This window comes from Sturnira hondurensis, unplaced genomic scaffold (genome assembly GCF_014824575.4).
Source record: "Sturnira hondurensis isolate 20B ecotype Veracruz unplaced genomic scaffold, ASM1482457v3 Scaffold0002597, whole genome shotgun sequence".
NCBI classification, from domain to species: domain Eukaryota; kingdom Metazoa; phylum Chordata; class Mammalia; order Chiroptera; family Phyllostomidae; genus Sturnira; species Sturnira hondurensis.
The window spans coordinates 5050435-5171787 of NW_028075228.1; the positions used below are offsets into that span (position 1 = coordinate 5050435).

At 49.9% G+C, this 121353-nt stretch overlaps 6 protein-coding genes across 13 annotated transcripts in view; 3 read left to right on the plus strand and 3 right to left on the minus strand.

Annotated features, from left to right (window-relative positions):
- The window catches only part of WFDC1 (WAP four-disulfide core domain 1), a 23685-nt gene extending 23067 nt beyond the window's left edge, over positions 1–618 (minus strand). Inside the window, exons 1-2 of one of the 3 annotated variants that reach the window (XM_037040280.1) lie at positions 539–618; positions 158–354 (exon numbers count right to left, since the gene is read on the minus strand). In XM_037040280.1, coding sequence (XP_036896175.1) covers positions 158–286 — 129 coding nt within the window. In that variant the 5' untranslated portion in view covers positions 287–354; positions 539–618. Of the gene's footprint in view, positions 1–157; positions 454–538 lie in introns of those variants that run through there. The other 2 variants (XM_037040282.1, XM_037040283.1) reach the window with 2 other exon arrangements.
- A 39808-nt stretch (positions 619–40426) lies between these two features.
- On the plus strand, positions 40427–55083 carry KCNG4 (potassium voltage-gated channel modifier subfamily G member 4). Of its 2 annotated transcripts, none has more exons than XM_037040285.1 (4): positions 40427–41092; positions 41484–41681; positions 42822–43584; positions 53204–55083. In XM_037040285.1, coding segments are annotated over exons 2-4 (1536 nt in total). In that variant the 5' UTR covers positions 40427–41092; positions 41484–41679; the 3' UTR covers positions 53975–55083. The 2 variants fall into 2 exon arrangements, with proteins under 2 accessions (XP_036896180.1, XP_036896179.1); XM_037040284.1 differs by lacking the exon at positions 41484–41681 and having other exon boundaries at positions 40427–40942; positions 41024–41092.
- A 9913-nt stretch (positions 55084–64996) lies between these two features.
- On the minus strand, positions 64997–69624 carry ADAD2 (adenosine deaminase domain containing 2). Its single transcript, XM_037040330.1, has 10 exons — positions 69156–69624; positions 67463–67603; positions 67083–67193; positions 66868–66993; positions 66618–66768; positions 66365–66532; positions 66007–66239; positions 65663–65906; positions 65242–65362; positions 64997–65154 (listed from the first exon to the last, which is right to left on the minus strand). Exons 1-10 carry the CDS (start codon positions 69595–69597, stop codon positions 65050–65052), a joined length of 1842 nt encoding a protein of 613 aa, XP_036896225.1. The 5' UTR covers positions 69598–69624; the 3' UTR covers positions 64997–65049.
- Positions 69625–72647: 3023 nt separating this feature from the next.
- TAF1C (TATA-box binding protein associated factor, RNA polymerase I subunit C) lies at positions 72648–81950 on the plus strand. 3 transcript variants are annotated; one of them, XM_037040286.1, is made up of 16 exons: positions 72648–72776; positions 75103–75241; positions 76285–76366; positions 76579–76676; positions 76752–76841; positions 76935–77008; positions 77631–77869; positions 78009–78125; positions 78216–78333; positions 78421–78492; positions 78659–78794; positions 78971–79114; positions 79763–79937; positions 80024–80161; positions 80241–81286; positions 81320–81950. In XM_037040286.1, the coding sequence occupies exons 2-16, from the start codon at positions 75104–75106 to the stop codon at positions 81374–81376; spliced, it is 2724 nt and encodes a 907-aa protein (XP_036896181.1). In that variant the 5' UTR covers positions 72648–72776; position 75103; the 3' UTR covers positions 81377–81950. The 3 variants fall into 3 exon arrangements, with proteins under 3 accessions (XP_036896181.1, XP_036896183.1, XP_036896182.1); XM_037040288.1 differs by lacking the exons at positions 72648–72776; positions 75103–75241; positions 76285–76366; positions 76579–76676; positions 76935–77008 and adding an exon at positions 77303–77523 and having other exon boundaries at positions 76790–76841; XM_037040287.1 differs by lacking the exons at positions 72648–72776; positions 75103–75241; positions 76285–76366; positions 76579–76676 and having other exon boundaries at positions 76820–76841; positions 76935–77523.
- Positions 81951–82037: 87 nt separating this feature from the next.
- Positions 82038–101393, minus strand: DNAAF1 (dynein axonemal assembly factor 1). Of its 2 annotated transcripts, none has more exons than XM_037040290.1 (12): positions 101167–101393; positions 99188–99323; positions 98640–98731; positions 96621–96842; positions 96315–96481; positions 93507–93628; positions 90359–90525; positions 89086–89352; positions 86631–86740; positions 84865–84933; positions 83359–83722; positions 82038–82506 (listed from the first exon to the last, which is right to left on the minus strand). In XM_037040290.1, the coding sequence occupies exons 1-12, from the start codon at positions 101261–101263 to the stop codon at positions 82403–82405; spliced, it is 1917 nt and encodes a 638-aa protein (XP_036896185.1). In that variant the 5' UTR covers positions 101264–101393; the 3' UTR covers positions 82038–82402. The 2 variants fall into 2 exon arrangements, with proteins under 2 accessions (XP_036896185.1, XP_036896184.1); XM_037040289.1 differs by having other exon boundaries at positions 101128–101393.
- Positions 101394–101502: 109 nt separating this feature from the next.
- HSDL1 (hydroxysteroid dehydrogenase like 1) lies at positions 101503–118870 on the plus strand. Of its 2 annotated transcripts, none has more exons than XM_037040292.1 (5): positions 101503–101596; positions 112756–112981; positions 113693–114138; positions 114504–114731; positions 118080–118870. In XM_037040292.1, the coding sequence occupies exons 2-5, from the start codon at positions 112762–112764 to the stop codon at positions 118176–118178; spliced, it is 993 nt and encodes a 330-aa protein (XP_036896187.1). In that variant the 5' UTR covers positions 101503–101596; positions 112756–112761; the 3' UTR covers positions 118179–118870. The 2 variants fall into 2 exon arrangements, with proteins under 2 accessions (XP_036896187.1, XP_036896186.1); XM_037040291.1 differs by lacking the exon at positions 101503–101596 and adding an exon at positions 112061–112118.
- The last annotated feature ends 2483 nt before the right edge of the window (positions 118871–121353 follow it).

The following is a 121353-nucleotide window of genomic DNA, read 5'->3' on the forward strand; positions in this document are numbered from 1 at the left end:
GAAGGCATGAGTTCTATCTGCCCACCACCCGACTTCGACACTCACAGAATAAGAAAGACACCTGCCCTGCACGCCCACATGTGGGGGTTGCTTACAGAATGTGCAATGCCTGGGGACGGCTCATCTTTTCCTACCCTCCCCAGCCCAGCACTCAGACACTTACGTGGGATTTCTTAGGCAGCCTCGAATGCAATGCCCGTTTCCAGATATTCTTGGCAGAAGTGGCTTCAAGGAGAAGAAGCAGAGAGCACAGAATCCAGACGACCTTCCTTCTGCTGCTGCCCATCCTGCAGCTGGTAGAAGGGGTTTCTTCCCAGACGTTCAGAAAAGAAGGGCCCTTTCCCCAGGTGGGTCCTATGAATGGGGAGCAGAAGTGTGCATACTCTGCTAGACTGTCTTAGCTCCATTTAACAGGGTCCCTCAGATCATGTGTCCATGCCCAGCACACGCCCCCACCTCCAACCCCACCCCCAGTGGTGGCCGCCCCCTCTGGCTATTTTTAGTTTGCCCTATAACATCTGGCCCCAAAGATTCCAACCAGGCAGTGGTCAGCTGGCCGGCAGCAGGAGGAGGCACCTCCGGCTTGCTTGGAGACGTGGCTGGGAGTGGCCCTGTCACATTGGGATAATGAGCACTTCCTTGCAGGCTGGGGCGGTCTCTTCCAGAGGAGGTATGCTGGCTTCACAGCTGGGAGAGCTGGGGTGGGTGGGGGTGCCCACACAGGGGAACCAGCCCAGCAGGATGGGTGGGGATTCTAGCTGCTGCCTCATCCAAATTTTGAGCTGGGCTGACAAACTGTCTGCCCACAAAAGCTTCTTAGAAAGACACTGCTGAATGGGGGCTGGCTGAGCGTGTGGCCTCGGGAAGACGGCTTACCCCCTCCAAACCTGGGGTCCTCCTCTCTAATGCGGGCACGAGGACAATTCCTCACGTGGATATGTGTGTTTCCTGGGAGAGTTCAATGAAACTGTGTGTGTGAAGTGCTTCACACATATCATCAGTGTTCTATAATGTCAGTGTGTGCGTGCTTTACACAGGGATCAGTATTTCACAAACTTTATAGTTCACCACCGGTTCACCGCAGCCCCGAGACAGGTAGTGTTTTGATGCTCCATCACAGATGGGGAGACAGAGGAATACCGGCGTGAGGTCAGGCAGCTGGTAGTCAGATGCTCAACCCCAGACCTGTCTGACCACTGTGACACACTGCCAGGGGGAAGGGAAGGGACCCAAGCTCTGGACTTAGAGGCACCTGGGCCAAGTCCCAGCTCAGCTTCCATCTGTGTGACGCTGGGAAATTCTCATCTGCAACTGCTCCTCAGCTCTTTCATCCCGAACACCAAGTCTGTGGTCATTCGTTATGGTGGCAGCAGGAAGCTCATCCACCCCGGAGTGGGATGTTGGCTCCGCAAGGTCAAGTATCTGTGCCTGACTGCCTGCACCCCCACACCTTCCCCAGGGCCTGCCTGCATCAGCACTGAGTAAGTAAGTGCTGGCTAGATGCATGAGGTCTCCATTCATGTTTCCCTCAGTACATGGCACAGGGCTTGGCATACAGTTGGTGCTCAATAAATGCTCTTCACTTGAGATATCAGCTCTGCAGTAGTATTTGGACCACAGGGACCCTGGGTGTCCAGCAGTGACTCATCAGTTAATTTCTTGCTAACATTAACTTACAAAAATGACCCTTCAAAGTCTCCAGGGCAGTGAGGTGCCTACTCCAGGAATGCAGCAGCACTGCAGGTTTTATGCGGAGGGGGAAAAAGCTCTGAGAGTGGGGACCGACACAGAACAAGTTGACTCGGGAAAGCAGCTACGTTCCTCTGATCAGGGACAAGCAGGATCTCGTCGGACAGCCAGCCTGGGGACTCCCAGCTGCAGGTCCAGGTGGCAGCCAGGGCCTGGGGTCCAGCAGATTTCAGGGCTAGCAGCTCCTCCCAGGCTCCTCTCAGGCTCCTCCCAGCCTCCCGCCAAGCCTCAGAACTCTATGTTCCAAGTGGCAGAGGTCTTGGTTGTCTGAGCGCTGGTGACCTGGACTTGATCCCAAGCATAGTGGGCTGTCCTCCTGTGAGTGTGGCTCCCTGCGGATCTGCGGGCAAGGTTTCCTCTGGGAAAGCCTTGGAGCCGGCCAGGCCCTTCATCCGCTCCATTCTGAGGGCCTGCTGGTGAGGCCTTCCTGCTGGGCTCTGACAGCTGCTGCCTGCCTAAGGCTTCCCGCCCTCTGAAAAGGGAGGAAAACATAAAGGGCACAAGTGTTTAGGGGCCTCACTCTAAGGAGCAGAGGACATGGCTCCCAGTCACAGGCTCTCAGGATAAGTCCACCCCTCCCCTCTTGATGAAGCTCCCCCACCTGATTACAAAGGCTTTGTGCTCCTTCCTCAGAGAGGCAAAACATTTTCTCCCATGGTGTGCTCTAAGAGAGGGGACAGGGTGGCATTGACTCACACTTCACACTAAAGTGTGAATGACTTCCAGTAGAAGGAAACAGAGAGATCAAAGAAGGAGGAACAGAATTTATTCATTCATGCATTTCAACATTTGAATGCCTACTATGTGCAAGGCCTGTAGATACCAGAGAAAGCAAAACCAAGCCCAGCCTCTACATTTATGGGACTTCAACTACATTTGATAAACACTTAGATGGCTTTACTTTGTGTGTGGGGGGTGGTTTTTGTTGTTGTTGGTACCAGACATAGTTTCAAGTGCTTTAAAAATATTCACTCATCTAACCTATGACAACTCTGTTAGCTAGGTACTCTCACCATCCCCATTTCACTACAGAGAAACTGAGGGTCACAGAAATGAACGACTGCCCAACTATCTGCAGCTGACAACTGGCAGAGCTGGGACTCAACCCAGACTTACGGAGCCTGCGCTCAAAGTCATCATTACACCGTGAGTCCGTGGGACAGCCGAGTTCTGGCGAGGACGTATAGCCTGTGGAGCTGACCTAGTCAGAGGGCCGTACCCGAGGGCAGAATGTCAAAGCTGGAGCGAGAATAGGTTCTCAGTTCTGGCAGACCGGGGCAGAATGCCCCGTCGGGGGAGTGGGATGGGGCCGCTGACCCTCGCCGGGGGCCGAGCTCTGTGGCTTGGTGGCTTGGTGGCTTGGTGGTGCCACCGTCCAAATCAAGCCCCGGCACTGTTGCCTGTCTGGATGTCTTCCTCTATTACAAAATAGTAAAAATATTTTAAATGTTCTAGTGCTCTTTTTTATCAATGCTCATTAATTTAAAAAAGACAAAAGTAGTACTGAGGAGGGGTAGTAAGAAGCTAGGAAAATTCCACGGCAAGTAGAATGAGGAAAGTGAGACAGATATCTGAACAAACTGGCCAAGCAGTTCACCACCAGATGCAGAAAAAGCCCTGGGTGCCTAGCAACAGGCAAAACTGGCTGGATCTGAGCCCCAGGGTGGCTGTTCCCACCCCGACATATCAATGGTCAAGCGATGGTAAAGTGGTGCAGACCCCCTGACCTTTCCTCCCAGAGATAACATCTAGGCCTCAGCTGTATTTCAGCCGCAGGCCCAGAAAAGCAGCAAACCAGGCTGGCAGCTGATGACCCCCTGCCCTGGACCGGCCCATCAGTAGACACCCTGGCCCTGAAAGGGCACACCTGGAGAACAGATGAACAGTCCATTGAAATCTCCCCTAAGACCTCTCTTAAAGTCCCAGCCTTCAGAAACCCTCAAAACACAGGACCCAGCAGGTCTCTTCCTCCCTTTCCCGCTTCCTCCTCTCCTTCCCCCACAGGTGAGCATCTCCTAAACTCTGAGGGACCCCCCAGACTTGCAGCCAGGGAGCAATGGGCAGCTCATCCCAGGCTACCCCCTGAACCTGCCCCCAAGGCCCGCTTTCCCTGACTCTCCAGTGAGCTGACAGCAGCCCCGCCTTGGCTCACTGTGTTCCCACGAGGCTCCTAGAGCCAGAGCAGCCCCGCCCAGTCTCTCTCCTGCGCTTCTCCCATCCTAGGCCCTTCCTTGTTTCGCTGGCCCCAGATTTAATAAATGCACTCTCCAAATCACCTGGATTCTACCCAGTGATTCCACTGTTGGGAATACACCCTAAGAATCCCAAACACCAACTCAAAAGAACTTGCACACCCTGACGTTTATGGAGCCATTATTTACAATGGCCAAGTGTTGGAAATAGCCTAAGTGCCCATCAGTAGCTGAATGGATTAAAAAACTGTGGTTTAGGAATACTACACAGCAGGAAGAAAGAAGGAATCCCTACCTTTTGTGACAGCATGGATGGAGCTGGAGACTATTATGCTAAGTGAAATAATTCAATCAGTGAAAGACAAATACCATATGATCTCACCTATAAGAGGAATCTAATAAACAAAATAAACTAATGAGCAAACCCGAACCAGAGACATGGAAACAGGGAACAGACTAACAGTGACCAGAGGGCAGGGACAAGGGAGACAATGATGGGAAGAAGGGGAAGGGACTAGTCAAAGAACATGTCTGAATGACCCATGGACATGGACAACGGTGTGAGGATGGACTGTGGGGGTGGGCTGGATGGAGAAGGGCAAAGGGGGAAAATGTAGTAGATAACTGTTGGGATAACGGTAATAGAATAAAGAAGAATACAATTGTGTAAAAAACTTTAAACAAGTAAAAAATTAAAAATAAAAGTCAAAAGAAAATCACCTGGACTCAGGTTGTAAGAGCTTTCCTGCATGAAATCAAGAACCCGTACACTGCCAGGCGGCCCTAGACAGCCCTGCTAAGGGCTGGGTCCCCTTTCCGGTAACAATACAAGCTGGATTGTGTTTTTTCCTTCTGATTTTAAGAGAAATTAAAACAACTTCCTCGGCCTCTGAGAGCCTTGTGGGCCCTGGCAGCATGTTTCTGTGCCTGTCCGGGAAGACAGCCTGGCCCCCAGATGCTGGGGAGCCTCAGGCAGGCCTTTGCACTTTTGAAGCCAGGAAACAGGGCGGGGGGGGGGGTGTAGGGGTAGGGGTGTATGGAACAGAGGGCCCCTGGGCAGTTCCCTTCTCTGCAGTTCCCTCTTCCCTGTATAATCTGCAAGAGCAGGTGGGGGTGTTGGTGGAAAACGGCCCGGAGTTGCGCAATGAGCCTCCAGAAGCTTGGAGCCCAGCTCTGCTTCGGGCTGTGAATGAAAGCAGATGTGCCCTGGGCCTCCTTATTCCTGGAGAGCCAGACCCTGACCTTGGTTCACCCCAGCATCCTATCACCGACCTCCACGTGGTGTCTGGCTCCCCTTTAACTCACAGTTGTGGTCCCCCCAGCCAGGGAACTCCCAGCTTCTGTCTCCGACTCCAGTTCCAGCACCAGTGAGCCTGCTGGCCTCCTCCTGATCTGACCAGCTGGGACCAAATTCCTGGGAAACTGACCTCTCAGCTCTGGCCAATGTGACCTCCCCAGGCCAAAAGGTCAGGTTGGAAGGTGACCTGGTTCTCTGCCCCCTTCTCCCAGCTGAGGACCCAAGCTGTCAGTGGACTCAGGTCCTTCCAGCAGCTGAGCCAGGCCTTTATTGGGCTTCTCTTGTTTTTCGTGTTTTTTTCTCTCCAGGACTTGGACTCATGCCAAAGAGGGTTTTGTCCAGTCCACTTGTTCTTATTTTTTTCTCTCCCCCAAAATCTGATTGTGAGCCACTGACCACTGCCACCACCCCACCCTGGCTCCGTTCCACCTCCCAAGCTGAATATCTTGCCCTGGCTGTGTTGAGACAAAGGTAAAAATCCACAATCTATAGTCAACTTCATATGGTCACTTCAGTCAACTGGGCTGCACAGTTAGCATTGCCTGTAGGAGTTTTGACAACACCCACACAGACCGGAACTCCCACACTGGGGGGCCAGGGTGCTGACCGTTAGTGTCACCGACATAACTCCAGTGGTCCAGGTCTGCACACACCGTAGTAGAGTCCTGCCATCCAAACAGAGCCGGTGGGGAGCTAACGGGGCAACATGAGACCCACTGGTGGACTTGGGTAAGAGTGCATCGAAGTTTCTGTAGTGTCCTCAGTGTGTATTACATCCAAATAGGGGCATAAAAAATTAAAGGGGCAGCATATATACAGAATTCTTGCAACTCAGCCACAAGAAAGCAAAGGGCCCAATTTAAAAATGGGCAAAGGACTTGAGTAGGCATTTCTCCAAAGAAGATATACGGATGCCAATAAAGCACATGAAAAGATGCTGCACATCATAGTTGACAGAGGAATGCAAATTAAAGCCGCAGGGAGAAAGCACCTTCCGCCCCCTAGGGTGGTAGCATTAAAAAACAAACAAACAGGAAATAACAAGGCTTGGCCAGGATGTGGAAAAACTAACCCCTGCACACTACTGGTGGGAATGTAAAACGGGGCGTCCTCTGTGGAAAACAGTCTGGCATTTCCTCAGAAATTTAAACAGAATTACCACACGCCCCAGCCATTCCACTGCTAGGTATGCGCCCGAAATAGCTGAAAACAGGAGTTCAAACAAAACCTTGTAAACAGACGTTCATAGCAGCACTGTTCACAAAGCCCAAAGGTTGAAACACCCAACTGTCCACCAAAAGATGAATGAATCAACAGATGCTTATAGAGCCGTGTGACATGCACAGACGGAGTGAAGCCATAAGACGGAGTGAAGAACTGATTCACCTCGTAACAGCTGAGAGGTGAAAGGTGAAGGAAGTCAGACACGCACGAAGCGTCCAGGGCGGGCAGAGCCGCAGAGACGGGCGGGAAGCAGAGGAGAGCTCTGGGCCGGCTGAGGGAGTGCGGGAGTGGGGAGTGACCGCGTGGGTGTGGGGTTTCCTTGGGGGTGAGAACATCCTGGAGTGAGGCAGTGGTGGTGGTTGCACAGCATTGCAAATGTACTAAATGCCACTGAACCGAACACTTAAAAATGGCTCATTTTTTTTAGTGTGAATTTTACCTCAATAAAGTAGAAAACACTAAAAGGACCAGGTGAGGAGAAACCAATTCGAGTTTTGACCACCAAGACACCTGCAGAGCCATTTCTTTTGGCAGATTGCTCGACCCTCTGCTTACTGACCAGTCCCCCATTCCCTTCTGCCTTTGTGGTCCTGATGACGGCTCAAGGTCAACTTCATGAGGGGTCAAGGTCAGACAATCAAGGGAGAGACTGACAGGGGCTCCACAAAACCTGAGCTAGGCAAAACCATCCAAGATGTCGTTTGCCAAGAATGTCATTTTTTAAAAAAAGAACAAAAACAAATCCTAACTCCCCAAAATGTGGATGTGGGAACATGCCCCTCAGCCGATGTTTGGTCTGGGAGGTGAGCAGGAGGCTTCACAATCTTTCCCCAGAGGAACGTCTTAGCCTACCAGGAACGTCAGTGTTTCCCACGTTCCCCCACTGTCTCATGCTTTGCTGGAGGGCTCGCCAGTGCAGAAGGCCCTGTGATGGGGATAGGGGTGGGGGCGGGGTGGTGAGGGTCCTGGGTCCTGGCACGGGTTCTGTACACAGTGGGACCCGGATAAAAGTCTAGAGAAATCCCCTGTCTCACAAAGGGGGGATTTCTCCAGGGGGCAAGGGTAGGGGGTTTGAGGGTGTGGAGACACAGACCAAAAAAATAGGCAAATCGTGCTAAATGCAGTAAGGACACAAAAGTCCGAGTAAATGATTATGGGAAACCCCCTTTAAAGAGAGCAGTGAGGAGCTGTGACTAGAGAATGACAATGACACTCAGAGATGAGGAGCCCCACAAGGCAGGGGAGAGGGTGTGGTGGGAAGAATCTTCCAGGCAGGGCCACTGACTCTGTCCCCAATCCCGCTGGACTGGAAGGTCACGAGGGTCTTGGAAGGTAGAGAGAAGGCTCCTACCACATCCAGAGAAGACAGGAGGATTTGGAGTAAAGAGGGCGGTGAGAACAGGATTTCGAAGAACGATCACCTAATGATGAGGGTGGCTGACTCCCCTAAAGCCCTAACTCCCAATGATTAGCCTAAGCCAACCATGTATTCACAACCCCCTCAGTGGGGATTGGTCCACAAATGAGTCTGTCGTCTCATCTGGACCAGTGAAGCATGAGGGGCAATCAGGTGAGGTGCTTCTGGAAAAGAGGTCCTCACACTGGGGAGACATGCTGGAAAGTGATGGTTTCTCTGCACATTAGGATGTGATGTCAGGGTCTGCAGCAGCCATTCTGTCACCATGAAGAGAGTCAGTGAAGAGTGAGGCCCACGCTGCAATGGCAGCATGGAAAATAAAACCTGAATCTTGCCCTGGCTGGTGTGGCTCAGTGGACTGAGTGACGGCCTGCAAACCCAAGGTTCAAGGGTTCGACTACCAGTCAGAGCACATGCCTAGGTTGCAGGCTGGGTCTCCAGGAGGGGGTGCACAAGAAGCCATGACACATTGATGTTCTCTCCCTCTCTTTCTCACTCCCTTCCCCTCTCTAAAATAAATAAATAAAATTTAACAAATAAAAGCAGTCCTTGGTGACATTGCTAAGCTACTAAATTTAGTCTGTTTGGGAGCCATCCTACCTCTGGGCTTCTTGTCACAGAGGACAACTAATCTTCCTTAAGTTTAAACCACTTTAACTGGAGGTTTTTGTTACTGACCACCAAACACATCCCGACTGATACACAACAACTTCAAGTCCCGCCTGGCTAGTGAGCATCCATGAAACCAGAAGCTAAAGGAAAATGATGGTGGGGAGACTCCCCACGCTCATTTCCTGAGCATCTGCAGATGCCATAGTTTGCATGACAGGCATGTTACATAGGCTTCTCCCGAAGCCTCAGACCAGCCCTTTGGGGCAGCCACTACAATATCGCTCCACTTCACAGAAGCGCAAACTGAGGCTGAGAGGTGAAGGCACTTGCCTGATCCCAAATGGTGGGACCGGGATGTGAACCCAGGTCTGCGGTGGCACTCGGCCAGCCTGCTCCCCGGGGGCAGTGATGGCACTGCCTGGCCAGGGAGGAGTCTCAGCTGCCTGGAGCCACATTCTCTGCAAATATCAGTCATTGCCTAAGAGTGGAGGACACCCAGCTGTCCCATGGCCAGCAGCCTCCAGGGCCAGCAGCCTCCAGAGCCAACAGCCCACCCGAGAGAGGCTAGGGGCTTGACTGGATTCCACTGGACTACGGGGAAACCGTGGTCAAAACCCACGGGGTAATTCCACTGGAGCCCTTCCTTCTCTTCCCTGGCGGACAGTGAGTCCGGCAGCCACTTGGTCGAGAGCAGCACACTGTGAGCTTCCTGCCGCCCTTCCCGGCAAGGTCCTCTGAGAGCACTTTACCTCGGCCAGAGTTTACAAAAGCGGGAGAGAAAGAATCCTAGACCTTTACTGGGCAGTGCCTAGTGCACATAAATCTGTCTCAGCAAAAACAAGCTGTCCCGTCATAAATCCCACTGTGACGGGCACATAAATTCAGAAAGCGATTTCTGCCTGCTGGGCAGGTTGGGACACTGCCCTGGCCGGCAGAGGACAGTCCACTGCTCAGGCCCTCTCTCCTACCCTGCTTTTCATCCATCCCCTCAAGAAGCAGCCCTCAAATACTTACTTAACTTTCATTTATTTTCCTTATGACAAAGGCACAGGACTTGTATCATTAGAAGCGATGACGGATATTTCCAACAGAGGGGTTTAAAACAGGGACGTGGATATACAGGGTACAGAAGGGCTGAAGAACCAAGCAAGGGACAGTGAGGAGACCCAGAGATTGACAACAGCAAGGAGCAGCTGCCTCGGCCCCAAGACGGTGGGGACAAAGAGAGGGGATGGTGCTTTTCAGGATGGTCCAGGATCTGGGATCACCCAGAAGTCCTCTAACCACAGGAAGGCTACCTGGTGACACTGGAGCCACAAGGGAGACAGCCACTGCTGGCGGCCCTGTCCAAGGCACAGAGATGGGGGCAACACGCTGGCTTCTCCCTTCCTCCTGCCTTCCAGTCCCTCATCAGGGCCTCCCACTGGCTGAACCTACGACACAGGAGTTGGGAACCTTGTTGTCTGTGGGAGCCGGTCCCTTGGTAGTGTCTTCCAGACGGAGGAGGGTGGGTCTGGGGAAAACAGGCCCGGGGCCAGCACAGGTAATCATTGCAAAACCACTCCCCGCCACACAGTGACTTCTCCATTTTCTCCCTTCCCTTCCTCCTCTTTCCTTCTAACCAAATCAAAAGCTGAAAGAACCCAAAGCAATGGCAGAAAAGTTTTCATTTCTTTTTAAGCTCACGGAGCACCTACTCTGCACCGGTCATTATTCTAGTCCCTGTGGGACAGGGAGCTTGCATTTTAGTGGGGGCAGTGGGGAATGCCACACCACAAACAAGAAACAAATGAAAGAACAAGATACTCCCAGAGTGGTGGTGTACGAAGAAAGTGAAACCGCGATGAGCAGTGAGAATGAGCTGTGTGAGGGGCTGTGCAGGGAAGCTCTCTCTGAGCAGATGACAAGACTGGAGTGAGGACAAGGAATCACTTGTGCAGAGAGAGACGGTCAAGGCATATTCTAGGCAGGGAGCACAACAGGTACAAAGGCCCTGAGGGGAACCCAGCTTGGCTTGTTGCAAGTACCATGTCAGAAATGAGAAAGAGTTTCTTAACTACACTATGTGAAACCTCCACTGGACACTCTGCTAGGAAGCCTTGCCCAGGCCTGTGCAAACTCCAGGTTCATATGTAATCCAGAGTTCTCTCAGAGAAGGGGCTGGGTGTGAGGCTCAAAGGGACCACGCACCAGGCTCGTCCCTCCTCGACTCCCCAGGCATCTCAGGCCTTCATCCTCTGGGGGTGACTCTTCCTCCAGAGACTCTGGTCCCTCTTCTTTCAACCAAAACAGCAAAGCGCCCCCAAGCATGCTAATTCAGCACAAACAGAGAGAAGGTGGGTCTGAGAGCTGTGGTGCTAGGGGCACCCGGCCTCGCTGGACGGGACAGCCCGGGACACACTGAGGGGCAGGGAGCAGGCTCCGGGCCAGGGCACGCAGCAGACGCCGTTTGTATCCCTGGCCTCCCCGCTCCAACGTGCACAGCTGCTCCCTCTGGATGGTAGAACTGGGTGAACTTAACTTTTAATCATCTCTCATTTCCAACTTCTCTCCAGTGAACACATAGGACTAAGAACATGGCTCTGGGTTCAAACCCCGGCTCTGCCACGTCCCAGGAATGCCCCCTGGGGGCACAAGCCTGTAAACTCTCTGAGCCTCACTTCCTGTCCCCTCAAAGGGCATACTAATGGCAGCTTCCCTATAGGACGATTGTGCAAATTAAAAAGGAAAACCATGAGAAGTGCTGGGCACAGGACACAGTAAGTGGTCAGTGTTTTTATTCAATATAAATTATAGTAAGCTCATTATAGAAACTCAAAAGTGAGTCTGAATAACTTACTGTGTGATGCTCATAATTTGGGGGCACCAGCCAGTGACATCACAGAGGACACTGGAAAAACACAGAGCTGAGGAATGACCTCATGCCACAGACTAGTCGGAAGGAGCTGGAAAGCAGGTGGAAGTGAATGAATGACGCACGAGTCGGGGACCAAACAGACGTGCGTGTCAGCGACAGAGGTGCCGGCCAGTGCTCTAGACCTAAGCTGAAAGCTTTTGACACGAGCAACCACGCAGAAGGTGCCCGACACCCCCTGCCCCGCAACAGGAGGGCAGGCGGCAGCTGAGACCCCAGGGGCCTCCAAGGCGAGAGGACCCATTCCCCTTATTCCTGGCAGTTTCACCCGCCTTTGGGGGGGGGCGGGGGCGGTGCTGTGAATTCTGTGTACATCAGGGCATGGGGGCAGGGCATGGGACGATGAGGACTATAATAATAAATAATCCCAATAATAAAAATAACAATAGCAACACTTACCATAGTCTTTATCCACGGGAAGAACTTCAGGTAGATACTTGATCCATGTGATAGCTCCCTAAGGCAGGTATTATTATTATGGCCACTCCACTGATGGGGAGACGGGGCTCAGAGGTAGGGTAGCTTGTCCAAGGTTATAGCCACTGGATGAATGGCCGAACTGGCTCCATTACAGTCAGAACCCTGTCACCCGGGGGGGTCTGTCCCTCCTGTGCTTCCCGGACATCCCACCATGTAGGTGAGCCCTGAGCCACCGGATGACTCAATATATGGACCTGCTCCCAGCACATGGGTACCTCCAGGCACCTGGGCCCCAGCTTCCCGGGCATAGGGATTCCACTTGGACACAACTGGGCAGCTCTCGCACCCTGGGGCCAGCCTGGCCCAGCCTGGGAGGAGTTTCCCTCCAGGGGGCCTGCTCCGCTTCCTGGGGGTTGTGCAGGAATCTGGACCCTCCCCAAGCGTCTCCTCAGTGGTGAAGCCTCGGTGCCCGTCCTGTGTCTGATGCCCAAGCAGCACAGACACGCTCGCAGGAGTTCGCCTTCGCCCGTGCCCTTCCCTCAGCCCTGCGTGCCCTTCCCTGCTCCTCACTGCGTCCTACTCCCACTGTCAAGGCCCAGAGCGCCTTGGGGTTGGCACAGGGGGAGGTGGCAGCTCCTGGGAGGAAAAGTGGGTGAGGCTCACAGCCCCATCCCGAGCCAGGAACCCCTTTCTTCAGTCAGAGCAGCTTTGATTGTCTCCAGTGTCCTCAGCTCACTGGACAAGGACCGTTTAGGGACAAGCACTGAGCAACCTGACCCAGCATGGCCCGTTCCCCCTCACTTTCTCAGTTCTTACTTCCTACTTCTGGATAAAATTTGGCAGCGTTCATAACTTTTGGGCAAGGGGGTCATTGTTGGTAATAAAATACCAGCTTCTTATGTATTGTTCAATCCTGCCCAGTGTAACAGTGAAACTCTAGGTTTACCTTAGTTTGCATGTTCTTCCCTCCCCTCCCCCTGAGATTCCCTTCTGTCTTGGAGGTGAGGAATGGAGCTTTTCAGCGCTGTCTCTGTTTTTCACCTCCACCTCCTGTCCCATTGGCCAGCGGCTGTTAGGGCCTCTCTGAAGATGGAGCGGGCAACGTAGGGAGATGTAGGGAGCGAAAAAGGCCTTTCTTGGAAGGTCGATCGATGGTCGGAACCTCTGTCTCCGGCTCCCTGGTGTGGGTGCAGTTCACTGTCCAGCTTCTCACCTGAGGGTCCCCCTAGCTTCTTCCCGCTGAGCTCAGTGGCCATGTCCTCAATTTCCCACCCGCATGCCCATTCCGGTGTTAGCCAACTGAGTTGCGACCCCTGCCTTTGCACCCATTGGTCTGAGGTATCCCATGGCCACTCAGAGAGTCTTGCTGGAAAAGTGAGGGAGTCCATTCCCTGGGAGCAGCCACTTCCTGGAACGGACTCCCCAGCTCCCTCGTCCCTGGGTGGGGACAGCGAAGGGATAAGCAACTCGGAAATGTGTCACCCTGCCTGTCTCCCAGAGGCAGGGTGAGACCCTAGGTGAGACCCTACCTAACCCCCCAGCAATCAAGGAGCAACATCTCTGATTCTGAATAAGTGTGTCTAAAAGAAATCTAAGAAAATGGGTCCAGGATGGACAGAGTAAGTGGGCACAGCTGAGTTAACAGAAAGATTAAGAGAAAGAGGGAAGGAAAGAAGGGAGGAAAGAGAGAAGGAGGGAGGGAAGAATGGAGAAGAGGAGGGAGATTTGTCTAAATTGAAGTTGCCAACACACACTGAGAAAGCCAGGGGCCCTGGGGAATATCCAGTGGAGAACAGCAATTAATTACGAAGCCTGGGCCAGGTGCCAAGGACTGAAGTAGGGCTGGCTCACGTCGCCCCCTGCTGGAAGTAGACAAACACTGCGAGGAAAGAAATTGGGTATTTATACCCAAGGAAGAACAGTGTGTACTTTCAAGCTAGATGGCCTACTTTCCTACCTTATCAAAATGAAATCTGTCATACTTTGATAAGAGGTGGTCTGACTTTGATCTATCACCACCACCTCATTTGATTTGTTAAGCAAGTTACGTTGACAATTCCAGGGAAAGGTGAACGGCCAAGGAGACCCATAACCATAAAACACGGGGTGGGGAGAGGAGGGCAAATGTCCAAGTGTAAGGAACTAGTTAGACCATTAGATATTTCTAGGCACTGGAACTCCATGCCCCGATTGAAATGGTGTGTAACTCCACTAACTTGGGAAAATGCTCATAATATAGTGCTAAAAAACAAAAATAAATTCTACAGCAGAATGTGTAGTGTATTTCAGTTTTTGCAAAAAGTGTGTATTTTATGCAGGTGTGCATAGGAAACCTGGAAGAATGCACACTAATGTATCAACATCGGTTTTCTCTGGGAGCAGCATCGTGAACCCCACTTTTGTTCTCCTGTGCAGTCTGTGTTCCTACAAACGACATAGGTTATGGTCGAAAACGAAAGTGATTCTTTGGTATTGAAAGGGGACAGCAGTAGGACCCTTCAACCTGCCGAAGGGAACGTCTTCCGAGACTTGGCAAAATTCTTCGTTCACAGGCAGTTCAGTTATTCACATTTATCAGCTCCAGGTAGGTCAAGGTCTAGGATCAGACCCCCGTGTGAGCTGGCCGTCATATTGGAGTCACACCCAACCTCCTGCCTCATGAGCACTGGCTGCCCCTGAAGTGGTAGAAACCAAGAAAGAGTGGGTTTCCCCCAAGGAGAAACCCAAGGCGATTCTTCCTTGTCCTGGGAGAGCAACATCGTGCACTTGCACACACGTGTGTACATATGCACACACTCCTGAAGAGGCGGGCCAGGTGCTACCTTCTGCCGTGAAGGCCAAGGATGCAACCCTATAGCAATCCAGTTTGATAGCAGTGCCTGGCACACCACAGACAAACAATAAGAACTGAAAATATGGATTTGATTCAACAAAAAGATGGACTGGAGTAAACACCCGAACAAGTGAAATGCAGGGAATGGATGGGATGACATGGAATGGGATGCATGGGGTGCAGAAGCTGAAGCAAAGTGAACTGGAAGGAATGAATAAATGAATGAATGAAATGACCTGACTGAATGCAGGAACTGGAATGAGCAAATAGAATGGAATGTAGTAAAATGAATGAGGTGTAGCAAATGAATGAGAAGAGGTGGGGTAGAATGAAATAATAAACGAATGAATGAATTGAGTGACTAAAAGAAGACATGGTTGCTGACCACGGGGGGTTCTGTTCCGCTGGGGTGGGGGTGCTGGGCAGGAGACCGGCAAGGCGAGACTACAGGAGCATATGACTGCTACCACACTCCTCACAGGCCCTGGTGAGCAAAGGGCATTTAATCTTATCATTTAACCCTTATAGCTCTGGCTCTTTGAGGTCAGCTCTTTCACTAGTTCCATTATGCAAATGAAAAAATGGGGACAAGGGAAGCTTTAGTCAACCCCCTAAACACTGGGTCAAAGAGTGGGGAGAGGATTCTTAGGTAGCTCCTCGCAGGAGGGGTGTCGGTAGAAGCCATGCCCGTGGAAGGGAGAGGTAGGAGGCCGGGCTGGTCAGGGGAGTGTTGGGGGGCATGTTGGCAGGGATGCAGTCTCAAAGGAGGCCTCAGCCTACCCCAGGGGGAGCTCTGAGGCTGGGGTGTGCCCTCCCCAGCGACCAGTCATGGGACACAGGCTATTTATTCTCTCGTAGTCTTGGAGGCCAGAACTCCATAATCAGGGCATCCGCAGGGTTGGTTCCTTCTGAGGATCCGGAGGGACAGTCTGTTCCATGCCTCCCTCTCTGTTGCTGGTGATGGGCGGTCATCCTTGCTGCTCCCAGATTTATGGACACGTCACTCCAACCTCTGCCTCTGTCTGCTCATGGCCTTCTCCCTGTGGGTCTGTCTCTCTTCTCTTAAAAGGACATGAGCCAGGTTGGCTTAAGGGCCCAACCAACTCCAGTATAACTTCATCTTAACTAATTCCACCTGTGACAACCCAGCTTCCAAGTAAGGCCATATGCACAGGTATAGGGGGTCAAAACTTCAAAATATCTCTTTCCTTTTGGCAGTGGGGGCTGGGGAGAGGACACAGTTTAACTCATAACATCAGCCAAAGAATTTTCCAGAGAGCTGGCAGCTGAGCACTGTGTGCTGCCAACAGCGCCCTGGTAACTGGGAGACTAAGTCCTTCAGCAATGAAGGGGTCGGGGCGTCGGAGCGTCCAGGGCCGAAACCAAGGCTCTGCCGGGACCACATGCTAACAGGGAGCCAGACAAGGCAGGACTGGGACCTCGTGCTCAGTGTGTGCTGAAGAGCAGGCACTGGATCCTGTTCTCAGGAGGAGACGCTTAAAGGAGTTTAAAACAGGAATGGATTAAATCTGTTTCCCAGAGGAGCAATCCTGACAACTCTGCAGAGAATGGACAAGAATGTAGCGAGAAGGCAGGGAGGACCAGCTAGGAGGATGGATTCCAACTGTGGTCGGCAGAAGAACGGCCCCGAAGATGGCCCTACCCCGATCCCCAGGACCTGGGGATAGGTCCCTCACCCGGGCAAAAGGACTTCGCAGATGCAATTCAGTTAAGGAGCTTGAGACGGGAAGATTGTTCTGGATGATGTGGGTTACCCAGGGAAATCACAGGGTCCTATAAGAGGGAGGCAAGAGGGTCCCAGTCAGGCAATGTGGCGATGAAGGGAGAGAGGTGGGGGTGGAGGGAGGGGAAGGGAGAGATGGATTCTTTGAAGACGGAGGAAGGGGCTCGGAACCAAAGATGTGTGTGGCTCCGCAAAACCCCAAAAGACAAAGAAACAGATTCTGCCCTGGAGCCTCCAAAAGGCACCCAGCGAAGCCTCGATCTTAGCCCAGTGAAGCCCTTTCCAGGTTTATGACCTCTCAGCCTTGTGTTGCTTTTAAGCCACTAAATTTGAATACTTTGTTATGGCAGCAATAACAAAATGATACACAACTAAGGAAGAAAAGATGGGGGGGGAGGAGGGAGGCTTAGGGACACTCCTATAGTCAGATCACATCACCGTCCTCCAGTGGAACTCACTCTGCGTGTTTCTGACCTTGACTTACAGGGTCCTCGGACCCGGCCCCATCCTCCTCCAGTTCCTCACCACCGCTCTCTTTGCCCCTCAGCCCCACCGGCCTCGCTGTCTCTCAAACACACCAAACTCATTCCTGGACAAAACCTTGTCTCTTGTTACTCTCTCCCCTTAGAATGCTCTTCCCCCTCCCCCCAAATGTGTGTAGGTCTGTCCCCTTATTTCCACTTCAGCTCATATGTCCCCTCCTCAGAGCAAGGGGCATCCCCATTACTGTAGCTAAGGCAGCCACCGGGCCACTCTCATTGCCCCATTTTAATTCTCTCTGCAGCACGTACCACTCTCGTATCTTCCTGTTCACTTTGTTTACTGTCTCCCGATAAAGACGGTCAGCTGCAGGAGAGAAGAAACCTTGCCTGTCTTGCACACTGATGACTCCCCAAGGGCCTGAAACAGAACCTGCAATACAGTAGGCATTCCGACGCTCAGAGACGGATGGAGGCATGCATGGGTGGATGGAAGGAAGGAAGGATGGGTGGATGGGAGAAAGGACGGGTTGATGGAAGGATGGGAGGATGGAGGTGGGAGGAAAGACAGACGACGAATGGATGGGTGGCTGGAGAATGAGTAGATGGATAGAAGGAGGGATAGATGCGAAATGCTCTGAGAGGCGGCCACCAGACTGAGCTGGACAGCCACTGCGGGTGCTGAACTCTTCCCATCTGTGCTTAAAGAGGCTGTTCCACATCTTTCTGACAAGGACTTCTGTTGCCAAGTGCCAGGAGTCAACAGGCTGTTGGCGCCTCTAATCCTTGGAACCAGACTCCATAATCTTCTTAGCTCATCATCAAATATTTATATTTAATGAACTCTCCACCTGATGCCTGGCTCCCCGCACCCAGATATTGACTTAGCGGCTTTATCCCGGGGTTTGGTAATCCTGGTTCAAAGCGCTAGCATGAGCTTCTCCCACCAGTGGGGCCCCTCCCACACGAATGACTTGCTCACATCGCTTATCTGTTTAAAGCCCTCAGGGAGCCAACTGCGGCCCACAGAACAGGCGCAAATTCCAGGGCACTCGAGTCCCTCACGTGCTGGCCCTCGGCTCGCTCACCAGCCTCGTTGCCCACCCTCCGCCTGCCGAACACCCTGGGTGCCGCCGTCCTGTGAAATTCGTCCCCAGTCCAAGGACAGGTCCTGTCCGTCAGGCCTCCAAGCACTCACATGTGCTGTCCTCTCGCTGTAGGACACTATTAGAGCTTCTCTCCATCCAGGGAGTGTCCCTCATTCTTTTTTCTTTTAATTTTTTAAAATTTACTTTTAGAGACAGGGCAAGGGAGGGAGAAAGAGAGGGAAAGAAACATCAATCAGCTGCCTCTCTTACACATGTCCCAACCTGGGACCATCCCTGCAACCCAGGCATGTGCCCCAACCAGGGACAGAATGGGTGACCGTTCACTGCATGGGAAGTCACCCGACCAGCTGAGAGTCAGGGCACGTCCCTCATTTCTGAAGCGCAATAATCAGGGCATGGAAATTGCACCAGTCCCTTAAAGACAGTGTCCTCATGACTGCAGCCATCATCACATCCTGCCCGAACCTGGCCCTTCTGTGTATCCACATCCCTGAAGGACCCACCGCATCCCCCAGGGGAGAGACCCGGAAGGAATCCAGGAGGCTGTTCTCTTTCTCACCCTTCACCCCCAGCAAACGCCAATGCCGAGTGTCCTTAACGCCTGCTCCCAAAGCATTCGAGCCCTCCCCACCTCTCTCCTACCCTCTTTACTCCTGGGTCCCAGCCCGCTTCCCTCTCACTCGGATGAGGCAAAGGCCCTTCCACTGAGCAGCAGGCCTCTGCTACCCTTGGAATAAAATTCTAAGTCCTTTCTTCACCTCTTAAAGGCTAACTGGTCTACCTCTCCAGAGGTGGAGCCCACATTTGGAGCTTGGGACAGCCTCTTCAGCCTGTGACAAGGATTGGGGGGTAGATAACAAACACCATGGGGGGGCAGCGCAAAACATTCCTGCAGGTTATATTCTGCCTGGGAGCAGTCAAGGTCAAAGTCTGCCATGGCATTTGATAGCCTTATAAGAACTCTGCTACAGAAGGTCATAGAACAATGTAATGGCGGAGTGCATATTTGCGACAAGTTGTTGGATTCTCAAACCTCAATGTTCTCATCTGCAAAATGGGACAACAGAACCTCTAGCGCTGCGGGTTGGTGGGAGGATCAGATGATAGGACGCCCCGAAGGCTCACTGCTGTGGCTTTGCTTCCGATTGTACTCTGCCACGCCGGCCATCCTGCTGCACCAAAACCCCTTCGTATTGGTAAATATCGACTGTTAAAGAAGAACATTTGCTTAGCACCAACAGCTTCTATTTCTGAATTTGCATGGCTGTTTTCTGTGCTCTGTGATGCCCCAGTTATGAGACAGTTGCACGGTGTGTTCTCTCTCGAAATTGTTTTTGAATCACATTTTCAACTGGTGGTTTTCCAGTTTTGCTAAGGTCAAGTTTTTAAGATTATGCTTATAATTTATATTAAAATCAAAGCATAAAAAGGTCTTCATTTTATTAAAGTCAAGTTTATATTAAAAGCAAAAACAAAAAAGAAAAAATAGCCCTCACCCATGAGCTGCTGAGACCACACAACCCGAGTCATGCTGGCCGTGTCCTTCGCTAAAGGTTACCTTTATTCCCGTTAAGTTTGGAAATGGTCTCATGCACCATTAACCACTTTGTGGAGGCGTGAATTGTCCTAGGGCACCATTTTTGCCAAGGGGACGGATGGCCTGAGAAGAGAAATAGAAGGCTGGAGGATGTAATACCCCATAAAACCAGGTTTTATGACCACAGAGAAGATTAAGCTTCTGTGCACCTCATTGTTCACTTCGATGGTCTCAGAGGACACCTTTCAGTCCCCAGGTGAAAGCTGATGATTCAGATGGCGGTGACAAGCAATTGCCTTCCAAATGGTCTGGAAAGGAGACTCACCCTGGTCCCAATGTCTTGACTTTGGTGGGGTTTTTTCTGTGTTTTTTTTTAAATGCTCTCTCCTTTGAGGCACCTGATGAGAACTAAGTATACTTAAAGTGGTGGCTGGGCTGAACGATAAAACAGCTATTAGAGGGAGGGAATTTCTCCAGTGGAGCTGGGAGAGCAATTAAATCCCTGGGCTGAGATACCCAATCATCAGCACCTCCCTACTCCAGAGGCAGCTGCTGGGGAGCAGGGAGGAAGGAGGCCCTAGGGCTGCCGCCGGTTAGGGCCCCAGTCACGGAAATGCAAATGAGCAGGCCGGTCTGGGAGTCAAGGTGAAAGCAGCAGGAAACAAATGCAACGCCTCCATCTCTGCCCCGGTGAACTGCAGGTGCTGAGTGAGGCCCATAGGGCAATGGTAGGGAGTCAAATGCACTTCAATGTCAGGTCTCCCCCCACCTTTTTTTCTTTTTAATCATTAAGGGTTGCCCGACTGCACCAATCTGAGGTGACCTCAGGCCCCCAAATTCCAACCCCCTAATGGAGTGGTTGTGTAAATAAACTCCTGAGTCCACTTACCTGCTGCCAAATCCTGAAAGTGGTATTGTCTCTCTGGGGTCTTCGTTTTCTCACGTGTAAGATGGGGGCAAATAGTAAGCTCACCTCCCAGGACAGCTGTGAAAGTTAAATCAGTCCTACAGCAAAGCTGGGCTGAGGTGCAGCTCATGGGTCACCACTCACCCCTAGCCCTTCATCTGACTGGTGGATGTGTTTAATTTCTTTGGCATCCAACTTTTTGGTGTCTCTGGGCCACACTGGAAGAAGAGTTGTCTTGGGCCACACATTAAATACACAATTACTAATAAAAACTAATGAGCAAAAAAAGCCTTTAAGTAAATTTATAAGTTTGTGTTGGGCAGCATTCATAGCCATCCTGGGCCCCATGTGGCCTTCAGGCTACAGATTGGATGCCCCTGCAAATGCACAGTGGGTGGGATAACTTAGAGGTTAAAGCTGACTGGTCACCCTGGGCGGAAGGGTCCTCTGGGAGCCTACTACTCTAGTCCATTCTGATTGGTCAGTGCTGTGCTGCGTTCAGCTTGCGAACACTCTCCACAGGCATGTGGGCTTTACCATCCTCCACTCGTACAGTGGAAGAAACTGGGGTGCCCAAAAGAGAGATGACCAGCTCAAGGTCACTCTTCTAGTAAACAGCAGAGCCTGGAGCTGCTCGATTCCCAAAACGAGGAGGACACGTGAAGGGTGTTTAGAGACAGGTTGAGTGCCCCCCATGCCTTGTCTCATGCCTTGGGCACAACAGCCCTCACCTCCATGCTGAGACCGCCTGGGTTTGCATCCTGACTCCACATACAAGCCGTGTCACTACAGGCAAGCAACTCATGCCCTTTGACTTCAATTTTCTCATTCGTAACAAAACAAAACAAAAAGCAGCATTACAACCTCAATACTGCTGACATTTGGAATCAGATCATTTACGGTGGTGGGGGCTGTCCTGCGCATTGTAGGTGTTTAGCAGCATCCCTGGCCTCACCGACCTACTAGGTATCAGCAGCACGCGAGCACACACACACACCCTCCCCATAGTCAGGACCATCAAAGTGTCTGCAGACAATACCTCTGTCCTCTTGAAGGCAAAAATCATACCCATTTGAGAATCCCTAAGTTATTATGGTTGTTCTGAGGGTCCATAGGTTATAGAGGGAGCCTGACATAGAGGTAGCCACTCTCAATACCTGACTTATCAGCTAGGCTCTGGTTTGCCTGCAAGTAAGTGACCCAAAACAACAGTGACTTAAACTAGACAGCAGCCTGGTTTGCTTTCACTGAAAAAGCCAAACATTAGCAGTTCAGGGCCACATGGTAGCTCTGCTCCATTCCGTTATTCCTGATATTTGACCTTGTCCTTATGGTCCACAGTGACAGCTGCAGACAACCGTGTGGAGAAAGGAATAAAGGAGAAAGGGAGGGCAGAGGGCGTACACCTGCCAGTCATCCTTTAAGATAGGTCCCTAGACACTGCCAGGATGACTGTCCATTGACATCCCATTGGCCAGAACTTGCTCACATGGCCAGACCTAGAAGGGAGGCTGGCAAATGTAGTCTTTATTCTGCATGGTTATGTGCCCAGCTGACATTATATAACTGTGGAAAAAGAGAGAGTTTGCTACATGAGGCCACGGAATCTCCTGGGCCTGTTGCAATCAGGAAGCTGATTACAGCCAAAGGCTGTCAGCCACCAGGCAATGAGGGCAAGATAATCCTTGGAGCATCTGGTCCATTTCTTTCAATAAACCATTAGGCAAGAAATATTAGCAGAGCTCCCAGGAAATAAACGAACAGGCCATTCACCTTTAAAAAGAAATTCTGGGAAATGCAATGAGGCCAGTACACTTTATAGTCAGTTCTCTCCCCCCACACCTCTTACCACCACCTGCCCTTCATGTGACCTTATGGGGAGAAGGAAGGAACATGGGACACTGAGCCAGGAATTGGGGATTCTGCCACCCAGAGGCTGTATGACAGATCAATTCACTGTGCCCTCTAGGCCTCAGTTTTCACACCTGTGAACAGGGCACATATTGGCGTCTCAAACACCAAATGAGCTATATTTGTGTGCATGCGTTTTGTGAATTCCGTTAGCAGCACTGTCCGAGACAACCTCTGTGACTATGGAGTGTTCTAGACCTGCACTGTCCAACTTGGTCACGTGTGGGGGGAGATTACACAAATTTACACCTGTTTTATGTAATTTGATATTACACCTGCAGCCACGTGTGGCTGCTGAGCCCTTGAGATGCTGGTGCAACAGAGGAACTGGAATTCGGATTGCATTTTCTGGGCAGCACAGCTCTGGAGGGCTTGCTGCGTGTGGCGGAGTGGTCCATACTGCCTCCTCTCAAGGACTTCTTCATATCCCTCATAGTGTCTCCCCCCATCCCCTTATTTGAGATTTTATATTTTTTTATTTTTAGACAGAGGGGAAGGGAGGGAGAAAGAGAGACAGAAACATCAACGTGTGGTTGCCTCTTACTTGGCCCCCTACTGGGGACCTGGCCCGCAACCCAGGCATGTGCCCTGACTGGGAATCGAACTGGCGACCCTTTGGTTCACAGCCCACACGCAATCCACTGAGCTACACAAGCCAGGGCCCCCTTTCCCTTATTTGAGCACTAAAAAGAAGTACCCCTTTACACCCATTACAAAAGCAAAAAAACAGAAAGTAACAAGTGTTGGCGAAGATGGAACCAAGCAGAAAAACTGGAGCCTTACGGATAATGTAAAAGGTTGCAGCTGCTATTGAAAACAGTGCAGATGATCCTCAAAAAATTAAAAATAGAACTACCATATGTTCCAGCAATTCCACTTCTGGGTATATACCCAAAAGAACCGAAGGCAAAGACACAAACTGATGTTTGCACACCTGTGTTCATAGCAGTATTGCTCACAAGAGCCAAAATGTCGAATCAAGAGCCAACTGTCTCCTGATGAATGAACGGATAAACCCAATGTGGTCTATATGCACAATGGACTATTATTCAGCCTTAAAAAGGAAAGATACTCTAAAACATGCTACAACATAAATGAAACGTAAAGGCATGGCACTGAGTGAATCAGGCCAGTCAGAAAAAGACAAAACTGCATGATCCCACTTACACGTGGCACTGAGAGCAGTCGAATTCATAGAGACAGAAGGGATGGTGGTTGTCAAGGGCTCTGGGGAGGGGAAAATAGGAAGTTATTATTTAAAGGTGACAGAGTTTCTGTTTTGCAAGTGAAAAAAGTCTGGAGATAGATGAAGGTGATGGTAGCACAACAATGTGAAGGTACTTAATGCTATAAACTGTATACTTAAAAACGGCCGCTATGGCTCAGTTGGTTGGAGCGTCATTGCATAAACGGAAAGGTTGTGGGGGGCAGGGTTCGATTCCCAGTCAGGGCATGTGCCTACGTTGAGGGTTCAGTTCCCCAGTTGGGCCCCCTTGTAAGGGGCAACCAATTTATGTTTCTCTCTCCCATCAATGTTTCTTTCCCTCTCTGCCTCCCTTCCATTCTCTCTAAAATCAATCAGCATGTCCTCTAGTAAAGATTTTTCTAATTAATTTAATTTTTTAAAATGTTAAAATGGTAAATTTTATGTAATCCACATTTTATTTATATAATTTATACATTTTAATATATATATTTATATTTAAAGTACCCCCGAAGACTCAGAAATTCATCTGCACTATGAAAAATGCTTGGTAACAGACTAAGGTGGGAGACTCCGCCTGGACCAGGGAGGCTGGAACACCCAGCACCAATGGTGGAATCCAGGTGGCCGAGGGAGGCTAAGGGGGGCACCAGGAGCGTTCAGCTTCCCTGCAACCTTCTGCTGAAAGGGCAACCCTGCAGGACGATGTCAACAACCACACTCAGCCCAGGGAGCTAAAAACATATAAAAGTGCTTCCAGAACCGGGACCTTTTCCATCTCCTAAAACCATATGGGTCTTAATGTTAAAAGAAAATGTTAGGATAAAACAATGTTAAAACAAAAGATCATGCAGTCCCCAGGGCGATCTTGCCCAGGTCTGGGGATATGGCTGGGTCATAGGCTTGGATGTGGGCCATGTCTGAATCCGACACTCAGACGGTTGTTTTTAAGTAGCAGCTAACATTTTAAAATGGCAAAGTTTTATATAAAAATCTATATTTTCAGTTTCTCTTGAACAAACAGGAAGTCTGGCAGTGTGGAGCCTGCTCTCCTACGTGGCAGTGATCATCTGTTCCTGAGTATTGATGACCCTGTCAAATGCGGCTCAGTTCACCACAATCCCCACCCATCCCTACTGTCTCCCAAGCCCAACCAGACAATCTGTGTCTGTGACCAGCTCCTTCCCCCAGTGAGGTTTTGCCATCCATGGGAGATGGAAAACAATTACAGACTCTAAGAGTGCCTTATACCAGTGAGTTCAACCAGCATGCTGCAACAGTTGTTAAAACATGTAGCATCTGACTGTGTAGCCGGGGCACTGACCTCTTTTCCCTTTGACTGTCAGATAAAAAAATGACACAGCCAACACAACAACAGACATCCAGTGTGAATGAATCAAAATTATACCTTTTTTGGGGTCAGATTGGCAAAAAATATATTTTTTGGCGTGCTACAGAATTTGAGTAATTAGTTTATGTGTGCCACAGATGAAAAAGTTAGAAAATTGCTGCTTTATACAAACAGGAAGTTTACAGATAATCTAGGTTTTGCCCATTTTATAGATGGGGAAATAGAGTCTCAAAGAAAAATCAATGACTTGCCCAGGCTTTCCAAGTCACCAATGAGACGCACTGAAATGAGAAATCAGGATGCAGGGTGGGGTCCCATTTCTGCTTTTTAGCCATTCTCATGACCTTAAGACACGCACACACGCGCGCACATGCAGCCCACCACCCTTGGCAACAATAGTTAATGGCTGTGGGTGTTTTACTGTTGCTTGTTAGGAACCCAGGACGCACTCAGAGGGTCGTGCCAGCAATGCTCCTGTGTTGGGGACGCTGCTACCCTTTTCCCCTTGGGACAACAAGGTGACGGAGGCTTAGGCGACAATGAAGTGTTCTGTCTAAAGTCACGCTGTTAGGGACAGGCAGAGCTGGGGTCTGTCCAATTACCCAGTGCTTAGCCACAACTGCAAATCTTACTAAATGACAGTTACCATCTCATTCTCAACATTTACATCGACCCCAGGCGTTTAATACCTGAGCTGGGGTGACAACCAGGCTTGATCATATTGCAGACAAGTGGAAATTCGGCTGCTCCACATACCCACGGATCAGAATGAGGCTGTGGGAATCCACTCAATGGCCTCAGAGGGCTGTCATATCAATGGATTCGCTAACTAATAGTCCACATTCTGCCCAAAGCAAGAGTGAATCTTCTGTGTAATTTCTGAGAGCTTAAGTACCCCCATCAACAGTATGGAATTTATTTTTCTTTCTAAATACATTTGCAAACAACTGTTTCTCGACCTCAAATCAATGTATCATGAATAGGAAAAGCCAGAATCACGGAGAGCCTCATTGCACACTTTCTACACAAACAAATATATCAATTCTATTGAACCAAAGGAACAGGGGCCTGAACGTCATAGAGACTTTGAACTTGGAGCTCAACCCTCTGCTCTGGTCTTTTGAAGCTGTGTGACCCTAGGCCAGGCATGCACCCTCTCTGGGCCTTGGCATCCTGTAAGACTGGAGTGAAACACCTGAAGCAGAGACCTGCCGAATCACGGCAAACAGGCAAGAGCACCATGTATGGGGCAAGGCTGTAAAGGAGGACGTGTTCTGTCCGCTGCTGTTCGTCTTTCCTCTGGAACGAAGAGTGCGCCTCCAGTGTCAGACACTTGCACCTCCTGGATTTTAGCTACATTTATTGAGTCTCAAGTTCAAATGTTTTTCTTTAAATAATTAATTTCTTTTCATACTTTAATCTTCAAAGCCCTCGACACCTGCAGTCGCAGAGTAAGGAGGTGAATGGAAAGCAATTAAACTCCTACTATGGGGAAATTAAATTCTTTTTTAAAAGATTATATTTATTATTTTAAAAAGAGGAAGGGAGGGAGAAAGAGAGTGAGAGAAACATTGATAGTCTGCCTCTCACATGCCCCCAGCTGGGGACCGGGCCCACTACCCAGGTATGTGCCCTGGCCAGAAATTGAACAGGTGACCTTTCGGTTTGCAGGCTGGCACTCACCCCATTGAGCCACCAACCAGGGCCAGAGAAATTAAATTCAGTCCTCACAGTTTGAAGAATAGAACCTGAAGAATTGTGACCCTCTGGAAAGAAGTTCCTAATGACAAAGAGAGGACAGGCTGGACGCAGGAGTGAGACTTAAGGAAGCGTCGCTCCCCTGCCTTTTAGCCTCTCCGTGCACTTGCGCGGTTGGAGCGAAACTCCGAGCCAGGGGGGCAGGGCGTGGCTGAGAGGTCAGCCTGTGCACTGCAATGGGGCTGTCTGCCCTTTCTTCACCACTTGCATTCTTGGCCCCTAGAGAGGGTCCTGCCCCAGGGCACTCTGTGACATCATGTGCTTTGTTGTAGGGGCCACGAAGTACAGCAGGGCTGACATGGCAAACAGGGACAAAAGAGGGCCTGGAGAGTCACTCTGATATGTGCCTAAGGTGGCAAAGGACAGCCTGGTGTGCCAGGGAGAAAAGGGTTCCCTGAGCAAGGTGTCCATCTTGGGCTTCCCTGCCCCCAAAGCCCACCTGTATGTTTATTTCCACACTCCGAGCACGCGGTCTACAGGCGCGGGTCTCTCTGGTCCACTGGAGCTGCATTTCCCACGGTGATCACGAAAGCCTAGTTCCCAGGGAGTTTCAGGAGGCCCCCCTGGGCCGGTGCCTCACTGCTGCCATCTTTTCAGCCACAGGGAACAGAGATCATCTGGTCCTCTGCATCTCTCAGCGGCTGTCATTCCTCATAAAAAAGGAAAAAGAATTTATGTTACAGATTACAAAAATATATTTTCAAATTAAGCTTGCTACATTACATTTATAAAGATGTACAGCACGGTGTTCAAGGACATGGACTCAGGTGTTAGACCCACACCCCTCCCCTCACTGCTATGTGACCTGGGACCAATTGCTTAACCTCTCTGAGCTTCTGTTTCCTCACCTGTAAGAAGACGGTATGAACAGCCCCATCTCAAAGCCATTGGGAGGGCTAACTGAGGTCATGAGGAAAATAAGGCAGCAAGCTGTCAACCAGTTACCACGAAAGGTGTCGAAAACATGCACAACAGAGTAAAACTGATTCTTTGTTGAGGAGAGTGTGCATTTGTATTTTTTTAAATTTATCGATTTATTTGAGCCAGAGAAAGAGAAACACCCACTTATTGTTCCACTTATTTATGTATTCATTTGTTGATTCTTGTACCTGCCCTGACTGGGGATTGAACCTGTAACCACGGTGTGTCAGGAGGACGCTCTAAGCAACTGAGCTATCTGGCCAGGGCCAATTTTTCTTACATAAACATAAATTTTGTACAAATATATAAAAAAAATACACATGTCATTGTAGAAAATTTAGAACATGTGGAAAATTATTTAGAAGAAAATAAATTTTCTTTTCTACAACCCCAGCACCATATCCCCAGGGAAGAGATGGTAGGTCATTAATACATATTCTGGTCACTAGCCGGGTGAGCCCTACACAGCACGCAGAGAAACCAATAGTGTTCTTTCCTTTGGGTTCCCATCATAGCTTCCGAGCACAGTCCCCAGGATACCGGTGGTCAGGAGAGTGTCTCCCATTCCATCCAGTTTCCCTTTTTATCCATCTGTCCCATGCTTACTGTCAGCCCATTCTGTGCCAGCCTTTGTGTCAGGGCACAAGTGACCAACTTCCAGCTCTGGCCTCATTCTGCAGCCCAGCTAGATTCAAGTCCCAGGCTAGCCCTGCCCCCACGAGGCAGCGCTGCCAGGCCTCAGGCTTCCATTCTGGCTGCCACAACGAGACCCTCACCCCCTTCTCCACCGCTATTCTCCTGTCCAGGTTGCTCTAAATACAGAACTGACCATCCTGTCTGTCCTTCCTATCTTTTAGCCAAAGGTGTTGAGCACAAAAAGCAAAATTTCTGCTGACCACAGAAAGAGTCAAACAAACATTTTCTTTCAGGATAATAAATGTTTTGTGTTCCAGCAGAGAATGAAGTTTCTGCATTAAAAAAAAAAACCCGGTCGATTATTCTATTGCTTTTAGCTTCTCAGTCCTGCCTGATAAAATGCTCACTCTAGAAGACTGAGGGTCTGCAGACAGCGCGCTTGCCTGCTGGCCTCCTCGCCCCCCTCACCACCCTCGATTTTCAAAATCTTCATGAAGGCGAATATATCTGGGAAAAACTGGCTTCTAAAAGGTGTGAAAGCAAATTATGAGGTTTTTCCAGCAATAAAACAGGAATAACATTCCTGTTAACACACACACATATGAGATGCTATTGTCAGAATATTCAAAACAATTATCTTTTTAAAATTACTAATAAAACCACTAAGAATAACCCCTAACCTTGACTCCTTACTTTATGCCGAACACTGTGCTAAGTGTATTACATCCGTTGTCTTCTTTAATCCTCATGACAACCCTACCTCTGAGGTAGGAACTATTGGCCTATCATAAGCCCCATTTTACGGATGAAGAAACTGAGTTTCAGAGAGTCCAAGGGATTTGCCCAACCTTGCAAAGCTAGACACTGAAGAACGGACATCTCTGACTGACTCCAGAGCCTGCAGGCTTAGTCTCCACATGATACTGTACTCAAGTTTCGTATAAACCAGGGAAATATATAATGTGACAGCAAAACAGAAATCACCTCTAAACCTTCCATTCAGAGATTGTCACTTAGTCCCTTGACAGACATTCGTCCATTTTATTTTTCCTTTGCTTTACTTCCCTAATAGAGCACGGACATTCTTTTGTGCCATTAGGCACATTTCCTGTTGTGTTTGAGTTCAATGGGCTCCTGTTACTGGAAGCTCCACCCCAATGACTGGAGGAATCAAGAAAAAGAAGATACCACAACCAAACAAAAATCCCAAAGACATTGGGAACTGGGAACAAAGACTGGATTTGAAGGCCGCTCTTCCCCCGATTTCTGACGAAACCTCGCGTTCGTTACCAGGTGTGCGTTGTTACACATCATCAGAGACCACCAAGGAGGCAGGAAACCGTCCAGGAGCAATAGCAGCTTTACCGGGACCCCAGACCCTTTGACGCTCTCCCCACTGAGAGCTGGGGCTAATCTCTTCCCCTTGAACGCAGGCAGGCTTCTGACTGCTTTGACCAATAGAGTGCAGCAAAGGGACACCATGTGCCTTTCGAGGCTGGATCATGAAAAACCACGCGGCTCCCACTCAGGCCACAGGAGCATAAGCCGTGTTACGGGGACAAGTCCAACCACCCGCTCAGGCCGCTGTGTTGGAGAGGGCAGTGGGGGCGCTCTGACCCACCGGCCCAGCTGAGCCCGGCCTTCGGCCTTCGGTCATCCCTGCCAAGGTGTCGGACACGTGACCAAAGAGACCGTGCTGGAAGTGGCTCTCCCAGCCCCAGACGTCTGAGTCACCAGATGTCTTCTGGAGGCCCCAGACAGACGTCATGGCGCAGACACAGGTCCTCTTTGCTGTGCCCTGTTCAAATTCCTGTCCCACAGAATCCATGATTCTTTTCTTTTTGATCCATAATAAGTGGTCATTATTTTATGCCACTAAGTTTGGTACGGTTTGTTTCATAGCAACAGATTCCTGGAACAGAATTCAGTACCTGGAAATGGGGACTGCCCTAAACAAACTTGGAGCTGAGCTCAGGGGTTTCTCTGCTTGTACCTGAGACATCATAACCTTATGAAACAGACAAATCCCTCAAAGGTACCAACCAACAGGCAGTACCACTGACCTTCACTGCCTGGGTCTCCAGGAGGCATATTTAGCCAGGAAAGGGCAACATAATTTTCAAAAAGTTTTTTAAAATGCCTCTCGTACCAATATGGAATGAACGCATGTCAAAACCTATTGTATATACTCATCAGTGCGGAAGCCAACAGGATGGGAAAGTTGGTCCAAGAGGCACTGAAGCGAGTTGCGGCGAGATTGCTGGAGACACACAAAACTGGTGAGCGTTCTGCAGGGCTACGGAACTGAAACTTCGGGGTTTTCTTTCCTAACAGAAATTCCAGTCATCTGCACCAGACACAAATTTGCAAGTTAACATGTTCGCTTCAGAATCTGGACTCCAATGAATAGTAAAGAGAGTCACACAAAGGCATAAGTCCTTAGAGAGTTAAATAGAAATAACTCCCCGGCAGGCCTGTTAGACGAGGCTACAGCGTGACATTGAAAGGACATGCAGGCATCTGTCCGCCTTGCTCTCAAGTTTTTCACCATCTTCCTATTGAGCGTCCTGGTAGCAGTAATATTTGCCACCTGGATCACACACTGCCAGACCTACGTGGGACCTTGGGACCCCTCCTTGCTCCAGTAGCTACATCCTGAACTTGGATGTACGTCTCTGCTTCCCCACTCTGGCCACTGTCATCTTGGAGACCTCGGGCCCTCCACACCTCAAAGTTAGCTGAGGTCCCGGTACCCCCTGACTCCCCTTCCTTCATCAGGCACCTCTGGCCCCCAAGACCCCAGGACCCTCAAGCTTCTCAGAGACCACGATGGGTGATTTTTAAGACAAAGCTTCCAAATCATGTGAGGGTGGGGGTGGGAAGGGGAAACAACCCTACTATTAATACAGATTTCAATAAGTAACATGCCTTATTCATTGACCAATTTCACATCTAAAATATTTCTTTACATTTAGAAGCAATAGTCACTTTGCTGTCTCATTTTGAAGAGGCTTATCAGAAGCAGGTACAAAGTGCACCGGGGAGTCATACCGATCATCAATTAAGTGAGCTGCTGGCAGCCAAAAGATCTCAACAGCATAATAATAAGTACATATGTTCCTACACCGTTGCAAAGCAAAGCACTTCTTTTATGTGGGACAGGGGTGCAATTAAGAAGTTGGATGTTATGAGAGATGAGGTTAGAGCACCTGGCAATGGGCCTGTTTCTCTGCCTCCCTGTGGGCACCCTGGAGGGACACTCCTGCTGTGTGGCCTCCCAGGCTCAGGAGTTCTCACCTCCTGCCATTTGGCATTTTTGCCCCCCCCGCCCCCTTCAACCCTGAAGGCGCTCCATTCTTGCCTCTGCTCCATTCTTTCACCAGTGACGCTGGTGAAAGCCATCCTGTGACCTCTGAGGCTGCCCTCCCACCCTTTCTCAGGAAGTTATTCTCAACCTGACAAGGTGCCGCGGCCCCCGTGGAACTGTCGCTCGCTGGGCGACACGAACTCCCAGTCAGGCTGCTGTTCAGAATCCCCAGGCCACTCTGAAGGGGTGTCCCTGGCCCACCAGGTGTCCTCGGGGTTTTCTTCAAGGCTCTCCACAAGGTTCTCTTAGCAGGAGGACAATCCTGCCTGCCCCGCACCCCACCCCATGACTAGGCATGACCACAGCGGGGACACACCAGGATCAGCCTGTTTTCACACCCCTCAAGCCCAAATTCAGGCTCATTCTCTGCCCCTCAACCATGTCAACAAAAGTTTGCTACCTCAAAAAAAATCAAGTTTGCTGCTGCCAATCTAATGCCAACAGGAGTCCCCAGTTGGAGACAAGGTAAAAAGGGAAAATTTCTTTAGGTAAACAGTCTGCAAACCAGGTAAGGAAGCCTCCAGAGGAAACCAAAAATGGACTCTGGAGACTAGGAGGGGGCTGGCTTTTATAGAGTAGTTTCTGCCCTGGTTCCAAATTTGCACAGTACTGGCCTGCTTGGTTGGCTTCTTATGTTCTGATTGGTGGTTATGGAGGCACTCTGATTGGTTGGTCTAGATGCAAATAAGGATATAGCTGTGCAGTTCTGATTGGACAGGGCATGTCTCAATCCATTGGTCAAAAGATGATACCAGGAACTCCTCTATAAGGCTTCACCCAGCCATTGGGAGCACAGTGCAGGAGGCTGAGTGCTCAGTCTGTGGTTTTCCCCTGAAACACAGGTGCAAACATGACCTCTTTTGGCGATGGCTCCTAGATTCTAGGTATGAATTTGTGCCTGGTTAACCACGAGGAGTCCTTCTTGGCAAATGTATTACTTTTTGAGGTCCACAGACAGGACCTGGCCTTCTGGAGAAATCCTGTCCCTCAAAGTGCCCTCGAGGCCTCTCACGACCCAGAGGTGCTGTGTCCTCCTTGTCTCACAGTACCCAGAGGAAAGTCCTCGAAGTCATTACTTTACACTTAACCTCACCTTCCAAGCCACCCTTCACTTGCCTGCCCCTTCCTCCCATGTCCCCACCTCCCCACAACCTCCCTGGGGGTGACTTCTGCTTCCTGGAGGGGTTACTAAGCAGGCTCACATTTGAGCTCTTCTCTGGGTTCCAGTCTCAAATTGCCCAACACCTGCAGTGGGGTGACATTCTCTTTCCCCAAACCTCTCCTCCTCCCTTGGTTACTACTCCCTCTTTCTGCTCTGCCACATAAGCCAGAAACTTGGGGTCACAGTAGCCTTCCCCAGCTCCTTCACTTCTTGCACCCCTCCAGCTATCCACCCAGGCCTCACACAAATCCTGCCAGTGCTTCCGAAACACACCCACATCCCCCACACCTCCTTGCTTCCAGGCCTTCCCATCTCCCTCCCACACCTTTTCATGGTCTCCTAACGGAACTCCCTGCCTTGTCTTTTTCACCCTAGACATCAGACCTGGTCATATTCTTTTTGAGTTCTTTCAGTGACTCTGTAATGCCCTTAGAATGAGATCTAAGTGTGCAATCCAGCGCTCAAAGCCATGTTCTCTCTGACCCCTATTTCCCTTTTTAAACTAATATCTGACTGTCCTTCTGAGCTGGCCGCACACCCTACTCCCCAGATGTGCCCCCCCGCACACTTCAGCCCTCTCTCCTGCACTCCCCAAAGCCCCCAATGCCTCCTTGCTCAAACTCCTACTCCTCCGTGATAGTTGTGAAGGGAAGGCATTCCTTTCAAACAGACACATACTCCGTGGCCGCCTGAACACAGTTGTACATCCAACTCCATGTCATATCCTGAGGACACACAAGCATCACGAGTTCCCAGTGTCCCCACCTACGAAGTATCCCTGTCCAGACTGTTTAACTGGAGTGTATTCAATACGTCAGAGCTAAGTTCCAAAAATAGAGGGGAGAGAGGGGCACCTGGGAGCAATGGGATAAAGCCAGAAGGAGGCACAGTCTGCAAGACAACCAGCCCGACCTGTGAGGGGTCACTGCCACAGGGTGGGGCAGGGGAGAAGGTGCTGGGAGGCGACAGACGACAGTTGGAGAGGAAACAAACATAATCACCAAATGTCCTGTGTGGTCCTTATCGAGATCTTGGTTTCTGAACAAACAACTATGAAAGACATGGAGACAGGAAAATTTGATTATGGACTGGATATTAGGGGAGATTAGGGAATTATTGTTAATTGTGCTAGATGCAATAATGGCTTTGCTGTTATATAGAGAATTATATTTGTTTTTCTGGATGTCCATGCTGAAGAATTGTCCCAGTGTCTGCAGTTTACTGATACATTTCAGAAAAAAATGTAATCACGTATAAAGTCAACATGACAAAATGCTAGTAATTATGAGCCTAGGCAGTAGTGAATAGGGATATTCATTGTACTAGTCTTGTAGTTTTTTCCACTTGTTAAAAAATGTCATAATAGAAAGCTACAAGCACGTTGGGGTGGGGGAGTTGAGAGCCCAGTGTGTGTTCCACTCTGTAACACCCCCCCCCCCAATCAGAATATAGAATGCCAGTCTCCTTGGAAGGTAACCCCTCCTTCGGCAAAGGACTCAGCCCTTCCAGAGCTCAGCTGCCAGACATTCAGACACAGCGCATCCCTTTGTGGCAGAGGCTGTTCCCTGCCAGGTCACAACTTCCGCAAACTGCCCCAAGGACAGACCAGCTTTCAGAAAGAGCTTGCATCTTTCACTGGGGCTAATTACATCCTAGCAATGTTTTTAAACAGAAAGCTCGAGCACCTATAAGTGGTCCAATCATCTCTCTCCTCCCTTCTAGAAAAAGAGGGTAGAAATGGAAGAGGGCAGGGCAAACCTTCACCTCTGACTTCCCTCTCTCCTCTAGGACCTCAGACTTCCCCGGGGGAGGGAGGGAGGAACGGAGGGAGGTCCGGTCCTGGTGAAGACACAGAGCTGAGTGTAATTGACTTCAGCGGTAACTGACAAAAACTTAGAGGTTCCAGGCTGGAGCAGCTTTGAAATCCTGGCCACTTCAGAGCCATTCACTGGGATAACCTGATCATAACCCCAGACTGAGTCCAGATGTCTGATATGACTTATTTGGACCTCCATGATAATGGTTGTTTAAAACAAAGCAAACCAAGAAAATTCACTTAAAAAATTTAAGTATAACCTTCATACTAAAATACACATATCACATCCACAAATTCAACATGCTGTATAATCAGCCCCCTGATGAGACACATCAAATAACATGACCAGACCCCAGAACCCACTACGCATCCCCACGGGTAATTACTTTCCTGCCTTTTATCGCCATAGATTAGTTTTGCCTGTTTTTGAATTCATATCACTGGAATCATGTGTCTGCTCTTTTCTGTCTGGCTTCTTTCACTCAACATGACTGTGAGATTCTTCCATGTTGTGGCCAATGGTCAGAGTGTACGCATTGTCGCTGCTGTGTCATATCCACTGCGTGAATACACACAATTTAGTTGTGAATTCTTCTGTCAGTGGGCGTTCCAATGTGTAGCTGTTAGGAGACAGTGCTGTGGCCAGCCTTCTAACCTTGTCTTTCGGTGCACGTGCGTGCACATCTTTCATGGGTACACACCTAGGAGCAGAATTGAAGGGTCATTAGTTATGCACATGTTCAGCCCTGTGGTGCTTTATAAATTCTTAAAAAGAATTCTTAAAAAGATTTTATTTATTTTTATTTTCAGAGAGAGGGGAAGAGGGAGAAAGAGAGGAGAGAAACATTGATACGGGAGAAAAACATTGATCAATTTCCTGTCACACACACCCCAAATGGGGACTGAACTGGTAGCCCAGGTATATGTCCTGACTGGGAATTGAAACAATGACCTTTCAGTTCACAGGCTGGCACTCAGTCCACTGAGCCACACCAGCCAGGGCCCTTCATAAATTTCTGAGTTAATTGGCAACATTTAGACTTGGGAGATTTAGCACAAAATCAGGATTTTAGCTCTTCTTTCCAAATGTCAAGATGCCGCAACACCGGACGCACATTCTACCTTTGTGAGTCAGGGTGTAGGTTCCACACTTTGCCACAACCCTCGCCAGCCTACCTTGCATCATCTGCCTGCCCCCTGGAGGCACCTTGACTTTGGGATGCCCGGTGGTCAGTGACCCAGGTGTGCCTTTACTTCCAATCACTGGTAAACACCACTGAGCTGCCTTGGTTTTCCCAGGCAGCTCACGGTAAATGGCCCCAGCGGCTCAAGGACTGCGATCCAGTCACTCCAGTGGAGTCTGCGGCCTCGAGCGATAACTAAATCTCCCTGATGGGTGTGGTTAAGTCTAAAGGAGCTGAAGGCCAGGCAGGGCCCACCAACAGCTGTTTGTTGTGCTGCCCACCTAGCACCTTCCTTGTGGTTCCTCCCATCTGTCCGGCTTCTTTCCCATCCTCCCTCCAGCCCCTAGGTACTGCCTTATTATTTACGGCCACATCACCTCAGCCAGGTCTGATAAATCACCTCTCCCTCCAGGACTGGCTCCTCCTCTGAACTGGGACCAGGATGCCTTGGAATATACCTTTTTTAAAAAAAGCTGTGAATCAATACATACCCAGGGTTTTAAAAAAAAATTAAACAATAAAGAAATTTCCCTCTCTCTGTCACCCCTTCTCACAACTCCTCAGTGTCCCTCCCCAGAGACAACCACAGTTTCTAGGTCTTTTTATCCATTTTTCAGAAATGAATGTTTCATGCACACACACATGCCCCTCCCGGCTATGTCTACACAAACCAGGGCGCTCGGGATGGTCTCTTCTGCATCTTGCCAGTCCTTTCGCCTCTATGTCCATAGATTCCTGCTCCTTTTCAATGGGAGCTCCTTCACAACAGCTGTGAAGCTCCTCCCCCCCATCTTTATGACCAAGCTTTATTCAACCAGCCCCCGAATGAGGGATATTTTGGTCACTTCCAACCTGCTGCTCTCACAGACAATGCCGAGGTGAGTATCTCTACGCACAGGTCTGTGCACTTTCAGGAGCGTGTCTGCAGGATAAAGTCCTGGACGTGCGATTGCAAACCAGGGAGCGTCTGCATCTCTGATGTTGATCAATAGTGCCAAATTGCCCTTTAAAAGGGGCCAATTTACGCTGCCTCCAGCAAGGCCTGAGGGAGCTAAAGTTAGCCCTGGAAAAAGGCATACCTGATGGGTCACTCCTGACTTCAAGTACCCATCCCCAACCCCGGCTGCACCTTAGAACCACCTGGGGAAATTTCAAAGCCATCCCCTGTTTGGGTCCCCAGAACTCAACTCTGATTTCACTGATCTGGGTGCAGCTCAGTCATTCAGAGTTTGTTTTTTATTTTATTTTTTCGAAGTGCCCAGGATGATGCTAGAAGCTTCCAGGGTGGAGAAACACAGCTTCAATCACCAGTGGCTCTGGCCAGGCCAGTGTGAAGCCCCAGTTCTTAGCAAGATAGAGAAGCCCATCGTTTTTTATTTCTATCTGCATCTCTGCTCTCTTGTTTGTGTATCTGCTACTCATGCATCAAGGTTTACCCAGGGTCCTGCCTTGGCGAGCGCTGCCCCGGCTTCCCTGGAGTGCACTAATAGATGGAGCCGCCTGGCACAGGCTTGCAAGAGCCAATCATTAGCATCTGTTCCCTGCTCAGCGTTCAGGGGTGTCATGCTGTTAGCACGAAACCGGTCGTGGTAGGAGTATTTACACCACAGTGATCGGCAAATGCTACAAGCGGAACTCCCCCGCCCCACCCAGAAATCCAAGTATTATCATTCAATAACACGCTATCATCCGTTGCCTGCTCTGCTCACTCATGGCACCCTGGGATCAACTCCAACTCTTCTCATCTCTGTTACCAGGACCCTTGAGCTCCTACAATAATAATAATGGCGATGATGCAAATCGTAATTTCTCATTGAGCATTTGCTAGGTGCTAGGCACTGAAATCAATGTTTTCCATGCCTTAACTCATTCACTCCTTGCAATAAGGACTATCATTACCCCATTGTTCCTGAGGCGCACAGAGGAAAGGGGACTTGCTCAAGGTCACAGAGCCAGTGAGCACCGCCACAGCAGAGCGGATGATCGATAAATGTTTGTTGAATGCATGGATGGATTCCGGCTTCTAGAAGCAGATGTTGGGAAGCCCGGTTACATAGGCAAGGCAGGGCCTTCTCCTCAACAAATTGCAACTATCTCTGATGGTTGGTGTCTGACCTGCTTGCCCCCAAACCAGTCAGGACTTATATTGCTGCTGTAATAAACACCACAAGTCTAGCAGCTTAAAATAGCACAAATTTATTATCTCACAAATTTATTATCTCTTTGGGCTAAAAGATGTCCAAAAATTAAACCTGGGACCTGCAAATATATTACTGACCAGACAAAAGGAATTTTGTAGGAGTGATTAAATTAAGGGTTTAAAAATCCAGAGATTATCCTGGATTATCCAGTGGGCTCAATGTAATCAGAGGGTTCATATAAGAGAGAAGCGAGGATGTCAGAGGAAGAGAGGTGAGGTCAGAAGCAGAAGTCAGAGTGGTGTGTGCACAAGCCGGAGAGTGCAGGCAGCCCCCAGCAGCTGGCTCTCCCCTGGAGCCTCCAGCAGGAATGCAGCCCTGACAACACATTGACTCTAGCCCCATGACTGGACTCCGGCCTCCAGAACAGCAGGGTCTGCGTTTTTGTTACAACCGCCACAGCAAACATGCGTGGTCACTGCGGCCCCAGCCCGTATCTGAAATGTGTGGCAGGTGCAGTCCTTCAGAAGAGAGCAAGGAGGGGCTGGCATGGGCTGTCCTGTATCAGGGACTCCCAGGATGCTGCAATGAGCCAGGGGCTGGGCTCCCTCCCTGCTTAGCTGAGGTCAAGTGCACACAATAGGGAGGGACACAGAAAGGCAGTGGCCTTAACCTACAAGGAGACTGGAACCTTAAGCCCTGTGGAAGGACTCAGTGAATCCTCAGGCCAGGGGCTGCTGGGCCTGGACGCCAGGCTAGGATAAAAGGTCCTGCAGCTGTGGCACAGTGGCGGTGCTGACGGCAGGCGCTGGGGCTGTGGGAAGACCACTGCACAGTGTCCTCTCTGGCCTTGTCCTGCTGTCAGCTGGACACGAGAACTCAGACACTCTCCCCCTTCTCTGGGTCTCAGCTCCTCTGTACATCACCAGGGGCTTGTACTAGATCAGCACCTCTCAACCCTTCTTTTAAAACACTTTTTTCTTTTTAAACAGCAGACTCCTTTCTTAAAAAAAAAATCTTTCTTGTGTGACTTGAATTTGTTAAGATAATATTCATAACAACAGCAAGCACTTAACTGGGACTTGCTTCACCTCAGACACTCTTCCAAGCACCTCCTAGATATGAATTGATTTGTTCAATACTCACAACATATCAACAGGTACACACTATCATTTCACACATGAGGGAACTGAGGCACAGAGAGGTTAAGAAACTTGCTGAAGGTCACCCAGCAAGGCATTGGTAAATTCTTGATTTGACCCATATAGTCCAGATCCAAAGAGAACTAACTGAGAGGCAAGGGGATAGATTAGGGGAGATTTAGCCAGAGGTTAAGTCAAGATAAATAATAAAGAGCTCAGGGAGGTGGGAGGGCAGAGAGAAAGGAGACGGGAGCAGCAGCCTGCACTGGAAAGACCATTTTGGAGTCTGGTCAGTGACAGGTGATAGAGCAGCTGTCAGAACTGAGAAACTGGGAGTCATGGGTGGGGGAGTCGACTTCATTGCTGACAGGTGCCCTGTGGTTCCTCACCGTGGGCCGAGTGTGGGGGCTGGGCCCGCAGGGCTACAGCACTCACTTGGGTTGCACTTGGAGACTTACTGTGGGAACCTGATCAGAGTGGCGGTGGCACAGTGAGGCAGAGAGTCCCATCCCTGTGTCCTCCCTTTTGTCGCCTCCCATTCCGGGTCCCTCGATCATTTTGCAGAACCCTGGGGTTTCAAGCAGTGCTGTTTGTCAGCCCCTGCCCCGCACCACCTCCATCCAGTCAGCCTCTGTGATCCTCGTGGGTTTGCCCCTGTAACCCAGGTCTCAGGGAACCCACCGAGGCCAGCAGCTGCTGCTGGCCCCTCCGCAGGCCGTGGAAGGCTCAAGCTCAGACCTTCCTCGCTCCTGGATCCTCACATCAGGACTCAAAGTCTCTTTAAGTGCAAATTCCAACCAGCAAGGTGACCTTGAGCAAGCCTCTTCCCTAGGCCTCCGGACCTTGTCTGCAAAGCACAGCTTGGAAGCCAAGAGACTAGACCTCAGAACCTCTTAAGGAAATTAAGAAGAGCCAATGTACATTGAGCACCTACATGAGAAGACGATTTTGCAATTTCTGTCATCACTTCTTTGACTGTCCTCACTTGACCAGGGAGAAAACTGAGGTCCAGAGAGATGGAGTGGCTGACCAAGGGCACACAGCAAGGCAGCGCAGAGCGGAGGCCAGGATGCAGACCCCAGAAACTATGCCTCTGCCTCCTGGCCCTGACCACCCTAGGCAAACCCACAGAAGAAGCTCGCTCTGGGGCTTCTGCTGGGACCCCCCAACCCCTCCCATTCTCACATTTTTTACAAACAAGAACAATGAGGCTCAGGGGTACTAAGTCACCTGACTCAAGGTCACCCAGCCATTTACACTGGAGTCAGGGATCCAGGCGCATGTGACTCCAGACTCACACCTCTTCCCGGTCCCTGCAGCCTCCAGAACTCCCACCCAGTGGTGGCAGGCTGGGCTTCTCTGAGCCTGTCCCAGACCTGGGCTGGTTCAAAGCAGTGAAAAGTTCCTCCTGCCTCCACTAGCCGAATACCTGCCCCTCACCAGCATACCCTAAGGAGCCTCCAGAGTGCCGGTGGCTGCAGATGCCCCGGCCCCAAGTTGTCCTCTGCTCCTTCCCAGTTATGCTCCTCCTTGGAGGGGAGGGGAGGACAGCTCTCCTTGCTCTTAAGGCGGTTGGCAGAGCAGCGGCTGCCGCTGCTCCAGCTTGCTGCCTGGCTGATTGAGAGATTACTCCTAAGCCCTTCCCATTTCCAACCCCTTTCCCCCACCCCCGCCCCTTGCAGGACCACACTGGCTGTCCCCGTGGGACACAGAGTGCAGAGCCTGGAACCGAAGCAGGACAGCTGGACCCGCTCCCTCCTAACATGAACCCCTCAGACTCTTGCCTCTCGTAGGAGAAGGGGCTTTTGGGTCCCCTTGAAACCCCCATCCCACTCCCCCAGGGCTGTTCTGCAGCAGCTGGAAAGAGAGATGCAGAATGAATGAATGTTGGGTTTCTGGAGGAGACAAGGGAAGAAAGGTTGGAAACTCTACCAGAAACTGCTTGTTTGGGATTTTAAAATTTTTCCTTCATTTCCACCACAAACCTGTCTCTTCCCAGGACAACAAGATATGGGCTCCTCTTGCCCAGAAGAGAAACAGCTGGAAACAGGCTCCCTGAGACAGGATGGTGAGTTAAACTTCTGGGGAAGAAGTTGGTATTTGCTGCAGGGATGGGCATCGGCAGGACACTGAAACATCCTTGGCCAAAGTGCCGTTGCAAGTGACTGCCTTTCCCGTGCTCTGGGAAGAGCTGCGTGTGCCAGCTGTTTGGTGGTGGCTGGGAGCAGTGGATTGCCAAGTTGGGGGTGTGCAGTGAGTGCAGAAAGTACAGTTTGGGGGGGTTCTAGAAACAGACCCAGGCTGGGAGACAGACCCCTTCCAGGGGTTGGGTTTGGATTCGTTGTGTGACCTTGGATGAGTCACTTCAGCTCTCCGAGTCTCGGTTTTTGCAATCAGTAAATGAAAACACTTGGGAAGGGCTCCCTGGATTTCCAAACACTCTCTCTCTCTCTCTGCAGGCTGCTCGTCTTCCTCCCGGCTGTACGTTGCAAATGAAGTAAGGCGCGCAGAATAGACTGATGTGGTATGGCGAGCAAGTGTGAAATGCCTAGCCTGTGATTCCACTCTTCGCTGTCTGCCGGAATCCAACTGACTCTGCAATTTAGAGGAACTTTTCTTTCCATTCAGCAGCTGAGTGTTGGACTGCGTCTTGGAATGTAAGGTTATAGATGCTCTGGAAATCGCTCTGGCTCCCATGAATAGCGTAGGAAATGGTTGCAGGATGCTGAGGATGAGCACGATCGTAGAGGTGATTTTTTCAAAGGGTGTGGGCAATATCTAAAACCCTACTCCAAACCAGGAGCCCCAGATAGGTCTGAAATGGAGAGAGCATTAGAGGCCCCCTCCTTTCGCAAATGACAAGACCGAGGCCCAGAGAAGGGGAGTAATTGGCTCAAGGTCACACAGCAAGGGTGGTGAGATAAGTACCCAATCAACACGGAGGAGCGCTGTCACGGAGGGTAAAATCCTCCAAATGAGAAACAAACAAGAGGGACAAGGTGACCATGGTGGAACTTCTCCTGAGAGTCAGGTGCCACGATAACTAGGGTCACATTCCTCCTTACTTAACCTCCCAGGCCTTTGTTCCTCATCTGTGAAATGGAAACATTACTGTCTATTTCATGGGGTTGTTGAGATGAATTACAAGGTGCCTGGCTCATCAGACGCATCTAGAAGTGTTCTTAATATACACTTCATGTATATTACTGCATGGAACCTCATTGTGCCCCATGAGGTGGGCACTGAAACCACCCCAGCTGTATAGATGAAGCAAAGGGTTTAGAGTGGCTGGGTAATCCACCTGCGGTGGCAGTTCTTAAAGGATGGGAACCTGGCAGTGACCTGGAGAACCTCTTACACACTGAAGCCCTATTTTTACCAACTGTACCTTGCAAGGCTGGTACAAGTTTTGTCGAGGAGTGAATGATGCTGAAGTCAGAGAGGTTAAGGTACATGCCCGAGGCCACACAGCCTGAAAGTGGCACAGTTATGACTCATCCAGCTCAGGACTGGGCTCCCCAAGTCCTGGTCCACATCACGTCTGATTCCAGGGCTGCTGAGAGATAAGTATGTGCTTCTCCAGGAAGGGGAGGGAGGCATTGTCTCCTTTTGCTCACTGACAGATGCCAAGTGCATAGTAGGTGCCCCATAACTCTGTGTTGGAGGAAGGATGAAAAGAACAAACAATGCAGATGCAGTGGCAGGAAAGCAGGCCCGAGAAAACATCTGGGACATCTAGGACTCTGCCTTAAAGCTGATTCCTCCTGCTTTCTTGCTCTTTTCCCCTCGGGTGCCAGGACGTCAACGGCAATGCCCGTAGCCTCCAGAGTCAGGGGCCTGCCAGCCAGGCACCATCACTCCAGCTCCTGCAGCCCTCTGAGTCAGCTCTTGCCTGGCTCCGTGGAGCCACCATCCATCAAGGGCCATTACTACCGCAGGGCCCGGAAGGTGGGCGCGCTGGACGCCTCCCCGGCGGCAGACCTGAAGAAGGAGATCCTGGTGAACGTCGGGGGCAGGAGGTACGTTCTTCCCTGGAGCACGCTGGACGAGTTCCCCCTGAGCCGCCTGAGCAAGCTCAAGTTCTGCCGGAACCAGGAGGAGATTGCGCAGCTCTGCGACGATTACGACGAGGACAACCAGGAGTTCTTCTTCGACAGGAGCCCCAGTGCTTTCGGAATGATCGTGAGCTTCCTGGCGGCCGGCAGGCTGGCCCTCCTGCGCGAGATGTGTGTGCTGTCCTTCCAGGAGGAGCTGACCTACTGGGGCATCGAGGAAGCCAACCTGGAGAAGTGCTGCCTGCGGAAACTGCTGAAGAAGCTGGAGGAGCTGGCGGAGCTGCGCAGGGAGGAGGTCCTGCAGCGGCAGAGGGAGGCCTGCGGCCCCGCCGTGGTCGCCTCGCGCTGGGGGCTCTTCATGAACTGGCTGCGGGAGATGGTGGAAAACCCGCAGTCGGGCCTGCCCGGGAAGGTCTTTGCTTGCCTGTCCATCCTCTTCGTGGCCACCACAGCGGTCAGCCTGTGTGTCAGCACCATGCCCGACCTGAGGGCCGAGGAGGACAAGGTAAGCGGCTTCTGACCAGGGTTCATTTCGCCATCGGGCACAGTGCCCAGGGCCCACACGACTTGGGCTCATGAACACATTTTAATGTCTTTAAAAACAAGAAGGAAAAAATGAATATTACCCAGCATGGATTATATTTATTTTTAGACCAACAGTCATGAAAGAGAATTTTTAATATATTTGGGGGGGAAGAGGCCCACAAAGGCCAAGGTACCTTGGGCCCCATGAAAATCACAAGGTGGTTCTGCCTCTGATAGTAAACCTGGACATTGACGAAGCTGCCCCTGTTCTTAGCAGGCCTGGCAGGTCCAGCGTCCTGGCTCCCGGCTCTGTGACCATTGGATTTGGCTTCATTTCTCTGGGCCTCAGTTTCCTCCTCCATAAAATGAGTAGAGTTCTACCCATTCGGGGCACTCGTCATGGGTTTATTGGGCAATATTCTGTGCCATGCACTATGCCAGGCCAGGAACCCCTGCCTTCTTGAGCCATCATTCAGTGGGCATCCCAACTCCACTTCCAGATGAAGAAACTGAGGCACAGGGCACTTCACTCCTGAGCTTCTCAGTCATTCTTACTGAATGGGGAACTGAGAGATACATTCACTTCTAAGTGACTCTGCCCCAGGAGGCCAGAGCAAAAAATGTTCTTGCCTACTCCTGTGCTCTCTTTCCAACCCCCACCGCCCCAGGGAGTCAGATGGTCTGAGAAATGAGATACGAATCTAAAACTTTGTTGGGAAGGTTATTAGAGAGCTTCGAACTAATTTAAAATGTTGCTCCTGCCCTGCTTTCTACTCCTCCATGGCTCCCCATCACCCTAACTTACAGAGCTTATACTACTGTGTATGGAGGGGGCCCACAAATGAAACACATATGTGAGACAGTGCAGCCCGTATGTGAGCCATAGCCACGGTCAGTCAGTGTAGGTTCCCTTCCCTTAAAGACATATTCCAGGGCAATAGGGTAGGATCAGAGAACTCTGCAGATAGAAAGGACTTGGACGGAGAACCAGCTAGTTCCTCACACAGAGTAGGCTCTCAACATTTATTTGTTGGGTAAAATGTTTCTCATCCAACTTACAAATGCTTAGTCCCAAAGCAAACTAACCAAAATGCTGGACTTTCGAACAGCTTTTCCTCCCCACGGGGGACTAGAGCCCCAGTTGCAGGTGTGGTTTACGTTCTTCGGCACGATATCATGTGATTTAAGGTCCTGCTCGTCCACAGAAATATTTACACGTGGACACTGCAGGAAAAATATTAGGGCAAAAAAATGCCCCCCTGTCTCAGAGGGTGCCCTTGACCCCAGTAACTGAGGGAGGACCCCTGGATTTCTACCAGCCTGCTCCTGTTAGGGATTTCCAGGGAGCCGGGATTTGGGCTAGGCAGAAGGACAAGGACTTTTCAAAGCCTACCGCTTGGAGAATTACCCAGGGTATGAACCCAAGCCTGGTTTAATGGAAGCTCAGAAAATCAAATCAGAGGTGGAGAAGGGGCCACAGAGCCAGGCAGCCCCAGGTCTGAGCAGAGCAATCAGCTGTCATTCCTGCTCCCGGGTGCAGGGGATGTCACCTTGTGAAACCGCCATTCCTCACCCTGCTGCGAGGGGCTGGGAGATGCGGCCCTCAGGGTAAGTATCTATTTCTGTTTCAACAATAATAATAATTCAAGAGCCAGGAGGCCGAAGATGGTGCTGTCTCTGCTCTTTCAAGACCATGTTCTTTCATTTACATAAAAAGGAGATGTTCTCTCTCCACCACAAGTGCCCAGTGTTTCGTATTTGCCTCCAGGGGTATCCGTCCGAAGGTAGTGATTGGGCGAACGGGCTGTGATTCAGGCCGTGCTGGCTGGCTCCTTCCGGCTTTGCTCACTCAGCGTGTTTTCAAGGTTCACCCACGTTGTAGCATGTGTCAGTACCACACTCCTTTTTGTGGCTGAGTAATATTCCACTGTCCGTTCCGCCACAGTTTGCTTATCCATCCATTCAGTAACGAATACTGAAACTTCCCACATTCTTTTCTCCCCTCTGCCCAAGTCCGCTGCAGAGATTTTCAATTCTGTCATTCATTTCTCATGCCCTCCCACATGGCCTCAGCCTTGCCGGGCAGCTCTGCTGGTCAGAGCACTTTCCCTTCCCCTGGGGGAGGCTGAAGGTCATTATCAGCTGCAGCCGAACACTCATTCCTCCTCTCTTGACCTCTTTTTTTCTCTGTACTGGTACTGAGATACCCCAACAGCTGCAGACAGACAGTATCTCTTCCTGGAAAGGAGCCAGAAACTCTGTCTCGCTGGTCCTGGGTTCAAATCCCAGCTCTGGTAGCCCCTGGCTCAGCCCTTGGATGAGTCGCTCTATTTCTCTGTGCCTCTGTTTTGTCACCTATCAAAGCGGGTAATGCCAACACCTACTGAGAGAGCGGCAGTAGGATTAAGTAACCTGATTTATCGTGTGCTGGCAGAGTGCAGCTCGCTGCTTTTACCCACCCTTCGGAACTCAGCCCACACCCCTCCCACCTGCTCATCTGCTTTGCTCATCAACTTCTCTCCCAGCTCACAGAACCCACATGGTGGCGGCAAAGGCAGGGGCCACTCCACTCAGGTGTCTTCTCCATCTGTTTCCAGTGCCCATCGACACCCTTCATGCAATGGATAGATCTTCCCTGAGGGCCTACTCTGTGCTGGGGACTCAGTGGTGACAAGTACAGGCACAAACCTGCTCTCTCTACCTGCCTGGCAGCCTTTGCTCGTTTCTCTTCCCACTTTAGAGTCTACTTTTGTCCCAGAGGTTTGCTTGACACATGCATCGGACTGCAGCCGTGCACAGTGCCCTGGGTGGTCACAGAACCACAGTGGGGCTCCGGCTGGGACAGCGGGGCTCTGCGTTTCATGACCCTCATATTCTGTACTGTGGTCTAGGCATCTTCTACGGTGCCGTGCTAGGGGAGAAAGGCACAGAGATTTTTAAAAGACCAGGTGGACCTATGGGGTACCCCGTGAACCTTTAGCAGGCTGCTCAGAGGCACAAATGGGGAAAATCACAGGCAGGCAGGAGGGAGGGAGGGGGGCCTGAGCTGCCCAGTGGAGCTCTGGGCCCAGCGCTGAGCAGAACTGGAGGTGAGAAGTGGCTGAGTCTGGCCACCGCCCAGAGAGGGAGCTGGCAGGCTGCTGCAGGTTCGGTGAGGGTCCATTCTAGAAGTTCCATCTGGGAGGGACTCGGGGCCGAATTCTTGACCTTGGAGCTTTCCCCAAACCCTTCTGTCTCTCACAGCAATGCCTGCCAGCTCTGCCTTGGGAATATGGCCAATGGCCTTCTCACGAGGGTGCAGCTCAACTTTTGGGCTGTGGTTTCTACCTCCCACCTTTGATAAACAGCCTTGTGCTAGAGCCAGCTCCTCCTCCTCCTCCCCTGGGCCTCTCCTGGATGGGTCACGAATCAGCTCCATAGAGAACTGCCCGCTTTCTGTGTGTTGTGGTATTTGGTAATTACTCTAGGGAATTCTTCTTAACCCGGTTTTTTGGTTTGGGGTTTTTTCTCCCCAGCTGAGTGTCCCTGTGTTTTGGCCAACAAGAAGTTTTCCCCATTTCCTGGAAGGGGCCCACCTTTCCTGTGCCTGGAGTGCACGCTGTTCCTCTGGCCTAGGCACGCTCTCCATCTCTGGGCCCGGCTCCTAGTCCCCATCAGCTTGGCTCCACATACTCCACTTGGCTCGGAGGCCCTTGTCCCAGAATTGGGGAGTGGGGGCAGCTGGGAGGAGGGAGTGCAAGGGACAGGGAGAACTGGGGAGGGGAGGGGAGGCTCAAGGCAAGGGGGGAGTCAGGAGAGAGTTCTGGAAGGGTCATAAAGGAGGCCAGAGAGGGCAGAGAGGAAGGGAGAAGCCAGGAAGAGGAATGAATCAGCATGGCCAGTCCCGGAAAAGTGTTAGAATAATCAGCCCAGATTTGAGGACAGGGCCAGAGGCACAGATGGGGGAAATCACAAGCAGACAGGAGGGAGGGAGCGAGTCCTGAGCTGCCGAACAGAGCTCTGGGACCAGCGCTGAGCTGAACTGGAGGTGAGAAGTGGCTGAGTCTGGCCACAGTCCCAGAGGGGGAGCTGGCAGGCATTGCTGGGAGAGACAGAAGGGTGCGGGGAAAGCTCCAAGGTTAAGAATTCTGCCCCGAGTCCCTCCCAGATGGGACTTCTAGAATCAGCCTTCACTGAACCTGTAGCAGTCTGCTGGGCAGCCTGTCCAGATGGACCCTCAGGGACGGTGGCTCTGCCCTCAGACCCCAGAGCCCTTCGGAGCAGCCCTGCTCTGGAACTAGGGGACAGAAGTAGGGGCAAGACTGCAGGGCCCCCACTCCCAGCCCCTCACCCGGGACTGACTCAGCCCCTTCACACTCGGACCCTGGTTTCTTCCTTTTTAAGATATACTTCACATCCTATAATATTCATTCTTTCAAAGTGCACAAATCAGTGGGGTTTAGTTTACAATTGTACAATCATCACCACTATCTATCAATAATTTCAGGACATTTTTGTCACTCCCACAAAAAAAAAAAAACCCTGTACACACTGATGAATATTTTTGGGAGTAGCTAATGCTACTTCGAATTCCCAAACCTCCCAGACACAATCAGCCATGAACGTACTTTCTGACTCCACGGACTTGCCTCTTCTGGCCATTTCATGTAGATGGAATCATACAATCACTATCTGGCCTTTTGTGCCTGGCACTGTCCACTGAGCCTAAAGGTTTCAAGGTTCATCCATGTGAAGCGTGATCCGTTCTCGATCCTTTTTTTAGTGCTCTATGTTTCTATGAGTGGATGGTGTCCGCTCTAGGAGTACACCATATTTCGTTTGTTCCTTCTCCATCTGGTGGGCACCTGGGTTGCCCACTCGTGGGCTGTCGTGAACAACGCTGCTCTGGGTGTTGGCACGCAAGTTTGCTGCGGATGCCTGTTTTCACTTCCTCAGGGATGCACCTAGGAGTGGGGTGTCGGGTCAGAGAGCACATGTCTGCTTGAGGGACCACCAACCTATTTCCACAGCGGCAGCACATTTGCAGTCCCGCCAGCAATGTTTGAGAGTGCGAGGTTCTCCTCATCCACACCAACCCTCACTGCTTGGTCTTTAGAACCATTGCCATCCTAGCGGGTGTGGAGTGGTAGCTCACTGTGGGTTTGATTTCTGGCCCAGTTTTTTAAATATTTAGTTATTTGAAAAATGTATTTATTTTTAGAGAGAGGGAAAGGGAGGGAGAAAGAGAGGGAAACATCAGTGTGTGGTTGCCTCTTGAGCGCCCCCTCCTGGGGACTTGGCCTGTATCCCAGGCATGTGTCCTGGCTGGGACTTAAGTCCGTGAAGGTGACCTTTTGGTGCTGGTGCTGGTGCTCAATCCACTGAGCCACATCAACCAGGGCCTGACCCAGTTTTGTTTTGTCTTGTTTTAAACTCTTCGTTATGGAAAATTTCAGGCATTTACAGTAAACAGAATAACATAATGTACCCCAAGTGCGCATGACTCAGCTTCCACAATTGTCCACATGTGCCATTCTTGTTCTCTGTCTCCATCCCCTCCCTACTCCAGTTGCTTAGTGTCATTCGCTTTATTTTTATTTACAGTTTTATAAATAAAATTTATAAGCATTGAAATGCACACTCTATTTAGCTGTTCAATTTAACAATTGGACAGCCCCATCGACCCAGAAAATTCTCTCAGGTGCCTTCACAGTCCGTCCCTATGCACCCGGAGGCAGCTGCTGTTTGGGTGATGTGGTCCACTCTAGATGAGTTTTGCCTGTTCTTGAACTTAACATGAATGGAGATGTGCATCTGGCTTGTCCTGCACCACAAGCTGTCTGTCCATGCGGTTGCATTGCTCACACCTCCAGACTCCTCAGGCTGACGCATGCTCGTCTATACTGCCTGAAGGAAACAGAGTACAGCTTATTCCTGCTGAGACAAGGGCCACCAAGAGGGTGACCAGCCATCCTGGTTTGCCCAGGACTGAGAGGATTCTGGTAACCTTAGATTTTTCATGTTCAAATCCAGAAAATTCTGGGCAAACCACGATGAGCTGTTTAACCCACCTGCAAAACACAACTGGAAACTTCTTTGGAGAGAAAAAAGTAACCTTTTGTTCCTTTCTGTCTATTTTTTTTTCAAATATTGGCCGGTCTGGGAATTCTTTTCTTAGCTAGAGCCCCATAAATCCCTGCTGCCCCAAGGCCAGCAGCTAACAGGGCGTTTCTCTGGGGATCAAGGCTGGGAGGTCAGTTTAAGGATGTGGAGCAGAATGGCAGTGCAGGGGGTGAGTGGGCAGAGAGGGCATTTGCTGCAGTGTCGGGAGGTGGCCAGGCCAGCCGGGGCCAGGCTGCAGGAGGGAGGTGGCTGGTGCATGCCTTGAATATCCAAACACCAGCATCAGAGGCAGTAGGGGGACCCACAGAGCTCTCAGGAGACACCTTCCCAAGCTATTGGGTCACTGGCCTGAAACAACTATTCCCAGCAAGCACAGGCTCTTAAGCCAGGAGGCAATCTCCTAGAATGTCAACGATGAAAAAGGCCCTGTTAGGAGAATCTACCCCGGAGTCTGAAAAACTTCCAGATGCCCAAATATCTGCATTTGTAACAAACACCATGGGAGATTCTGATGCAAGGGGTTCTAATTCAGCTTTCAGAAATACTGTTTCTGTTCCAATGTCTTAACTGGAAACAGGAGCACAGAGAAGGGGAATTACTGCAGCTTGGCCACACAGCAAATTTGTAGCAGAATTGGTGAATCAGGATCCTCACTCCCGAGCTCTCCAGGATCCTGAAGCAAACCTGGGCAAGTGCAGCAAAGACCTCCCAGTGAGTTGGAGAATTTCCTCAGGTTCCTGCAGAATCTAGCATTAGGAGGAGGGTATCGTTACCCTTAAACTGACCGGCAGGCCATGTCTCTGACCAGTCACTCATCTCATAAAGACCGCTCTGAAGTGTACTATGCCTGCAGGTGCCATAGACTGTTACCTGCCTTACAGGCTGCATTTCCATTCATCACAGCAACTTCTAGGGCAGAGAACCGAGAGCCCGGAGGGGCTACATAACGTGCCTGAGTAAGTGGAAGTGTGCGATTTGAATCTGGGTTACAGGCTCCACACCCTCAACAGCACTCCCACCTCCTCCCACCCCTTCTGTAGACCAGATACAGGTCGAGGGAGAAAGCTGTCCAGCCCTGGACAGGCAGACAGAGGGCAGAGCAGATCAGCCCGTTTCTCTTCCACCAGCGGCCAGACATAAAGGATATTTCAATTTGGTATTCCTGTGGGCCCAGGCACTGGAAATAATTTCTTTTTCCAGGGCAGAGCCTTTTAATACAAAGAAAATTGTAGTTGTCAACATTTTGCTTTTCACTGAGGCAACTGGCTTTGGTCATGCATTTACTCCTCCATCGTAAATATAAATGTATATATTCATATATATTCACATATACATTTGTATATTCAGGTTCTCAACTCTGGCTTCACATTAGAATCATCTACAGAGCTTCTGGGAAATTCTACTGCTCAAGCTCAAATCTAGATCAATTAAACAGAATCTCGGAGGTCTCAGCCCAGACACTGGGATTTTTCCAAAGCCACCCAGGTGACTCTTCTGTGCAGCCAAGGCTGGGAATCGCCTTATGGGATTAAAACACGTGCATTAAAACACTCGGGTGCCTCGTTAAGATGCAGACTCTGATTCCTCAGGAATAGGGTGGGGCCCAGGATTCTGTGTTTCTAACAAGCTCCGAGGGGAGGGGGATGCTTCTGGTTCAAGGACCACACTTTGAGGAGCAGCGGGGCTGGTGGGGTCCTGTTAGAAGTAATACGCAGGGAGAGCAGGTGGCAAGATGATGAATCCACCACAGCCCCAGCAGACAACTGTGGGCACAGTCACAATCCGTGTCACGGGCCTCCCTGGGGATGTGGGAGCCCCTCGCCCCAGCAGCCTGCAGGCCCCCAGACACCTGCTTCTAGTGTTTCACCCGCAGCCTCAGTTGGGGCCTGGCACAGGGTGGTTGCCTTAGACGCGTTTCTTGGATGAGTACTGAACAAGGGGTGGCATGCAAAGAAGCCACAGAATAGAGTGTCCTGGCTGAGGGACCGTGTACTATGTATGTGAGCTCAGGCAAGTCATGTCACGGTGGGGAACCATGTTCTGAGTCACAAAGTGAGGCCGTGCTACCCACTCACGGTGTCACTGTGGGGCTTAAGTGACAGCACCGGAGCAGTGCCTGGTCCACAAGACGGGCTTCTACGGGAAAGGTAAAGTCTGGCTGCTATGACAAAGAGGCCCCAAGATGGAATGGCTTTGAACAAAACAGAAATTGATTTCTCCATGAAGAGGAATCAAGGTGAATAGGCAGCTCTCATTCTGAGACCCAGGTTTTTTTCCCTACCCTGATGCTCCATCCTCCCCTGGGCTGTTGGTTCAATTTGCTGGTTCCAAGTTGGGCCGCAGGGCCAAATGGGTTTTCCCAGCTCATGAGGAGGAAGAGTGTGCAGGAATTCACACCCACATCGTAAGTTCTGGAACCAGAGCTGGCATGCACCATATATGCTTACATTCCACAGGTGGGGACTTGGTTGTCTGGCTACACCTAGCTGCAAGGGAAATTGGAAAGATGGCCCCTGGTCTAGCTGACCAGGCTCATGNGTCTGGCTGCTATGACAAAGAGGCCCCAAGATGGAATGGCTTTGAACAAAACAGAAATTGATTTCTCCATGAAGAGGAATCAAGGTGAATAGGCAGCTCTCATTCTGAGACCCAGGTTTTTTCTCCCTACCCTGATGCTCCATCCTCCCCTGGGCTGTTGGTTCAATTTGCTGGTTCCAAGTTGGGCCGCAGGGCCAAATGGGTTTTCCCAGCTCATGAGGAAGAAGAGTGTGCAGGAATTCACACCCACATGGTAAGTTCTGGAACCAGAGCTGGCATGCACCATATATGTTTACATTCCACAGGTGGGGACTTGGTTGTCTGGCTACACCTAGCTGCAAGGGAAATTGGAAAGATGGCCCCTGGTCTAGCTGACCAGGCTCATGCCCAGCCAGAACTTGATAACTATGTAAAAGGGGGCTCTGGTAGCGTGGCTCAGTTGGTTGGAAAGTTGTTTCATGAACTGAAAGGTTGCCGGTTCAATTCCCAGTCAGGGCTCATGCCTAGGTTGCGGGTTTGATCCTTGGTTGGGGGTACGTGGATTTGATCTCTGGTTGGGGTGCATGGGGGAGGCAACCATTTGATGTTTCTCTTTCACATTGATGTTTCTATTTTCTCCCTTCCTCTCTCTCTAAAATAAATAAATAATTTTAAAAGGAGGCTTTGGTGGACAACTAAGAGTCTACAGCACAGCTCAATTGAGATAGATAATATATAGAATAAAGAGAGAGTATATAGTATATATAGAATATACAGGAGTATATTAATATGTAGAATCTACATGTATAATCTATATCAATATTCAATATGTCAATATGCCACATAGTCCATAGATAGATAGATAGATAGATAGATACTAATATCGATATAGATACACGGGGTGGCTTTCTGGCATAGTTACTCCCCCCATTTCTGGTGCTTTTGCCCGTCCACTCTGCCCTGTCCCGTTGCTTCTCCAGGGTGAGTGCTCTCAGAAGTGCTACTACATTTTCATCGTGGAGACGGTCTGCGTGGCGTGGTTCTCCCTGGAGTTCTGCCTTCGGTTTGTCCAGGCCCGGAACAAGTGCCAGTTCTTCCAAGGGCCCCTGAACATCATCGACATCCTGGCCATCTTCCCCTATTATGTGTCCCTGGTGGTGTCCGAGGAGCCCCAGGAGGAGAATGACAGACCGGGCGGGAGCTCCTACCTGGAGAAGGTGGGGCTGGTGCTGCGCGTGCTGCGGGCCCTGCGCATCCTTTACGTGATGCGCCTGGCCCGCCATTCGCTGGGGCTGCAGACGCTGGGCCTCACCGTGCGTCGCTGCACGCGTGAGTTCGGCCTGCTTCTCCTTTTTCTCGGCGTGGCCATCACCCTCTTCTCCCCTCTGGTCTACGTGGCTGAGAATGAGTCTGGGCGGGTCCTGGAGTTCACCAGCATCCCGGCCTCCTACTGGTGGGCCATCATCTCCATGACGACGGTGGGCTACGGAGACATGGTCCCGCGCAGCGTGCCAGGTCAGGTGGTGGCCCTCAGCAGCATCCTGAGCGGGATCCTCATCATGGCCTTCCCTGCCACGTCCATCTTCCACACCTTCTCACACTCCTACTTGGAGCTCAAGAAGGAGCAAGAAGAACTCCAGGCCCGCCTCCGCAGCCTGCAAAAAGCCCCCACAGCTAGTGAACACCAGCTCCTGAGTGATGTGGACGACCTGATCCTGGAGGGACCCGCCTCCCCCATCAAATACATTTGACTCAAAACTCCTCGTGAACCCACCAGCACTTGAGTCCATCGCCCTCAGCTGACATGGGCTTGAGAACGGCAGGTGTAGACCATGTGCTGGTACATTTCTAGAGCTCGGCGGGCAGCTCCTGAAGCCAAGAGAGACTCAAGGCCAACAGTGGGGTGGGTGTGATTCCTGACCCTCCTGGCCACCGCAATCCAGGCTGCCATTAGCTGTGACACTTTTCTTTTCTTAGCTCCCTGCCCGTCCCTGAGTACATCCACTTTCGCTGGGTTAGGTCAGTCTCTATTCTCATTTCCTTCCCAGTAGAGCGTTCAACATCCCAAGCTGGAATCCATTCTCCTGCAGAGCTGAGCCTACAGAATTCTGTTCCTCTTTCCTGGGCCACCTCAGCACCAGGACCTGGAAGAGCCAGTCACTGCAGACCCTTCTGCTCAGAGCACCCCACCTAGCCCCATCGGGGTTCCAGGAGGAATCAGTATGTTCTCCTGCTCATCACCGCCAATGGTTTTCCTAACACAGCCACCTTCCCCCAGTTCTGGAAGCTCTTAACAAGAAGGCAGAACTGGTCTCTGTGTGTTAAATTGCACAGTGGCTGTGAGTGTGCCGTTCTTCCTGAGTTGCCTGGGACCTGGGCAGAAATGCTGCTTGCCAGCCACAGCAAGACCCCCTTAGCCAACTAGACCCTGGTGGAACATTCTCCAATTACCCAGTCCTTGACTTTGACAGAGGCTTACTCTTGCAGGGCTCTGAACTGTCCCTTGAGAGGCTTGCTCCTGCTGCTGGTTGTTCCAGCACTGTGGGGACCTAGGCTTTCCACTCTCAGCAAAGCCACCACGGACCAGATGCAGTGTAGCTTTGGCACAGAACCAAGGGATCTGTCCCTCACTGGCCCCCGGATCAAGCCTTTGATGCCAGAGGATGGACAGCCTCAGCTTATATTTAAATGTATCTATTTATGTATCCATTCATTCAATAACACAATTTGGCCCTTTGCATCCAGAGCAGGGGGAAGATATAGGACCAAGACATGTGAGATAAAAGCAGTGCACGCTGAGGCCAGAGAGGAAAGAACAACGAATTCTGAGCATTCGGCTCACAGAGACACGGAAGGGTGGAGGAGGTTGGAAAAGGGCATTGGACTGAGAACTGGTGGGCTGTGGCTGCTGTGCAGAGGGTCTGGAAGATTTGGTGAATGGAAAGGGGGTGTGGGAGACGCTGGAGAAAGAAGTGACGTGAATGCACTGCAGGGCTGGACGACGGGACGGGATGTGGGAAGACAGGTTTGGCACAGAGAGTGACTGAGCAGTTCAGGTGAGGCGCGAGGGCCCACCTCCTGCCAGCTATTCGTTGTACGCGGTGAGGCCAAGTTCTGGCATCTTGCCTGCCGTTCCCCAGCCGAGCACACCTGGGAGAGGTCTCGATGGCGTGTGCTGGCAGTGACTCGGCCACTTCTCACTCCGGCTCTGCCTGTTGCCGGGACTGGCTTCCAGCCCAGCATCTTTGTTTCCCTTTGTGTCACAAACCAGGCATCTTAACAAAATTGTGCAAGGTCTGAAAGAAAAATAGGTAAGCCTATCGGCAACATTACGAGGTTCTATAGTTTCTTAGTTCATGCCCGGTGGACATTCTTTATGAAATTAGAAGTAGAAAATTGGAATCAATTACTCACATGTGGAGTTTAATTAAATGGTCTATTTTTAATGCCCAGTAATGTTCTGGGGGACTAGTCTAGCCTCTGAGCAGACTTTCCTTCATGCTGATTGGATGGCGTAGGGGAGACAAGAGAGTTGCTAGGCAGTCTCTTTATCCCTATTGGCTGGAAGGAGTCTTGTGATTCCCAGTGGGTTTGTTTCATCTGAGGCCAATGGGTGTGACCGTAGCCAAAGGGAGAAAATGTCCAGCTATAAGCAAAGAGCAAGTGGCCTTTACTTCAAGCCATTTTCATGTTGTATTGTAGATATGTCTCCAGGAGGTAACTTTAAAATGTTGTTTCATCATCATTCTAGCCAGAGTTGAGCCCCCCAAAATGACTCAGGGATGGATGGTTAATTCTTCAATGCAATGCAAATGGGACTCCACCCACTGACTCTATTTTAATGGCTTTTTGGACTTGATAAATTGGGAACTGGAAGGCCCCTCAGAGGACAGTCTAAGCAGAGACTTTCCGTGAGAGGGTCTGTGAAGCCCTGGAGATTATGCATTTCAAAGTGCACAGCTCTGAAAAGGGGCCCCGATGATTTCATCAGATCCCCAGAGGAATCCATGACCCCGCAAAAAGGATGAAAAGTTCCTGAGTAAGTCAACTCCTCCATTTTAAGATGGAGAGACCAAGACTCAGAGAGGGAAAGCCACCTGCCCGAGGCCACGTAGCGTTTGTTTAGTTAGATCCCAGCACCCAGGTTCCCAGCAGTGCACCCTTCGAAGTGCGCATGTGATGCTGCAGCTCTTAGGCTCATCTGAAACAGCACCCGAACCCTCAAAGAAAACACTTAGGGCAAGGTGACAACGACATTCTGCCACGCTATCCCGCGCCGAGTGAATGGGGTTGGCCGGGGTATTTTGGGTGCCCACTCTCACCCTCCTTCACTGCGTAACAGTGGGCCTGGTGCCTTGGTTTTACCCCGCCTTCCCCTTCCCAGTGATCCCACGGAAACAGTAGATGCGATAGTGGTTAAAGTCTCTCTCAGCATGGACAGCCTGTGATTCTGGGAAGTGGAGTTCATTGCAACAATTTATACCGTGGAGGGGCAGGTAAGAAACAAGGAGAGAGGTGAGAGAGAAAAACAGACCATGGCCCCTGACTCTCCATAGAATTGTTCTCTTAGCAAAAGTCAGCAAGTAGTTCAAGTTGAATAGGAGTTCACTGAGACCCCCGTCCACCAGCTGCCTGCCATGTTCCTACCCCCGCCACCTGGGTCCTTACCCCACCTGACCCTGTGCCTGCCAGCACCTGGTTATCCACACCCAGCTGCCTGCCCCTCTCCAGCAGCACTGCACTCCCTGCCTCCCCTTCCGCAAACTGAAACGCTAGTAATGGGCATCACTTACTGAATGACATTTAGGCAAAGTGATTTGTTAACATCTCATTTGGAAAAACATGCTAAACTAACACAATAAAACGTGTTGCAAGAACAAAAATAGTAGCTAGAACACTCAAATACACCTCTTTTAAAAACATGTTGCCCCATTTGTTTTATTATTTGCTGTCTCTATTTTTTTTAAAGATTTTACTTATTTCTTTTTAGAGAGGAAGGGAGGGAAAAAGAGGGAGAGAAACATCCACAGGCAAGAGATACATTGACAGGTTGCCCCCCACATGCCTCTAACTAGGGACCTGGCCCACAACCCAGGCATGTGCCCTGGCCGGGGATGAAACCTGTGACCCCCTTGTTTGCCGGCTGGCACCCAACCCACTGAGCCACACCAGCCAGGGCTCTATTTTTCATTGTATACACATACTATGTCTTTCTGGGCCATGTGAGAGGAAGTAGACCCCACTATGCCCGCTGCTTTCGGAACTTTGGAACTTGGTAACTGAAGACCTGCCAGAGGAGCGTCACTCCAAGGGTCTGTGACCTCTGGACATGACACGCAACAAAGAATGTGCACACTATGTTGTTTCAAAATGCAGAGTGTCCAGAGATATCACCAGGTTCTCAAAAGAACCCATGATTCTCCTCAAAACCCAAGGATAGGAAGCTCTGCCGTAAACCAGCCCCTTCGCTGTAAGGTGGAGAGCCCTGGAAAACCAGAAACACTTCCGTGTGCAGACCCTAAGACTCAGGACCTCCTCCTGGAAAACCGCATGCAGTTATCTGCACAAGCACATTTAACTTGGATGCAATATTTTAATTTAATCTACTGTCTGTTCCAATTTTGTCAACTGACATAATAATGCCCTCTCTAGCCTTTCCCCTCCAGGATAGGGGTCAGACTAGGACTGGGTGTCGAATTTGCTTGTCTGATCTCTTTAGTCTCCTGGGATCTTATCCTTTCCCCAGCCTTTCCTTGACGTAGACACCATTGGCATTTGGGATAACTCTCATCCCTTTTCAATAGCGGTCTCACTTGGTGTGTGTCTGTATCTCCTAGTGCTAAGACAGAGGCTGTGAGTTCCCAGACACATGCTGCGCTTGTGAGGCTGCATCCCTCTCCAGGCATCACTCTCTCTCCAGTGGCATAGGGGCCCTTCATTTAGGAGGGGACCCCAGGAAACACTGGTGGGGGAATGGACAGTGAGAAAGGGAAGGAGACTTGGGAAGTGCTGGCTGAGCCCAAAGGTATTTGAAGAAGAAAGAAAATTAACTTCTGCTCCTAGGCAGGCCAGACAAAACATGACGGAAGGCTGAGGGTGTCACCTTGGGCCTCCTCTGTGAGGACCGGGTGTCTGCTTCCAAGAGGAACTAGACTCTGAGACTCAGAGCAGCTGCTCTCTTTCCACCCGCCACCAGGGGGACCCCCCATTGCCCTTTCCCTGCCCTGCCAGCTTAGAAAGCCCTGCCTCCGTAGCTTCTTAGAGCTAAAAGGAACTTTAAGGTCACCAGACCCAAACTGCCCATTTTACAGTCGTGGACAGAGAGACTCTGGGAGGGGACTTAATGTGGCAAGTCACACAGCCAGGGGTGGCAAAGCCGGGACTGCCAATCCAGTGCCCTCAGCCCTGCCCCTACCCCTCGCCCAGCACCTGCCTCCCCCAGCATTTCACATCCGACCAAGGGACACCTCCAGGAACACAGTGTCAGTTAAAAGAGAATGAAAGTAAGGGCCCAGTGGATCCCCCGCTGCTCAGAGCCCAGCCCGACCTCTTGGCAGCCTGCTGTGAATGACACACGGAGAATGCATGACTGTCGTAGCTCACCTTTGCTGTGAGGGGGAGGGAGATGGGGGGAAAAGGGGACAAATGTGGGCGCCCTGAGCTAAAATTAGCCAGCCTTGCTGTTCCATAGGCTTCCACTGTGCTCGGCCAATGACTCAGCAGTTTCACCAGGCAACCCCACCCCAACTCTGAGAGAAACATTAAACGATATTAAGAAGAGATGTTGTGGCTTCTCTGGTATATCAGGGCAGGTCTAATGTCAAAGCCTGCTGGGGCTGACCTTGGGATGTGGGAGGAGGTGGAAGGGTCCCCCAAGTGAGGGGTGGCAGGGGTGAGGGTCACATACCCTGGGGCCACTGCCAAGTCAGAGTCAGGAGGGGCAGTTGCCGGGCTCTGGGGCAGCATTTCTATGTGCCTGCCATGCGCCCAGTGTTGTTCTGCTCAGTGGGGACAGGAGTTATGAAGACAGATGCTCACGGGGGCCTGGGTGGGCGGGAAGAGGGGAGGTAGGAAGGCACACCACAAATGAGTCAAGAAGGAAATATACAGGATGAGCAGCTCTTGTGATAAGTCCTTGGAAGGAAGAGGAGTGACTATGCGTGGGGGCACAGGGGTGCTGAGTTTTAACAGGTTTCTGAGGTTGCAATGGGTTTGTCAACATGTGGTTCCTCTTCCAGTCTCCCCGCAGGTAGGAGGAGGCAGGGCGAAAGTTCCGGTCATTGGAATGTGGCTGAAGGGGCTGGAGCCACTGCAGGGCCAGGTGCAAACACCCCCTGCCCGATCCTTTGCAGTCTCCCTCCTGCCCATCCCCCACCCTGCGAGATGCATGCAGATGCAAGGAATACACAAAGTCCTAAGGCAGAGTTCAGTCAACTACCTCTGGCCCCATGCCTGTTATTGTAAGTAAAGTCTTACTGAAACCCCGCGAGGCCCACTCATTCAGATATTGTCTAAGGAGAGCTCTGGGGCTGCAGTGGTGGAGCCAGATTGTGCCCCAGAGACTGCTATGGCCTTCACGCCACCCCAAGAGCAATGGAGCCAGAGATGGAAGCAGCTGTGTCCTGAACTCTACATGCTGAACACCCGCATCAGTGGATTGAACAAGCAGGAGAGAAACTTCTCAGTGCAAGCCACTGAAACTGGGGGGTTGTGTGCCATAGCAGTCGGTCCACCCTTCCACCCTGCCGCCCACAAAGTGTTCATTTCCTGGAGAAGCTTCCAAAGATGTCCTTGGGCTAGACATTCCCTGGCCGCTAGCCCTGGCGGCGTGAGGAGCTTGGGTCTCCATCCGCCTTGGCCGGCTCTGGTGATCTGCCACTCTGGAAACAAGAATCTGTACCTGAAGTGCAAAAGCAAATCTCTGTGGAGAAAATGTGCCCCAAACCCATTACTACCTTGCCCAGAGCAGGGCCCACATAGGAGGTCTTTTCATCAGACACCTGCTCTAGCCAATGAAATTGTCCCTTCTCATGATGGTCCTGCACAGTTTTTTAGTCCTGTAAGTGTTTGTGCAAGTCACCAGCCTCCGCCCCCGGCCCATTCCCACCTTCAGGGCAGGGCCTAGCGCACAGCAGGAGGGGAGCAAATGCCAGCACCCCTCCCTTCCCAGGAAGGTTTCCTTCCCCTCATCTTGCCAAGTGCCCCCCTGTGTGCCAGCTGCCCAGTCAGTCCTAGTCTGGTCCACAAGGAGGCTGGGCCTGCCTCCCGATGAGCTTCTCAGGTGCATACACAAGTGTTTGCCTTTACTTAACTCCTATGTCTGAGCTAAAAACCCTGAGATCTTTAGAAAGCAAGTAACCAACCCCAGGTTCACCCCAGGGACCACCGGGATAAGCCAGCAAGAAAATCCAGGGAGTCAGAGGAGGATGCTGGGCATGGGGGAGGCTGTGGAAAGGGGCTGGGTGTCAATAATGTGACCTGCTGGGCTGCCAGGCCTCTGCAGTGACAGCAGAGAACGCTGATTTTTCCCCCCACACTTATTCTTCCTTCATTCATCAAGTCTTCACACTGCAATGCCCCATTCCAGGCACTGGGGGCTCAGCAGGGAACAAAGCAAACAAGGGATAAAGCAGGCTGGGGGGTGGGATTGCCAGAGGGGGTTGCAATTTCATAAAGAGTGACCTGAAAGACCTTTCTAAGTCATGACATTTGACTAAATCCTGAAAGAGAGAAAGGAGCAAGCCATGTGGATCTCTGGGGCAAATGCTCTGGGGAAGAAGGAACAGCAGGTGCAAAGGTCCTGAGGCAGGAATGTGTTCGATTCTTCAAAGGATGGCCTGGGGTACACTGCCTCAGAAGTAGGGGAACTAATGGGGTGGAGGTGAAGTCAGGGACCAATAGGAGATGGAGGGCAGGACTCCCTGGCATAGTGACGGACACGCAGACTGTGCGGGGCCTGCTTGTGCTCCCCTTCCTGCTGTGTGATGCTCTCTGCATTGCCCGGTCCTGCCTCAAGGGGTAGAAGAGCCTGTCGATCCTCCCAGCTCTGTGTGGGAGAGACCACCAACCACTGCCAATATCATCCCCACCTGCATCCTTTTAGTAATAGAGCCCCCCCACATTGTAGCTAGACACCCAGTTCTCAGCCACTGCTGCAGGTAGGCGAGGTGTGTCACTAAGTGTGGGCAGATGGGCGTGTGAGCAGGGAGAGATGGGGAAGCTCCGGGGCACATCCTTCAAGACAAGGCCACTTCTCCTGATGTGAGGATGGTGGACAGTCATCTAAGGACTGGTCACCTCTAGACTAATGTGAAGCATGAGCTCTGACAAAAGCCAGAGCATGTGGCTGTCACAGCAGCTTAGCATGTACCCAAGGTTTTTTAAAACTGTCATTCCATCACTGAATCATGGAGCAGAGTGACACCGGGCGGAGCAGTCCCTCTTTCTCTTGACTCTAAGTTTCCTCTGGGTCTTACTGACTGCTTCTACAGGGCAGAGGAAAAAAGAGCCACGATAAAATGGAAATTTTCAGAATGCCCCCTAAAACCGTATTTTAGAACAGGGTCACTCTGTTCTCCCTCTAACCCCCTCCTGTAAATCACAAATTTCCCACCCAGCGCATGTCTGCTGGGCATCTCCTGTATGGCAGACCCCACAGGAGGGAAGGAGACCCTCTGACACTGGGCCTGCTTCTGGGAGCTGAGAGCGGGTGGTATTGATGGTGGTCGCTGACTGAGGACTGCCAACAGCCAGGAACAGTGCTCCGCCCACCAGCCAGTTCATCTGTTCCTAATGCTGCGCCTTTGTGACCATCTCACATTTGCTGAATGAGAAACTGGGCTTGGAAAGGAGAAGTGGCCCCTGGGGCAGCTAGGTCCCCAATTCTATTCAGCGGTAAAGGCCACACACCGTGGAGGGACAGCATGGTGCAAGGGGGTGCCCAGGGCCCCAGAGAGATCCCCAGAGCTCAGGGCTGCAGGGAACCTAACAGCAACTGAACAGGCTTCCTGGAGAAAGCAGCAGTTGAGTGGTGCCCAGCTAGATCACATCCCCTCCTGATTTAAGTACACCAGTGTTGGTGAAACTTCCCCCAGAGGGATTCGGCCAAGCAGACATCAGCAGACCCCCCATTTCAAAGACAGGCGTGTCATCACTCCGCAGTGACACTCTGCAGTAATACGCTGCAGCTGAGTCAAAGGGCCTGCGTGAGGACTGTGCATGGAGCAGTGCCAGAAGGGAGGACAAGACAGGTAGATTTACACAACGTGGGCACTAATACTACTTCCTTGCACACCCAGCAGGGTGTGTGTCGTTTTGAATAACTCGCTTACCCAGTGATTATGTGACTAACGAGTATCAAAAGGCTCATTGCATAAAACTGCGGTTTTACTGCAGTGGCTGGTATGTTTCTAGACTCGGCTGTAGTCGCCAGTGAAGCACAAAAAATAAATCAATTTAAATTATCTTCTGAGGAAAACTGTGTGTAATAAATGGGCTAATAGGCTTGGGCATTTTAAGAATCCTCTCCATCCCTGAAAACAATAACCACAAAAATCCATTTCAAAGTTGGCCTTAGAAGTTATTTCAAAAGGAACCTAACAGTAAATAACTGTTTCTCAAACAAAATCAGTGCCTTCTGGCTTTTGAGACCCCCCTTCCTGGTTCGAACTCCCCGCCCCCCCATCCTGCCCCCAGGCATGTTCCTGAACACCTGTCCTGCTCCCGCCCGGACACCCCTCGCCTGCCCTCCCGCCGGCCACTTCCTCGCCCCGTGCATCTCCACCTTCGGTGGTCCTTAGGAAGCGCAGAGGCAAGAACATCAAAGCCAGGAGGGAGGTTAGGAACCGTATCCCAGTTCTTATTTTATAAAATAAGATAAAGTAAGAATGTATTTTATTTTATATAAATTGGGGATTTATATAGAATATAAATTGGGAATGGGAATTGGGTTGGGAATTTCATGCGAGGTCACAGAAGCCAACCCGGCGGCAGCCCAGGCGGTGAGTGGGGCTGAAAGGCTGGGCAGCAGGTGCCGGCTCGAGAACCGCAGCTCCCTGGCCCCAAGCCAGGAGGTAACCCGGCTTCCCCTGTGAGCGTCCTCACCTGTGGAACCTTCCCCACCTCCCTCCCAGGTCTTGTGACCCCAGGTGTGGCTCGGCTTTGGCAGCATTGTGTCCGCCTCTGCCTCCCTCCTCACGAGCTCCTCTGCACGTTGGTCTGCGAGCCTCTGCTCCCAAGGGCCCACCCAAACCCAGTGACCTCATCTTGATTCAATCTGCAAAACCTCATTTCCACGTAGGTTGATTTTACAGGTTTCAGGTAAACGTGAATTGTGGGAGACACTATTCACCCCAGCACGCCTGCCGGGCTCCAGGCCCTACCCACCTGCCGGAACCCAGAGGACCTTAAGGGACGCGTGCACTGACAAGCAGTGCCCGTGGCATCATGGATGAGACATGAGACAAATTCACACGAACTGAGTCCTGCGGAGGAAAAGGGCTGGCAAAGCTACTCCCTCAAGGGGGGAGAGCCTCAGAACGGCCTCGCCACCCTCTCAAGGGGAGAGCGGCTTGGAGCAGCCGGGCAACTCTCTCACCAGGGGAGAGAGCACGCGCTGACTCTTGCCTAGTCACGCTTTTATTGGGATTTTCGCACAGTAGTTCAGATACAGCTTATTAACCATTGTCAAGCAGTAAACAGTAGATAGTACACAAAGAACCATTAGGGCTTCTTCTAAATCAGGGCCTGTCAGCTAAAAGGCTACAAGACCTTTGGGAACAATAACTCTTCTTCTGCTCGGGCCCGTATCTAACTAAAAACATTCTTAAATAAAGCAGGTCTCACAGGGTTTCTCATATTCCTCCTCAGGCCTAATTACCCAGGGAGCCCGCCTTCCCCATCACAGGTTTTTAGGCTTAAGTGGATTAGAGCCAGGAAGGGCTTCTTCCAGAGACATGGGGACTTGGCCTTCATCACACCCTGGGGGAGAGGGTCCATCACTCCCTCTTTATCGCAGCCCCCCAAGTCCTTCAATGGTGGTCTCCCAAGTGATCGTGTCTGGCCTAGGCTGCCCCTCCTCTAAGGGGTCTCACCTGTCTCTGACCATCCGACCACACTTTGGGGGCAGGGAGGTGAAGCAGGGGCAGCATCTGCTGCCAGAGACAAGCCTTGTCTCCTCAGTGGCTCGCATTCCGGAGGTCGCTCACGGCCTTAGACATGGGAGACGGTTTACAATTCCTGACACCAGGCAGGGCGGTCCCCAACACTTAAGGGCAGGGACTGGGGCTGTTGTCGGCCCAGGGCCCTGCTCCGCTCCTGACTGGGGACTACAATGCTCACACCATCCAGGGACCCTTCAACACAGGATGCTCACACCCACAGAGCTTCCTCAACCAGAGTAGGGGGTCCCAGGTGGAGCCCTGGGACAGGAAGCGAGGTCGGAGCCTCCATCACACCGGAAGAGGACTTGCTCCCACGCCCACTGCCAACAGCCTGGACCCAACGTGACACAGCCTCAGCCTCCCCTGAACCGTGCAGCGCTGCTGCGAGGAGGGGATGCAGCCAACAGCTGGCCATGCCTGGGCTTTTCTCTCCACAAACAAAAGGGCTCCAGGCTACCCCTCCCCGCCAAACAGCAAAGAACATACAGAATGACCTGTCTGCAGTTTCTTTATTCAAGCCTAGATCTGCAGCAGCCCCCATCCTTCCATCACGCCAGCAGGCCCCTCCCTCCAATTCCAACTTCACCCTGTGCACCCACCATTCTCTCCCAACCGCCTCTCCCCCTTCCCCAGAAACGGCCCTTCTCTAGGGGGTCCAGCTCAGCTCAGTTTCTGAATTTGCCCACCAATGGCTTCGAGGGCCAAGCCCCCAGGCCCTGCTGTTCCAGAAGGAGGGACAGCTGCTGGCGAACCTCCTGGTAGGGCCCAGCCTAGGGTCGGAGATGAGAAGGGGTGAAGAGAGGGTGTCTGCTGGGGGTGCAGGAGAAAGGGGACTGGAGGGGAGGGAAGGAGCTGACCTTGGCCTCCTCATAGGTCTTCAAGGCCAGGAGGTGGGACTTCCCCAGAGCTTGGGTAGCCTGGCGGAAGGCCTGGAGAAAGGCTGCCTTGCAGAGGCGGGAGGGAGGCCCTAGGCCAGCACTGGAGATGGAGAGAAAGGACACAAAGATCAGAGGAGGGAGAATGCAGACAACTAACACGTCTGCACCACACTCCCCGCCCGCCCCCCCGCCCCACAGGCCATGATGATCTCAGGGGATGTCATGGGCGGGGCATGGTGTAGGTGACAGCAGCACTGGCCATGGTCACATGGATGTAAGAGGCGGAGCTGGGATTGGAACCCAGGCTGGGGACTAGATGCACACTCTTACCCCATAGGCATGGAGATGGGGCCCCTCACCACCAGGCCCTGCCATCATCCCTCCCACAGGCCCTTCTCACTCGGCTTTCACGCGCCCGGTAGTCACATCCACAACCTCGACATCAGCATCCCCCAGGCTCCAGTTGAGGCTCACATCATGGCAGCTGTTGGAGGTGGGGTCTGAAGGAGCCACAGCGGGGCCCGAAAACAGGTGTAGTGTGGTTCGGGCGTAAGGAGGGGGCAGGCATGACCCCAAGGCCCTGTCTAGGTTGGGCCGGGTATGGATGGCACTGCTCAGCGTGGGGGGATCGTGGCAGGGGTCAGCTGTGGAAGTGGAAGGAGCAAGACAAGGTCTGAGTCACCACCCTCTCTTGCAGACCACAAAGAGCCCGCCTTCCACCCTTGTGCCCCTCAGGGCCCTCACCCAGGACAAGGCTGGTGGCGTAGAGGGGAGGCAGGAAGTGGGCCAACAGGGCACCACCCAGCCCCAGCACAGTCCAGCGAGACAGCTTGTCGCTGGCTGAGAGGCAGCCCACGTGGGTGTCCCGGATCGTGGGGGACACGAAGCACACAGGCTTCAGCTCCCCCTGGATGTGGGCCTGCAGGCGGAAGGGGGTGCCGTGCAGGAGACGACCCTCTGAGGATGGCGGTGGGAGGCTGCAGAGGCAGGGGAGGAGGCAGAACCTTGGACACCAGAGCCAGGGCCACACTTCTGAACCCACCTGACACTGCCCTTCCCAATCTGTTACACCAAGAGACCCCACAGGGGGCTCCCCACATACTAGATGTCGTGAGCAGCTCCCTTGGGGGTGTTGCTGATGTAGAAGTGTATGAAGATCCGGGGCTTGAGGACAAAGGGGAACCCAGGCCCGGGCTGGGGGGTCAGCACGGACTGCTCCCTGCCCTTGGGGCCACCCTGTGTTGCCAGCAAGAGCTGCCGGTACAAGAATCTAAGAGAGATAAGGAGGGAGCAACTGGGAGATGCCGCGTCCTGAGCAGGGCTGCCACAAAGCACCCACCCAGCCTACCCTTCACCTCAGCAGGGCCCGGCGTGCAACCACCAGGCCGTGGCAGTCATGGAGCTGCCGGCCTGAGAACTCCAGCCAGCCAGCACAGCTGCTGTCGCCTGTGCCCAGCGCCACCAGATTGTAGACCTCTTTGGCATGGCCTCTGGCACCTGGGACCTCTGCAAGGGGAGAAAGCAGACACAGTGGCCTAAGTACGGCAAGGGACAACCAAGGGCCTTCTGAGGTTGGGGGAGGGGTGTTGGCAAGGTAACCCCTACCTCTCTCTAGGATGACGGCAGCCACAGTCCCCTTACAGGCCCGGTAAGGTGAGGTCTCACTCACCAGGCGGTCAAAGCCAGCACTGACCACAGCTGCGCAGCGCTGCTCATGGGTCAGGATGTTCTCTGCGTATGAGGAGAGGGCAGAGGTGGGGGCCCCACAGGCTGTGCCCCTCCTCTTACCACGGGTATCGGATCAACAGGGGCCCACCTACCTACATTCAGATTGCCGCGTGGAGGCCTGCTGGGGGTCTTTGGGGGCTCTGGAAGAGAGGCAAGGGTGTGGGCCGCCATGGATGCTGGGGTCTGCTCTCCTGTCTTTTGTCCTTCAGGAAACCAAGAGGTTCCACTGTTAAATGGGGTCACCTTCCAGAAACCAGTTCCGGGATGCCCCTCTAGCAGTTCCTGCCCCAGTGATGGGCAGGCTTCAAAGGACATTAGTGCAAGGGTCAGCCCACACCCCCCTCTCTAGCTCCCTGCAGGATCAGTCCTAATGCCCAGATGGTTTCTGCAGCAACCTACCCTGCTCACACACATGCACACAGGGCTTCAGCCCCAACTTGGTCTCGGTCACGTGGGTTACGTGGTCCCTTACCTGGGCTCTCCATCTGACTCTGGATGTACTTGAGGGCAGAGAGAGCTGCCTGCTGTTTGGCCTCCTTCTTGCTGTTGGCAGTGCCCGCAGGACAGGCCACCCCATCCAGTTCTGCCCACACAGAGAAGGGGCAGCAGGGGTCTAGGGAAGGAGGGGGCGTGAAGTGGTGCCCTGTACATCATGTCCGTCATGGGCCCTCTCTAGGAGGGCCACGACGGCTGTCCCACCTGAGCCAGGGCAGCTCAGCTGCGTTTCCTCCCACCCTCTGAAGCCCGGGATGGCCGAAATGATAGGCACAGAGACCGCTAACTCCCACCCTGGGCCCACCACGTGCCTTGATGTACTGAGCCAGAGAGTCCTCACAAACCCCTCTGAAACAGGACTGTAAGACCCCCTTTCCTAAAGGCTACACGCAGGGCAGACGGTGTGCCCTGGTGGTGCCAGGACCCAATTCCAGGGCTGCAGTGTTCTCAGGACAATGGCACTGAGCACACAGCACCTGCTGCCTTTCCACAGACACGCCTCCATTTCTCTTTTGTGTCTGAAAGTTTCGGCTACCACACGCTATCATTTCAGGTGTCACTTACGACATGAAACCCAAAAACCCTGGACCTGGGATCACTTCGCCAAAGGGCATAAACTTAGTTTAGTTCATGGTAGTTGCTGGTACTTGCTGTTCAACTGTCTCCCAAAAGAACTGCCGTTTTGGAAGAGAACGCCCATCTCAGCACTGCCCGCTGGCACCCAGATTCACCCACTCTAAAAGGGCATCGAGAATGCAGCTGGCAGACACAGAAGGAAGACTGGTACCAAAAAGCCAACACGCAGCAGCTAGCACAGCAATAACTGAATCTGCTGACAATCATCAAAAGCAAACCACGCACAGACAGAACCAGCTGATGGTGTTAGGGGTAACAGGATGCTCACACCACCTCCAGATGCCACCTCCCCCCATGACTGATTAAGCACAAAGGGAAAGTAACAACACCTGTCGCACGCTACCCCAGGCAGGCCCTCCGGGCTGATACTGCCAGTGGTAGGACAGGCAGATGACAGGCATCCTGGTGGGATTTACGGCCCACATGTGCCTGCCAATAACGTGCATCTTGAACCCAAGTCTCAGGAAAGAGACAAACCCCAGTATAAGGACATTCTACAAAACAACTAGCCCTGACTCCTCAAAAACATCAACACCCCGAAGGCGAAGACAGACTGAGGAAATGTTTCAGATAAATGAAGAGTAAAGAGGCATGACAGCTAAATATGTTGGTTTGTGTTGGTTTGGAAAGAAGTGGCCATTACTGGGACAACTGGCAAAATCGGAATGTGAATGGTAATCCGGTAACGATATCATGTCGATGTTAAATTTTCAGATTGTTCAAAAACTCTATGTAGATATTCACCTATAGATAAATACACAGAATGGGCAAAGAGATACACACAAAGCAAAGGTGGCAAATGTTAAATGAAGAGTTTGGGTGAAGAGTTTATGGGAGTTCTTTCAAACTATGAAATTGTCAAAATAAAAATAAATGAATGAAAACCATACCTACCCACGTAAACAGTGGATGGGGTTACCTTAAGCAGCAGAGGGGCTCTGCCTCAGTTCCCATGCTCGGGCCCAGCTCATGGACCCCCTCTTGATCTGGGGTTAGCCTGGGACATGCTGCCGTCCCCGGCCACTAGACCTCACCTGCCATCTGGTCTTCTCGGAAGATCAGGGAGACTCCTAGACTGGCCATGTACTGTGTGAGCGAGGCCACGGCCCGATCCGGCGGCAGATCTTTGAGTTGCAGGCCCAGCTGTGCGGCCACCTTCGGGAAGTCCCCAGCGGGCCCTGTAGGTGGGAGAGAGACCCTCGGGGACCTTCCCATCTGTCCCTCTAAGGCTCCTGGTGCCTGAGCTGTCCCCAGTACTCCAACTCCGGCCCTCACCAAGGGCCCACCGTCCCCCACAGTCGAGGCTAGGGCCTGCCCACGCCCCTCACTGTCCACACTGGGGACAGGTCGAAGCTGCCTGGGATCTTGGCCAGGGCTGGCAGAAGGACGCCTCGGACTCATTTGCAATGAAGCCGCCAGGCGGGGCTTCCTGCGGCCACTGTCATCGGCTCCTGGGCCTGTGCTGGCAGAAGCCATGGCCGCACGCAAAAATCAGATAGAACAGCGGCCGATCTTACAGCGCGAGCCGTTTTACACCAACCACCCAGCTCCCAAGTGGAGAGCACGTGGTACAGCGTAATGTGCGTGGCGAGATCAGCCCGCCCCCTGCCCCCACGTGCCATTGGCCAATGAGAGCCCTTAGAGCTGTGGCAGACAGTGCTTTCGACCAAAGGGACAGCCAGTCTTCTGGACAGCCACCGCCCGGCTGTGGACAGAGTTGTCACCTGGCCCACATCCCACTTCCGGGACAGGGGTTGTGGGGCGGGGATGGTATGAGTGAACTCCGCCCTGTGCCGGTCCTGGGAAAGGAGTCTGGGGACCCCAAATCCAGCCTCGTACCTCGCTGCTGCTCAAGAATTCCCTGAAACCACAGCCATCCCAGCAGCCTACCTGAGTTAGCTGTGCCTGGAGATCCTCATCAGGTAAGTGAAGGTGTTCTAAATGGAAGCAGCCCCACAGCGTCTTTAGGATCTACATTTTAAAACCATAGAACTGGGCCCTGGCTGGCTAGCTCAGTTGCTTAGAGCATCAGTTTGATACACCAAGGTTGTGGGTTCAATTTTCAGTCAGGGCACGTATGAGCAAATAAGTGGAACAATAAGTTTCTCGGTTTCTCTCTCTCTCTCTCTCTCTCAAAAATACCATGTAGAATAACTTGTAAACTGTATGCCTTCCTGAAGCCAACCAGAAGTGCTCTCTAGCCAAAACTAAACACTCGGTACCTTGCTCTTTCTCTCCTCAAAAAGGATTTTGACTTGGCTCATAAAAATACTACATCACAAATCCTTTAAGATGAAAGAGGAAAGAAGAAGGAGAAATAACAAAACAAGGTGAGATTGGGGATGAAGACAATCTACATGTGGCCTGCTATGATGCACTTGAAGGGGGCCAAAAATTGGAGTCTCGTGGGGCCAGAGAATGGGAAAGCAGGGCTAATAACTCAGTCCACAGTCTGTAAGACTCGTCCCTTGCCGCAGACTGCTGCCTTTGGGTCTGACAGTGCTAACCAGGAAGGTGGCCATGTGGATGCTGAGGCGTGTGAGAAGGAGGTGATGGAACCAGGAATGCATTACTTGGGAAGAGCGGGGGTGGGGGCAAGGTAGATTCAACCTTCCAAGCGTTTCAAGCACCAGGGAGAACAATTCTGATTCTGGAGTGTGGTTTGGAGAGCAGAATTGGGCCTAGGAGAAGAATGCCAGCAAAGCAGGTGTTCAAAAATGAAATGACGGCTGTCTGTACCCACAAAGTGATTTGAACAGAGTTTCCAAACCCAGAAACATCACCAACAGGAAGTTGCATGGACAGATAGAGATATAGTCAGTCATACAAGGGACCATTACTCAGTACCAAAGAAAAAAACAAACTACTGTTATATGTACAACATGGGTAAATCTCATAGGCATGTTGTATGAAAAAAAAGCCAGCCTAAAAGAATAACTTCTGCATGATTGTATTTACATTACATTCTTGAGCTGGCAAAACTAATCTATGGTAATGACTCAGAATCGTGGTTACTTCTTAAAGCGGGCATTAACTGGGAAGCAGCCCCAGGGACTTTTTTGTAGTAATGGAAATGCTCTCTGTCCTGGGCTTTAAAATTATGTGGGTTTATAATGAATGTCCAAGTGCAATGAGCTGTACACTTAAGACCTGTGCACTTTACTGCATGTTAAATATATGTAAGTAACAAAAGGAAACATAACAGTTTGTTTAGAAAAAGGAGAGAAGGAAGAAATGGACTTGGCCTCCCAGTGCAGAGTCTGGATGGGTGTCTCCTAAGAGTAGTAGGCAAAATAATGGTCCTTTGAAGAGGTCCACGATCTGATTACCACAGCCTATAAATATGTTATATCCTATGATAAAGGGGAATTAAGGTTGCAGGTGGAATTAAGGTTTCTACCCAGCTGAGTTTAGGATAAGGGGATTATACTGGATTATCTGGGTAGGTCCAATGTAATCACCAATGGGGAAGAGGGAGACAGAAGAGTCAGAATCAGAGACCGCATGGTGAGAAAGCCTCAACTAGCCAATGAAGACTTTTGAAGATGATAGGGGCTGTGAACCAGGAAGTTCAGGCAGCTTTCAGAAGCCGGAAAAGGCAGGAAACAAAAACAGCCTTGATGGGTGTGGCTCAGTGGGTTAGGTGTTGTCCCGCTGAACAAAGGGTCACCAGTTCAATTCCCAGTCAGGGCACATGCCTCGTTTGCAGGTACAGTCCCCAGTTAGGGTGCCTACAACAGGCAACCAATCAATGTTTCTCTCCCTCTGTTTCTCCCTCTAATCCCCTCTCTCTAAAAATAATTTAATAATGTAATGATTATTTTAAAAAATATTTGATTCTTCCCTGGAGCCTCCAGCAAGGAACACAGCTCCGCTTGCACCTTGACTTTAGCCCAGTGAGACACGCTTCAGGCTTCTGACCTCCAGACTGCACAGTATTGTGTTGTTTTAAGCCACTAAGTTGGTGGTAATTTGTTACAGCAGGAAAAGGAAACTAATAATGGTCTTTTTTTTTTGCATACATACCCGAAAAAATTTGAAAAACTATCCCAAAATTTTTTAGTTACAAGTTTAAATATATTTCTAGTATATTTTCACCAAAACCGTGGAGATGCAGACTGTGCTTATTCCACTTCTGAAAAATGCTCTCCAAATGACTCCCAGGGGTACTTGGACTTCTGCTTGCAAAGCCTGCTTTATAGGGTGTAAGGACAATCATTAAGATTCCTACTGAGTAATACAGTGTCTGGCACATAGTAGGTGCTCAGTAAGTGTTTGTTGAATGAATTCATTTAATACTCAAGAATCATGCGAAATAGGAAGTTAGTTAAGCAGAGGTGGAATTAGAACTCCCTTCAACGAGGCCTTCACAATAGGGACTTAAGTTTCTATCTCTGGCGCCCAGGGAACCGCCTCCACTCCCATTCCCCCTCCACCCAGGAGGTGGCGCTGTAGGGCGCCCCTGTAGTCGGGCTGGGAGGCGGCACCTTTTGCCTTCCCGGGAGCTTTTCCGTCCCAGCCCGGAAGTCTGTTAACTGCTGTTGTGGGTGTGATCCACGAGGGTTGGCGCAGCTAGAGTGCTGCTTTTGGGCTCCTGTCACGAGGGTCGGAGCGGAGGTCCATGTTCCAGGCGGGCACGGCGAGGCCTGGGTCACGTAAGTGCTTGTGCCACCTGGAGGGCAGGCGGAGGGGTGCTGGGAGAGAGCTCTGGTCTGCTCTCTGCGTGGGTCCAGCGGCTCCAAGCTGTGTGGCTTTGGGACAAGTCACCCAACACCTGCAGAATGAGTTGTTAGCCTCTAATTCGTGGAATGGTGAGGATCCGACAAATACAGAGCGTGGCAGCAGCTGTCTGGTATGCAGCGCTTGATGGGAGTCCTCTGCTGCTGAAATTCTGGGACCTGGAGGTGGAATGGGAAGAAGAGGGTACGGAGGACTTGGCCGAGTAGGTGTGCGAGGGGAGGGACCGTCCAAATCCCCTGGCCCATCTGCTGCGACAAGTTCATTTTTTGCCGTGTTCTGCGTGGCAGTAATGCACCCTTGGAGGCCTGAAGAGATCTGGGGAGCCACTGGTGAGGTTGGGAAATTGAGGCTGCCTTGCCTAGGGCATTTCCTGAGGTTGTAGGCTCCGCCTGTACTCTCAAACTGCCTGGGTTTGTTTCAGAGTCTGTTAGGTTCCTTTCTCTTCTTCATTTAGTCCTAGATTTGTTCCTTCAGCATACTTGTACTGACTGTTACGATGTAGCAAATACCAAGGCATTAGGGATAAACCAGGTACCTTTCCCATGGGGACTATTGCAGCAGCTTTTAATCAAACAGCTTCATCTTTAAATATGTAGTTACACATTGCATGTGTGTTCTGGAGGAAGCATGCAGGGTGTTGTGGGAGGGCAGGGCTGGGAAACAGAGAGGCTTCGTGATTGAAAGCTGGAGGGAGGAGTAGGATTTTGTAGGTGGGTAGGAAGAAGGGCCTTGGCACTCATTCGAAGCAGAGAGATAGTGTGAAGTGGCGCTGTGGTGAAAAGCACAGTGAGGAAGAATCTAGAGGAGGTCGGTGTGATTGGAGCCCAGGAACAAGAGACAAACTAAAAACTTTTGAGTGTGCGTGCTGGTTTATCAGGGATGCAGCCCTCTCCGGGAGGCTTGGTTGCTCCTGAACTTGCACTCAGTACAATCAGTCCTATGCCACCTGGCACTTTTTCACAGGGACTCACTGAGCACCCCCGCCCCCCCCCCCCCGCCCCCGCATTCTTGCCACTGTCCTCCCTGGTTGTGGAAAAGAGAATGACAGCAGCAGCCAGACACCCATAGCTCAGGAATGAATCAGATGCAGTCCTGGCCCCCAGAGAGCTTGCAGTCTGGCGGGGGAGATAAGTCTGTACACATAAGCCACAGTTAGAATGAGGCTGACGTGCTGAGGAAACATATTCATTCATTTGACACGAAGCCACTGTGCGACGGGTGTTTTGCATGGTCGTGAGGGTACGTGGATGTGTGGAGCTTACAGAATAAACTGATAAAATGCAGTGGCCAAAGGGAAAGACTTGTGCTTGCTAAGACCCTAATGTGAGTGTTTGATTTTGGATGCACCTGAGAGAAGTGGTGCAGGACTTGGACTTTGAATCGGACAGGGGATCAAGCTGTTGGCCTTGGGCAGGTGGCTCCTTCCTGAGCGTTAGTTTCCCCAACGCCAGATTGGGAGAATAGGAGAATAGAACTTGGAGTGCCGTGCCTGGCAGGTGTTTGTTTGCAGTAAGTGAGCAGTGCTATTATTTTTGCCGTTAATAAAATAAAGAGGGATAATGTGCTACTTATACTTCTAGAGCACTTTGTAGTAGGCAAAGCCCTTTCACTAAATTTATTTTTATTCAACACAGTGCATTTTCTGGAAGATACTATACTCAAAAGACAAGACTCAGTCCCTGGTTTGGGGGAACTTGAGTTAGTATTGAGAGTGTAGGCTGGAGTATAGGGCCTGTGTAGTCTATAAAATATGTAATTATACTATCTGAGAGTGTATTATAATTATAATATACTGATCCCTCACCATCTGTTTGACTTTATTCCCTACCGCTCTCCTCTTCGCTCATTCTATGGCCTAGTTGTTTCTTAAACACGTCCTGCCCCAGGACTTTTGCACTTGCTATTCATTCTGCCAGGAACCCTCTTCCTAGTTGTCTCTGGTTCTTTGCCTCATTAGGTTCAGGCTGTGCCAAATTCTACCTTCTCAATGAGGCTTTCCCTAGCTATTCCCAAAACCACACCCTTGGTCCACCGCCATCCCCTCCCCCATGGGTAGTTAGTTGGTTTTAATATAGCACTTATTATCAGGCAGGAAGCTGTATGTTCATCTGTTCTTTATTGATTGCTTCTTCAAAGAAAGTATACTCCTCTGAGGGCACGTCTCGCCCAGGGACTCTGGGGGCTGTTGGTCAGGTTCAGGCCTTTGGAAGGCCACTGTGATGTGTGGGTCTTGTTTTCTAGGATGGACTTCCCCAGCTCCCTCCGTCCCACGCTGTTTATGACGGGCCCCCTCGGACTGAGCGATGTCCCTGACATGTCCTTCATGTGCAGCTGGAGAGATGCACTGACCCTTCCAGAGTCCCTGCCCCAGACCTCTGAGGTGAGGATGGTGGGGAGAACCCTGGAGGTTCTGGGGTGGGCACCTTCACTGTTTTCTAGCATTCACACCAGCTAGCAGGAGTACAGAGTGGTGTATCTGCTAAGACATGGGCTGAGCCAGAATCCCCTCCTTTGGGGTCCATGGGATGACCTACCACCCACAGAGGTGGTCTGGCTTGCTCTTCCTGCCTCTCTCCCTCAGACTTTCCTTCCTCTGTTTGTTCAAAAGATACTCACTGGACAGTCCCTACGATGTGCCAGATACCTCATTAGGCCCTAGGAATCCAATGTGAACAAGTCAGATACCATCCCTGCCCCTGCGGAACTTAGATTGAGTGGGAATAGACCAGTGAGCAGCCCCAGAGACAAAATCATTACAAAGTGGGATAACAGCCTCGAGCGAAACCAGAAGTATGCTGAAAGACGCAGTGGGGATGGGGTGGGGAGGGGCGGGAGACCTCCTAGGATGGGAAGGATATCAGCTCTTTCCCTGGAAGCCTCAGCCATGTCGCTGCTCCTTGCAGACAGGTTGGCTAAGGGTTCCTGCAGGCAGAGACAAGTGGGTGAGAACATTAAAAGAGACGGTGGGGGTGAAGGAGGGGAGCCGTGGGGCTTCCTTGACAAGGAAGGGCTGAAGTCAGATCAGTCCTTCAGGGAGCATGGCTTGCCAACCCCTGTGAGTTTAGACTGTGCCATCCCCAGCCCTGCGGTGGGGAGTGGGGTGGCCTGAAGTTGCCCTGAATAAGTGACCGTGGGGTCTTGAGTGGAAGTGAGAGGTAGGATTCAGGGTGGCTGGTCATGGTGCAGGGCTCCTTTGAGAGCCCGTGCAGCCTGGAGGTCAAAAGAGTGGACTGGCTGTCACCTGGGACAAGTGACAACCTCCCTGTACCCCCATTCTTTCATCAGTACAGTTACAACAATCATCGCACCAACTCAGTGGGCTCCTTGTGAGGATCGAATGCATCAGTAAAAGAAGTGCTAGTGACAGCGCCTGTCCTGGAGTGTGTTCACTGTGACATTGTGTCCATGGTTGTGTTTCTGCAGAATGGGACGCCACACTCGGTCAAGGGCCTGCTCTGGGAACCGGACACTCCTGGGCCCCTTCCCTTGCTGCCTCCTGGTCCTGGTAAGGGTGTTGGTCCTGGGGGGCCCCCTCTTCTAAGCTGCTCCCCCATTGCTTCTCACCTCCACCCTTCCCTGAGACCTTCCCTCTCCCTGCTAATGCCCTCCACCCCCAGGGTCCTTGGGTATGTCCAGTCACCTGGAACATGGGGCCCTACTTCTGGGCCCTTCCAGGCTCTGGGACAGACTCCTTCCCCAACTGCACTCGTCCCTCAGATCCCTGGGACCCTGGCCTGACTGCCCAGGACCTGCTTTTCCGGGGAGGTCCCAAGTTCCGGAGACAGCCCAAAGCTGTGCTGGATGTTACTGAGCAGGTGAGAGGTCCCACAATGGACAGTGCCATGTGGCTGGGGCTATGCTTAGTGACCTGGTATCTTCTCCTCCCACAGTTCAGCCGGTTCCTGTGGGACCATGGAGACATAGCCTTTGCACCCCTAGGGAAATTGATGCTGGAGAATTTCAAACTGGAGGGAGCGCGGGTGAGTGACCCTGGTCAGGCAGGAGAGGGGCTCCCGTTTCACATCAGGGTGAGCCTGAGGGGCGTGCACGCCTGACAAGGCCTTTCCACGCAGAGCTACTCTAAGAAGAAGACAGTGGTCAATGTGAAGAGGATACTCCAGGACCTCGGTGGACATCAGCCCTGGGGGCAAGTGGCTAGTGAGAAAGGATGGGGTGGTAGCCCTAGCTGGCAGTGGGCACGTGGCAAGAACCAGGCATGGGTGGGTCCAGGTTTCTATTACAGTTGCTCCCCATCCCATGCGGTCATGAGCCAGGTTACTCACACTGACCTCCCAGCTCCACTGGTCTGAGGGGGAAAGGGAATTTCAGTTCATGGGCTGCAGGCATGGCTGCATCCAGGTTTTTAAATGGTGTTTGAAACAGGGCTGTGTCTCTCTATTTTCTCATCTGCTTGCCTCTGCCTGGCTTAATTTCTACACAGTTTCCAAGTGCAGCAAGATGGCTTATGAGTCCAAGGAAAGAGCCAGTGACTTTTCCTGAGGCACCATCAGAAGTCCCAGAAAGGGTGTTGCTGGCTTGGCTTGGGTGTCCTGCCCATCTGTGAGCCGGTCACTGTGGCCAGGGTGATGGAGTACTCCAGTGGCCGGGTCTGGGTCATGTGACTGCCCCTGGTGGGGTGGTTCCTACAGGAAGAAATTCTAGGTAGATTAACAGTGTGTCCACTGCACCCGGCCTCCCCGGGGATGGTACCCAGTCCTCCTTCTCATCAGTGCTACAGCCTGTCCCTTTTGCCATCCTCTTGTTCCCAGGTGTCCCTGGGCTTACTTCAGCCATCAACAGCGCCGGTTCTCCATCCTCGGGGACCCGATCCTGGGCAGGTCAGTGTCAAACCTCCTGGGAGAGCTGCTGCATGAGGAGCTGATGATGCGGTGGGAGCAGCTGCTCCTAGATGATGCTTTCACCGGAGGCGCGCTGGCCTGGCTGCCCGGAAGGACGCCCCGGGTCAGGCAGCTGGTCTACCCTGTAGGAGGTGCCTTGGACAGGCTGTGTATCCTTTCTTGCTGGGCAGAACTCCAGCGGCTCCCTCTGGTGGAGGACAGACTCTTGGCATGGTCCAGGGGAAGGGCAGGAGGTTGGGGGGCCCTGCGGTGATCAGGTCCTGTGTGTATCCTTAGCAAGGGGCCCAGATTTCCAAGAGGTTCGTCTGACCCCAAGCGGTGACCCTCGGATCCTTGGAAAACCTGGCCACATCCAGCTCCGGGGACCTGTCCGGCAGGTGGTGACCTGCATGGTGCAGGGAGAATGTAAGGCCCTTGGATATACCTCCTTCCCCTGCTGACTGACCTGGTGCCTGACCCTCACCCTGACCTTGACCCTCACCATCCCCTCCTCAGCTCTGCTGGCTGTCCGCTCTGACTACCACTGTGCCCTATGGAAGGTCAGCAAACAGGGGCAGCCCTCCCCTCTCCAGGTGCTGCAGGTCGAGAAGGGGGCCACAGGCGTCAACCTCAGGTAAGGTGGCCGAGTCGGGCTGGTTGGCGAGGAGACAGGCATGGGAGGAGGGGGTGGCCCGATGTTAATCACACTTATGCCCTGTAGCCCTCACCTGCCCGGGGAGCTGGTTGTCTGCAGCCGTTCAGGAGCCGTCTGCCTGTGGACACCCCAAGATGGGTAATGCCCCTTTTCCGAAAAATCCTTCACCTCCACAAACGGCTCCCCCCAGACTGCAGCCTGCGCTCCCCACACAGCTTGTCCTGGACCCAGGGCCTGGTTGCCCTGTGTCCTCCCCAACCCCCTCAGCTCATCTCCCCACTCACGGCTTCCCTGTCTCCCCAAGGCTTCAGCAGATCTACAAGGATCCTGAGACCCTTGTGTTTCGAGACCCCTCTCCCTGGCGTTGGGCCGACTTCACCGCCCACCCTCGGGTGCTGACTGTGGGCGACCGCACTGGAGTGAAAATTATTGACACTCAGGTGAGAGGTGGCAGGTTGCCATAGGCTTAGCAGTAGGACAGAGCAGATAACACGGGGTGGGGGCTGGCATGAGGGATGTCCTCCAGGGCATGAGAAGCAACAGGTCAGAGACTCCCACGGCTTGGTGGTGCCCCAGACCTCGGACTATGGAAGGGCTGACCAGCTTTCTCCCCCAGGGCCCACCAGGCTGCGGTTTGTTGCTTTTCCGTGCGGGTGCAGAAGCGTCATGTCAGAAGGGGGAACGTGTCCTGCTAACCCAGTACCTGCGGGAGTGTGGCCCTGATTCTCTGCAGCCCACACTCCATCTCATCTGTACCCAGGTAAGTGACACCTTCTCCCTGCTGTCCCTTGGCACTGTTTCAGCTGGTTACTGGAAAGGGTCCTGGGACAACTAACTGCAGGTGAAATGAGAATCACAAAACCCTGAAGTCTGTGGCCGAAACATGCTGACCGCAGGTGGGAATGGCCTCATGGGGGTGCCATTTGAGCAGGGCTTTAAGCTGCCAGTGGGGGTCTCCAGGTGAGGAGGAAAGGCATGGGGTAGGGGAGCAGGGCGGTCTTTGCACAGCCGGACAGTTCCCCGTGTGCTCAGGGAAGGGCAGGAGGTCTGAGGGTTCCCGGGGTGTTAATAGGTGTGTCTCAAGCCTGGATCCCAGGGTCTGGTGAGTCGGGAGAAGGCTAGGGGGAGCCAGGTGGGTTTCTCTGTGACAGGACTCCTCTGCACCTCCCCTGAGATCCTTTCTCCCAGTTGCGGTCATCAGGTTGAGAGAGAGGGTTCTGCCCTTTGAAGAAGCACCTCTTGGGCGGGGCAGGGCACTTGAAGGTGAAGAGGTGGTCAGGGCTGGTCAAGGAGTGCCTGACCACTCGGTTTTGGACTCATCCTGAGAGCCACATGGGGCCAGTGGATATCATCAGACCATTGTTCCCTGTCTCAGTCACATCCTTTCTCATTTCTGCTGGGCCCCCAGTTCTCACTGTACCTGGTCGATGAACGCCTCCCCTTGGTGCCCATGCTGAAGTGGGACCACGGCCTCCCCTCTGCTCCCCTCTTGGCCCAGCTGCTTCCTCCACCCCGCCCTGGCTGCCCGAGGCCACTGCTTCTTGGAGGCCATGGTGGGCAGCTGCAGTTGCTGCACATCACAGGTGAGGGTCTGGCGAGGGCAGGGAGATGAGGGAGGTGGGCAGGGCTGGAGCCTGGACGGGACCTCAGCTGTCTGTCCTCCCTCCAGGGGAGGGGGCCTCCATGCCCCGGCTGGCAGGGCCACCCCAGTCTCTCCCTTCCCGGAGCGAGTCCCTCTCTGCATTCCCCCTGCTGGAGCCCAAGAATCAGCAACGGCTGCAGGAACGTCTACAAGCACCAACTATAGGTACGCTGCGGTAAGGGAGGGAGTTTGGGGGGCCTCGCACCCCAACAGGCCTTGGGGTCACTGTCATTCCTATCCTCAGGTCTGGTCGCCACCCTTGCACCCTCGGCCTCCACACCAGTCCTGTCACTCCTCCAACTCTCAGCAGCTGGCGATGTCTTCCACCAGCGCCTCCATCTTCAGGAAGACTCCTGGTCCCCCGAAGACCCCGGGTCCGACTTCCATACCCCCACAGCCTCCTGGAGCCCCCAAGCTACCTCTTGCTGCCGCAGGTGGCTGAAGGCCCTCCTGGAGGTGCCTCTGGCTCCCCCTGTGTGGGCTGCACCCACCTTTTCCCACCGCCATCTGCTGGGTCTCAAGGAGCAGCAGAAGGTCGAGGAGAAAGTGCCAGAGGGTCTCCGGGCTGCCATGGCCGAAGGGCGGCTGCTGCATCAGAGAGACCTGGGCTCGCTCCCCACAGCAGAGCCGCCCCCGGCCCCCGAGCCAGGCCCCAGGGATGAGCTCAGTGAGCGGTTGGAGGCAGCCTGGGAAGGCCCGGTGGCTGCCTGGTGGGAGCAGCAGCAGGGCAGGGGCTCCGGGTCCCGGAAACAGCCCAAGCGACACAAGCGTCGGATGCAGCTGTCCAGTACCTTCTCCTCGCTCAGTGGCCGCCTGGACCTCTCAGATGCCACCAGCCCCCCTCACAGCCCCGACCGGATGTCCCCTGTGTCCAGGCCTCAGCTCCCAGTGACCTTGCCCTCCCAGGAGTTGAGCCAGGATCTGTGGGTCCGGGGCATCCCCTCAGAGCGGCAGCAGACTCTCCGAGACTATATGGCCAAGCTACCTCTTCAAGCAGACACTCCAGAAGGTATACCCGTGCCCCCCTCCCAGACCTCCAGCATCCAGGCCACCCCCTCCAGGCAGCAGACACTCCGGGACTGTACAGCTGAGCTGCCACACCAGAGGGACACCCTGAGAGGTGCCACTGTGCCCCCTTCCCAGACATCCAGCATCCGGACTACCCCTTGCAGACAACAGGCCTCTCAGGACTGTGCAGCCAAACCGTCACTCCAGAGAGACACTCCGGGGGGTGCTGCCATGCCCTCTTCCCAGACCTCGAGCCTCCGTACCACCCGCTCCGGGCAACTGGCTGTCCTCTCCGGCTCACAGCCATGTCACAGAGCCCCCGTCCTCTCCGGCTCACAGCCACGCCGGAAGAAGCCCCGAATGGGCTTCTGAGGGCCTGAGAAAGCTGCTCCCCCACCTCCTCAGAGCCCTTGGTCCTGGACCAGCTGTGCCTTCTGTGACTGAAACTGTGGGAACAGGATGCAGGCTTCTCTGCTTCTCGAAGGCCACTGTGGCTGGAGACATGCACAGATCATGTGGAGCCAAGTTGGAGGGACAGGAATTTCCTGCACTTTGTTTTGCCTGCAGATACTAACAAAGGCAGGTTGATGACAAGACCTGGCAGTCCCAACCTGAAGGTCTGTCATCAGGGTCCCTCCAGGAGCAGCGCTGTGCTCGAAGCAGGGGCTCCAGTCAGGCTGTGAGCTCCAGCTCACGCAGGCTGTGTCCCCAGTGACAGGGTAAGACAGTGAAACGGGACACTGAGCAGCTGCTGGTTTGGTGAGCTGCCGTGGGCTAGTTTGTGTGTGTTGAGCAATTTCTACCATGAGGGAGATGTTTTGGACCTGCCTTTCGGAACTGAATAAACATCACTTGAACATGGTTTTGAGTGATACAGTTTCTAGGACTGGGAGGTGTCCACTTACGTAGTTTTTGGTGTCTGATGCATAAAGTTCACTTGCTCAAAGCTTTGTGGCTATGGTGGAAGATTCTGCTCGCCTGCGAGGAAAACACCCACTTGAAGTTCCACAGCAGGCCAGGGTTTGGGCTAGATTCCTAATCACATGTGAGAGAAATGGTCTTATCTTGGGGTACCTGATGAAATGGCTCACCTGTGACTTGGAAATTTAAATAATCCAACAGCACATCTCACATTAATAGTGGACTGTTTATAATGTTCCATTGAGACATTGACAGTTGTACCACGTACAACTGTAGGAAACGGGTCATGCTTCGAGAACAAGGGACCCCATGTTGCCCAGCACGTGAAGGGGCTGAGAGTAGAAGATGAGTTGGGTGGTGGGTACAGGTCACAGCCAAGACCCCAGAGCACTCTCGGGAATTGCAGGAAGGAAGGGGGTCCCAGCCCGGGTGTGACCTGTACCCAGCCACTGGCTCCCTGTTAAAGCACAGAGGGGTTCAGTCCAAACCAAATTCAATGTCTTCCTGGCCTCCCGTCTCGGGCACTGCAGGCTCTTCAGGCTTCGTGTCGGACCACACTCCAGCATTGTCCGTGCTGGTTTCTAAAGAGGTAAGGTAATCGGTATTCTTGGGAAGTGTGTTCATCCTCTCGATTCTTCCCGCATGCAGGCCTTGTATCAGCCACAAGCTGGCATTCAGAGAGAGACCTGGCTGCCGAAGTGCCAAGTGAGAGCAGGGCTTGTCTGGGTTCAGCAGGTGCCCTCCTCCGTGTTCCCAAGGCAGCTGCTTTGCAAACTCCTGCTGGTTTGCTTGCTATTGCAAGCACCAGCCAGCTTCCCTCAGAAGTGCATCTCCCTGGTCCATGCACAGAACCCCATCACCAGGCCAGGCGGATGTGCCGCGTTGTGGCTTCATTTGCGCACCCACCCCCCACCCCCAGCTGCTCCGGACACGGTCCCTGCCTGGTGAACCTCCTGTCCCTGCCAGCACTGTTGCACATCGTGCAACCTGATTCTGACCTTCGCTGTGGAGGGGCCACAATCCAGGCCTGCTGTCGCCCTCGTTTGTCCCACATTCTCGGCGGTGGTGTCACCAGTCCCCTCCCTCCCTTAGAAGCTTGGGCTGGGAAAGCCGAGGATTGGGATGCTGAGGAAGGGGGTGACAATGCATGCTCTCCAGCCTCGTCTACACCTGCTGAACAAGGCTGCCAAGATCTGCACAACTCGAAGTAGATGCCCCGCCAAGGGATGGGTTGTGGCAGCTTCAAAGAGGCATAAAACTAGGACTGGTCGCAGCCATCTCTGTTCGGTTGTGAGGGACCCTCTCCAAGAGCAAGGGACTCGAGGGGCAAGGGCTCAAGTGGCTATCCCTTGCAGGGCCTGGGCGGTCCAGGGTTCACGTCCCCACTGTCAAAGCTTTTGACTCCCACGCCCTGGAGAGTAGGGTGGCATTACCTGGAGCAGAGGCTGGAAGTAGGTCCCCATGCCCGTCCTCACTGGAAGAGGGTGGTGCGGGGTCCGTCTCGCAGGTTGGGGGTGGTGGTGGTTGGCCTGAAAGCTCGTCATTGTTAAGCTCCTGAATTAGCGGGTGCGGGGACTCGGAGTCTCTGCTCTGGGTCTCCAGACCCCTCTTTGCTACTTCTTTGAGTATGTGTGCACAGGGTGTCTCGGCCTTCCTGGAGGTGTCCTTGGAGATCGCAAATATGTTTGAAAGGCTGCCTGTGGACATGCTGTCCAAGGCTGGCAGTGAGCTGTAGTCCATTTCTGGGTCACTGTCATCACTCAGGCTCGAGATGGTTGTAATCTTTGGAAAGCACATCTGTTAAAAAAAAAAGACTTACTGCTTTCACAATAGTCGTTCTAAAATGCGCAATGCTGATTCCACTTTTTTCTAGCACAAAATGCACTCTTACTACATATGAGAAAGGGCCCAGGGAGCAGAGGTCCCCACTGGACAGCTTGGTCTCAGGTGGACACCCTTAGCCATTTCTGAGCCCGGGTTGTGGTGAGCTCCACAACCACCTCCACATTTTTTTCTCACCCTCTATCGGGTCTCCATGCTGCCCACTCTGTTCTGGCTACACCTACCTGCCCCCGGCGCCCTGAATGGGCTCAATTGCTGCGCCTCAGCCTCTGGCTGGCATGCACCTAACCCAGCCCCCTGGACTTAGCCCCTCATAGGCCAGGCCCTAAGGGAACTGTGGTCTGTGTCTGTCCCTTCCTCAGTGATGAGGTCCTGCACAGATTACGTCCTATCCTTTCCTGCCCTGCGAGGCCTGGGTCTGGCACACCCAGGTTTTCAGCATAGCTGGAGACAGGAGGGTCAGGTCAGATGGGGAGAACTCCCCATCGGGCCTTGCACACTCTTCCTTCCCCCTCCCTTCTCCTTTCCTCCCCTCTATGTATCGCTATAGTGCAGACATGTATAAGATGGACATATAAATACATCAGAAGGGCAGGAAAATGTCAGGTAATTGTGTGAGTACATAGTGATTACAAATCAGTGATAGCCCTGGCCAGTCTGGCTAAGTTGGTGAAGCGTTGTCTTGTAAACCAGAAGGTCACAGGTTCAATTCCTGGTCGGGGCACCTGCAGATTGCAGGTTCAGTCTCCAGTTGGGGCACATACAAGAGGCAGCCAATCAATGTTTCTTTCTCACATTGATGTTTCTCTTCTTTCTCTCTCCCCACGCCCTCTAAAATTAATAACCATGTTCTTGGGCAAAGATAAAATAATAAATATTAGTGATAAAATATGTTCAAGAAAACCCCAATGGTTAATCATAAAATCTTAAAGAAGTAAATAAGAGCCAGCAGCTACGTTTGCTTTGAAAGGTAACAATACAGGGGGTGTGCAATTGTTTCAGCACAGAGAGCATTTTACTTTTGAATTAAGGGGATATGCTTTGTAAATGACAAGACCAGAATTGAAAGGGGGAAATCGTGCTGATTCGGGGGAAACCTGTGTTACAGCCTCGTCTCGGTCTTCTAGCGATTCGCCTGCATCCACATCTTCTAAGTCAGGTAGGTCCTGAAACAGCAAGTGAGCCCATGTCACTAGTAGGGCACGCGCACGCGGGACGTTGTGGAGCGAGACAGATGCCTCCACGCAGTCCAGGAAGCCCGAGTCATGTGCAAGCGAAGCATGGAGGGAAAATAGGGAATCACCCAAACCACGCAGGCAGCCCCTTGCACACTCACCACACCACACACACACACACACACACACACACACACACACACAGGCTACTTCAAGTATCTGGACCTGATCAATAAATGAGATTTGCAAGGTGTGGCATGTTTGAAGAATTTCCACATCTTTCTCCCCTTGACTTTGTCATTAAACATACAGGCAGGTTACCCAGGGGGAGCGTGATGGAGCCCAAACCAAATGCACCTTATATGTACAAATTAGCCTCAGGATTTCATGTGGTGTTAAGTGAGCATATTTTGGACCTCCCCAATACTAGAAGGGCTTTTGTGTTGTGATTTTAAGTCTTTATCTCTAGCAACTGGTCCAGTGTGCAAAGCAGGCAGCACTGTATGTGGTTGGATGTGTGAACTACCCAGGTGGGTATTCCTCCTCCACTGTTGCCCAGCTGTGTAGCCATGGGCAGGTTGCTTAACCTCTCTGTTTCTCAATTTGCTCATCTGTAAAAGGGGGATGAGAATAGTACCAACCTCTCAGAGCTACTGGCAGGGTAAATCAATCAATACAAGATGTATTTAGAACAGTGCCCAACAAAGTAAGAATGATAAGAGTTGTCCTGTATACAGTTGGTTCTCAAATGCTAGATATTAATCACCTAGTTGTTGTTTCTTAGTATACACAGGCCCAGAGAACTAGAAACCTACTCAGTTTGTCTTATTGAGCCACGTGAAATTGTGAAGTTAGAAATGAAACAGTTTAGAAATTTATCAAGGACGTGGGCAGGGGGCAAAGTTGCACCCATGGATTTAAATGGCAGGAGCTCACTCATGGGCAGAGAAGGGGGGCTGAGCAGAGGGAGCAACAACTTCCCACTAGGCGGGAGGCTAAAGGTGTGCAAAATGCCTCCTGACTCCTTGCCTCACCAAACTCCAGTTCCTGGGATGGGGACAGGGGGTGACAACAGGTGTGAGTTCTCATGGCGCTCATGCCTGGGGCCAAAGCACTGAAGACTTATCAGAACAGGATGAGCTCCAGGAAGGAGAGAGTACGCGAGGCTGTGATCTATAATTAGGGCAGGCAGCCCCTCACTGAATGGGCATCAGGGCCCCAGACACTGGACAGCCACATCAGGAAGCTGGAGCAGCCACAGGACAGGAAGATGGCATCAGCTGCTTGCTGGGCAGCTACCCATAGGTCAGAGGCTCTGATGATAAAATGTAACTTTTTCAACCATTAGGTATAAGGCTAGCTGGACAGAATGGCTTAGCAGTCTAACTTCTTTGGGGGAAACAAATCAAGAGTTTTGTAGACATAGTTCAAGGGAAATCATTTGGGCTAGCACTTCACAGTCTTGAACCTATACATCACCCCAGGGAGATCTTATCCAAATGCAGATTCAGGTCAGTAGGTTTGGGCCGGGCCTGGGATCCTGCACTCTAACTAGCTCCTAGGCAACACTAAGCCTGCTGGCCCAAGGACCACAGTTAGGGGAGTGAGGATTTTGAGGACTGTATCAGATCATCTGTTTTACAGGTGGTAACACAGACACTTATCTCTACACGCAACTATTTACATACATCGATGAAGAGCTTCTTCTCTGCGTCTAGTGTCATGGTTTCCAAATCTTCGTTTCCATCCAGTTTTGCACCTGATACACTCTCAGTGGCCAGACTCTGGGGAGCAGACTCTGAGGAACAACAACAGAGGTATTAATCTTGGAGTTTTATACACAGTGCTCAGATTGACAAGGCCAAGGTCAAGGTGGATTCCAAGAGAAGGGGAAGGACAAAACCCTCCTAGACCTGAAAGGTCATTCCCTGTGGCAGAAGCTATGAGAACCCCCAAATAAGGAGGGAGCTGTATCTAAAAAGAAAGGAAAGGGAAAAGGAGAGAACTGCCCCAGTCTGGAGCCTAGAGATGACTCGGACAAGATGGAAGTGCCGGCCAGGAATCAATGCTGAATATGCAGGAAACTTGGAAAAGGCATGATTGATGGTCAAGGAGAGACTGAGTAAGGCAATAGCATCGAAGGCCAACTGGGGAGCTGGAGAAGAGGAAGCTAGAGAGCCAAGCTTCATAGCTCCGTCTGGAAGGGCTGAGCCTACCACCTTCCCGGACTGCCGGTCCCTTGGGGCACACACCCCTCCCACTGCACAGGTGTCAGGGAGACCTGTGTTGGCTGGGGAATAAATACAGAATTCAGATGGGGTTCCTCTTTCTCCTCCAGACCCCCACTTTTCTTTCTTTTTAAAAAAGATTTTGCTTATTTTTAGAGAGAGGGGAAGGGAGGGAGAAAGAGGCAGAAAAACATCAATGTGTGAGAGAGAAACATTGGTTGCCTCTTGCATGCGCCCTGACTGGGGACCAAACCCGTAACCCAGGTATGTGCCCTGACCAGGAATTGAACCAGGGACCTTTCACTTTCCAGGACAGTGCCCAAGCCCCCACTTTCCAGTCAGCGCCCCGACTCTTCATGCTTCCCAAGGCTGTGTCTTTGGGTCCGGTGCTCCGCTTTCTCGTCAGTCTCCTGGCTCCAGTAACCACACGAAAGATTAATGGCCAACTTTTCCTACTGCACATCAGCCCAGCGTGTCCACCCAGAGCACTGGCCATGTCCAGCTTGATTCAGAGAGCCACTTCAGGGCACCAGTTCAGGATAAAACATGGAAGGGGGCCAAGGGCCTCCATGGTTGCTGTTGTAGATGACCTCGGGCCCATAGCACGCTCCACCATTGACCTGCTTTGCAACTTGGAGCAAGTTACTTCACCTCTCTGAGCCTCAGTATCGAACTCCCAAAATGCAGTGATGCCCCTGGCTCGTAAGGTTGTTGGGAAGGCCAAACAAGACAGCCTGTGAAGCTGTGGCCTTCACTGAGTGCCATGCCTGCTGGATAAACACAGAGCTGCCCTTGTCTCAGTCACCAGCATCTGTTACAGATGCTGCAGTTAACCTGCTCCTTTTGGAATGTGCCCTTCGTTCAGTGAGGCAAAGGCTGGCTTCACTCATAGAAAACTCTGCTGCGGCTCCCAAGTGAGAAATTACAGGACAGGGAGTGACTGGGCAGGAAACACGTATGTCAACACCTAAGTCCACAGTTCTCTCCCAGACAGTGGGGGCCTGCATTCAGGGGGTCTTCTGTTCCAGACCAGCTGGAGTCCCCAGGCAGACCTCAAATTCTTCATGGGCTGGGGACAGAACGACCCTCATCTCCCAGGCCCTGTGGACCGCACAAGTTCCAGGTCAGGCTCATCCTCACCAGTGCCACAGCGACAGGATGGCATCCATCCCAGACAAGACCTGGGTTTATCCGTTAGCTGGCAGGACCCAGGGGCTGTGGCTAGAACCTGCTGGGGCTCCTTCTTCTAGGTCTGCCTCACCCCCCACCATAGCCAGAGCCACGGACAGCTGCTGAGTGCTTGCAAGGTGGCCGGTACGCCTACGGAACCAGTTTCATTGGTTTTTAAAATTTATTTTTTTGTTTTTTTCATTACTATTTACCTCCACCTATCACCCTCCCTTCCTGCAATACAATTGCTTTCATTTTTAATTAAATGTAAAAGCTGAAGCAGTATTAAGGAACTCGCTCCTTTTAGCAGGACTTCCTTTCACTGGTGGAAAAGTTAGCCTCTGGACGATGACGTGGTGTTTGGGTGTCAAACACAGACCGGTTTTGAAGACCTAGTGCCCCCTCCCCCCAAGTAAAGTATCTCCTTAGTAATTTTATACTGATTTAAATGATTAAACTTCAGCTATAGCAGGTTAGACAAACTCTATTGTTCATGTTTCCCCCATTTCTTTTTGCCTTGTTTAGTGTGACTACTAGAGAACGCAGTCCTGGCTCCTGTTACGTTTCTGTGGGCAGCACCGCCCTAGATGACAAGAGGAGACAACCTGTACCCTCTGTCTCACAGAAACGGCGACCGGAAGTGGATACCTGCCCCTAGGCCCACAGATGTGTGCTCGTGACTCCAAGGCCGCGATTCCAGAAGTCCTGCCCTGAGCCAGCACCTGTGCTGTTTGGATCCCATTACCTTCCCAGGTAGCTCCCAGGGTGGCAGGCTTGGGGGCCTCAGCTGGGAGCACCCCTCCTGGGCCCTGGTCCTCAATCTCCGCATCGACATCTGCAGGCAGCTCCTCTGGGAGACTCGACTTTTCTGGGAAGAGCTCGTCCTTGGCCTTGAAGCTCTCCTTGACGAACAGCTCCATTTTCTGCTGCCTTTCTCCATCCTCACGAGGCTCTCCCTTCCCTTCCTCACTGACACCCACGGTCTCAGTCTCCTCTGGTGCTGGCACCTTCCCTGCACAAGAGAAGTCCACAGGTGGACAGGAAATGTCCTGGGAGGACAAGGGTGTCTGCAGGCCACTTGGGGACATGCAGTGAACTGCTGAGTGAGCCCAGGCAACTGTCGGGGACCAGCGAAGAGTTGCCCGCGGGGGTGTTTGTCGCTTTCTATGACTGCTAAATAAACAGAGCTAAATGTCACTCAGCTCATCCGTCTCATGGAACCAGACACAGCCATTGAGAAAACAGTGCAGGAAGTTGGGAGATGTGCGTGGAAGCACACAGGTGTAAGGGCATAATGAATGGCTACCTCTACTTTCAGATGGTTCAGCAGGACAGGAAAGTGTGTGTGTGTGAAAATGTTAAAAACCATCTGACCTAAAGATACAATATAGCTGTTCATTTTACTATTCTTTAAGCTTTCCTGCAAATTTTAAAAATATTCAAATAAAAAATTGAGGAAAGAAAAATCATGCTGAGGGAGAAAGTCTATTTTATGGAAAATATACTATGCTAATTCAAAAGAGTAGGCAGAAAGCAATATACTTATTCCATTTTTCTATAAAACACATACATGTCACATGCCTGGGAAAAGCCGGGAAACACCCACACTAAATATTGGTTCTTGCTGCAATTATGTTATTCCTGTGATTTTCCACGTGTAGTATGTTCACGTTTTGTAATTAGGTGAAAAATAATAGATGTCACTAGAAGATATACATGGAGACTCCTGCTTTTCTACAGGACAGGACCAGGAAGGAGCTTCTTGCTAACTAATGTGCCCTGAGCACCACCCCCAGGACCCTACGGGCTTGCAGGGTCAGGGTTGTACCTGGACCCACCTAGGACCTGTGTGCTCACTAGAAGCCTCTATCAAATGCTGGCGAGGGGCATCAGGTGTGGTCCCAAATAAATAAATAAACAAACCTCACCAAATCCCGGAGATGAAAGACCTTGAGTTTGGCAGCATGGATTTCTGACCCCCACAGAGCTCTGGGTGCCATCTGGGCGCAGACGCATACCTTTCTCTTGACTTTGCTTCTGCAGCTTTCTCTCTGCAGCCCGCTGCTTGATCATTGCCAAGGCCTCGATGCTGTCTGTGATCTTCTTCCTTTCTCTGTTCTCCCATTGCTCTCTCTCCTCCTTCGCAGCTGCATACCCTCCCCTTGCCCAGGCCTCTGCACAAGCTCTGTTTAGAAGGATTTTAAAAAGAAACAGAAACCAGGGAGGTTTGAATGGTCACAGGTTAAAGGTAAATTCAAAACATACACTGTCTGACTAAGCTTGTTCATATTCCCCCAAGTCAAAATGAAGCCACACAGGACACGGGACCATAAGGACTGCAGTTAACATTTGTACATTTTACTCTTTCAAGTCAAATGGTTTGCAAGTCTTCAAATATGATACTGAAAGCACAAGTGACAAAAAAACAGAGATATTTTTCTTCATCAACATTAAAAATGTTTGCAATGCAAAGAATACCATAAAGTAAAAATACAACCCACAGAATATGAGAATATATTTGTAAATCATATACCCGATAAGAGACTTGTACCTAGAATATATAAAGAAATTACAACTCATTAATAAAAAGACAACAACATTTAAAAATGGGCAAAGGTTAAAAGAATGAGAAAATAAGCCGCAGACTGGGAAAATATGTTTGCAAAAAAGATAATTGAATAAGGTTCTTGTATCCAAAAACATACAAGGAGCTAATTAAACCTCAAAACTTAAAAAAAGGAGGGAGAAAAGGATCTGGAAAAAGATGTACTGCTGGTAAATAAACATGTGAGAAGATGTTCAGTTTCACATGAGATTACACAAATGCAAATCTAAACAAGACACCGCAACACACCCTCAGAACGGCTAAAATCCAAAACCCTGTTGGCCCCAGGCATTAGTGGAGCAACAGCAGCTCTCATTCACTGGCAGCGAGGCTGCCAGACGGTGCGGCCGCTGTGGAAGAGAGTTTGGAAATGACAGAGCTAATCATAGTTTACCATACAACCCAGCAATCATCCTCCTAACTATTTACCCAAATGAGTTGAAAACAGATGTGCACACAAAACCTGCACACAAATATTCACAGCACCACTCATCACAAGAGCTATAAAGTGGAAATCACCCAAGTGTCCCTTAACTGAAGGATAAATAAAACGTGGCATATCCAAATAGAATATTATTTTGCAACATTATTTCGGAATGAATTGGTGACCCCCGCTGCAATGTGGATGAGCCTTGGAGACACTACGCTAAGCAAATGAAGCTGATCAAAAAGACCACGCACTAGATGATTCCCTTCCAAGAAACGTGTGGGACAGGCAAACCTATAGGGATAGACAGTACATCTGTGATTGCCAAGAGCTGGGAGGGGGGAATGGGGAGTGACGGCTAATGAATAAGGGTTCCTGTTTAGCGGAATAAGAATATTCTAGAACTGATTGTGGTGGTGTGAGTATACTAAGAACGACTGAATTGTACACCTCGAGTGGGAGAACTGTTCTAGGGGCTGGGGTTACATTACGGCAGGTGACATAGGAGATGGCATTGTGCTCTGTCAGCGCTGCCCTGTAATGGGGAAAGACAGACCCTAAACAGGGGAACAAGCGAGTCACAGGCTGTTGTGTCCTAAGAAGAGACGGCAGGAGGAAAAGGTTCTACCTAGATAGGGCTGTGGGTCATGGAGGTCTTAATAGGATGCTAGGTGAGCAGGCACCTACCAACACCTGTGATGTGCACCCCAGGCAGAGAGAAGAGCAAATGCCCAACGTGGACCAGCCAGTGAGTGGTGCAGCTAGGATTCAGACCCAGGTGAGTCTGAGTCCTTCACTGGAGTTGTGCTACACGTCACTGCCCATTACCCTTGGGAAATGTTTTACAATATTGTTTGCAAGGACGATGAGACAGAGGGTCTGAATCCTCAGGGTGATGGGTAATGGGTCTCACTGTGAAAGGCTTGCCTGATATCCCTGTTCGCACTTTCTAGCGGGCCAGTGCTGCTCCAGGGTGGGGCTCAGCACCCGCAGCAACAGCCAAGCCCACTGGCTCACTCCTTTAAGCCTGGTATCTGCTCAAGTCCCACAGGTACTCATGAGGACCCTGTGGTCAGCACTGTTCCCATTTTCCAGATGAGGAACATAAGGCTTGGGAGGTTAGTGCACCCACTTAAGGGGACATAACTCTTGGCTACAGAACTGGCCTTTCAAGTCAGCACACAGGTTCCAATTGCTGTGCCCCGTCACCACCAGGCCTGGGGACCTGGGGCATGGGTGCATCTGTGCCAACTTCTCAGAGGCAGGTCTTCTTGTTTTCTCATCCAGTTTGAAGTGGAAGCTCTCACTTCTACTCAAAGTATTTGTTAGGATGACTTAAATTTGTGAGTGCAAAAAACATATTACCAGCTACATTTCTCTTTAAATGTATCATTTAAAATTCAGATTTCACTTCCCTTCAAGCTGTCTATGTGACTAAGGTTTTATTCTAAGTGAGAATGAATAGTGACCTCAGTTAAAAACACAGATACAACAGTGATAATACACATGGCCCTCCTGGGTTTAATATCCTTAGTATAAAAAGAGTTCTTATGAATCAATAAGAAAAGCCCTCCCAGAATAAAGGCAACTGGGAGGCAATCGTGAACGGAATACTCAGACGGGAGAAAACAAGTTTGACAAAGATGGAAAATGTAACCAACCTCTTCTTCATCCCAAAGTGCAAATTTGAAAGGACACACCATCTTTGCTCATCAGTTCACCTAGCCAAGATTTCTTTTACATGGCAGTGTCTGGTGAGGCTATAAATTGTGACAAACTTTCTAGAAAACAATTACAAAATATGAGCACCTTTAGAAAGGCTTGGACCACATTCTTTGATCCAACAGAGCCACTTCTTACACTCCATCCTAAGGAAATGATCAGCAGTGAGGTCAGAGACGTAGATACAAGGATATTTATCAAAGGATTATCTCTGAAAACCTACGGGTAAATGTTCAAAAATAGAGAATTTTCTATTATGAGTAATTATAATAATTAGATAGCCATTAAACCCATTTCTAAGAAACTTAATGATGGGTGAAAATGCTCAAAAATCAGCATGTTTTAGAAGTTTAATAAGCAGGCTCCACTATTACATATGAAAGTGTGATCAAGAGGCTTTGCTCTCCCTTACCTGTCCTTTGGAAAAACCGGTCTGTCATCCAGGTATGTTAAGTGTTTTAGTCGAATGGTGACTGTTCTCCGATAACTGGGGATGTTCCGAATAACTGGGTTTCCCATCAAATTCAGGACACGCTGTAAACGAACAGGCAGAGCCAAGTTAATTACTAAAAAAAAAGGGGATGCGATTTAACTATTTAACATGTGCTGTGCTCTAAGAATAAATAAGATGGAAGTGGCAACATCATATTCTGATGACTTTGTTAGTGAAGCCACAAGGGTGTCATTGTTTCAAGGGTGCCATCAGAAGCGTCCTGGCTCTGCCTGACCTCCAGACCCTCAGTCTCCGTGTCCTTGCAGAACAACCCTGCAAAGCATTTCCCAAGACACTATCCGACAGCGGTGATCCCATTCGTTTTGCTCACACAGTCTCTTGGACTGGAATTTATCTCAGTCTAGTGGATTGCTTTTCTCCTTCCCAGCCGGGACCCATTTTAAAAAAAAGTACACAGCTGCTCGACAGATAAGAGGAGATGACAGATAAGGGGGGCGGGGGCCTGCTTATCTCCTCCGAGGGCCTTTCTTGCCAGGCCCACAGGTCTCCTGGATGTCTTGTTGGTATTGTGGATGAGGACGAATTATTCAGTGACAGCACGCCATCCCCCATCTTCAAATACTGTCACCTCCCCTTCTGCTTATGAACCTCAAAGAAAGCGAACACGTAAGGAGACGGGAGGGTGGGCCATTTAAAACTGGTGCAACTGATGAACTATTTTTCACATCTAAAGTGGTTTTTGTTGTTGGCGAAAATACACTGTGAACTAGTTAGCTTCGCCTTTCCCCGATTCCATTCTCACGCTGCCTTCACCGCGCTTGTCCTATTTTCGAGGGACCTATCCTGCGGGGTGGGCTGGTGGCAGGGCTGCGCTCTGGGTGCGGGCACTTGAGGGGTGCACAGGCTGTGGGGAGTTTTAGGGCAATCACACAACAAACGGTAAGGCAGACCGCTCTTGGTAGGGGCATCAGATATCGAGGTCCCAGCCCCCAGGACCTTTAAGGTGACTGTATGGGAGATGGGGCCCCTAGGAGGTAAATTCAAACTAAATGTGGTCACAGCAGTGGGCCCCAATCCAATATGACTGGTGTGCTTACGAAAAGAAGAGATCAGGGCACAGGCAGGCACAGAGGAAAGACAGCCAAAGATGGAGGCCCCAGAATAAAACTAACCTTGCTGATATCCTGATCTTGGACTTCTAACCTCTAGAAGTTAGGAGAAAATTAATTTCTGTTGTTAAAGCCCCAAGCCTGTGGTAATTGGCTAGTGAGAAAAAAACATTATGATATAATACAGCTTTATATTTCCACCACGTGCTAGCAATTCTAAGCTAGTCCTTGATGATAGTATTCTCTACAGATTATTCCTGAACTATCTTTTTGATTGACTCACCTTTTCCTTGTTTATTGATGGCCTAAGCAGTAAACAGTGAACTTGAGGGCTTCGTGTGCTATTTTAAATATTTTTTCTGAGTACAAATGGCAACACATATACCCAGAAAAGCAAGGAAGCCAGCAAAAGCCAGTGGGGTTGAGTCAAAAGGACACAGGTGCCACCCGGAGGGGTTGTCACGGACCAGAAAATGGGGCCATTTGAGCACCCAAAATTAAAACGATGGCAATGGTTAAATCATATCAGACAGTGTATCTACGAATCCATGAGTTTGTAATGATAGAAAAAAAAAAAAGAAAAAACCCTTCACTGGCACCATTCATTTGTTGCTGGGTTCTTAACTCACTTCTCTGAAAATCGATCAGCTAAAAGAAAAAAGAAGCAGACGTTTCCCCCTGGCCTTTTCTGTGTGAACCGTTACCAGGATGGTTCTGACAGCACAGAAACAATGACGCCTTTCTGGCTTCACCAACGAAGTCGTCAGGACGTGACGCTGGCACTTCCTCTTTGTTTATTATTCTTAGAGCACAGCACATGGCAAACATTCACACCACAGCCATTTTGTAGTTGATGGGGGCAAGTTCTTTGTAGGAGCATTCCAGCTAATACATGCAGAAGGAATAAGAGAAGTGGAAAGTGACCACCGTGCAACTCCTAATGAAACAGGGCACCTAGGCCACGCCCATCAGTGGGGTCTTTATGACGGCTTGGTAACATCTGAACCCACGAATTAATTCTAAAGCTACAAAAAGAGAGACCACCAGGTAAGACATGCCCCACGGTGCCGTACAACAGTGCACCTCAAAGTCAGATATTCAGCCTGAACCCGATGAAGCCTCTGGCCCCATTATCATTCTGCAAGGAATACTGGGAACAGCAGTACATGTTAAACGACACCATGAGGATGCAATTGACCGAGTCCAGAATGTGGGACACTGCCAGGGGAAGGACCCGTTTCTTTGGCAGATTAATAGGGAGCAGGGAAATAGAGAAGGGGAACAGTGAGAGAGCAGGAGATTTGATACATAATACAAATGTGATGTGTGCATCTGGTTTGAATTTAAACAACCCAATGGTCAAAAAAAATGCATTTTTTAGACAAATGGGAAAAATCGAACATGGTCTGCACATTAAATGTAGTTATTACCATACTTTAGATATAATGGCAGTACATTGTGCTAAAAAAAAGTCACACAATAAAATATTTGTGGGAGAAATGATGTAGCACCTGGCATTTAAGATATTCCAGCTAAAAATACAAAGAGAAAAAGAGTATGAAGGCAGGGAGAGAAAAAGGGAAGGGAGGGAGGAAAAGGAGAGGAGAAGAGATTCACAATCTAAAGAAAGTTGAAATATGCAAATTTTGTGTTTTACCAAGTCGGGCATGACCTCCAGAACGCTCAGGATTTCTGGGTCACTCAGCTTATTGTGGGAAAGATCAAGGACGCAAAGTTTCAAGCACTCCTTTAGATGCTGAATGTCTTCCACGGTCTCTATGTGATTGTGGGCTATCTGGAGCGTGTTCAGGACTGGCAGGCAGGCTGGAAGACGAGGTCAGCAGGGGTAAACAACAAGGGTACACAGACGTTTTTGCCCATGATATAGAATTGTGGAGCCTCCCCCAGGGGAAAGTGGTGGACACAACAGCATTTAGAAAGACCCAGCACGGGGCATCCTCACAGAGGTTTTCAATGGTCTTGATGTAATTGTTGCTGAGGTTAAGAGCATCCAGTTTCTGCAGAGGTTCTAGGTTCTCGATTTTATGCAGCAAGTTCACTTGCAAGAAGAGGCAGCGCAATTCGGTGAGGGCTTCCAGGTTTTCGATTTTCTGTATTCCATTGCACTCCAGCCAGAGACAACGCAGCCCCGTGTACTCTTCCAAGTTCTCGATGCGATCGAAACCTAGCAAGAACGGGGTGTCGAGGAAGCTCCTCCATGCACATTAAGGGACAAGAGTCACTCTTGCTTCTGCCTACCCGCCTAGCATCCACACCTCCTTCCTCTAGTGACGGTACTGCCACTTTGGTCTGAGGAACATCCCTCTTCGACGCTACCCCATGGCTCTCAGAGTCCCCACGGTTCATTCTAGGCTGGTCACGCTTAGTTAGATAAGCAGGGCCAACCTGGATGAGTCCTGGGGCAGGTGGCTGGCTCCCCTGGAAAACGTCCGTCTTTATGTGGGAGAGGCCAGCCTGGCAAGGGGCCACCTATCACAACGGCAGCCACCTTCCCTTCGTGGGTGAAGGTGGGGATTGACTTTTCTGAAATGAATCCGAGGAAATGAGGGTCAAGAAAGGGAGAGTGAGAACCTCATGGAGATACATTATGAGCGCCAGGATGGAGCTAAGCCTGAAGCTAGTGCAAACTGGGTCTTGTTTTAATTCGTTTTTCAGTTTTATGAGCCAAATGGAAAGTTAGCCAAATAAACAGTCAATAGGTTGACTGCAGCCTCATGAGAGAACGAACTAGCTAAGTCATTCCCAGATTCCTGACCCTGGGAAACAATGTGACATGATAAATTTAAGTGGCTAAGCTTGGGGGGAAGTGAACATGCCACAGTAGATAGCATGGGCCCATCTCTCTCTCTGCCCTTCTACTTTTCTGACTCCCACTTGGTCTGACCTACTGTCTCCTCTTCTTCTTCCTACCTCTTAAATATCGGTCCCCTGGGATCTGCCTTCCTAAGTCATCTCCTGACCACTCCCCCTGGACATCGGGTGGGGACTTTCGAAGGGGACAACATGGAGGTGAGGAGACTAGTAGTTCCACAGTGCTAAGGGATGTGTGCTGCTGGGGCCCTTCCCGAAGCCCCCCAGCCCAGCACCCCTCACGGGGGCTGCGCCAGGACACCAAAGGCATCCTCGCTGTGCCCACTGCTGTGTCTCTAGCACTGGGCAGTGTCAGGCACACAGGCGGCCCTCAGCAAACACTTACTAAATAAACAGAGGACTGATGGCAGGTGGCCGCCGGCAATTCCGCCCTGACCGGGAATTAGCACTCTTTCTCATTGCAAGGACTAGCCCCATCTATGAAGCCAAACTTCACTTTATGTATGAGACGGACACCAGCCCTGAGCCCTTGGGAATGTCACGGCTTATACCTCTCCATTCTGAAAGGCACCCCATGACCCTCATCTTTTGTTTTCTATGCCAGTCTTCAGTCCTTCACAGCATATCTCACCCATGCCCAAAGCATGTACAACTAGTTTTTGGCTTGAAAAATTACTAAGTCTTTGGAAAACTTAAGTAAAAGATACCAATGTGTTTTCCTTGTATCCACAGAGTAAATGACCTCTCTATAAACTTGAAGGTAAGGCTTTTTCTTCAAAGAAATATCATTGCTCTTCCCTAAGTCTCCACTAAATTCTGAAATTTCTACTTAAATAGAGTTTGAGAACTCTAGTTGACCCCTGAAAGTAATTTTTTAAAAGATTTTTTTTATTCATTTTTAGAGAGAGGGGAAGAGAAGGAGAAAGAAAAGGAGAGAAATATCAATGTGGGGTTGCCTCTCATGTGCCCCATGCTGGGGACCTGGCCCAAAACCCAGGCATGTGCCCTGACTGGGAATTGAACCGGCGACCCTTTGGTGTGCAGCCCACGCTCAATCCACTGAGCTACACCAGCCAGGCCCTGCAAATAATTTTTTATACCAGCAGAATCTTTCCATCTGACTGACACACCTCCTCTACTAGGTCTTTACCTTTAAAGTGTAAATACAGTGTATCATTCAATGCTGGAGTAATATAAAGCTTGTGCTGCTTGCAGAGTTTTCTCAGAAAACTTCTAGTCATTCTGTTAAGTGAAAAACATGAACAAGAAATTTATTTGAGTTTGTCAGCTCTGAGACATATTCCAAAAATTCTTTACCACATCCTTTCCTTCCCCCAAATCCACAAGACCCTATAGGACTGATAACTATTTTAAATCCTTCATTTGTAATAGCTTTCAAGTACTTATCTAATATTGGTACTTTCAGCATTTTACAAAAATTGCAATATATGTTCTAATAGAAATACTTTTAATAGTGTCATCAAGAACTGTTGATGTTTCTCTCTCCGGGTCTGGCATTCAAGTTTAACAGATTGTGGGCCATTGTGCCACAGAGGCTGGCCGGCCTGACTCCACTCCCACAGACATCGGGCTGTTTAAACTCCACAAGCCTCACTTCCTAATGGTGCAGTGGGGTGGTTACACCTCTATCTTACTTGGTAAACGTGTGCTGCGACGGGCAGCACCATGCCCACGTACCTGGGGCCATGATCTTCCTCATCATTTCTTTGGTGAGCTAAGCAACTGTCTGACCCGCTGTCACCGCCCTGTTTCTGCTCGCTTTTGTTGGATGTGTCAGAAGGACTCGCACATGTTTCCTTAGAATCATTAACTTCTGTAAAATTAAGAGAGTGGTTCTATGGAGATCAAGAAATATATTTAAAAGTTCCCTCATTTCAACTTGATGAATAACTGTCCACTTAATAGTATGAAACACCAGTACTCTCTAGATATATAAACATTTTTAAAGGTCTGTGGAAATTTTGCTTCTAGATAGGTTCTCTGTGAAAGCTCTTGTACAGGTGCACAAGGAGATGTGTATGAAGACATTCATTTCTGCATTATTTGTAACAGCCCCAAACTGTTTGTGCAAATGTCCACACATAGGAACTAGTTAAAGAAAGAAATGGATTATTATTCTGCATTGGAAAAGAACACAGTGGCACTACGTCACCACCATGGCTAATTCTCTCTCTCTCTCTCAATATTTATATTCCTCTCTTGAGAGAGAAAGACAAGTGGTAGAAAAAATCCATACAAAATTACAGAGGAGAAAGGAATGGGACTAGGATAACGGGGCATCAAATTTATTTGAACTATATGGTGATGTAAGATGATGGTGTTGGGCATACAGATCATGTATCATAGAAATGTACACTTGAAATCCACATGATCTTATTAACCAACATCACCCCAATAAACAATAAAAATTATCTGAAAACACCTTAAGTGAATATGATAACAATATTAATCATTTTCAGTTCTTAGTGGTGATACATGGGTGTTTTGTATAATGTTCTCCGTTCTTTTCAAAAAGTTCTCAAAAAGAAAAAAAACAAATAGAAACCAAAATAGTGGAAATGAGCACATTTGAATGCACTTAATGTTAAGGGTTGCTGACTTCTGCTCTGTGTGTATTTGTGAGACCTATTGAATGGGACTCTACCTTCCTTATGTGGAAATGAGTGTTACATTTCCCCATTTCCCACTGCATACAATGCCCAGTCACAAGAAACACCAGATAAAGGTTTGTGAAATAAATAATAGATGCTTAAAATACATAATAATGCATGATTATCTGAATAACAAGAGCTATGGCATCAGTTTTTTAGTGGCCCATTGTATGACAGAAACTTTGATTCTAATTATCCCTGCTTTACAGAGAGGAGACTGTTCCACATAGAGGTTCAACTCTGGGCCAACAGCCGTAAAGCTGGCCAATTGCAGAGCTGCAACCTGAACCTGGGGTGAACGGCTTTCCACAGGGCAGCATGGCTTTCCAGGAGCTCCTCATACAGGGCTTGCCGGGACAGTTGATGCTTAAGGTATACTTGTTGACTGGGTTCAAAAGTGAAACATAAATCTAGTTGTTTCTTTATCTAGTATTAAAAGGCTTCCCGTAGGGCCCTAAGTCAAGTGGGAGCATAGGCTGAAATCTCTCTTCTATGCCCATTCTGGGAAACTGGCAAAGAGTCACTTGCTGACTCCAGAACAGCCAGCTCTTCATTCACTCTCTCTATCATGAATTCAATGAAGATGTCCTGCCCTGGCATCTTTTGATCCTACACGGGGATAGTAACAAATGGGGAAAGGGTGTGCTGGGTAAGGACTTGGGCTCCGGAGTCAAATCGTCTAGGCCTGGGTCTGTTCTGTTACTGACTGGCTGAGGGTAAGGTGTTTGAAGCAAGTTCTATAACCTTTTAAAGTCCCAGTTTCCTCATCCGTATGAAATGGAGGGAGTCACCAATGCAATGACTACCGCAGTGGGTAAGTGTAGGGCTAACATGTAGTGAGCGCATGGCACGCATACTTTAATAAGTGTGGACTGGTATTGCTATTATTTATTGCTAGCTGTGAAGGTCAGGTGTGTGGTGTTGCGCCCGTTGCCCCCCTCGCCTCCCTAGGGCGGCGGTCAGCACCTTCATTGAGGCCGCCTTGGCCTGCGTTCCCGTGGTCACCTGCAGACTCCTCCACATCCGGCACCACACCCGGCTTCTGCACGTAGTCCTGTTTCTCTACCCCGTCCTCCGTGGGCTCCGAGACCTCAGGGTGCATGTTTCCTCCGGAAACACCGGACACCCCGTAGCAATGGGGAGCCCCGTTTCGCCGAGTAGGTGCTGCCCCTAGTCCAGCCAGGGAGGTCCGACTTTCCTTCGCACCCAACTACCAGCGCACGAGTCTTCTGAAGCCCAACGCTTTCTTGGTCTCCACGGCAACCGCAGCACCCGCACGTCGGGACGCCAGGGGCGGGTTTCACAACGGCTCCGCCCACAGGCGCCAGCGCGGGTCACGTGGGGGCGCGGCCCAAGGCAGCTGCGGCGGTGGTGACGGGGGTGGCGGTCGCGCGAGTACACCGAGACCGGCTTGGAGACTGCGCCGCTTTTGCAGGTACCGGGACCCCAGCACCCGACCCTGGGCCCTAGAACCCCCCGGTGCCCCTTGGTGCATGCGGAGTCTTGGCCCGCTCCTCCCTCCGCGCCACGCCCCCCGGGACTGTTGTCTTTCTGCGCGGTGGGTATTTGGGACCGCTTCCTCCCTCCCTTTCCTTAGACCCTTGCGCTCAGCACCTCTCCCTCCACACCCGTGTTCCCCAAACCCAGAGCGCCCTTCCCCAACTCCATCCCGGCGCTGCACCCCAGAGGACCCTCTGTGCTGGGCCCGTCCCCTCCCCCCAGGCAGATCTTGGGCCCCACCCACCCCAAGCGTTTGGTCTCCCCCTCACCCAGACCCTGATCCAGGTGCTCCTCACGAGGCTCTGAAAAATTACTCAGTCCATGCTTCTTTATTCTCATCACCAAAGGACTTGGTTTGAGTGGGATTTTTTTCTGAATTAGAAGTAATTCAGAATAAGGTAGCGCTCGAAGAAATGGCACCACCAGCTCCTGAAGCGGCCGTCCCTTGCTCGGGCTTGCTTGGCCCTGATAGGTGCTGGAAGGGAGGAGTTCTGGAGACCCGTGAGGCAGCTCCCCGTCCCAAGGAGCGTGCAGCCCAGACGCAACCCAGCAAACCCTGCGGCCCCCCGTGATGCCAGCAAGATGCCCTCCTTGGAGTTTCCCAGTGGGGCCGCCAGCCAGAGTTCTGGACTTCCATAGAGTTTGGTCTGAAATCACCACCGCCCGCTTCTTAGCTGTGGGGCCCTGGCCATGTCACTTTACCTTAGTTTTCCCTTCTTTAAACTGGAGATGATTATTATAATACTGCCTGAAACGGTTGATGAGAGAATAAGTGAGCCTGCAGGAATAAAGCACTTAAGAGTCTTGTGCATAAAGCCAGCTCTCAGTTTTAACTCTGACCACCACAAGTAGCCCATAGCTAACACTGAACACTGTACGATAGTGACATTAGGGTTTATTGAGCAAAGTGTTTTATGTGGCGGTCAGAGGACTTACTTATCATTATAATCTTAGGAACTATTATCCCCATGTTTATAGGTGATGAAAAGAAAGCTCAGAGGTGAGGAAACTTCACCTTCACCCAAAACACAGCTCTTACATGGGGAGCCCAGATTCGAATCCAGGAAGTCTTTTCAGTCTGTGGTTTTAATCCCTACAGTAAGAGTTTAGGGGCATGGAATGGTTTTTTAATTAAGATAAATTACATCACATAAAATTTGCCATATTAGCCATTTAAAAGTATGCTTTTCATAGAAGCACATTCAGTGTGCAGCCATCACTGCACACTGGGAATATTTCATTCCGGAACATTCCCGTCTCCCGGAGAAGCCTCACCCCATTAGCAGGCCACTCCCTATTTTCCTCTACTCCCCTGGCCCTGGGCAACCCTAATCTACTTTCTGTTTCTGTGGATTTGCCTTTTCTGGACATTTCATGTAAATGGAATCATGATATTTGGTCTTTTCTGTCTTTTGCCTTTTTTTCACTCTGCATAATGTCTTACAGGTTTGTCTAGGTTGTAACATGAGTCATTACTTCATTCTTTTTATTCATTTTGTGGACAGACCACATTTTGCTTGCCTGTTCATTCATTGTGGGTGGACAGTTGGGTTGTTTCCACTTTGTAGCTATTGTGAATAGTGCTGCTTTATACAAGTTTTTGTGTGAGCATAAGTTTTTAGTTATCTTTGGTGTACACCTAGGAGTAGATGCTGTTATTAGTTTAATTTTTACATCACAAATGGAGACCTGAAACTGAGGGGCATTGGCCCTTAGATGAGCACCTAATTCCGCTTCTACTCGGCTCTTCATGAATTCAGGTTAATGATGCACAAAGGGGGCAGAGGAAGGCGGGGGGATTTGAAAAAGTCATTGCATGTCACTGTGACTGTCAGACTACTGACACCAGGTTTGAGAAGCTTTGTAAGTTTCCTCCTCGAGAATGAAATTTGAGCACTGAATGCAAAGCAGTATTTGCTTCGGTTTATTAAATAACTATTGCGTACACAGCACCCATGCCAGGTCCAGAGGAGGAATGTTAAAGATGGGTATGATCTTAGCTTCACAGCTTCATGTAGCCACAGGGGGGATTAAAGACTTTAAGTCTGAAAAACAAAACTGAAAACTTTTAGTAAATAATATAGAAAAACATCTCTCTAACCTGGGGCTAAGATGAGATTCCTGAAATAAAACAAAAGCATAAATTGTACAGAAAAAATATTGATGAATTTGTCCACATTAAAATGGAGACATCAGTTGATTGAATGTACTGTAAGGAGACAAAGCATACAGAGAATGGGTATCTAGGATATAGAGAGAATTCTTACAATTCTGAAATAAAAAGACAACACAATAGAAATGAGGCAAAAGCTAGGAATAGGCATTTCAGAGATGAGAAAAACACATGAACATTAGCAGAATGCCAGTCAACTTTATTAGTAATCAGGAAATGTCGATTAAAACCATAGTGAGATCCTGTTTCACGGTCCCCCGTGGGCAGCAGGTGAACTGTTAGATATTGCCAGCTGCTGAAGAAGAGGCTGCGTGAACTCACACTGCTGCGGGTGTGCACATTGGTTCAGCCACTTTGGCAGTGTCTTCTTGAATACATGGATGTCTTATGCCCCAGCAATTTGACTCTTAGGCTTATCTCTTTGAGAAACTTACACATGTGCCCAGGAGACATGCAAAAAAAAATGTCCATGACACTGCTGAATATAATTGTAAAGTGGGAACCAGCAAAACAACCCAAATGCCTGTCAGCAATAGAATGGGTGTAAGAATATAGTACGTTTGTACCAGGAGGTAGTGTGCAGTGAAGAAGGTGTGCCTCAAGCTCCGGGGCACAGATGAATCTCAGAAACAGTGCTGAGTGAAGAAATAAGTCACCAAAGAATGCACGCAGTGTGATTCTTTTATATAAGGTTCAAAACCAGGCGAAAAACAAGAATACAGTGATTTCAGAATCTATGCTGGGGTAATAGCACAACTACTTCAGAAAGGGAGGGGGATGATTATGTCAGAATTTAGGAGAGTGGTTACCCCCAGAGTGGCAGAGGGGATGTGGTCAGGGAAGCAGCAGATGGGGCTTCTAAGACTGGCTTTATTTACGCAGTAGGGTGACTGTGTGGGCGCTTTGATTTATTATTCTTTGGACAACTTTTATGTGTATTTTTCCATTTTTTTAAATTACAGAAAAGTTAATTTTAGATAACACTCCTGCCCTCAAGAGGCCTGGGCTCTCGTTGGGGAACCAAGATAGAGACCAAGATAGAGACAAATGAAACACTTAAGTAGAATGCCGAGCAGTGCAGTAAGTGCCATGTTGGTGAGAGAGAGAGAGTGGAACTCAGAGGTGGGGGCTCCTGCCATGAGCTAAGAAGGGAAGGGAAGGGGCGTGGGGCCTCTGGTTCTTCCCCAGGGCCTGGCGTGCCACTGATGCTCATCAGTGAATGCTGGGGTTACACTGGGGGGGAGCAATGGGGCTTGAGCTAGTTCGAGAAAGACAGATAGGATTTGAGCGCTGAGCACATAGATAGATTCGGACTGTGTGCAGGAAGTAAAATTCCTGTGAAAATGTTCATGAAAATAAAGTCCATGCCATGGAGCGTTACTGAGAAGTTTTACAGTGCCGGCTGTTGGCGAGGATGGCGAGGACCACCGCAGGTCTATCCCAGTCACTTGAATATCATAGGAATCTCTGAGTCTACTTTCTGCTTCCTGAATACACTTGAAGATTTTGGTTTAAAGGGTGTTGCAGAATTTTAAACTTGTCTTTTTACTGTCCTGAAAACTAGACTGTCTGTCCATCCCTCTATCAATTGCCGATGGCTTCTGTAACAAATAACCACAAACTTGGTGCCTTAAAATGATACAGACTTGTTCTCTTTCAGTTCTGGAGGTCAGAAAGCCTGCAGTCAGTCTCACTTGGCCAGAGTCAGGGTATCCGCGGGGCTGTCCCTTTGGAGGCTCCAGGGAGGAATCCATTTCCTTGCCTTTGCCAGATTCTGGAGGGGCCTGCATCTCTCGACTCCTCTCTCCGTCTTCCAATCCAGCAGTTTAGCATCTTCAAATCTCTCTGTCCTTGTCTCTTTCTGACCTCTGTTTCTTGGTTACTTCTCTGACTCTGGTGTGATCACATGAGACCACCTGGATAATCCAGGATAATCTCCCCATCTCAAGATCCTTAACTTAATTGTACCTCTTAGCAGAGTCCTCTTTGCTGCATAAAGTGGCATATTTACAGTGGTTGAGGATTAGGAGGTAGGCATCTTGGCGGGGAGCAGTGGGGCGTGATTCAGACAACCACAATGCCTCACTGGTGGGGCTTTGTAATACTTGCTTTGTTTTCTTTGACAGCATTTTCGTCAGTCTGCCTTATGTTCATTTACCGTCTACCCCAGGTGCTATTCATTTGGATAGCCTGGTGATATCTGTGTTTCATGCAAAACCACTTTTCCCAGAACTCTTGATTCAGGAAGGTTTTCATGCGGGTGCACAATAGAACCGAACCCACAGTGTGTACGCCCGTAGCAGATTCGGTTGCTGAGTTGCATCAGGTGAGTTGTAGGCCCGGATAATGTTACAGCCACAGCAGTTGTGCTTTCAGGAGGTGACTCTGCTCCTTGTAGTTCTGATCATAATTTTCCCATGACACTTGTATAGTTATAATGTTACTGTTAAGGGTTTTTTTTAAGGCTTTTCATCTTATGACTTTTGGTGGAGCAGTTTTTGTTTCCAATAAAATTGAAAGGAAGGTACAAAGATTTCTCATATACCTCCTTCTCCCACACATGCGGAGCCTCCTCCGTTATCAACATCACTCACCAGAGTGGCACCTTCTTACCAAAGGTAAACCTACATTGACATCATGGTCGCTCAGAGCCCACAGTTTACCTAAGGTACGTGTGCTCCATGAACTAGCCCTGATGAATATTGCCTTGCTGGAGTCCAAAATGCCTCATAGACAACAGAGAATTGCTCTTATTTTTTAAAAGTGATTTTATTTATGTATTTTTCTAGAGAGGGAAAGGGAGGGAGGAAGAGAGGGGGAGAAACAAAGATCAGTTGCCTCTTGCGATCCCCCAAAGGGGACCTGGCCTGTCACCCAGACATACGCCCTGACTGGGAATGGAACCAGTGACCTTTCTGTTAGTGGGATGGCACACATCCCAGTGAGCCACACCAGTCAGGGTGGGAATTGCTCTTCTTTCCCTATTTTGGGAGGTTCTGACTTAGTGTTTTCCTGCTCACTGTTCTCCTTAGTATTTTACTGTGTCTCGCTTGATGTTTAAATTTTCTTTAGAGGCAAGAAAACAAAGCTTTATAATAACTTTTAAGGTAGGTTGTACAGGGACCAAAATTTCCCTGTGATTTAGTGTTGCTTTCTAAATCATGGATTTCTCCACGTTTTAGACTAATACTTATCCACAGAGAAATTAACTAGTCAAACCTCCAAAGCAAGTTGGCAGCTCAGTGTCTGCACACATTTTGGTCGGCATCTAGACTTAAATGTGTATTACACTCCTTTAAATGAGCTTTCTTGGAATTACCTCTCCTTTCATTAAAAAGACATTATTGCCCTGGCCAGTGACTAAGTTGGTTGGAGTGTCATTCCATTCACCAAAAGATTGTGGGTTTGATCCCCTGTGGGGGTAGGTACGGGAGGTAACCAATTGATGTTTCTCTCACATCCATATTTCCCTTTCTCTCTAAAAATCAGTAAACACACCCCCGGATGAGGTTTTAAAAAACAAGACATTATTTTCCATCATGCACTTAAGGGTAGAGAAGATGATTGAGAGAATATAAGAAATGTATAATTTCCTGTTATTTACCATTTACGGTCCATCAAGTTATGAACAAATGTGAAAATGGTGTGTCTGAGGAGCACCAAGGAATCAGTCACAAAGCCGTGTGTTCTCTCTCAATCCAGCCTTGCTTCGTCCCCATCGGGATGGACCAGTGTTCAGCACGCTTCACTTCCTGCCGGCGCCACTTCTGCTCCCTAACTTCCACAGCGAACCCTGTTAGCTCCTTCCTTCAGCCTGAGGGCCTTACTCAAAGAGTAAGGCCAAACGCTACCATTTGCCAAAAGACATTTCATCCCCTGGCCTTCCCTCCCACTCCCCTTCCCAGCCTCAGGCGCACATCCTGTGCTGTAAGCACATTGAACTTGTCCCTGTTTCCTGGCAGGCTGGGTCTTTCACAGTGCTGGGCCCTTCCTCCTGTCTGCGCAGAAGAGTCTTACACCTTCTTCAGTAGCATTCTCACCCCATGGCATTGAGTCCTTCTGCTCATCTCTCACGGAGTTCTGTGTACACAGGGGGCAGGGACTCTTGGCGTACTTGGGGTGGGCCTCAGCGTCCAGCATGTAGTTTTCTTCATTGCTCTTCTGATAGTTGGGATTTCCACATAGTCTTTCCTACAGATCAGTGACTGTATGTGCTTAGGCTTCTTGGCTATTATTCATAAATAAATTTGCATTGGAATTTTTCAGTCTTCTGTGAGTTTGGTTGGTGTGAGTCAGCTCTCCCCAACTCAAGCTGTGTCTGGGGCATGATCCAGTTACCTTACTGTACTTCAGGGCTGAAGACCAGACCCAGAATGTCGTCAGCCCCCTGATTCTCTGTGACTTTAAAAAATATAGCAGCGGTAATAGATGTTTGATGTGTTTGTCTGTGGTGGAACTATAATGTTCAAATACGGTGATGGTATTCCTTCAACAAGATGATGAAGGGGAATGGAATAGGTAGAGTTGAGAAGCAGGGCCAGCCTGGGGTTGAAGTCCCTTGATGTGACTGTTCTCAACTCACCCCCAAAGTGGGTACGTCTCTCCTGCTGGATCTGAGCCGGGGGTCCCTGGTGGGTTTTGCATGTGAGGGTTTCCTTTCTATAAAGGATCAGAGGAGTCGGGCGGTCCCCTCTGGAGTGGGGGAACAGGATAGGGAGTGGGGACCGAGAGCTCAGTGGGAAAGCGGCCTGGGAGCTGAGCAGAGACCAGGTAGCACAGCTTGACGCCACCGACGTCTGTTGAGCTCCTGCTCTGTTCCAGGGGTTGTGGGCGGCACTGGAGGCACAGAGGAGTAAGATTTGGCCTTCGCCCTACAGGAACTCAGCCTCCTGAGGTTGGTTCAAAAACAGAACAGTTATAATGCAGTGTTGAGGGTGGAAAGAGAGGGAAAAGGTGTACCAGAATTTCTTTTCATTTCCTCATTCTTACAGCACCTGCTCACTCACAGGCTAGAAGAAACTGCTCCAAATACCGCAGAACACTTTTCCCTGCTGCCTCTGCCAGCGGATTAGACAAGTGCTGGATACCTGAGCTCAGGTGGGCCAGACAGAAAGTCTGCCAGGTGGCTGCAGTCATGTGGAAGTTCAAGTGCTCTGCAGGTGGAACACAGGAAGGTGGTTTGCAGAGAGAAGGATGAGGCCCTGGGGAAAGCCCAGGTGGGCACCAGGGGAAGAGGAAGAGAGGGAGGATGGCTGTGTCCGCCTCTGTTCCTGGGCTGCCAGCCTCTTCCTGCACATCATGCCCTAAGCTGCCGATGTCTGTGCAGAGCGCCATCGCTCTCTGAGCTCTTTGAACAGGCTCTGTCCCATTGGATGAAATATTCCTGAAGAAAGGTGCAGGAGCTGAGTGGCATTCCAGCCAAGCCTTTCACCAGGTGCTTTTAGTGTCTTCCTTATTCTGAGATGAGGAAATGCTTTGCTGCCTGTAGAAGGAGTCACAGCATAAGAATTCTTGTGCTTTCTTAATTTAAAAAAATCTTTGATCTAAGTTGTATATAAAGTTCTCCCATCTGAGCTATGAGGGCAAAATAAAGGAATTTGTTTTTTCCCCCCCTAAAGATTTATTTATTTTTAGAGAGAGAGGAAGGGAAGGAGAAAGAGAGGGAGAGAAACATCATTTTGTGGTTGCCTCTCACACGCCCCCATCTGGAGATCTGGCCAGTGACCTAGGCATGTGCCGGGACTGGGAATCCAACCCGTGACCCTTTGATTGCTGGCCGGTGCACAATCCACTGAGCCACGCCAGCCAGGGCAGAAAAGGAGTTTGTGTTGGTTTTTGTTCACAGATTAGTCTTAACGAGGGACTGAACAGCATGTTCCTGGAGGCCTAGAACTGGCAGAGAAGGTAAAAGGAAAACTAGGGAAGTTAATAACTAGAACAGAAAAATCAGGAAACTCCTTTGTAGTCAAACATCTTTCAAATTCTTGGAAAAAATTGTGTTTGAGGGGAAAGCGATTCAGTTTCTCATTAGTGTGAGGTCATTCCATAAGGCATATCAGACCTCCCTCTTTTAAGCTAGAACCTTGTTACGTGCGCTTCGTACAATTACTTTTCCCAGAAGCGTGACTTTGGTTACCACCCAGAGTCATGGAATCTTGACATGTGGTATTTCATTTTCCATTGAGAACATTGTTTTAACATCTTAGCTGTATGCCCACCTGTTATTTAGAACAAAAGATTGAATATTCCAAGTGTCTTGTTTTTTGTCATAGTTTTGTTATTTCTAGTTTGTTACATTTTGTTTGAAAAGTGCTAGTGCGTACGAGTCGTCCTCTTTTGCACGTCACGGCCTAGTATTTGATTAGTTATGACAAAGGCACATGTACTCTTTCAAATGTTATTTCAGAAACTCTCAGCTTAGGCTGGTTTGACATCAAATCTCAGGGTTTTTTTATGTTCTTTCTTGTAAGAAATAACTATTTTGGTTATTTCTTCAGTAATCTTGCTGTTAATCCTATTCAGGGACTGCGACGACCACCACGAGCACTGTGATACCATGGTGGGCCCGGGCACACCCGGCAGGCAGCTGCCTCAGCCGTGTATGGAGACGGTGGAGCAAGGGACCCTTGGAAAGGGGCGGCACGGCACTCCCTCTTGTCCAGTGTCTGGAAACTTGGAGAGGCATTCATGCACAGCAGGAAAAGAAGGAACTGTTTTGAGACAAATGATCCTAACTTTAAAAGTATTCAGAGTCGCTGGGGGCAGTGAGGAGTGTTACAGCCCGTGGTCTGGTGGATTGGTCAGGGGAGAGGCACCTTCAGTCTATACTTGGTTGATCTTGGGATCAACTTTGTATTTCGGGAAACCGTAGCCAGGGTGGTCCATGGGGAAAATTTACCCCGAAGGAGCATTGGGTTGATTTTCGGTATTTGGTTTGTACACTTAATATAACTGTATAATGTTTTCATGATCAATCTTGGCCTTCTTCTTGTAGGGGGTTTCTACGAACAGATTCTTGGTATGTAGCATCTTATGTATAGGAAATAAGGTAGTCCAACTTCAGTCACTTTTGTATCGTTATTTGAGAAAAACATTCTTTAACTTCTTTAGTGTCAGATCAACTTAATTAGCAGTATTATAGCAATATAAAACATTTTGTTTGATGAGGGATTATATCCTTATTGTGGGTCATTTAAGAATCCTGTTGCCTATCCATTTCTTCAGTCTGTCATGTTTCCTTTGTATGTTTTTTTTTTGGTTTGTAATTTGGACTGCAAATGTTAATACTTGACATATATATTCATATGTATATTCAATAGTTTTAAAATTATTTTATGTGCCTTTTAATCCCAGTATTGTGTCATTCCTATATAAACATATCCATTCATGGTTAATTTATTTTCTTCTGCTTAGTTCATTTTTTACTCTGCAACTTGGTTGAGCTCACATTATAGTAGAGTGGGAGGGAATTCGCTCATTCTACCTTAAGCTTAGGTCAAGTTTTGCTGCTATTTGGGTGTTTTCTTAGTTTCAAGATTTGTTTTTTTCTCTTTTAATGGGATTTTTATAAAAGACACTAATCTCAGAAGTTTGATGTACATATATGTTGGCTCAAAATCAGTTTTCTATAATAAATATCCTTGTGTTTGTGTGTATCTGAGGTCCCTGTGATCTCATTGTAGCCTGTTCTGGTGTGTGTGCTGTTTTGTCCCTGCGGGTAGTACACAGTGGGCTCATGGGCTCCCCAGGTCGAGTGCAGGGTGAAGTTCATCGATCTTGGGCATGCCTGGCCTTTGTCTACCTCTGCAGGCTCATCTCTGATTGCAGGCACATGTGCACCAGTTCATATGGCATTTAAAATTGTTTTGTTAGATGTTTGTTTCTTCTCCTAGGTACAGTTATTTAATTCACCATTGGATCCTTAGCATCCGTCACAGTACGTGGAATATAGTAGGTGCTTTGTAAATGTCTGCCACGGGGACATCTAGCCCGAGAGTTGTATTGGGCTTTTCTTTTCTCAAATGTCAAGGGCCCAGGCAGAGATAATCACGTACAAACTAACCTGGGAAGATGGAGGAGTGTTTACCCCATTGTCATTTGAGAAAACAATGTCTTTGAGTTTAGGTAGTATTTCTTCTCCTTTTTTTATATTTACCCCAGGGTATCTTTTTCATTGTTTTTTAAAGAGAAAGGAAGAGAGAGAGAGAAACATTGATGTGAGAAAGGAACATCAGTTGGTTGCCTCCTGCACACTCCTGGACTGGGAATTGAACCCACAACCTAGGTATGTGCCCTGACCTGGAATCAGACTTGCAACCTTTCATTTATAGGACAGTGCTCCAACCAACTGAGCCACACTGGCCCGCTGGGGGAGTATTTCTTTTTAAATATACATTTGTGGATATTATTTATGTGAAAGCTTATTATTTAATTTTGTCTCAAACAGGCTGTAAGCTCTTTGCAGCTAAGGCCATGTCTTAATATTACCTCTGGTTCTTCTGCTTTGCCTCTTTGTGGGCAGTAGGCCTTTGCACTTGCTCATTATGAATAAAGCAAAGAAATATACACCCCTCTCATCTGTTATATAAAGTAAAAAGTCTGTGCATGTCATTATACTGAGCTCGGAGCTTTTTTAGGGCACGGAGCATATTGTGTTTATCTCTGTATCAACAACAAGTGCTTGAATTTTAGTAGGAATTTTGTAACTCTTGGTAGTTGTATTGACTAGTCTCCTTGGAAGAGAAGAACTTTATAAACTACAAATGTTAACTTTCCTGGACCCATGCATGAATTTGAACTATTAGTGTTGTTTGTATGCAAACTCACTCAGTTTTGATGTCCTCAGATATTTTTCTTCACTCGGCTCTGCATGTTTCTTTAACTTATCAAGCAAAGAACACCTCTCTTTCCATTCCCCGCAGGCTGCCATGGCTGCCGTCGACAGCTTCTACCTCTTGTACAGAGAAATCGCCAGGTCGTGCAATTGCTACATGGAGGCTCTAGCCCTGGTCGGAGCCTGGTATACGGCCAGGAAAAGCATCACCGTCATCTGTGACTTTTACACCCTCATCAGGCTGCACTTCGTCCCTCGCCTGGTGAGCAGAGCCGACCTGGTCAAGCAGTATGGCAGATGGGCAGTCGTGAGTGGTAAGAAAGGAGATTTCAGTTCCTCTCTAATTGAATGTCAAAATAATCTTTTCTGTGTGTTTTTTAACTTGGGTGCATTATTCAAGGAGTTACTGAATTTAATGTGACTTTTCGTGGGAACTTGTTGATTAAAAAAAACTGTTGTGATTATGTTCACAGTCTCTCACTGCCATCATCTTGGAAGAATTTCCCTGGGACTTTTGTCCTTATTCCATCCTCTCTTACTCCCAGTGCTGCTCCAGCTCCACCTTCCTACGCTTTGCTTTTCCTTTTTGCTCTGTTTTGAAATTGTCTTTACAAACTGTCACCACTTTCAAAAGTGCTTTCCTTATTTTAAATATCATTTACATTTACCATTTCCTGGGAAAGTGTCTCCTGGCACTTGTGCAAGCCAGATATATGTTTGAAAACATTTTCCTACTGTGTCTCCTTATCAAGTTGGTGAATGTAAAACAACTCTTTGCCTACCTGTCAGAGAGTGTAGGCAAAGAACAGGAACAGGAACAGGAACACTCTCCTGTCTGGGAGAGTGTTTGACTAGCGTGTGTCATTTATATTGTGACATTGTGCTTGACTGATCAGTATTAGAACTTGCTTTACTTTAGTGTGAGTCTTCTGAGTAAGCCCAGAAATGCAAGAGGGGTATTTAAGGTTCATTTTAAAGATCTCGCCATGAAACGAGTATGCTCACTTTTCCTGGTTGTATTGTAGGTGCAACAGATGGGATTGGAAAAGCCTATGCAGAAGAGTTAGCAAGCCGTGGTCTCAGCATCGTCCTGATTAGTCGGAACCAAGAGAAGTTGCAGATAGTTGCTAAAGACATTGCTGACACCTACAAAGTAGAAACTGATATTATAGTGGCAGACTTCAGCAATGGCCGTGAGATCTATGACCCGATTCGAGAAGCCTTGAGAGACAAAGACATTGGCATCTTGGTAAATAACGTGGGCGTGTTTTATCCCTACCCTCAGTATTTTACACAGGTCTCTGAAGACAAACTCTGGGACATCATAAATGTAAACATTGCCGCGGCTAGTCTGATGGTCCACATGGTGTTGCCCGGGATGGTGGAGAGAAAGAAAGGCGCGGTTGTCACTGTCTCCTCTGGCTCCTGCTGCAAACCCACCCCCCAGCTGGCTGCCTATTCTGCTTCTAAGGTAATGTATTTCTTTTTTTTTTTTTTTAAGATTTTTCATTTATCTTTAGAGGGGAAGGGAAGGAGAGAGGGAGAGAAGCATCAGTGTATGGTTGCCTCTCGTGTGTCCCCTTCCGGGAACTGGCCTGCGACCCAGGCATGTGCCCTGACTGGGACTCGAATGTATTTATGATTGGAAATGAAATCATAATGTGATAGGAAATTTATTACAGTGGTTTGGCCCCATTTGTTGAGCTGTCTGTTGGCAACTCATGTTTGCTTATGCTGTATTTTTTTCCTGGAATGATAATAAGCCTTTTTACTCTCCTGAGTTTTCTTCCAAGTTCCAGGATACTAGAAGTCTTTCCCCCTGCTTCATTTTAACAGGCTTATTTAGACCACTTCAGCAGAGCGTTGCAGTATGAATATGCTTCTAAAGGAATCTTTGTGCAGAGTCTGATCCCATTCTATGTGGCTACCAATGTGACTGCGCCTGGCAGCTTTCTGCACAGGTGCCCGTGGCTGGCGCCTTCACCCAGAGTGTACGCACATCATGCCGTTTCGACCCTTGGCATTTCAAAGAGGACCACAGGATACTGGTCCCATTCTATCCAGGTAACAGCATGCATTCACTGTTGGGATTATTTTAATGCATCCTAAACCTTTCTAATATTTTAGTGGTGCATGAGAATCTGACTGGAGCCTAAGGCTGAAAGATGGGAATTGCAAATTATGACACTTAAACCTGATACTCTTAGTGGATCTGGTAAGTCACCAAATACTCTTTTGTGGAAGTAGGACTGAGACACAAGTAGAGGGGAAGTAATGTGGACTTCAAAAACAACTAGAAAGTGGAGGAGGAGAGTGGAGAGGCTGGGAGACCACTTGGAAGATGAGGGACCCTGTCTGACGGCTCCTGTGAAGTCGGGTCCACACGGAACCAGAGGGTGAGGCGGAGGGAGGGTGAGGCTTGAGAGAGTGAGGAGCTTGGAAATAATAATTGCAAAGAAAGGAGAGTGAAGTGCCTGGGGAACTGTCAGTGGATTGCTGAGCAGAGAGGAGGCCCCAGTGACAGAGGGGACCGAGAACTGAAGGTGACCTTGGTGCGTGCAGCTTGTCTCCAGCAGTACTCAGCACAGCCGTGTGTGTGACGCTTCTTGAAGCTGCTTCAAAGATGGCACCGAAAGTAATTTCCCACCAGTTTACTGAGAACGTGTCTGTGTTTGTGTGAAAAGTGTTTTTTTTTTAATTTTTTAAAAACCGATTTTAGAGAAAGAGGAAGAGGGCAGAAAAGAGAGAGAGAAGAGAAACATCAATTTGCTATTTCACTTATTTATCGTTCATTGGTTGCTTCTTGTATGTGCCCTGATCAGGGATTGAACCTGCAACCTTGGTGTATGGGGATGATGCTCTAACCAGCTGAGCTACCCAACCAGAGCAAGAGATTGTTTTTGATGCGCTTGCACAGAGGTTAGGGAGCGCATTTTCTCACTCCTGACCCATGCCTCAGCCTTCCTTACACACATCCTCATTTCCTTAGAAATTAGAAATTAGCATTTCTAATCAGGAGCAGTTAGAATTGACTCACAACCATGGCATCTTCGCTTTCTTGGCAACCATTTCATATAATTTAACAATTGCATCTTATGTGTATTATGCTAGTTGTCTTAATAAAGATTTGCAAGCAAAAATGATTCAGACTTTAAAAATAGCTAGAAAGGAATCAGAGGATTTGCTTTAATTGTTAAGTAGTTACTAACATTGATTTGGGAGCATTTCCTACTTTCAGAAGTGGCATTCGGCAGTATTCAGTTGTCCACTTTGAACACGTAGTAAGTCCAACAGAAAAACAGCTTTTCCTTTAGAACTTTCTGTTTGTGATCTTGACATAAAAGCCGGAAACATGCTGCTTATGTGTTGGATTGAAAAAACAATGAATTTGAGAGCTTGACCAGTGAGTCTCTTGCTTAGGAACATCGAGACTGTGTTCCGGGTGGTAGGATCTATAGGGAAAGCTCTGGGGAGTGGAGAGTGGAGTGGGAGAATCTGACTGGCTCATAGTCTTCAGAATTTCTCCCTGCTTTTGAGGTATTTGTCCACACATACTCTGTGTTGCTATTGGGAAGGAAAACATGGCATTGCGGGAGAGGTGGAGCTCGGTGGAAATGAGAAGGCCCTGAGGCTGCGTGTTGAGATGTGGGTGAGGGTCCAGGGAGCCAGGCCAACAACTGGGTTTGAAGCCCTCGTGTTGGGCTTTGTTGCAGGGGAAGGCCAGCTCCTTTCTTAGGTCCGACAGACTGGTCAGGAGTCCTGAGCATGCGCAAAGCCTTACAGAACCCAAAACCCACCCTCCTCTCTCTCTTAGAGATACACTCACATCCTCCTCCTCTTCACTTTGGGTGCTTTTCTGCAGTTCAGTGCTCCCAGAGCCTTGGCATTCCTTTCCAGTGGCTGTGGTTGCTCAGACAGGTCCGTGGGTCAGCCCCTCCAGCTCAGCTGTCAGTACCTGGGGTGAAGTTCCCCCTCCTATTCCACGAGCCCTTTCCACCAAGCTCTTTCCACCTTGCTGCCCAGGATGCTGAAACCTCATTGGCGCCTTCAGAAACTGTCAAAATATGCCTTGACGCTGGTCCCCCTGCAACAGATAGTGGTCATGGATGGAAATTGAGAACAGATTTTTAGATGCTGATTTTTTTCCTCCAGTAAATAAAGACTGAACAAAATGTACTTTGAAGGGGGATCCAATTATCTAGTCTGTCTCAGGTGCCTACATGTTCGAGTGCTATATTACTTACAGGGTCCTCCTCAGGGATAATAAGTGGATTTCTTTCATCTCCTCGGATTTAGAACCTCTTGCTTTAGGACAGCAGGTCGAAGGAGGACTATCCAGTGTGTTTCCCCCCATGAGATCATAGTTGTTTAAAGAGGTCCGGAGACCTTAGTCTTTTCCCCAGAAAGTTACCCGTGGCTCCACACGAAATACTGGGCCCTAGGCTCTGAGGTGGTAAGCTGGAGCTCCTATGGAACCTGCTGTGAGCCTGTCCCCCGCTGTTCACCGTACTGGGACCCCTCCTTACTTGGTGTGGTTCCCTGGAGGTGCAGAGTAACCTAGGCTAGAATTTCAGCACTTGCCAGGGGCCTGTCCATCTCCTTTTCTTAACATAAAAGGCAGTGAAAATTTCACTCAGTGTAACTTGAGCGATACTGACAAATCTCTCAGCATTGCCCAGGATTTCTCCAGCGCAGCACTGTTGGAATTTGGGGTTGGATAATTCCTTGTTGTGGGGCTGTTCTGTGCATTTAGGATGTTCAGCCCATCCCTGACCTCTACCCACTGGGTCCCAGTAGTGCCACTGCCCCAGTTGTGACAACCAGTAATGTTTCCAGACATTGCCCTGTGTCCCCTGGGAGAGGGGGGCAAATGGCCCTGGTTGAGAATCCTTGTGGCAGAACAACATCAGCAGAGCCTCCTCCCTGGATCCCCACGCCATCCATCTTCCTCACGTCTCAAGACGGCGGGCTAGGGTCCTGGTGTCTCTGACTCAGTTTTTCTGTTTAGCTTGGCTCCATTCTGCCCCTCAACCTGTTTTCTCACATAGTACTAACCATGCATGCATTTGTCTACTTCAGCTGCCTTTCTTCTGGAATAATTTGGTAGTTTTTAACCAAATTAAGCAAGTTAACATACTCTTTGTATCAAATAAAGATGGAATCCTATTACTGCATGTAGGTCTGTCCTCATTGAGACAGGGGGTGGTGGCAATCATGTTTCTGTTCCCGTAGGTCTCACAGAGGGTCTTATGCAAAGTAGGTGCTAAGTAAAGCAGCACCTGAGATCTCTTTCCTTTTTTGTCTTTAAAGTGATTGGTGATAGTTGTTGGATTAAGTCAGGTGTTGATCTGTACATTTCAGTGTCAGTGACTTTGGGTTCTAATCTTACAACCTTTTCTCTTTCATTTTTAGTTTCTTTTTGCACAGTATATGCCTGAGTGGCTCTGGGTATGGGGAGCAAATATTCTCAATCGGTCTTTACGTAAGGACGCCTTATCCTGCAGAGCGTGAAACTGGATGATGGTTTGGGAAGTTCTGCCAACTCACGGGAACCTACAGTATTCTGACATTTGGAAGAACATGTTTAATTTATCTTCTGTATTTTCTTTTATCTCTGGTTATTTAGCATACTGCTGATTCATCATTTGCAAAGCAAACATAATACTTGTAGAGGATGCTGAGGAAAAACCTCAAGGGCCACATGGATGGCACAGGGTAAATAATGACTGAGGCATAGGACCCAATTGAGGAACCTAAGTTTTGATGCTTTTTCCCCCCAGCTGTTCAAATGTCGTGTGGTTTATGTTGTTCTGGGAGCTACAGCAATCTGATATTGAAATACACTTATAACATGACTTGTCACCTTTTACAATTTCATATGTTGTCTTTTAAGGGAAATTATTTCAGTAGATGAACCTGTAGTATTGGTTTTCAAATGTTCATCAGGAAAGACTATTTACAAGTGTCATTTTATAAGTAAGTTGCCGGTACGATTAGTGGTAGAAATCAGTGTGTGTTAATATTGTTTAGCTCTAGTCGTTTGTGTGTGAAAATGCTGCTCTTCAACGATGTTTCTGTAGACAACTGAGTGTGTCTGGATGCTGTGTGCATCTGGGCAACTTTATGGGGAAGTTACTTTAGAAAATTTTTTGTCAAGCTGGTTTAATGTGGAACCTTACAGGGTATTAAAATTCTAGATTATTCCTCTTTGTACCAAAAAACTGTACCCAATTTTGTGCTATAAGCTTGCCATGTACAATATTACCTACAACACTCTGTTTTTTTTAACCTACGGTGGAATTCATTCCTAGATTTGAACATGTAATGATTGACTGTCATTAACCTCTTGATCTATGATTATTGTGGATAAGTAGTGATTTCTCAGCCTATGACCCATTTTATAATTGAAATTTAGCCCTTTAGATCTTGTTAAATCTGCTTTTCATATACTTTTCTATGTAATAATATTTTATTCTATTGGCATTATTGGTGTAAACATCAAGTATTTATGGAATACTGGTTAAAATATGGACAGATTATGTGTGTGATATGTATTGTATCTGTTGAAAAATGTTAGAAGCTCATTCCTGGTTCATGTGATTAGCTTAAGCATTTAAGTGAAATTTTTATTGGTATGAAGATAATGATGTACCCTCCCCACCCCCACCCCGCCCATATACAGTATAGGTTAGCATTGATACCTGCTGTAAAATGCTTTTGGCTCAGGTCCTATTAAGCCAGACATTTTGAAGACCGCATACCTAGTGCTCTGACAATTGTAAATCACTATATGAGTATGACAATATGTACAAAGTAAAAACTAGGAGTTTAATATTGGGAAACTGATGCATAAGCTAGGAAATTGGTTGAAATCAGGACTTTTGTGGAATTGTTTTCTCCTGAGATGATGTTTCATTATGAGCAGGTGTAAACATGCTTTTCTATTGCAAGCACAGTAACAGTGTAACATTTGCTGGTAGCATTGCCTTGGTATTTCCAGATGTCACTTGGACTCAGACATTGTAACATTTGCTGGTAACGTTGCCTCAGTATTTCCAGATGTCACTTGGACTCAGACATTGTAACATTTGCTGGTAACGTTGCCTCAGTATTTCCAGATGTCACTTGGACTCGGTTGAGAAGCTCGTCCACTTACAGATCGGGCCTTCAAGACATGAGAGGAAGACATTCAGATATGAAAACTTACACACTACCGGCACTATGTAACACTGAAGGTTTTACGTTTCTTTCATAAAAGGTAACATACCTTCGTATGTTACCTTAGGAACCTTTATTTGGTCACATTTAGCATTTTTCCTCACCCAACAATTTATTGTAATTAAGAATAGAAAAAAATTGACTTCATGCCACATTGACCTGAACTTTGATGTGTAATAAGCAGCAGCAACTTTGTGGGGAAAAATACCATATTTATACCTAAGGTGTTATGTGGTACAACAGTGTTTTGTATTTACAGATCAGGTACTGAATCATTGTTACATGATGAGAATAAGTAAACCATGTCAGTAATGTTTCAAAATTCTCTGCCTGGCAGGATGAATGTAAATAAGCTGATTGGTGCAGTTAGTGAAAGATCAAAACTTAGAATCTTCCTTAGGTTTTGTCTTCCATAGAATACTTTTCCCCAGAGCTCATTTTAGAGTAATATTTGGACCACTGTGGATGGGGTTTCTTATTAAGAATGTGGGGAATAGCCTTTGAAACAATGCATGAATGGAAAATTCAGCAACGAATGTAGTTGCCTTCTCCTTTGGAAGCGGTTTGCTCCATATATTTGTAAATGGGTTGCCTGGAATGAGAGATACATTTTTTTCTCATAGGAACGATTATTTTAAAATTACAAGAACCTAATTGCATCCAACACCTTGGATGCAATTCAACACAAAATTGTACATAAGCATATCTTTCGAAAATGCTAAGTTGATTTCTTCATCTTATTCTTCTGATAGGTTGAGTAAGATGAAGGCTGATTTTGATCACTGACTTTGCAACCTGGAGGTCGCTGGCAGTTTTGCCACAAGCCATTTTACCGACTGGTGGGGGTGAAAGGTAGCTTGTAGTGGGTTCAAGAAAGGGTGGGAAGAACAGGGAGACAGGAAGGAAAGAGAGCTCTATTGAGGAGTCTTTTGTTTGTTTTAACCTTAGATAGTGAAAATCCTGTTACATTTGGAGACCAGAGGGTTTTAGGTGGTGCCCTCCATCTTTGACACTGTGTGCCCTCTAAAACCAGGTCCAGTCTCTCCGTGTCTCTGTCTCAGTATTGGTTAAGCTGTTACTCTTTAAAATAACACTTAGTTTGAATAAAGATTTCCCTTCCATGGAATTCTGAATGCTTTATTACACACAGGAAGCAGGGGTTTAGGAAGTTACTGTAGGACCTGGAGTGGCGGAAGACTGGGAGACCACGGTCCTGTGGTTCTCAGCCTGTGCTGGTAGATAGCCAAGCCATCTGTCTCCTGTCCCGGCCCCTCCAGTTTATAGGGTTCTTAGGAGCTGGCAGCTCTCTTCTCTTCCCCATTTTGTGGTTTCACTATCCACATGACAACGATGTTTGCAATTCACCAGCCTACCTCAGTCCCTAACAGTGGGGCTGTGTATTCAATGGCATAGTGACTTAAAGGGCTGTTAAAAGAACCCTGGCCAAGATCAATTTACTCCAAATCAG

Bases quoted from the DNA above. Each gene is read 5' to 3' on its own strand.
- KCNG4 (XM_037040284.1), top strand. From the start codon at position 40,905: ATGAATGTTGGGTTTCTGGAGGAGACAAGGGAAGAAAG. The intron at 40,943-41,023 runs GTTGGAAACTCT...GTCTCTTCCCAG, and splicing joins GAGGAGACAAGGGAAGAAAG to GACAACAAGATATGGGCTCC. The intron at 43,585-53,203 runs GTAAGCGGCTTC...TTGCTTCTCCAG, and splicing joins TGAGGGCCGAGGAGGACAAG to GGTGAGTGCTCTCAGAAGTG.
- ADAD2 (XM_037040330.1), bottom strand. From the start codon at position 69,597: ATGGCTTCTGCCAGCACAGGCCCAGGAGCCGATGACAGTGGCCGCAGG. The intron at 67,194-67,462 runs GTAAGGGACCAC...GGTTTCCTGAAG, and splicing joins GAGTCAGATGGAGAGCCCAG to GACAAAAGACAGGAGAGCAG. The intron at 66,769-66,867 runs GTAGGGGTTACC...CTCCCCTTGCAG, and splicing joins TGCCGTCATCCTAGAGAGAG to AGGTCCCAGGTGCCAGAGGC.
- TAF1C (XM_037040286.1), top strand. From the start codon at position 75,104: ATGGACTTCCCCAGCTCCCTCCGTCCCACGCTGTTTATGACGGGCCCC. The intron at 78,126-78,215 runs GTAAGGCCCTTG...TCCCCTCCTCAG, and splicing joins CTGCATGGTGCAGGGAGAAT to CTCTGCTGGCTGTCCGCTCT. The intron at 80,162-80,240 runs GTACGCTGCGGT...TCCTATCCTCAG, and splicing joins TCTACAAGCACCAACTATAG to GTCTGGTCGCCACCCTTGCA.
- DNAAF1 (XM_037040289.1), bottom strand. From the start codon at position 101,263: ATGCACCCTGAGGTCTCGGAGCCCACGGAGGACGGGGTAGAGAAACAG. The intron at 99,324-101,127 runs GTGCTGACCGCC...TTAATTTTACAG, and splicing joins CCAAGGCGGCCTCAATGAAG to AAGTTAATGATTCTAAGGAA. The intron at 96,843-98,639 runs GTAAAGACCTAG...CGTTCTTGCTAG, and splicing joins ACTGTATTTACACTTTAAAG to GTTTCGATCGCATCGAGAAC.
- HSDL1 (XM_037040292.1), top strand. From the start codon at position 112,762: ATGGCTGCCGTCGACAGCTTCTACCTCTTGTACAGAGAAATCGCCAGG. The intron at 112,982-113,692 runs GTAAGAAAGGAG...GTTGTATTGTAG, and splicing joins CAGATGGGCAGTCGTGAGTG to GTGCAACAGATGGGATTGGA. The intron at 114,732-118,079 runs GTAACAGCATGC...TTTCATTTTTAG, and splicing joins ACTGGTCCCATTCTATCCAG to TTTCTTTTTGCACAGTATAT.